Here is a 144,179-nt window from a genome sequence, read left to right as displayed (position 1 = left end):
ACGAAGAAGAAGAGGACAAAGAAGAAGAGGACGATGAAGGTGAAGACGAAGAAGAAGAGGACAAAGAAGATGAAGACGAAGAAGGTGAAGACGAAGAAGGTGAAGACGAAGAAGGTGAAGACGAAGAAGGTGAAGACGAAGGAAAAGTGGGGAAAACCGAAGCAGAAACAAATGAAAAGGATTCTGAAGAAGAAAAAGAACAGAAGGAAGAGACCATGGAGAAATATGATGAAGAGGATAAAACACCTGTAAAGGATATTAAGGATGAAGTTGATGAAAATATGACTGATGAAGAAGATATGATAGAAAATGAGACAAATAAAAGTAGCATGAACAAAAATCAGAAGAGGTTACCCCCAAAGCGAAAATTCAGCGATAGAAAAAGAAAGAAACGAAAGAGAAAAAAAAAAAAAAAAAAATACATGCATGTGCTTATTCATTAAATGAATATATATATATATATATGTGTACATATAAGAGTGAAAACCTATGCGTATATGCACACCTCTTCACTATATTATTTGAACTTCTCTTTACAGCGACAATGAAAGTGTCTCCAGCGAATGTAGCGATATTAAGAAGAATGATCGTTTGTTTGCGTCAATGGTAAGGAAAGAAAAAGGAAATTTTGTATGGTTTATCCACACACATACGCATACACATATACACACCCTCATTTCACATCTTCGTTCTGTGTATACACATGCATAAAACTGCTGGAGAATGCAATATGCTAGAATGGAAAAATCATGTACTATTCTCGAACAAAAAAAAAGTTTTGCATGCCCTGTGGGTTTTTCCGGTCCTGTTCTCCCAATTCGCATCTCCTAATTTGCTTCTCCTAATTCGCTTGTCCCAATTTTTTTCTTGACAGAACGAGTACAACTCTCCGAACAAACTGTTTAGTGAGCATGTTGGGAAATTAAACATTTTTGGAAACGTGAATATCGACATAGAGAAGTTGAAGCAGAGACTTAACAAAAATAAAAGTGCTGTTGAGGAAAAGAAGGAGATGAAGATTTCTGAGGTGGAGAACCCGTTTGGTGAGTCACTTGCGCATTTACATGAGTATCCATATAGTTTTTTGCACGTGTATACGTTACATGTATATGTATGGTACATGTATGTACATGTGTGCACATGCATGTTGTGTATCTTTCCAAATATGAATAGCTATACACACCTTCACGTGGTTCTATCTCCCCCATTCGCAGAGAACGAAGAAGTTTTGTATTCTGAGAACAGCATAAAGATCAGCAAGTTTATTAAGAAGAACGAAAAATATGACTGGTCAGGTTATTTACCAGTAAAAATACAGATAATGAAAAACACAGAGAATAAAAAGTTTAGAATTTTATGTTTTCAAAAAGGTAGCGGGAGGTTATTTCTAAACACGGACATCTTTGATGGGTTCAAAATTATTCCATCGAAAAGTACATCTGCCTTGTTTAGTGGAAGAGACATATGTAAGAATAAAAAATGTTGACACATTTAAAAGTTATGCATGAGCGACGCTACAGGCTGGGTTAGGAGGGAAGGCATTATCGATACCCTCCACTCCCCCAACACAGGAGTGTAATATGTGCACGCGTAAACATGTAGAGATGTAAACAAATAAACACGTAAACATGTAAAGATGTAAACATGTAGAAATGCAAACACATAAACGTATGCACCAATTTTTATTTATTTTTTTCAACCCCTATACGACGCGCGTGCAGGTGATGAGAAGAAGCTGAACCAGTACATAGTCACCTTCATGAGTAATACCTCTAGAGATGAATTTGTTCAGCAGATAAAAAACATTACGAACAAGTAAGGAAATAGTTTGGAATATGATATAGATTAAAACTTTCCTTGTGTCCTACCCACTCTCACTATTTGTTCTATATGTGATCCTTAACCCGAAATTACCTTTTAATTTTTATTGTAAATAAATTTTCCTGGATTTTGTTTTTCGTTTGGACGACTCTTGCCGTGCTTGGGAAGAGACATACATATATATATATATATATATATATGTATATGTATATGTATGTATGCATGTACGCATGTATGTACAAAATTTCTCCGTATTGTATAAGCGAAAATGTGCCAGCCCCCTTTTAGGGCCATTCCACAGAAAAATGATTTCATTTTAAAGTTTCCCTTTTTTTTTTTTTTTTTTTTTTTTTTTTCAATTTCAAGGCTTTCTTCATAAAAATGCCAAGTGTGTTTTGCGTGCGCATAGTGTATACATATATATATATATATACATATGCAAACGCTGGGTGCAAATATAAGTGTGTCGTGTCCCATTCGTTATGCTTGTAATTGTATTCCTAAACTCCTTTTTTCCCCCACTGACATTTTATATTCACCCAAACGTTGACACTTTTTTGTGACTTCATTTTAAAACTCCTTTTTGAAAACTTTTAAATATGTGTAGTCCATTTTATGTATTAACCTTTTAACGACTATGCGATTTAGCGAAATGTGCATAATAAATGTAGTTATGCAAAACCCTACAATTATTTCTTTTTGAAGATGAGGATTTGTAAAGGTGTTATTATGTCAGGAAAAGATATAGGTTTACAGAATAGCCAAATTTTGTTTTAAAAAAAAAAAAAAAAAAATACGAAAATGCAAGATTCCTTTTGTGCAAATGTTGCACATTTCTGTAATCCCGTAAGTGTAACTCAAAAAAATAAAAAAATATATTAAAATAAACTGAGGATTGGTGGAAATATGAACCAGAATTTTTTAATTAAAAATAGGTCCTATTTTTTTTTTTTTTTTACAATGCTATTTTTTGAGTGGCAAGTGATGATGATTATATTTTATTTCAACATGAGTTGTGGTTTATAAAAAGTGCTGCACGTTTCTATAAGTCATCTCATTCTCATCTGACACGCAATATTGTTACTACAAACAACATAGCTATAAATACTTAACGAGTTCTGTAACTCATGGAGTTAAGAAGAGGGAATATTTTTTTATTTCATTTTTCTTTAAACAGAAATATAGAATGCTGAAGAGATATGAACTTATAAGGAGAAGAATAGTCACTATCAAAGGCTATTCTAAAGGAGCTGATAAGAATTCTCCTTTAAATGATGAATCTCTTAAAAAGGCATTCGAAAAAATATCCATAGGATCATCCCCGCCAAGAGCAAAAATAAACAGCATTTTAAATTTTTTATTGACTTCTAACATTTTAAATTCTAATTGGTCCAAGTTACAAATAATTGATGAATTGTATAAAAGGAAAATGGATAAAAAACTTTTATTTCATTTGAACGTTTTATATGGACTTGGTTCTAAGGGCATAAACTTAAGAAAAAAAGGAATTATTTCTCCCATCTTATTTTATCCCTTACTTGACTATGGGCAGTTTGCTTACATTGTTCAGGTGCAATTTAGAATGAGGTGCAAACTATGGATCTTGTGAGTGTGATGAACTTTACACATGGTTTGCATTCGTTTTTGATCTGAGGTTCAAACGAGTATGCTTCACACTGTACAGATGAATGATCACACCTTGCAAAGATTTTTGAAATACATTTACTGCGCGGTTGGATTGTTTCTTTTTTGAAATTTTCTTCCACTTGTGTTTATGATACTTATGCTGTTTTGTATTCATAACCCACCACCACCACCTTCACCTTACTACGAATAAACAGGTAATGAAAATTGCAGACAAGGAGAAACAGCTTGGAATTCACATACACGAAGATTTTATTCAGAATTTTTTCAAAAAGTGAGAATCAAATATGTTTCATATTTGAAGAACATATGGTGATGTTTTTTTTTTTTTTTAAAGGGCTCCTTTGACGTAACGAATTTATATAAGCTTTCGAGAGAGCGTAAGATCGAAAAAGATATTGAATAATTGGAATGATAATACAAAAGCTGTTTTTTTTTTTTTTTTTTTTTTTTTTTTTTGTGTGTATGTATGTTTATTTTTGTAACATTATAATACGTATGCACGTTTGTAGTTACAGTTGTGTTTATGGTTAAGGGTTATAATTATTTGCTTAAATTTTTTTTTTTTTGTTAACTTTCCTTTTAATATGTTTTACTCCCTTTTAAGCATGCTGGATATAGTAGGTGTGTAAGTCCGGGGAGAAATTAAATCGTATGCAAATATTTATTTTTTTTCTCTACTCTTTTATCTTAAGGAGAGAAGGACACGTAGTTTAAATTTATCCCACACACTAAAATACACATTTTAAGAGAAGGGTAAGAAGGGAATATATAAGGATGAACCAAAAAGAACAAAGAGAAACGGGTAAAAAAACGAAGAGAAAAGGATCTAACGAAACATTGGCGGAAATGTAAGAAGTTGCAAATATGAGAGGATCATCATGTGTCCTTATTTGTTCGTTTTAACCATACTTGTGACAATCATTTTTTTGCATGCAGGGGAGGCTTTATACTTATTATGTATATGCACTTTTGTTGGAAACATTCCGAATTGAAATTTTGCGGGCACTCATGATATATATAGTGACACATTTATTAATTTTTTTTTTCGAAAAGGAAAATTATGCCTCATGACCATATTGCCTAATCCCACTCTATAAGTCCTTTTATGCTAATGTAAAAAGTGCTTATTTTTTAAGGTGCTAAGGGGTGGGGGGGAAAAAAAAAAAAAAAAAAAAAAAATTTGAAAAACGAAAAGCTAATAAATGGGTATATGATGAAGCATGCACAAGGAACAAATCTGCATTGATATGATTTCCATTTCTCAGTTCCCAATTTTTCACAACTCATAAGATGTTTTACTAAACATTGAGGAGGCATATATGTTTGCTTTGCACAATAGAGGGCTTATGTAAATAAAACGACCCTATGTTCGAAAATGTTCTTATAAGCAAAAATGTTCTTATAAACAAATACGTTCTTATAACCAAAACGTTCTTATAACCAAAACGTTCTTATAACCAAAACGTTCTTATAACCAAAACGTTCTTATAACCAAAACGTTCTTATAACCAAAACGCTCTTATAACCAAAACGTTCTTATAACCAAAACGTTCTTATAACCAAAACGTTCTTATAACCAAAACGCTCTTATAACCAAAACGTTCTTATAACCAAAAATGTTGATATTTTTTGCCTTGTTCTGTCATAGTTCTCATTCGTCTTGTTCGTATTTCTTTGCCCATTTTTGCGTAGCACTCGTTTGTTGTAATTCACATTCCTTCGCTTAAACTTAAAATTTCTTTCTTTCCTTTTTTTTTTTTTTTTTTTTTTTTTTGTCCTTTGTGTGAATTAAAGAAATTGCACCCGTTGCATAATATAATTCAGTATAATATAATATAGTTTTTTTTTTTTTTTTTTTTTTTATACTACTTAAGGGCTCAAATTTGCACGTACGTGGAAAATACTCAACAATTTTTCTTAAAATTTATGTGTAAAGATGAGACATTTTGGACTTCCTCTATTCAAATATAACATAGACCTGAGGAACAGATCAGTCACATTAGAAATTAAAGATGAGAGAATTTTATTTCATCCTGTTATTCTCTCTGCTAAGCTCAATTAGAATGATTAATTTTTTTTTTTTTTTTTCACACATACATGTAAAATATGTATGCATATCTATTTCCCCTTGTCTCATTTGCAACAGAAATATTTGGTAACTTATAAAACATTCATACCCGAAGGGGCAAGAATTTAGCAACTATTTCTGTATTTTTCTACTTAACTATCTCCCCAAGACATTACGGGAATTTTCCCTGCGTGCTCACTGCGCATTCGTCAAGTGTGTGTTTTTATGTCTGTTTGTTTGTTTGTATGTACGTCTATTTGTTTGTTTGTATGTATGTCTGTTTGTTTGCTTCCTTGTATGTCTGTTTGTATATCTGTTAGTATGTTTTCCTGTTTTTCTGTTTTTTTGTTTTCCTGTTTGTGTATGTGTGTGAGTACGCAAAAAGGCAGTTATAAACACAATTGTGTATTTCCCCCATACAATCAGAGATGCATATCTCATGATCATTTTTTACTTATCCATACTCCACCCCTTTGAATGTGCATGAACAATTGATGCATAAGACCAGATCCTGTTGGGGAAGATAAACCCTAATTTTTCTACGCAAACACAAATTGAGTTTGATTAGGAACCTGTTTCAAGCATTAGACACCTAATTTATTTCGTTCCATTTTTGGTTTGCACACATTTGATTGGCATTTATGATTTTTTGTATTTTTTTTTTTTTTTTTTTTTTTTTTTTTCTCTCTCTACCGTGCGAAGAATTAACCAGTTACCCAGTTCTCAAAATATAAAAATTGTGAACATCCTATTGCACACTGCAGTAGCATGATCCATTTTGTTGAAAAAATTATGAGCCCTTTGAAAAACAAATTCATGATAATTGTTCATGCATCTTGTGAGGGCATGCACAACCGATATTACCTGATCGAACCTGGATACTTTAGCTTGAAGAAGTATCTTATAAATGTTGTATATATTCATTGAATGGGATGTGTGTGAACCCATTTTTATTGTTCCACAGAGTTGAGTTTGTGGTTTGCAATTTTTTTTATTATTATTTTTTTTTTTTATGTTATTCACCAAAATTATTACTACCTTTATGGCTGAATTTTTTTTTTTTTTTTTTGCAACAATTCTTAGTTTGTGCATATTAATGTTTCACAAGAAGCTGTTCATTCTGGGGAAGGGGCAGTAAAATTACTTTATATTAGACATATGATATTGTATAAATTTTTTTTTATTACTACATTTATGTTCCCATTAATTCGATGACTATTTGTCCATTTTATATATTTAAGATATCATTACTTTATTGGTCTTAAAATGAAAATATAATACTATACAACACTGTTCTAAAGATGGCGTTTCATGATAAGAATAATTTTTTTTTTTTTTTTTTTTTTTGTCTTATTATTTACAGTAATGTACGAGTTGCTCATCTAAATTAGAAGTTTCAGAAAAGAGAAAAAAATACATACATCAATCTGCTCAGTAGCAATAAAAACATGTTTTTGTTAAGTATTCAAAGTATGATTTAGCATTACTTCACCAGTTTTACTCAATTTTGAATTCAACTTGAGAGTAATTTTGCTCAAATATGCACTATTTGTTAAAACACTGCAGAACCCACGTGATTATTTTGATTGAATCACATTATTAATCCATGTTTGTTACAAACCCATTAGTATTTGCGTCCATTTTTCATAACAATTCATTTTAATGTGTTGCTATTTCTTTATTCGTGTAATTTTTCAAAGTTCTTAATTCGATTCAATATGTTTGAGTTTAAATTAGTGAAATTATTTCCTTGCCTTGCCTATGTACATTTTTTTTTTTTTTTTTTTTTTTTTTTTTGTGTGTATTATTTTTGTCATTTTTAAGAAACTAAAAGGGTTATATTCTATCTGAATAGACTGATTTCTTATATCCTTATCGTTATTACTCTATGGTTAATTCACAACGTTGTTTTGTCTTGTTTTATCTTATTTTGTTGTATTTTGTTATATTTTATTTATTATTTAATTTTTTTTTCTATCATTTTTTATGCCTCTCAAAAGAGCTTTCTTTCGTTAGCAGCTTGTGAAAAGGCTTCATAATATTGTCAATAAATTGAACACCTTATATTGTTCATACCTTTTTGTTTGTTTTGTCCATTTTTTGAACCCTTTTTTTTCTCCCTACCCCCGTTTTGCTGCTACACAATAGCATGGTAGATTTGCTAAGTTTTCATGTGACAGTCTTTTCGATGTTTATATAACAGCATTAAATCCTATTTCCCCATGTATTTTGCTTATCCCTTCAGTTTACTTTCGTACATAAATATATATATGTATTTCTACTTCCATTGAGATGAGTAATTTTTCATCAATTTTTTTATGTTGATTCATTTTTTACTTGTTTATATAGTAAGTATCTGCATGTGTATGTATGACTAGTTGCAGTATATGATGAAAATTTTTCATTAAATATATGTATAGACACAGTGTTGTCACATATTGTTATATAATATTTTCGAAACGTAATTTCTGTCTTAGTACCAATCAAAGGTGTTTTTGCTGAAGGAAAAAAGGGAAGGGGGGGATTAAAAAAAAAAAAAAAAAAAAGTAAACAGCAAAAAGTGAGAAGTAATACATGAAAGGTAAAGAAATTCTTATAAGGCATAAAGATACTGATATGGAAAGGAGAAAGTACCAAAAAGATGCATATTGTGATGAACACAATATAACTAATCAGGATCGGCAAAAAATTAAATACTGTACTATTCTGCGTGAAGATGTAACAAGGGGGATGAAAATTAATTTTACAACTAATCTTGATTCAAAGTTTAATGAGAAGGGAGAAAGGGGAGAAATAAATACATCGAATGAAAAGAATGGAACACATTTTATTTTTAATGGAGAATCCATGATTTCACACAACAGTAGCGATGGTGATCTAAAGAATTATTTTGGTAAAAGTATGAACATAATTAAGATGAATATACCTGAAAAAGAACACAAGATTTGTACATCCAATTCAGACGATTTACACAATAGAAAAAAACTAAATTCCAACTTTGAAATTAACAAAAAGAACTGCACACACATGATTTGTTCTGGCGGTCATACGGATTCAGCTAGCGATTATCAACAGAATTCTAATGATAGTAGATGCATAGATTCACTCTTTGGGGAAAATGTCCAAGCGGAAAAAAACTTCCTCACAGGGGGAGGAGAAAATGACCAAAATAAAATAAATAGTCACAGCGTTCAAAAAAAGGAGGGAGAGGAGACAGGAAATTGCCTTAACGATGTGGATATATCGGAGAAGCGTGAACAAAATATGAGTAAAATTTTTGTTAATTTGGGTTTACACTGTGATAAGGAAGTAGAGGGAACTGGTCAGGATGATAATATCCACGGGGTGAGTACTGATGATGGAGCCAAAGGAGGAAGAAATGAGGAACATGAAGAGAAGAACTACGAGAAAATTCAGCACGCAAAGAATGGTGTAAAAAATGATGCAAAGAATGATGCACAGAATGATGTACAGAATGATGTACAGAATGATGCAAAGAATTATGCAAAAAATGATGCAGATGTGGAAAAAGCTCGCAATGGAGGATGTCCCGGTTTGGATAAGGGGAATGGACAGGGGATCATCACCAGTGGAAAATATATTCCATCTGGAAAATCAGAAAAAGAATACATGATATCAAAAGTAGATCAGATATGTAGATCTGTCAAAGGATACGGAAATTATGAGGAGAGTAAGTATAACAACAAAAACATAATTCAAAGTGCGAAGAATGTATATGACATGGTTAATTGTGAAGTAAACCATACAATATATAGCAATGCTAATAAGGGAAAAGAGAAAAAAACAAGTCCTCTTATGCTGCATGATTTACATTTTTTAAGGAAGAATGAAATTATAACAGGTGTAGATAGTTATGAAGATAACGAAGGGAACATTAAAGAATGTGGACATGATTATGTAAGGAGCGTCAATTATGATATGGGTAATCCAATTAATGAAAGCTTCTTGATTGAAAGAAACAAGGAATTGAATTTATTTTCGAAAGATTCTTCTGTAAAGGTAAAAATGATGAACTCATCTAAGACATATCCGAAAAGCGAAGGGATACTTGAAAATAATTGTATATACATGAAAGATTATATATTTTTTAAAAAAGAAGATAATAAAAATAACACACATGGAGAATATACTACGAAAAAGGAAAATTGGGAGAAGCATAAAAATATGCACAAATTTTTCAACGTAAAAAGTGAAGATCTGAAAGGGAATTGTAATATTCGCTTTGACAGAATAATAAAAAGTGAAATTGATAATGAGATAATTACAACATACAAGAGTTATGAACAGGAGGAGTTCACACACATACCATCAAATGAATATAATTCTGAGAAGGAGTTTACTGAACAGTGTAACGTAAATAATTTATGCACGAGTACTAATTTTTCACCTCTAATAGGTGCCGTAAGTGTGAATATAAATGATCATACAAGTGAAAGGGCGAGAGAAGTGGTGTCCAAAAATGTGTCTATCCCAATCCGTTCAAAAAAAATGGAGAAATTGGGGGAAATGTCGATCCAAAATTTACAGAGTGGAGGAATCCTAAAATCACCTGAACAAGTCACACAGCTAGAGTGTCAAACTGGGAACATGGATAGAGGAGTAAAGAAATTAATGAAAGATAACTCGGAAGAGCATACTATAACAGAACGACACACAGAAAATTTACCAGCACCAAGTTTTTCTTCACCAAATTTATTGAATAGTGTAAATGATTCAGTAAATCATAAAGGGTTTATTTATTTGTCTAACGATGTTACGCTAATGAACGGATTAGAAACAAAAATCGAGAAAATATCTCTTGATAAGTTGAGGGCACAAAAAATGGAAGGAAAATATAAAGGGTTTAGTGAAAATGATTGGAAAAGAAATCGGAATGAAGAAAAGGAAACTGCTGATAAGGATGAATATGTGCAAAGGATTACGCATTTGTCATATGACGAATATGAACATTTTTCGCAGGTGAAACATGAAGAGGAAACGAGATCAAGCATTATTGCACCATCAAGTGTGCACCTATCAAATGAGAACCCATCAAATGAGAACCCATCAAATGAGAACCCATCAAATGAGAACCCATCAATTGAGATCCCATCAAATGATAACCCATCAATTGAGATCCCATCAAATGATAACCCATCAATTGAGATCCCATCAAATGAGAACCCATCAAATGAGATCCCATCAAATGAGAACCCATCAAATGAATTGTCAAAGGATAGCGGAAGCGAGAAAGACTTGGACAAGCACAATCATTCATTAATTATAGAAAGGCAACTGCATAATTTCGAATCATCAATTGATGAAGAGACGGGAAGTTGGGGAAAACAAAAAACAAAAAACAGTGCACTTGAAAATTGTAAAGGAAAAATAGACATAATCAATGATGTGTGTGACAAGGAGCTGAATGAGACCATCGTTACATATAAGAGAGGTGAATATGATTTCATCTCAGAGAGTGTATTAAACAAAGATATTATGAACACTACTGATAACAGATTGTTTGGTGGAATTTTTAGCACGCATGCAAGTCCAAGCTACACAAATGATACAAATGCTTTATCTATGAGTACGAATAAAACTCATTTTATTGAATACAAAGGGGAAAAACTGATAGATGGAGATTTGTCGAAAGAAATAAAATACCCTATGAATATTATGCAAACATGTAACAATACCCCTACGAACATGTATAATAATAACCACGAAGAAATTCTAAAACATAGAAATGATGACTATAGTTTATTTACAAACGAAATAAATAGTGCCATCTTAGATTTACGCAAAGATGACATCAATTCATGCTATCCAAACTGCAAACACTCCGGTTATTGTAATTCTGCTAATTGTAAAAAAAAAAAAAAAAGAACTGGTATTCCATTAAATGAGAGAAAGTACTACCGAGTTCTAGCGAAACAGATGATTAAAATACAGGGATTAACGTTTGATCATAACCAAATTAGGTGGATTGCTTACTGGAAGAATGAAAACAACAAACAAATTCAGAAGCACTTCCCCGTGTGCAAATACGGGTTCTATAAGGCGCGTCAGCTAGCTCTCGAGTTTAGAAACTCCAAAATTGGGAACAAGGGGGGAGAAAATAGCTCGACAGGGACAGCCACTGCGGGAATCTGCAGTCTGGGAGTTGGCAATCTCGCAGTTAATATAAACGAGGTCAGCAGAAATGGAATCAGCAAAAACGGGGTCAACAATAACGGGATCAGCAAAAACGGGATCAACAACGTCGAAATGAACATCATCAAAATGGACAACCTCGAATTGAGCAACCTTGGAATCGAAAATCACCGAAGCGGTGGCAAGAGGAACCAGAAAAATGGTAGCACATCTATGCGCAATTTGGAACCCATTCAAAATGACACCCAAGGGACACAAACATGCAACAAAAAAGAAAGCAAAAAATGTGGAAAGATGGTAAATAAGAACGCGAATAAGAGGAGTCGCATTTGCAGCAGAAGTAGTAGAAGTACAGGTGTGAGGGTAGAAGATGGAGGAAGGAAGATAGATCCAAATAACACCGAGAAGATAATAAAACAGGAAAATGAAGTTCAAAGTGTCGACGTAAAATCAGGTATAACATTGATAGATGATAAAAGAATTAACAGAAGCAATTTCAATTTTTATGGGGAAAATAACCAGAATGGAATACTAATGGTAGATGGAAACGTTAAAAATGTACAAAGTGTAGTAAATAGTATGGTAAATGTGGATGTGGTAAGACATGATATGACAAATATACACAATGTCCCTTCTTTTGAAAGAGGAGACAATTTTAATGAATTTAAAAATATGAGAAATTCAAGAATCTCAAAACAATTGTCTACAGGTGTGAATAACCAGATTCTAGACAATAACACACACGTCTCATTTAAGTTGATTCCTGGTGAGGAATCCCTTGTAGGTAGGAGTGTTGCGAACGAAGAATTACACATAAACAGTGGAAATAGTGAGAATCGCATGTTTAATAATGACATATTTACCGGAGTGAAATCCATAAATCGGAATGTGAACCCGTTTCTTTACAATCCAAGTAATGTATACGCGATGAGATCGTATGACTCGAGGAATTTGTACGATGATGCTGGAGCGTTAGATGTGGGAACCTGTATGAACACATGGAGAAATGAACATGTGCAAGAAAATAACTATAATTATAGTTCGAGTAGATTCAACCCGATAAAAAACGAATATAATATGTCTGTTACATATAGAAGAAATGGAATAACAAATAATATTTTGGATGTGAACAATTCGATGAATAGAAATATTGTATCGAATGAAAAAGTTAAAGATTCCTATAAATGTTTGACACAAGAAAATCAGTTTTATGATATCTACTATGGTATAAATGCTCAAGAAGTTACAGATGCATCGATTTCGAATAAATGGAAAGGTGGTGGTCTTATAAAAAATTGCAATTATATCAAAAATTCCTTGTCAAAAGATGTAAGTATAAAAAATGATGGGAAAATGGAAAAAAATGTTTTTAGAAATGGAAGAAATGCTTTTAATATACTGGATGAGACATTATATTCCTCTGGTTTTAGAAATTCACACACGATTGAGCCAATTCTTGAGAAGAATGGTCATTCTAATTATATGAGAAATGATGCTACATACCATTGTAATATAAATGAAAGAAGAACTCCAAATATTGAAGCGTATTTAAAAGGTTCAAATAGTGTTAAGGATAATATATGCAACAATGAATGCAAAGAATCGAATGGAGAGAAATCTAATCATAATAATTTCTCTCAGAATGGCATAGATAATTCTCTACTGCAGAAGAAAAATAAAAGATATGGTACTGCAAATGGAATATATTTTAGTGGTATTGATAATCGGGTATTCATTAAGTCCCCTTGTTCTGTGCCAGAAAATGGCAACATAGCACGAGAGAATAAAAAAAATAAGAAATTAAATATGCAAAAGAGTGAAAGAAACAAAAGGAAATCTTGCAATATAACTAAAGCTTCCACGGCAACTCATTTTTCTTCTCACAATTTAGGTGGTCTAATGAAAGTAAACAAAAATGTACATTATGATGAACATGATCAAATAAAAAAGAAAATCTCCAATAATGGATACATGTCTGATGTAGATGTTGGATCAAATAATATTAATGAAGAAGTCAGATACGAGAACAATAATTGTAGGGGGAATTTTGAGAGGACTTATGGAAGGTGCAGAAATTCGGATGAAAAGTTAAAAAGTATTCAATATGTTGAGATAGGAAAGAAGAAAATAAACAATGTATATAGTGAGAATGATGAAAAGGAAAAAAAAAAAAAAAAACGTTATCCTGTAAATAGGGTAATTCCGGTACGCTTGCTAAACTCTTCTGATATGAATAATGAAAGAAATTCCAGTTACAAAAAAAAAGGGAAAAAAAGTAATGAAATTAGACAAATGTTCCAAAAGGTGAATAAAAATTATAATCGCATATATATTAACAATAATATAGATTCTGGATTTTCTGAAAACGATCGCGCTAGTCAGAATTATCAACCTTATAGGGATGAGACCTGTGAGGAGGTGGGGGCAACTCATGCATCGGGTTGTTCAATAATTTTTGAGCCCAGTTCATGTGTAACCCCTGAACCAAGTTCGTGCATACTTCTCCAAATGAATGGTTGTAAAAGTTCAGCCTTCGAAGGAAGAAATCTCGTGGTCGCAAAAGAGGAGATAATAAACAAGAAGAATGAAACAAAAAGTAAGAGAAAAAGAAGAGAGACATCCGAATTAGATTCTGTACATGTAAAGAACAATCAGAGGCAAAACAGATGCAATAAAATAAGTAACTTCAAAAGTGAAGGAAGCGAAGAAAAAGATTCTGTATCAAACAGGTTTAGTTCAAAAACACATGTTATTAGAGCAGTCCAGAATAAGGCTAGGTTAAATGGGGAAGAAAAAAATCCATTTGCATATGAAGAACATCTTTGTAGAACTGAGAAAAATAGCAACATGCAAAACGGATTCCGTAATTTAAATGAAGAAGCGTATGTGCAAGGGATGGATTTTGTTCCTGTTAGTATAAACAAGAGTGATCAAGGAGATGAAAAAATGGCAAAAAAGATAGTAAAAAAAGGTGGAGAGGTTGGTGATGGAAAAGGTGGAGGTGACTGTGAAGAAGAAATGTACACATACAAATTAAAAAATTTTGAAAAAAGCAATCCCAACGATAATGATATATACTATTACAACGAAATAATGAAAATGCCAAAGATGAAAGGTGTCCATTTTGACATAAGACAAAAAAGATGGTGTGCTTATGGATATAAAAAGAAGGAATGCTTTTCAGTGTACCGTTATGGGTTCTTAATTGCAAGAGAGTTGGCTGTGAGAAGCCGATTAAAAGTTCAGAAAAGGAAAAACAATTTGAAATTGAAAAAAGCTAAAAATGACATAAGTAATAATGAGCTAAACAAGAAAGATAAATCTTCATTGAAGAAACAACAAAATATGGGGAAAAAAAAAACACGCAAGATTGATAAGTCAGATGTTACACATTTGTTTTATAATAGTGCACATATGAATAACAATACGTCATATCATAATAATTATGCAAGTCCTCCTGATGCCACTGCTTCAGTAGAATACAACACGTCTACCCCTCAGTTTGATTATCAAAAGGTTGTTCCTCTCGGAGTTATTTCCAAAGAAGGTGAAATGAACATATGCAGAAATGGCAGAAAAAATGAGCATATTAGTGAAAAGAATAAAATTTATAATGGGTGTGATATGAATGGACATTTTTATCAAAATGGAATGGTGCGTTCCAACGAGGGTGAATCATCCAAGTGTTTCAATTTCGGTAGTAATCAAAATTTTTTCTATAGTACAAACAATGCATATGCACCTAACAATTGCACCGAGTATTGTGATGGTCACGATGGTTGTGCTTATTGTATTTATATGAAGACTTTAAATGGTGTTGCGGATTTTACTAATAGAAATTATTCCACAGGCGTGAGCACAGCTGGGGGGGGTAGCAACACATCAGGAGTTCACGACACAGCATGGGTTCGAAGCACATCAGGAGTTAATGACACAGCATGGGTTCGAAGCACGAATGAGGATCCAGGGACACACAATCTTAGCCGACTTGACAACATAATGACGCATCATTTTGGAAAAGACAAAAATTTGACTTACCCATGTAACGTGAATGAAATATGTGATATGAACAGAGTTAAAGAATCATTTGCTTTTAATAGTGAAAATGATCAAGCTTGCATGAATAGTCAGGTAAAATGCGACAATAGTTATAGTACATATAATTTAAATGGAGGGATGAATTTGATGATAAACCCGAATGCAGAAAGAGGAACAAAGAATTTTACTAACATATACGATGCAGAAAAAGATATTTTAAGAGTACCCAATAATGAATACTATTCATATAATCAAGATGTAAGTTGCTATAGCTCTACAAAGGTAGATGTATGCATGAAAAGAACTGGCTATATTCCCACGTGTTCTGATCCAATATGGGTAAATAAAGACATAAAGAGAAATGTCACAAATAACGAAATATCTAACAGGTTTAACAGAATGGATCTAATGAATGAAGGGATTCTTTTCGATACCACTGAAAATTGTGTAAATGTGAAGAAGAATCGTGAAGAAGCGTTTTCAATCGGAATAGACATGATTGCTCATAACAGTATTAACAAGACATGGGTCTCAGAGACTCCTCAGAACAATATGTATAACAGACCCCATATAAACAATATTACAAATGTGAATCGAGAATTTGTATGCAGTAATGTAGAAGTCGAAAATTTAGAATCTGTGGTGAGAAATAAGCCAAATGTGATGAAAAGCCAAAATGATGTTATTCCAAATGGATATTGCAATTATATTCGAAACTTCGAAAAGGATATTCAAAATGTGGGTGATGAAAGTACTGCAACTGCAAATACAACTTCAACTCCAACTCCAACTATGAATGGGATTACATACATGAGTATTCCCAATCCTATTAACAACACAGGAGATTCCTTTTTTGAAACCAATGGAAGAAGTACTAGTAGTGATGTTATCATTAGGGGGGATGAGGATTTATCATTGTTGTGTGGGAAAAGTGCATCTGGAAGTAGCATAAAAGATTTAAAAGTTAAGAAACTGATGAGAAGTCATTCTCTTGGACTTAGTTCGCGTCCTGAATACATAATTTCTCAAGACAAGATCCAAAAACATAAGCACTCACATTCCTTTGACATGAGCAATTCACAAGGTTCATTCATTAATTCATGGAATATGCTTTGTGGAGTAAATTCTCAGAACATGAATCTATCAAAAAATAATGTTCAAAATAGTGCATGTAGTATAAGATCCAATTTGGACACAAGCCAATGGGAGGTTAAAAAAGAAGCAGGAGTACAAAATGTTATTGGAAATATAATCAACGCGGATGAAATGAATTTTATGCAAAATGATATATATGAGAAGAAACTGAAGGATTATCCCATCATGGAAAATATACACTCATTGAGTGTTAACAAGATAATGGGTGATGAGTCGAAAGACAGATGTATATGGAATGATTACGTGGAAGAAAGCACGGCTGATTTGGTGATGAAAGGGGAGAAGATAAGCACAGAGATAGGAGGGGTAAAAGAGATCCAATTAAAGACAACTAGAGGAAATAATTATTCCGACAGTTTTGAGTATGTTCATGTAGATGTTAAGAACGATAATAGAAAAGCCACTACTACGGCCACTAATAATGACAATAATAATGAAAATAATAATGAAAATATTAATGACAATTATAAGGACAGTAATAAGGACAGTAATAAGGACAGTAATAAGGACAGTAATAAGGACAGTAATAAGGACAGTAATAAGGACAGTAATAAGGACAGTAATAAGGACAGTAATGATGACAGTGATGATGACAATAATATAAAAAATAATCATTTTGAGAAAAATAAAGAAAAGAGCATATTTACACACAGCGAGAATTGCAGTAATGTATTTTTAAATTCGTTTGATGAGAATGAAAAAAAGGAAAGAGAAAATTTTTTGAATGAAGATGAGAAGAATTTTTTACATCAAATTTATAAGGACAATAGAAATATTGGCAATATGAATGTAGACATAAAAAATAACAGAATTGGAAATGATATCTTGAAAAATAAAAATTTTAATTTCGAGGAAATTAATATGTTTCATAGAGATGTTAAGAATATGAATACATCAGTTGTGAATGAGCATATTCCAAATGATGATTCTATTATTCCAGCCTTGGGGATTAAGAAAGGTAGAGATGTAAAAGATTCTATCACAAAATGGGTTCTTTCGAACAAGCAGGGAGTACATCATGACAATGCAGATGTAGAAAATACCAACGGAGAGGTAGAAAACAAAATAGGAAGAAATATGAGGAAACCAAAAAAAAAGAAAAAAAAGAAGGTAAATAGTACACCATTAATTACGAATACTAATCTGGAATTACTAGATGTAGAACTTATACTTTTGGATGGAAAGACGAATTTCACTGATAAAAGACAAAAAAAAGGGAACAAAAAGGAATTCACATATTTTAGAGCCCTCAGTGAGCCATGTGAAACAATTCAGGACGAGAACCAAAGATACATCTCACAAAGAAACAATTGGAATGCTGATGAAAATGGAATTAATATGTTACAAAATACGCATAGAAATGGCAAGTGTACATTTTCATTTGGATCTGATGTCTTCAAGCATTCTGAGAATAGAGATGATGTACATGGCACGGTAAACTCCATTGTAGGCACTTATAAATATCAGATAGAAGAAAATCCAGAATTCAGATATCCCAAGGATTGTGAAGGGGTCAAGTTAGCACCATTATGTGGGAATTTTTCTGAAAGGGAAAGTGGTGTTACGATCCCGTATTATGGAAATGGGAGAGGACTCACTGAAGTGGTAGATGCAAACAACATGGCAGATGCAAATAACATATCCATTGTAAATTTAGCTAGTAATGAAGGTGAAACACCTGGACAAGTTCCTGTTCAAGTGAACACGCAGAAGAGACATAATTTCCCCATTTTGCAAAAAAAAAAGAATGAATTAAACATGAGAAATAATGATCTCTATGATCGAGTGACGATAGGAACGCAGAAGGGGAAAGGTCATGGAAATGCTAATTTATGTGAGAATCAGAAATGGAATTCGTCTATATGCATAAAAGGGAATAACAGTACTAGTAGAGACTTGTTCTATGATGATTATCCAAGAAGAATAATAAATAGGAGTTTCCACTATTATAACAGACCCATGATGATTTGCAATTCCAAGGGGTTAAATACTGAAAGTAGTGTAAAACACGAAACAGTTCTGTATCATCAAATGCATCCAATGAAAGGGGATCCGAAAGTGAGAATACTTGAAAACCAATATAGAAAAGAAGAAAATGAATATTTTAAAGAAACAATGATTGAAGGAACTTTAAAAAAAAATATTGGAATTATTCCTTCGACAGATGAACTCACTATTTCAGCCAAAAAAGGTAATGAAGAGGAAATACATAGTAAGGGAAAATTAAAGAATAATTTACGTAATAGTAATAAGGTAATTAATAATTCCATTATTCCCAGGGTAGTATCGAATTGTGATTCTAATAAAGACATGGTCCAGCAGAGAGGTTCTGCATCTCCTCAAGAGATGAGTATAAATTATGTCTACCAATCTCCTGATGAGGAGATGGCTAGGTGGGATAAGGAAAGCTACAGTCCCATGGATAATGATGACGATGAAAGAATGATGTTAGCAACGGATGTCTTTTTGAATCCAACGTACTTCAATGAGTGTGATGATATGCCAACTATGAACGGCGTTACAGTCGAATGGCAGAGTGAGCAAAATGCTCCAAAAAAAAAAAAGACCCTCATTCGTAGAAGAGATAATAAAAAAGATGCTATTTTGAAAAATGTGCACATATTGAAAGAATATGGTGATAAATTTAGACATATAATGGAAGAAGATGAGGGAAAGTTATTTGTAGGTAATTCAAGCGGTACGCGACTTGGAAATGATGAATTGGTCAATAGATATTGCTTAACTATTTTTGGAGACATTAAAACTCATGGACTTGCTCCCATGCTGTGTAGCATAACAAATGAAGAGGTGCTTTTCGCGGATCCCCATTTGGAATACTCCTGTTTGACTCTGCACGTAAATGCATACGAAAAAGAGAAAAACAACGCTGGGAAATATTCACACGTGTATTAACCTCTACATGAAGATGTGCATGAAGAAGTGTATTTACATATGCATGAACATGTGTATGAAGATGTGCATGAAGAAGTGCATGAAGACGTGTATGAACATGTGCATATTTACCTCTGGTTAAGCGCTTGTCTAAGAAGGGCTTCAGGTCGGAAGCATCCCCACCCCCTTTTCATCTCTCCTGCACTTTGCACACACACCGTGTGTAGAGATAAAATGGAGTAGATAAAATCACAATTCGTTATGCAACCACTTCCCCATTTTGAATCCCTTTTTTCTTTTTTTCAGGACTTAAATATGAACAGATCAAAGGATGTCAATAAGACTGTACATTTCAAAAAGCTGATTTTTAAGTATCTAATCATGGATTTATTTGATAATATAAGGCTTCCGGAATTTTCAAGAATATCAAGTAGTAGAAATATGGGGTTAGTACAATATCCATATGAATGCATTACGAGCCATATGCTTACAAAAAGAATAAGTAATAATATAGATTTGATAAAAAGAGTTAAGAAATACCATTTAAATTTTATAAATAAAACTTATGATATGAAATTTATTCAACTATACTGGGATATTTTTGTGACGTGTTTGTTGAAAAATATTACATCCAGTAAATTATCATACGAAGAGCATGTCATGGTCATACGGTCCCTCTTGCTGCTTTACCTAGATAATAATGCACGATTGGAATGTTCGTCATATATATGAGGATCATTGCGATTAAACTTACTGTCATATATATTACCATCATTTTCGAAAATGCACAAAGGGTATTGTGAATACCAAATTAGAATATCTGTGTCTCCTTGGGGAAATATTTATACGTGGGGAATTATTTTTATTTCGTTTCTCCTTTTGTGTTTTATATATATCGTGTAATATTCTTATAATTTTTTTTTTTCTGCACGATCCATAAATTATGGAGAAAAGTTTTTTTATTTTTTTATTTTATATTTTGTATTTTGTATTTTATATTTTGTATTTTATATTTTGTATTTTGTATTTTATATTTTGTATTTTGCATTTTATATTTTATATTTTTTAATTTTTAATTTTTTTTTTTTTTATCGCCCTGTTTTTTGGTACCCTAAATGGTAGACATGGTTACTTGAATGATTGCCCAGATATATACAGAACAAAGCCAAAATACGGGGTGTTTTTTTCTTTTCTTTATTTTGTTACATTTGTAATGTGTACTACATTTGCTTGATCTGTTGAAAATTTTTCCTTTTTTTGCGAACTGTCAACCGACCATCCTCTTTTTATCGCTTTTATTTGTTCGTGCATTTTTTTTTCAAGCGGGGAAGAAAAAATAATAAAAATATTTTTGCAGTACTTTTATTCCTTTTTCATTTTTTTTTTAATGAAATTTCGTTGGCCCTCATCTTCTCCCATCATCCCCTCATCTTTAACTTCCTTCCTTCCGTGCGTTACGGTGTAAAGTGTTTTTTTTTCTTTTCCCCCTCTCCCCTGTCACTTTATATATACGTCAATTGAAAATAGAAAAAAAATATTTTTTTGTCCTTTCTACATTAGACAATATTTGCCGAACTTGGGCTGAAAAGGATGATGGGATAATTTTTTTCGTTTTTATCAGTAGTTTCAGAATTATTTAAATAAAACCATCCATAGGAATAAAAATTTTACATGTTACGAAAGCGTCGAAACATTTTTTCTGCACTAACGTGATGTGATGATATGATATTTTTTTTTTTTTTGACAAAAAAACGTATTGAATTGTTTTTCTATTTTTTAATATTTACACTGCATGAAGCGTTGCTTTTTTTTTTTTTTTTTTTTTTTCTTGTACTTAATCTGGAAAAATTTGCCTACAAATTTAAAGAGAGGTTATAATATACACAAAGTTGGCACAAAAAAAAAAAAAAAAAATATATATACATATAATGTATATATATGGGACGGTTATATTTTTTTTTTTGCTATTCTTAACCTTTTAACTTTTAGCAGTATTTTTAAATATATTTCAGTCCCAAAAGTAATGTATTTTCCCGTTGTATGGATGAACGGATGAATATGCACCGAATAGTTTGCGCTCATGAGTTGAAGGAAGCAAAGTAAGAAAACAAAGTGATAAAGGTTACTTATTATACAGAATGGATAAAAAACAGGAAAAGAAAATAAAACGGAAAAAGGAAAAGGAAAAGGAAAAGGAAAAGGAAACGAGTTATTTCTCTGAAACTGTTACGGTAAAAAAAAAAAAAATGATACAAAATTATGCGAAATTATGCAAAACTATACAAAACTGCGCAAAATTTAACTAAAAAAAGCTTGAGTTGAAAAACTCGAGCCTTGTTCGATGGGGAAAAGAGAAAAAAGTTTATTCCTTTTATCCTTTTACATAAAGAAAACATAAAATTAGTTGCTCATGGGATTAGTTTATATCGTCTTTCCTTCCCCTATCCTTCATTCCCATGTTCCATTTTTACATATTTCGTTTTTCCTCACCATTCCACATGACCACTCTTTATATTCCCTTGACAGTTTTGCGGCACGATAGTTCGGGACTCAATGGTGAACGTAGCAGAGACAATACAAAATAATTACTATCCGATCAAGGAATCTATATTAAACATATACGACAGTTATTTTTGTGAAAATACACAGCAAAGTAACAGTAGGGTGAATGGAGGTGTACCTTTTTTTACTGTAAATCAAGAGAATTCAAAAAAAAAATAAACGCCTTTTTTTTTTTTTTTTTTTTATATATATATATATATATAGAGTGTACATGGGTTTGTTTGCATATATATATATACATATTTATGCATTACACATTTACGCATGTATGCTTTTTTTTTTTGTAACATACGAATGGGAGAAGAATGTAATACTTGGTGCAGGACACCATTCTGTTGGCTTTCCAAATGAACCAGATTGTTAAGTCGTTTAATTCAAAAAAAAAAAAAAAAAAAAAAAAAAAAAAAAAAAAAAAAAAAAAAAAAAAAAAAAAAAAAAAAAAAAAAAAAAAAAAAAAAAAAAAAAAAAAAGAAAAAAAGAAAAAAAGCACCAAAATTATTAAGTTTACACTTGTATTATGCTTATATTTAAAGGAAAGAATTATTTACACTCTGACCCTTTTAACAAAAAATAAAGAAAAAAAAAAAAAAAGGTAAAACACGAAAATGAACATTTTAAAAGCGAAGGAAAAAAATAATTCCCACATGGTGCTCACTAAAAATATTTTAAAGGGATAAAGCAAAAAAAATGAGACAAAAATTAGGGCTTTTTTTTTTTTTTTCATTAGCAAGGTGGGTGGTGCAAAAAAAAAAAAAAAAAAAAAAAAAAAAAAAAAAAAAAAAAAAAAAAAAAAAAAAAAAAAAAAAAAAAAAAAAAAAAAAAAAAAAAAAAAAAAAAAAAAAAAAAAAAAAAAAAAAAAAATAAGGGTTTTTTTTTTTTTTTAATTAGAAAGGTGGGTGGTGAAAAAAAAAAAAAAAAAAAAAAAAAAAACTCTAAATAGTAAATAGTTAATGGTAAATAGTACACACTAAATGGCAAACACTAAATAGCAAACACTAAATAGCAAACACTAAATAGCAAACACTAAATAGCAAACACTAAATAGCAAACACTAAAGAATATATGGTAAATAATAAAAAGGAGCTAATAACTTATGACATTCAGATATGGTGAAAAATAACAAATAATTAGGCTTCTCTGATGACAACCGATTTGTGAGGTTTTTTTTTTTTTTTTCCTTTTGTTAAACAATAGGAAAATTAATATTAACGAAATATATATGCTTCTAACTGGTATTACACTACTATCGTTTCAACCACTCATTATTCTTGATGATTTCCCTGTTACGTTCTCCATAATCAATTAACAATTCTTCTCCTTCTTTTATATTCCTTGCGGCAACAAAGAAAAGTCTGGGAAGACTGCAAACGGTTAGAACTTTAGGGATGAGGTTGGCGTTTTTCTTTGAATGATTGACTAATCTAGCGAAGGATCGAAGGAAATATTTTTTGTCTTTATTATTTATAGCAGCATCAATGTTTTCTTCCGTTCCATCTATACAATACCTTTTATTTTCATGCTTAAAATAAAACATATAGCACCCTTTTTTTTTATTTTTATTATATTTTCTCTCTCTTTCCATTGCCTCGTTATGTGTTAGTAATTCTCCAACGTATTCAAAAATAAAATCAAATTTGTTCAAATCGCTAGCTGCGTAGATACATCTACCTTTAATATCATCAAATATTATTTTGATGCATGCAAACATGTTCATTTTTATATTTTCTTCATATATAATATTCCTACCTTTTTCTTTTAAAAATGAAAGTGGAAGAGTGTTCATTTCAATTTTTTTATCTATGAACAGATTGATAAGCTCCTGTTTATTTAATCGGTTAATTGTTCTGTCAAATTCATACTTTTTGTAGTACTCTGTTTGCATCTTTTTTAATTTTTTTAACTTGGCATCATTTACATTTTGAAGGAATTTGTCCAAAAACGAGACATTATCTTTCAACTTCATGATTTCCATTTCTTTGAGGTTTTCTTTCCTGGCTTTCTTTGCGCTCTTTATGCATCTTGCATTTTTTACAAATGAATCGCTATCAGATTCGGCTTCAAAATGGGGTTCTAAATTGGGTTCAAGTTCGCGTTCCAAATTGGGTTCAAGTTTTCGTTCCAAATTGGGTTCTAGTTCGCATTCCAAATTGGGTTTAAATTTGCCTTCAAATCTGTGCTGAAATTTTTGTTCAAATTCTGGTTCATAATCCCGTTTTGATACCCCCTTGGGCTGAATGTTCAACTTCAACTGACATTCGGCTCTGGGTTCTCCATCTAAAGAAATAATCTCATAACGTTTACAAAAATGAGAATACATCTTGTCTAAATTTAATTCCATATCGTGCGTATTTTTTTTGAAATGTAAAGATAGGTTCCATAGCAAATCCGGTGAATATGTAGAAATGTTGGATAGTTTCAAACATTCTTGATTTTGCATTAGATAAATAAGTATTTGAAGAACATTTTCTTTTTTTAATACTCTTATTTTATCATAATCATCATATGAATAGTTAAACTTTATATATAAATAATCTCCTTCTTTTAATCTTTTTACACAACTTGGACTCTTTTTATTTACTGCATGAAATATTATTTCGTTTTCGGATGCCTTCAGATTTGTTGCATGTATTTGTGTCCCTACTACTGCTGCTGCTGCTTCTCCTCCTTGCAGTGCAATCTCTGTATCTTCCTTCCCTCCTTTTGGAACTGGAACAATTTTTGTTGAATAATTTGTAGCATTATGGATATTCATATATTCAATTTTTTTCTCTGATAAACTGGATGCCTCCTCGATAACATCATTGCCAAGGTTGCTGTTTGAACCTTCATGTGCGTGTTCTTTCTTCTCTGTGCAGTTGGCATCATCTGCTTCATTTTTGGAATTACATTTTTCAGTTCCTCTTGGATTACATAAATTTATGTCTTTTTTTGTTTGATAGTTTTGCTGATTCTTTCCCGTTTTATACATTCGCAAATAAGCCTTAAACTGATCAAATATGTTAAGGTCATTACCAAATTCATCATTTGTAGGTAAAGAAGATAAGACATATAAATTTTGATCATTTTTAAAACAGTTTCGTTTAGCATTTAAATCATCTTTATTTTGAATAAGGAATATTTTATAATTTTGTTTATAAAATCCTTGAATTCTTTCAAAATTTTTTGATAACGAATTTAAATGAGATTTCTGTTTGTTAATAATATTGTTTAAAATTTTATTTATGTACAAATTTTGTGCCTCATTGTTATGATTTCTTCGTTTCATACTTTTTAGTTTATCATCTTTTTTATCACATTCTTCAGATACAATGCTTCTAAACTCTGTATTGCATTCTTCTATTTCTTTTGGATATAATTTGGTGTTCCCAATTAGACAGTTATTGTTATCTCTTTCATTATTTTTTTCTTCATTCATAATAGTTTGACTTTTTTCCGTTTCACAAATTCTTTCTGGGATATCCTCCTTTCCTGTTATTGGTACGTTTTCCAACACATGTGCTTCGATTTCCTCTTCAATATCGAAGCTGTGGAACTGAGTGCTAGAATCACCTGCGTTAACCATTCGCACATATGTTCTATTTTCTGAACATACGTTCAAATTGGTTAATGTGTCCTTCAGCTCTTCTGTGATTACATGATCGTAACTAATGGATGGTTCAGGATTACAACTTTTTAGTACCTCTTTTTTTTCAGAATTGCCTCCCTGCCGATTCGGGCTATTTTTTGCGCTTCCACAATTGTTCACGGCTCCGAGCACACTAAAAATATTTTTCCACTGTCCCCTCAAATGGTCATTTGTGGGGTCATTCTTGTGGTCATCCATTTGGTCATTCTCGTTTGCATTCCCATCACCATTCCCATGTGCATCCCTTTTTTTTTTCCTTTTATTTTCCGCGTATCCACATCCTCGATCAGGCACACAAACAAAATTCCTCCCAGAGATTGTCTTATCATCATCATCATATAGACAAGGGTTCGTTTCGTTGCTACTGCTTTCATAATAGAACCAGTTTTTTCTTTTCCTCCTTTTTCCATTATGATTACTGATGCTAACTAAACTTTCTCCCTTGTTTGAATTGAAGATGGATTCATTGCTCCTTCTATTTGAAGTTGGTTGTAATAGTTCATCATTTGATGTGTCTAATATATTTTTGTCATTTCCCTGGTTTAAGGCACAAAAAGATTCCTTTTGCATTTTTATTAAATTGCTAATATTTTTCCTCGTAGCATCATTGTCTATGAGTGATAAATGACTTATTTTATTCATGATATTTGCATTAAAGGAATGATCATATGTTTCTTTTTTTGGATTTATGAAATTATTACATGTTCTCTTTTCAGAGAAGAAATTTTTATTACTATTATAATAAAAGTTAATATTTTTATTACTACTACTGTTATTGTAAATGTTAAAATTCTTATAATGGAGCCTATTAATCGTACTGTTTTTATTTTTATTCATGTTTTGTTTGTAGTTTTTGTTTTTTTTCTTTTTTTCAACACTTTCAATTTTTATCTTTAAGCGGTACCATTTTATTTCGTTGTTCGAATATACATTTTGTTCAAAAAGGGAATCTCCATTTGGTGTTATTTTAGGATCATTTTCTCCACTTTGCTCGTTTGATCCATTTTTTCCCATGGCATTATTTTTGAGATCATTAAGGTACAAATATTTTATATAGTCTTTATTATATATAGTCAATTCTTTATTCACCTCCTTGTGATTATCTGTGGCTAACTCAGAATAATTGTTAATGCTTCCATTTTTCTCATCATCGTTTCTATTGTATGCGCAATTATAAATAGATGTGTACATATACACATCGTCATCATACATGTTATATTTGTTGATTCCACACCTCCAATTGAAATCTGAACATATATTTAATTTCTGTCTTTTTATTTTCGATTTTTCAAATAAAAAATGAAGACTCCAGAAGTAATACCGTTCATAAATGAGAAGTGGAATTTTGTTATTGTTAGATTCGCACAAGGGCTGTTAAAAATGAGAGAGGAGGGAGAAGGAAGAAAAAAAAAAAAAAAAAAAAAAAAAATGTGATAGTTTATATGGGGCTACTTTATAATATATCTTTTCTTACTAAAAAATCAAAAATTTTTCACAAAATTTGTAAAGATATTAAAAAAAAAAAAAAAAAAGCAAGTGTCTATCCAATGCATATATAAAATATTTCTATAAAAAAATTGATATAAATTCATAGGATTTTATTAACAAAAGGGATAGATTGTTGCTGGAACATTATTAGGTTTATGTGGGGGTGGTAGTGATATAAATATATGTTTTCTTTTTTTTTTTTTTGGCACTAAATACTTCCTGTTTTGCATTCGAAATAAGTTTATATTTAGCATGTTTGGATGACAGTTAAGCATAAGCAGGTGTTAGCACCACTCAAAAATATAAACAAATCTTCACACACAACAAAAACGTAATTGCAACAGAAACGTAATCACAGAAGACATATACTATCAATAAACATTTATCATCTCGTTTTTCCTTTTTGTTAGATTCATACCGATATATCAACAGCAATATTGCAACTGTTATCATCAAAGAGAAGGAAAATCTTGGACAAAATATCTTCTTTCTTTTTTTGCTTTACTGGGTGTCTGCTCAAATCGGAGACATATTTTGACAAGTTAGAGTATAGAGGAATGTGAATAATAGAATCTAATTTTTCTTTTTCGATCCATATTACAGATGCTGAATTCGTAAAAACATTTTTAGAATTGCTACACTTGTTACTACTTGCGTTTGCATTTACATTCTCATACGCGTTTGAAGTTTTCATTTTCTTGGATTCTGTGCGACAGTCTAAGTATTCCCCCAACGTGGCTGGAATATATGTATATATGTATGTACATATATGTATGTACATAAATGTATATGCAAATATACATATGCACATTTACATGCATGTGTACATATGTGCATACATATTTATTAATTTTATTCTCCTTCCTTTTCTCGTCATGAACTGGGAAAATGGTAAAATGGTAAATTGGTAAAATGCATATCTTTTCTGCATTGAGTGAAATTCAAAAGCTGTAACTAATACAAGTTAACAAAAAGAAAAAGAATGAGGTTATATTCTGGTTTGTGCCAAAATGGTGGCGAAGTGAGCAATGTTTGTTTGTTTAGAACTTGGAAATAAATAAAAATGCTAAATAAAAAAGGCAGAAAAAGTGGGCGGAAATAAAAAAATAAAAATGGAAAAACGTGCGCAAAGAGTAGCTGAAAAATGTACAATATTAGGATGCTATGAAAGGATGGAAAAAAAAAAAAAAAAAAGTGCGAACTATGGACACTAGTATAGTATACATAAAATGAGAGATCATTTAATAATATGCATCACAAAGGGAGATTAACATAAAAATATTTCCAAGAAATTTAAGTACACATTTCATCATTTCTCAAAGATCATAAATGAGAAGTCAAAAGGAACGGACAAAAAAAAAAAAAAAAAAATGTGGTAACCCCCAAAGGAAATGGTATAGTATAACAATGTAAAAATGAAATAACAAAATAGAAGAAGAAGAAGAAGAAATAAAATATTGATATATTCCCATATTAAAATGTTGAAGCATTGAAATAATGGAATATTGAAATTTGGAAATGTTGGAACATGGAAATAAGAAAATCCTGACGAATATGCTTATTTTTCAAAAATAAAAAAGCGGAACTTCTCTGTATATGCAACTTTTTACACTTTTTTTTTTCATCAAAACATAGAGTGATCAAAAAATTTGTTTCAAGTTTGACCATTCACAAAAATGTATGTACATAAAAACATGTATTAGTGTATGATGTATTTTTGATCATACCTAATTTGTGAACACAATAAGATGGAATATATTTCGAAGAGGAGGGAAAGCTTAGAAAAATCATCTAAAAGAAATATCAAATTTTTTCAGTTTATAGGTTATTTTTCTCTTTTCCATATTTGCACAATGCGAAATTAAAATGCCTATCTATATGAGCTCAATTTTAGATTAAAAAAAAAAAAAAAAAAATATACCAAAATAAAACAAAATAAAATAAATACTCACCGGGGGCACTTATTCAGCATATTGGTCACATATGGTTATGGGGAGAAGCGTTTTGAAATTGTCTTTCAAAGGGGGGTAAATTTATTTCTGGAATCAGGTATCATTTGTCTTTATTTAACTTATTGTATAGCTTATCTTTTTTCCGTTTAAAATTTTGCATGTTCACTAGTGAAATGTATGGAAATTAGCAACTGCACAAGGAGTTAACATTTTCTTTTGCATTTATTTTGGAAAAGGGTTTCCAAAAAAGGGGGGGAGGAGGAATAAAGAATGACGAAACATATTTCATTATGTCCTTGGTTTTATGGATCTCGAATCATCAGTATAGATGCCATTAAAAATGTCGTCAAAAATATGTTTTAAAGAAAAACAAAACTTTTACGAGATGCTAACAAAGACGATTGTCTAACTGATGCACTTGTTACCACGTTTGTGGGGCTCATTCAGAGCATCACCAAATAAGTTGGTACAGTTCTCAAGCAAAGGATATAATGAAAAAAATATATTGCACAAATGCAAGATTTAAGGCAATTTTTTTATTTTTATACCCACTTTTAAAGTGCTTGAAGAAGTTGAGTTGTGGGAACAAATAGAAGAAATACATAATTTTTTTTTTTTTTTTTTTATTGTTCTGATAGTTAGGACATACTAATATAATATTATCTTTTTTTTTAGTTCTTTTTTTTTGGAATCTTATACCTGTGCCCAACTTCCCTCCCTTTTGGAAAATATAATAAGTGAAATATTTATTTGGTGTACAAATATAAAAAAGAAAAAAAAAAAAAAAAAAAAAAAAAAAAAAAAAGAAGGTATAACTCCCTATCTTTTGCAACCATGGTAGTTTGTTTTTATCTATTTTAAAAAGAAGAATTCATGATATTTGTAATTGTGAATATATGTTTTATAATTGTAAATTTTTAGAAAGATGTTCCCATTGTGTGCCAATTTGCCAGTTATTTATGTACTAGTCAGTGTAACAACTATTTTTTGTTTAATCTTTTGACTGTTGTTCTTAGCTGGATGTAGGAAGACAGAACACAATAATACTTCTTTCCGTTTAGAAAAATGCCTTGTTACACTCACACTGATATAAATACATAAACATATATTCATGTTAATATTCAAATGACAATTGTTATACTTCACACACAGAGGAGGATTGTCTATGTAATATGAAAAGTGTGTTATATCTTTTGGAATACGGTTTTTGATTATTTGGAAAATACATAAAAGTAGAAAAACTTCATAGTTTAGAAAGAAAGTGTCATAACAAGCATTTAAAAAAGGGACACTACTCACACGGTGTGGGGGTGGGGTATCATATTTCGATCAATTTTTAATGGATCCTTTAAAAAAAATAATATATTTTTTATTTAATTTTTATAACGATAGATCAGTAATATACCTATGTATTTACTTATTTGTTTTTTTTAAAACATCTTTTCCGTCATAATGGTTTTATTTTACATAGGATCGAGAAAATATGTTTTTCTATTTGACCGGGAAAAAAAGTACAACAATAAATATCCTTAAAAATAGTAAGTACAAAAAAAAAAGGGGGAAATGGAGGTGCACGTAATATTGGTGGAGTTTCCTTTTTATACTTGTAAAGAATATTTTATTGGTCAGGCTATCAGGTTTCTCCTCTATTGACCCATATAAAATGTGTTACATAGGATTTAGTTGTCGCATTATTATATATATCACCATTATCATTACCATCACCATCATACACATTCTATAAGAAGCCTGTGTATAAATGTAACAAATTTATTTATAATCATTACCCATTCATATTTTGTTTCTATAGTATGATTATTCTGAAAATTAGCTAAATATTATGTAAACATGAATAGTCAAAATCGTGGTGTTCATTCCAGCTTGATTTCCCAGAATATATTTACACATATATATCACAAATATTTTTGAATAGTGGTAGTGTGTGTATTTTTTTTAATCTTGTTCACAGAAATTAAAAAAAAAAAATAAAATAAATATAAAGAAAAAAAATGTGTTCTTGTTTTTTTTTATTCACTGACTTTTCATAAAAAAAAAAAAAAAAAATATATAAAAATAAAAAAAAAAAAAAAAAAAAAAACCATAAAATTACATGTTTGTTTAGCATGTACGAAATTTTTTATTTATTACTCATTATTTTATGTTGTAGGTATAACATAAATTTTTTTTTTTTTTTTTATAATTTTTAAAAAATTTTGAATTATACATTTAAATTTTATTTACAAAATTGTTATTTTTTTTTTTTTTTTTTTTTTTTTTTTTTTTTTTTTTTTTTTTGTTCATGTTGATTTAGGCTAATTTTTAACATTTTCGTAAAAAATCCATTGATTTGCTTAAAGGGATAGAAAAAAAAAAAAAAAATAAATTAACGCTAAAACAGTGGAAGAAAGGGAAGTAAAAGAATTTTAAAATTAAAAAATAGCTTATTAGAGATTTGCCCTTTTTTTATTATGATTATATTAGCCCACTATCCCTATATATATTTTTCAAGTACATTATAAGTGCATATATTTTTATATATAGATTTATTTTGTGCCCATACCAATGTGGTCCATACACTGCTGTTTTTTATTATATTATATAATATGTATGTATATAGGAAGGGTACGTTAAATATATAAGCATACCCCAATGTGAAAATTGTAATATATATATAAATTTATAAATACACTACATGTGGTACATACATTTTTCACGTACGTTTTTTTTTTTTTTTTTTAATATATTTAAAAACATTTATTGGAGAAACAAATCCGCTGTCATTATTTTGCGGGATTTATTATGCATATTTTATTGGCTGACAATTTTACTTCTTTTTTTGAGTTCATTTTATTGTGCCATATGTTTAAATCTTACAGAGAATTTTTTTTTTTTTTCAACTTTTCGTTAGCGTGCTTTTTTTGGCCCTGCAGCTGGAATATGCTAAATAGAAAAAAATTAAAATCTTTGCGTACGTCCTGCGATTCGTAATATAAACATATATACGAACATATGCCATATACATACAATAATATATGTATATATATTTATGCTTGTGTTTACGCGTGTAACTTTCTTAACTCTTTTAATTATACTTGTGCATCATCAACAAATTTTCCCCTCTTCATATGTATAATTAAAGTATATCCCATTGAAATATAAGCGTTCTTATATATATTACTCTTAATTCAGAATGGGAATATATATATATATAAACATGTAGAGATGAATTGTAAAATTTGCAAGTTCTCCCCTTACATAATTTTTTTAGTACAATTTGGAAATTCTTTTTTTTTTTTTTTTTTATATAAATCACAATGTAATTAAAATGATAAAATTAAATAACTATTTGAAGAATCATATTTGTACTAGTTTCTAATGAGAAAGTATATTTGAACAAAAATGTTTCTTTGCATAAAATGCAAATTTGAATTTGTTTTTTAAGAGTTTCAAACCTGTACTTTTATTACGAGCACAGCACATACGTTTGCGTCTGCTTATATGCATATATATATAATATACATATGTATATATATTTGTACATAAATAAGTTTTTGTAACTTTTTGTAACATTTATAAGTTATAAATTTTTTGTTATAGAGTATTCCTCCCCCGCATTATTCATTCCACTAGTCCTACGCATATTAGGAAATTAGTGAAAATTACATGCCTCTACGAGTACTTCGAAATTAAAGAGGGCAGACAGCATGTACTTTACACATATGTGTAGACGTATATCTGACTAATCACAGTCATGCATAAAAGATATTTTCAATCCCGAATTTATAGTTTAATAGTACACTTCTTGTTGCTAATGACATATGTAAGTATACATATACTACTCTAGAACAGAATCATTTTTTCACCTTGAAGTGGTGTGAACAGGTGTTTAAACCTTCTTTATGAACGGTCAAGTAGACATTTGAACATAAATAACCGTGCGTAGCATTGTCACATGTATATACGTAGCTGTGTTGCTACATGTTCATCCGTATACTACAATATATATATATATATATATATACATAGGTATGAATTTTACTCGAATAAACTCCTTTGGATAATCCACTTTTGTAGTTTGCGAGGAAAATAACACGCATTTGCTTTTTGTCCGTGTACATATTTGAGTTTTTAAATGTGTACATTCCAAACATTTTGCAACAATGAATCAAAATTGTAAGTAATAATTTACATTACTAAATGTGTACAGTGGTAATTCCAGATCCCCGTAGTATTTAGTTGCATAATGTCTAGTGTGCGTGTATACATATATATATATATATATATATATATACATATATTATATAGCACGTACTTTTTCTAATATTTTAATTTTTTAGATATTTTTTGTTCATTTATTTTGTTTAATTCACTTTCCCCCATTTGACATAACCTCTTTGTTACATTTTTGCATATACATTTATTGTTTTATTTGTATATATTAACACGAAACAAGAAAAAGCCAAATTTTTTGTGTAAATGCGTTGTGTGTATAAAATATATGTTTAGGTAAGAGTGTGTTAATATTGATACCTAAACGTTGCCGCCGATGTGTTTTCACGTGTAATTATTACGAATTTATATTTTATTCAAAAAATAGAATCCGCGCATTATGCTTATTTATTTTTATTTATTTGTTATCTTTTACGCATTGTCCATTGTTTGTTATCTATTATTTATTATCCATTTTTTATTATATATTCCTTTTTTATCTGTTATTTTTTTTTTTTTTTTTTTTATCCACGGTTCACTATGTATTATTTATTATCTGCTGTTTATGCTTATTCTCCTTTTTTTTAACAAATTTTGTAAACAAAGAAGGCGAGGAAAAGATATCAACAACGAACTCATTTCAGAGCACAAGAATCTGTCACACACATTATAGAATATGATGTGCCATTATTTAGATGCATTCACATTATCGACATGTGGTATTTTTGAGAATGTATAATATTGTCATGCATGTGAATATATACACAACTTGCCTTGTATCACAGTTATACTTCTGAACGTGAACAATTATTCATAGGTTTACGTGTGTGTATACTGACTCCTCGTGGTGAATAGTTATTAATGTAAATTGAAAGACGAACCTGAAATATTCTGTGCATGTTTATTATTTGTATATATGTATGTACAATATATATGTTACAACACGTTGTTGTGCATCCCGATTAAATTTTGTTTAAAATAAATCTTTTTTGTTTTAGACCTTTTTTAATTAAATATTCCTTCGTATGTAAAAAGTAGTACAGGGAACGTGACTTTTATTTTACAACGGTTTTGTATATTTATTTATTTATTTTTTTTTTTTTTTTTTCCAAATTTTCATTGAAGTTTTCCATTACAGATAAGTAAATATATGCGTACATAAATTTTTAGTATTTTTTGTAATGTATAATTATCTGCACATTTTTAACGTTTATCTGAAAAACACACAGTTAAATGGATAAATGAAAAATCCGTTTTTGTAGTATATTGTATACATGAATATATTATTTATGAATTATAAAAATTTAAAAGATATACCTAAACTGTCATTGTTTTTTTATTTCATTTAATTTTTTTTTTTTTATTTATTTTTTTTTTTATTTATTTTTATATATATTATTTTTTTTGACCATTTGAACATTATACATTATTTCCGAGAACATTATTTTACATAATTGACATGACGATTGTTAATCACGTTTTGAATACATGTGTGTAACATTGGTATAAACAGTGTGTATGTGTTCTAATTTATGTATGTTTTACACGTATGTATATGTGAATAGGTACATAAGTATACATGCACATATATATATATATTTATATATACGTATGTGCGTATGTGTGTGTAGAGTTTTGTAAATCTTCTTTTTGGTAACCAAAATAAAGCGAGTCGGAGTGGTAGCAGCGTTAATAGCAATAGTTAAAAAGGAACTGTTGTAATTTTAGTGGTAAGGAAGTGTGTGTACATCATGGGGAACATGTTAAATGGCTTAATATTCAGGCCGCATCGCCCAGGTTACTCTAAGAATAGAAAGGATTTACATTTTATTAAAACGAGGCATGGGAGTACGATATGTGGAATATTCATTAACAACAATGCAGACACAACTATTTTATTTAGTCATGGGAATGCTGAAGATTTAGGAGATTTTATTCCTCATTTTGAATATAAATTGAAACGTTTAGGGTTGAATATGTTTGCTTATGATTATAGTGGTTATGGTCAAAGTACAGGATATCCAACAGAAACACATGTGTATAATGATATAGAAGCAGCATATAGTTATTTAGTAAATGAATTACGTGTTCCAAAGAATAGTATAATAGCATACGGTAGAAGTTTAGGTTCAGCTGCATCTGTGCATATAGGAACGAAGAAAGATTTATTAGGTTTAATTTTACATGCTCCATTGGCATCCATTAATCGAGTTAAATTAAGACTAAAATTTACATTGCCATATGATTTATTTTGTAATATTGATAAAATACACCTAATTAAATGTCCAATTCTTTTTATTCACGGAACGAAAGATAAGCTATTGTCTTATCACGGGACAGAAGAAATGATTCGGAAGACAAATGTGAATACATATTACATGTTTATAGAAGGTGGTGGTCATAACAATTTAGATAGTTCCTATGGTCACTTAGTAAATTCAGCGATAGTAACTTTTTTGTATGTGTTAAAATATAATATACGAGAAAATGTGAATAGTGTGTATGACATATCTAATGTTAACACACAGAAAATGAGAAATATGTTTATTATGAATAATGTTAAATTGATGAGAGAAAAACTAAGGGAGAGAAACAAAGCAGAGAAAGAATCAGGGGTAGTGAAAGAAGCAGAAAATAAAGATGAATACCTCGATGAGAAACTTGGACATATGTCCAAAAAAGACAAGTTAAATTTATCTTCTAGTGATTTGGAAAAACGACATAATGATAAAATTGTGGTTGGGGTTAATACTAACAAGTCAGGTTATGATTCACCACTAAGTGTGAGTACTGTATTTGGATCTGTAGAATCCATTATGAGATACATCCCAGATAACACATTTTACGAGAGTGATGCGAGTGGCAGCTTGGAGGACTTGTGGAAGTATACATGCTCGAAAAATAATTACAGAAAATTGTATGACGGAAGAGGTGGTGGCTCCTCTGGTGTTGTGATAACGGAAATCACTGATAATGGAGATATTAAAAGTAGGAGCAGTGAACACTGTTCAAGCGAAGAAGGTAAGGAAAGGAAAGAAATTAAAGAAGTGAAGGAAGTGAAGGAAGTGAAAGAAGTAAATGAAATGAAAGAAGTGAAGGAAATTAAAGAAGTGAAAGCATGTAGCAGCAAGACAAACAGAAAAAGCTGCTCCAGTTACGTATACATCTCAGTAAAGAGTGAAAACCAAGATCTCGATCAGAAAATAAACTACAAGAATATTAACGTGCGTTATGAAAAGGGTATGATGCAACTGCAGAATGGAAATAATATGGAAAGTACATCACAAAAAGTAAACATTAGAATACAGCGAGAGAAGAGAAATGTATATAATGTGGATAAAGTTCCAAGGGTTTCTCAAGACATGAAAAATATACCTGTAGATGAAAGGATAAACAGTTGGTATAGTAAGATATGCTATGAGAGCAGTAATGTAAACGGTGGTAAAGTTAATAGTCAGCAGTTAATTGTGGTTCATAGAAATGAAAATAATATTTCGGATAAGTCAAGTAATACTTCCGTTGAAATGGATAAAAATAACGTTAATTCACTAACGTTTCATGATTCTGTTAGTAACTGTGTGAACAATAAGGGTAACAACGCTAGCAGTGTGCGTGAAGTAGGAAGTGGGATTACCTTAAATTGTGAAAATAGGGTAAATAGTGAGAGTAGTGTGAATAGTGTGATTAGCGCAGACAGCAGGATCAGTGCAAACAGCGGGATCAGTGCAAACAGCGGGATAAGTGCAAACAGCGGGATAAGTGCAAACAGCAGGATCAGTGGCAAAGGTGAGAGTAGAATGGAAAAAATTGTTAAGGCCATAAGGGGGGGGAATAAAGTAAAGAGTGAGAGTAAAACATTGAATGGGGGTAGAATTCTCAGTGAAAGTAAGATAATGAACGGGATTAGAGTGAACAGTGAAAGTAAGATAATGAACGGCAGTAGAGTGCTTAGTGGAAGTAAGATAATGAATGGAGTTAGAGTAAACAGCGAGAGTAATATAATGAATGGAGTTAGAGTAAACAGCGAGAGTAATATAATGAACGGAAGTAGAGTAAACAGTGGGAGTAAGATAATGAACGGGGTTAGAGTAAACAGCGAGAGTAAGATAATGAACGGCAGTAGAGTGCTTAGTGGAAGTAAGATAATGAACGGGGTTAGAGTGAACAGTGAAAGTAAGATAATGAACGGGGTTAGAGTAAACAGCGAGAGTAAGATAATGAACGGAAGTAGAGTAAACAGCGAGAGTAAGATAATGAACGGAAGTAGAGTAAACAGCGAGAGTAAGATAATGAACGGAAGTAGAGTAAACAGCGAGAGTAAGATAATGAACGGAAGTAGAGTAAACAGCGAGAGTAAGATAATGAACGGAAGTAGAGTGCTTAGTGGGAGTAAGATAATGAACGGGGTTAGAGTAAACAGCGAGAGTAAGATATTGAGTGGGGATAAGTTGGTTAGTGGGAGTAGCGTTATGAGTAGAAATAAGATGACCCATGGGAATAGAGTAAACAGTGAAAACATTTTGTATTGTGAGAGTAAAGGGATCAACGGATTCAAAACAAACAGCGAGTGTATCTTAAGCTATGGTGCTAATAAGGTGGTCAATGGGTGCAACGCGACCAAGCAGATATGCGCAAAGCCATTTTTTATAAAAAGAGGAAATAATATACGCAATGAAATGAACAAAAAAATGGTCAATGCTAGTAATACAAATTTTAACTGTTACAACGATTTTATATATGGAAATCAAGATGCTAGAATAGATGAGCTGCCTAACAATGTTGTGGAACCATTAAATACAGAAGAATTTTCTTCACCAAGCAGTAGCACCTTAAATAATCTCAGTACGCTGTTTGCGTATCAATCCATTTCGAATGAAAAGTGTGCATGAGGGGGGTAGGGCTATCTGTGGACATGGACAGCTCATGAGTAGAGAAGGAAATGAATTATAGATGTGTATAGGTTGAAATGAAATAGTGTTAAAAATATGGGCAAGCGGGGGAGCTATTTGTTTTATTTAATTATAAATATATATATTTACATATTTGTTTTTCGTTTTTTTTTTTTTTGTTTCGTGAGAATTTTAAAAATGTGCATAATTTTTTTGCTGAAAGAGATCGAGAATTATGTCAGCCGGAATCATTCTGCTCCTTTGTAGGAGGGACAATATTTACGTAATTATTTTTATGTCAAAATGGTCACTCTTTGCGGATTTATATTAAAATTTGGGCTAAATGATCAGAAGCATTATAAGCTGTAGAATCAGTGGTAGTACTAATACTACTGGTGGTGTGTAATGGCATCCCGGTGGAATAATGCAATAATTGAGGGAGTGTAAATTGGTAGGGTTGGCAATAGAGGAAACTTCACGCCTGCACATTTAGAGATTTAGACATTTGCATAATATGCTATATGTCCATTTGTTAACAAATTGAATATTGCAACGTTGGGAAATTTTTCTTTAGGGCAAGAAGGAGTGTAAGAACATTGGTCTCTGCCCACGTCTTTTTTTTTTTTTATTTTTAGTAACATATAACTTTCAGAGACTTACAGCATGTGTACATTAGTACATATATATATATATATATAGTTATATAGATATATAGGCTGAGATGGGCACATAGGGACATATTTACGAGTATGCTCTTTTTGAATATTTCTCACTTTGTTGGCTTATGGAGGAGAAGGATATTAGTTAGTTCATTATGGGAAAATGAATGTAAAGCTGAAAGTGAATGAATAAATATTAATTACATATAACCTATGTTTCCACAGGAGAGAGTGTTGTTAATTTGTAGAATTATAAGGAATGAACCTTGAGCAGAATAATAAATGGAAAAATGGAAATGGGTGTGTGATTTCTGAATTCTTGGATTGTATATTACTCATATTTTTGATACGAAGAAAAGAACGTGAGACAAGGAACAATTTGCAACTTCAAAGTGGAAATTAATTTTTTTTTTTTTTTTTTTTTAGCAAAGAGAGAATACATGTTTACTTAGGAAGATAGAATCAAGCCATTAACTGTGTTGTGATTTTTTTTTTTTTTTTTTTTTTTTAAATTGGATATGATGTGATGGGAAGAGCTTGAAACAAATGAAAGAAGAGGAGGGAGAGGGGGTTAGGGATAAGAATAGAGAGAAAGTATGGAAATTGAAGAAAATCAGATGAGTAAAAAAAAAATATATATAATTAAATGAGATCAATGTATTTGATATCTCTATATGTTTAAGTAATGAGAAAAAAAAAAAAAAAAAAAAAAAGAACGATACATTAATAATGTGTTAGGAAGTTAATAAAACGAGAAAACATGTATAACATAAATTGAGTCGTTTATTATTCCATCTTTTTTTTTTTATAGAATAATATTAAACACATAGCTTTTATAATTTCGTGGCATGTGAATTTCTTTATTCCGTCATTAATAATTCATACCTTTTTTGTTTATTTTAAAGCATTTTATGAGATCATACACTATTTGTCAGTTCAGTCCCTTCCATGTTATATACCACGTTAACACACAAGTTATTGATTTTATATAACTTCATTTGACGTGACTTCATTTGACGTGACTTCATTTGACGTGACTTCATTTGACGTGACTTCATTTGACGTGACTTCATTTGACGTGACTTCATTTGACGCGATTTCATTTGACGCGATTTCATTTGACGCGATTTCATTTGATGTGATTTCATTTTATATGACCTGATTTTATTTTATTTTTTGATCGTGCGAACATTTTTTGCACATGTGACATATATTACTTTGCTATTTGCCCCACTTGTGTATTCACCGAATACATACCTATTTATGATGACTTCTTTGATTTATTACCTCATTCCGTACTGTTATTTAATTGGACCCAATTCAGAACAATGTGGCTAAACTTAATTTGACTTAGTGTGCCATAACCTCATTTGACTTAACTTGGTTCGACTTAGTTTGACGTTAACTTTTTTTTTAATTTTTTTTTTTGACAAAATAATTTTTTTAAGTGACAAAAAGTATCAGCTAGTTAACAATCTTCTTTTTCCCTTTTTTATCTGTTATGTCTCCCTACCACTCCAAAAAAAAAAAAAAAGGAAAAAAAAGAGTACAACTCCACAAATATGGTTAATTGCACATCTGCGCCTTTGATTCAGACATTTTGATTCCGTCTAATCATAAAGTTGTTTATTTATGTGTAGCAACATTATGGACATACCTGTATTTTTACCTACACTTGCGCATCTGTTTTTTTTTTTTTTTTTTTTATATTTTTTTTTTTTCTGAACCAATCTTCGTGAAAACAAAATTTTAAAGAGTAAAGGTACTTTTAAGCAGCTTTGTAACTTATTAGATCATCTCATCGTGTATACTTTTTTTTTTTTTTTTATTGTCAAAATAAAGATGTATCAATTTGGAAATTTTCTTTGAACAGAATAAGGGTACACAAATGTTAGTGATTTTCTTTTTCATATTATATCCCATTCACAAAGGATATGCGGACTCAAATGGCTCTTTTGAATTGTTGTTATATTTTTCTCATCATCTTAAGTATATTTTTTTTTTTTTTTTTTTTTTTTTTTGTAGTTGTATACATAACAATGTCTGCTAGGTATAGAAATTGGAGAAAATGTGTGATCTACATATATATATGTTAAGCGCTCACGGGAGGCGTGGTTAGTATACTTCCGTTTGTTGTGGGAATTCGCGCTGGTAAATTAGCCGGAATGGGATGATATAAGTATGTTATATGTGTGCATATATACATAAGCAGATACATAATATGCGTATATATCCCATTGTGGTTAATTTACCAGCATTGGCAATTTTTTAGAATTTTCTTTCAGCGGAAGAAGAAATCCATGTGAAGGGACGAAATGAGAGAGTAAACCCTCAGCAGCAACGTTGAAAATTTGACAATAGGTAAGGTTTGCAATAAAATTAATGAGTAATCCTGAAATTGGAATTTTTGAATTGGGATTTTTTTTTTTTTTTTTTTTTTGAAGGATATTCTATTTTTGCGTGTATTTCAAATTCACAGTTTTATCATGAATTGAGGGATGGGATAAGCCATTTGTTTTTTTTTTTTAGCCTATATTGGGAAATTTTCAAAATAGCAATTTTTTGCTTTTCTGTTTTTATTTTTTTCTGGAACAATAATTTTGGCAATTTAGAAAAAGAGGTTAATAAAGAAGAATCCCTGGACTGTGGGGGAAATTTAGAAAGATGGGGGAAAAAAAATGAGAAATTTACCAGATGGGAAAAAAAAAGAGAGAAATTTACCAGATGGGAAAAAAAAAGAGAGAAATTTACCAGATGGGCAAAATTCATAAGAAATAGATAGAAAAGATATATAGGAATTTTTTTTATCTTTTTTGTGAAGGATATTTCTATTTCTCCTTTCTTCTCTCCTCCATGTATGACTGTTTGAACTTTCCCATTTTAGGAAGTAGGAAAAATTTTGATGTTTTTACTTTTTTTTTTTTTTATTTATTTTCTCTCTTTTTTTCTTGAAACTGCGTTGTTTTGATAAGGTCCTGCCATGTATAACCATCTATTAATGGACTTGATCAAGTGAAAAAACTGATCTAGTGGAACCCACCTGTACCATTCCATGATGGAATTATTTTCATGAATTTTCCCAAATTTTCTCACATTTTGCCTTATCCTCTTCGAAGTTATTACTAATCCTCATGATTGTTATCCCACTTCCTCCTGTCCCCGTGTAAACTGTAAAAAAAAGGAACAACATGAATGTTAACAGTAGAAAGTTGCAGGTATGTGAAAAACACTAGAGGGAGAAAAAATCAAACTGGAAGAACCAAATAAATGATTGGGGAAAAAAGATGTTTTATAAATGTGTGTCATCAAAGATGATTCTTTTTTTTTTTTTTTGAATCTTTTTTCCTTGTACATTTTATGTTTTATCTAATTTTTCATTTTTTTTATGCGTTCCTTGTTTATTTGTATTTTTTTATATTAGAATAATATTTTATTTTCCCATTTTTGTACACAAATTCAACAGGTAAAGAACAAGAGTGCTGCAGAAGTGCAGATAACAGCAGAACAGCTGATAAATGAGGCATTAGATTTGGAAGAAGTTGAGAAAAAAGTGAATTACAATTTAATTGACGAAAGTGAACTGAATGAATATAAAATAAGCAAGAGAAAGGAATATGAAGATAAGATAAGGAAAAGAAGGTACTTAATTAGTACTTATATAAAATATGCTCTTTGGGAAGTAAAACAGAAAGACATAAAGAGAGCAAGGTCTATATTTGAAAGGGCGTTAAATATAGAATACACAAATATAAATTTATGGCTGAAATATATAGATGTAGAATTAATGAATAAAAATATTAATAGTGCTAGGAACTTATTCGAAAGGGCTGTTTTGTTATTACCTATGGAAAATATATTTTGGAAGAAATATGCACATTTAGAAGAAATATTAAATAATTTTGTAAATTGCAGAAATATTTATGAAAGGTGGATAAAGTGGAAAATTGATGAAACATCTTTTTTAAGCTACATAAATTTTGAAGAAAGATGCAAAGAAATAGGAAAATGCCGAAATATTTTTGAAAGACTTATTGTGAGCATACCCAAAATAGAATGTTTTTATAAACTTATTAAATTTGAAAGGAAGTATAAAAATGTTGATAGAGCTAGAGCATGTTTTGAAAAATGCATTGAATTATTACCACCATCTTTTTTAGACGAACATTTTTACATACACTTTTGCAATTTTGAGGAAGAAAATAATGAATATGAAAGATGTCGAAAAATTTATATTGAAGCTTTGAAAATTTTACCGAAAAATAAAAGTGAATTTTTGTATAAAAGTTTTCTACAGTTTCAGAAAAAGTATGCAAATAAAGATGAATTAGATGAGACCCTCATGATTAAGGAAAGAATTACGTATGAAGAGGAAATAAAAAAGAATCCATCTGACTATGATACATGGTTTATTTATATAAAATTAGAAGAATCAAATATGAATTCAATAAATAAAGAAAAATGTATTATTCGTATAAGGGAGTTATATGAAAGGGCTATTAGCGTTATACCCCTTGTATCAAATAAAAAGTTCTGGAAAAGATACATATACTTGTGGATTAATTATGCTATCTTTGAAGAATTATATGCAGAAAATGCACAAAGGGCTAGAGAGGTGTACAAAAATATTTTAAAAATTATGAAAAAACAAAATTTTACTTTCAAAAAAGTTTATATTCTTTATGCCAGTTTTGAAGTTCGCCAAATGGATATTCCCAAAGTTCGATCTATTTACAATAAAGCAATTGAAATTGTCAAAAAGGAGGAAATTTTTGAGGAATACTGTGAGATGGAACTACGTCTCGGTAATATCAAGGAATGCAGAGATATATATGCCAAGTATGTCGAAACATTTCCCTTCAACTCTAAGGTAAGTGCGTGTGTACTGTATTATTCAACCAGAAAGAAGGAAAAAAAAAAAAAAAAAAAAAAAAAAAAATTTCAATATGTGTGTAAGAACGTTATGCCCAATGGCAGGATGTGCCTAATTTCAGAACATGAATAATTGCAAAAATATATGTATATAGTTTGTAAGAAGCTGGTAACTACTTTCCATGAAAATCCTTCATCTTCAACATTTTCTTACCTTAACAGGGCTGGATTTCAATGATGAATTTCGAGTTATCTCTGGACGAGGTTGATAGAGCCCGTCAAATTGCAGAAATCGCCATAAGCTTAGATGATATGAAACTGCCAGAGCTGGTACGAAAAATTTTCTGTCTATATTTTGTGTTCACTCTCTGTTTCCTCGATTTTGTTGACCATTTTCATCATTATGCATTACTTTATCTATAGAACACATTTTTCTTACATATTTTTATTACATCTACATATCTCCCACCACCCCTTAGATATGGAAGAACTATATCGATTTGGAAATAAATCTGCAGGAGTATGAGAAGGCGAAGAAGTTATATGAGAGACTACTGAACATAACTCAGCATTATAAGGTAATATTTTCATGTTAGAATTGATTAATGCTTGTATATTATACTTTTTTTAAATGTGCTATTTTTATAATGAATAGTCTGACACAGAGAGATTTCACATTTTACTTTTTTTTTTTTTTCTTTTTCCATATTTTGTGAGAAATAGTTTATATATCTGAACATATATTAATCCGTATATTGTTATAGGTATTCAAAAGCTATGCAGAGTTTCAGTACATCTACTTTGACGATATCGCCAAATGTAGAGAAATTTTAGAAAATGGAATTGAATTTTGCAAAAAAAGTGAACTTATCAATGAGAGATGTATACTACTCAACTTCTTATATGAAATTGAAAAAGATTACGGAGATAAGGAAGTTATAGAAAAGGTTCAGAAGAGACTTCCGAAAAAAGTTAAGAAAAGAAAAATAATCAAAAAAGACGAAGATGAAATTATGGAGGAGTTTACCACTTACGTTTTCCCTGACGATGGAAACCAATCACAGGTAAAAAAAATTTTTTTAATTTTTATACGCATAAATGGGTTTACTTTGTGGATCTCTTTGCTGATTAAATTTAGGGATAAAATGTATGATTAATTTTTTTTTTTTTTTTTGGTTGCAGAACATGAAAATATTTCAGAAGGCTCTCGAATGGAAGAAGAAAATGGAGCAAGAGCGGCTGGAGAGTGAGGCGAAAAAGAAGGAAGTGGTTGATGAAGACAAAGAAGTGGAAGATGCAGTAGAAGATGCAGTGGAGGAATGACAAAGAAGGAATTATACAAATGATGAAACATATTACCTGAGGCCATTCTCATAAAATCATGTTATGATAAATAGAGAGCAAACAAAAATGGCCAATATCACCTTTAGGGAGTCTTGGACAAGTACATATGAAAATAAAGGAGTGAAGGTGAAACCCACGGAAAAAATCCCGATCCGCCATCATCCATTTCATATTTTTTGACGAATATGATATTATTTGTTATTTCTTTTTTTTTTTTTTTTTTTTTTTTTTTTAGTTTTAAGAAACAACGCATTATTATTTGTGTCTCATTCGTTTGACAGTTTTCTTTTAAAGGGCGTAACCGCTAATAAGAAAAATGAAAACGTGTTTCAACTACTTGAGGCTCATAAAGTACCCTTGGCGGGATAAATTAAGCTCATATATATGTTCATGTATATGTTTGTTTTTCTTCCTTTTTTTTCTTTGCACCACCTGTACGATCATATCTTTTTTGTGATAAGTTGGATGTGATACCATCCGCGCCCTTCATCAACATCAGAACGAATGAGATAAGAATCTTAAGCGAATATTTGCTTTTGACAAATTAAAAAATTGTTAATACACAACAGTGATATGTTACAACAACTTAGGAATTCGACCTTGCTTCATTTTTACAGTAAAGAAAAGAAAAAAAAAAAACTAATCAATTAGTGTCATTGTAATAATTTATTTTTTTTTTTAATTTTTCATATAAATTCGAAAAAAATGTTGTCTTTTAAGGAAGCACCTCTTTCTTCCTTAGCATATGAAAAATTTTATTTTAAGAATAAAAAAAAAAAAAAATGGTGCAAACAGAATGTCCCTTGTTGGTACTTATGCAAATAAGAGCATGTATTTGTATACGTGTTCTATTCAGTGGTGCAATTATGTCTTTTCAAAATTATTAATTTATCGATAAGACATAACCCTTCGATTGCTTTAAAAGTGTGTACATGCGCGTAAAAGGAATTAAAATTGTTTCTAGTCGTTTTGAAATGTATAACCATGCAAAGTGACGAATACGTTTGTGTGCTTTTTTTGTACATGTGCAGAAGTCGTTATACATCATGATACCTTTTAGTTGATATATCCCTTATAAAAGGTGCATTCTCAGTTTTGCTATTTTGACAATTTTGACAATTTTTACCATTACTACCACCTTCTCATTGACTTCGACAAAATAAGGTAAAAAAAAAAAAAAAAAAAAAAATCTTTTATGAATGTATTAAGCAAGGCCATTCAAATATGTAGTAAAAATTTCCGCTGAATAACTGTTTTTAAAATTTTGGGACATAAAAAAAAAAAAAAAAAAAAATGGAAGTATATGACACAATACATTGGATTCATGTTCTGTCCCAGCTCCACTGTGAAGAGTTGAAGAGGTGAAGAGGTGAAGAGGTGAAGAGGTGAAGAGGTGAAGGGCGTTATTGTGTTAACGTTAAAATGTTTACGTATGCATAATATTGAATGGCTAAAATGGAATTTTTTTTTTTTTTTTGGGGAATTGCACATTCATATGTGCATAAAATTAGTACATAAAGATATTCTTATGTATATCCTCCAAATATAATATATTTGAATTCATATCCCTCCATACCTTCCCTCTCTTGAGACAAACATACGCCATAAGCTATTCCCCTTCACGAAGAAATATTAGTTCAATTTTAAGACAATTTTTTATAATCTATTGGTGTTTTGTTAATATGACGAAAAATGGGGTTATATGTGCATATTACTTTTTATTGTGATTAGTTTATTTTTTATTTTATTTTTTCTATTTTAATACATGTTGAGTTGGTATGAGAAAAATAGGTTTTCCAAATTTTTTTTCATCTATTTTTTGGATGTAATTCATAGAAAAATAGGAAATATTTTTGCACAAATGTGAATGTGTTTAAGAATAAATATGTGTGTTTACTTATGAACAGTGGTGTAAAATATGTAAGAAATGACTATTCATCAATGTGATTGGAATTGTGTTAGTTAAGAATTGTACGTGAATTTAAAACAAACATAACAATTATGAGATAATTTAATGTCATAACTTTTCTTAACATAATTTCAGATTTTTTTTTTTTTTTTTTTATATGTGTTAATTATTTAACTTGCCAATGGTACATATAAGGGGAATGTGCACGAATGTGATGTAAAGAATTGGAGTAAAAGGGGGGGGGGTAGGAAAAGAGAATATTCTCAAAAATATGTTTTCAAACAAGTGTATGCAAAAAAGGATATTTTAGAAAAAAAATTTGAAAGGCTCAAGTGGCATATATATGTACATACACATACAGGTACATGTGTACTGCATGTGTAAAGAAAGAATACCTACTTTATAATGAAATAAAGAACTTCCCTCGGTGCCTGACACGAAATATGATCGAACTTACACAAAGACTAGTAGAAGAAAATGATGATTATATTATTATTTACACTTCATTTTGTAAGTATATTGATCAATGTTTTTTTAAAGAACATGTTATTATTTGAAAAAAAAAAATAATAATAAAATTTTGCGCTCAAAAAAAATATACATGAATATTATACGCTTTATTAGTGACGCGCTAACACAAACGATGAACGCGCGGATGCATACACACCTGCGACATGGACACTTATCTGGGTAAAGAAGGCAAGATTAACACAATTTGAAAAAATAAAAAAGATACAAAGAATATGTACATATTTGCTCAAGCTCAAAAGTGAGTAGCACACATAGTGTAGAGATATGACGAATCGATTTAGAAAAAAAATCATGAAAATCTACGGGCGAACGGGATGTGCATATGGGACCAGAGCGCATGCTGTGAGTTAATTTAAATTCATGTATTTATATATAAACATACACATATATATATACATGTGTATATTTTAGATCGAACGTGAAAAAAAAAGAAAGAAAGACTAATGACTGCATAGATTAACGGGTGAACATTTTTATGAAAAGGGGAACGGCTAGCATTTTCAACAAAATTATGAAAAAAAATGTTATTTTTCAGTGAACATTTTATTTTGACATTTTTTTTTTTTTTTTTTTTTTTTTTTTTTTGACAATCTTCATGTTCTTTATATATTTCCCACTTGTTCATGTTATTCATTTCCTATCTTTTCGTTTTTTTTTTTTTTTTTTTTTTTTTTTCACACCATCTCTTAAAATTTTGCTTTTTTTTCCATGTCATCTATTACATTTTTGTTTTTTTTATGTTTTCTTTTTCACTATCCTAAGATGACTCTCACACATAGCTAAAAGTGAAATACGGTCCAATTCGTGAATACACGAATCGTGCGCAAACACATTAGCATTAAGTTTATCTTTACGTTCCTTTTGCCTTTCGAACACATATCATTGTATACTCTAACCGTTTATTAGTTGAATTGCCTTACATTTGTTTTCATAATAATGTGTGTCAATTTCTAAGGTGAAAAATGCGATAAATAAAAATGTCTAGATAGATGTACATACAAGAGCGTCACGTTTCATTTTTTTTATTCAGTACTTGTTATTTCATATTTCATATTTCAATTTCACAATTTTTTTTTTTTTTTTTTTCTTATAGTATACCCCCAGCTCTCTCTCCATACCTTTTTTTGAATTTCCATTTTGTGTAATGTAAATTATATTTTTTAAAATATTTGTATGTGCATTAAAATTTTCATTAGAATGTTAAATATTAAGCAATATATTTTTATATGCGTGTTTTTTTTTTTTTTTTTTTTCCAAAAAATTACAACACATAAATTCATAAATTGACACTTATATGTGCTCATTTACCACGTTTATATAACTTCACAAGTTTTTAAAAAATATATATATAGTGGTAAACATAAATATACGTAAGTACATCATATGAATGAATATTCATATGTACACACACGAATTTTTTTTATTTTTTTTATTTTTTTTATTTTATTTTATTTTTTTTTTTTGTGCTATTTATTAGGGAACGCTTAGCATGCTATAATTGTTATGTCTAATCCCTTTTTTAGCCTTACGTAGATGCATAAGAAATATATATATGTATTTTTTTTCCGTTTCAAAGCAGTTTTAACATAGTTACGTGCATACATAAAGGCATGTGCCCGTCTGCACGCATGATTAACCTATCCACGCTTTTTTTTTTTTTTTTTTTGAGAAATTCTTCTTCTACTTCTAACCAAACATACATGTTTATAAACATATCCCTGACTACAGATTTTTTACATTCGAATTCGTGCAATTAAGTAGACCCTTTTCTTTCCTTTTCCTTCTTTTTTTTTTTTTTTTTTTTTCTGTAAATGAATTACATACAACACTTAAAAAAAAACACTTATAAGTTGTAATATAAGAACGAATCAAGTGTTTATTTTTGTTTAAATTTAAAAAAAAAATGAAAAAAAAACTACATTGTAGTAGACTAATTTATTTTTTATTTATTTTATTTTTTTTTTTTTCTATTGAATAGTTTTTCCTGACTAACATAAATTTATGAGTACACATAAATATACACATTCACACATGGGTTTGTATGTATGTAAGTATATATACATATCTTTGTGTTAACACACTGGTGACATTTACTTATCAGTGCAAAGCATACATGTATAACATATGTAGCGCATTACGTATGGTCACTCATTGGGAATACATTTCATTATTTTTTTACTTTTTATTCATAAAGAAAAGGAAGAAATTTTTGGTGCCTTTTTTTTTTTTTTTTTAATTTTTTCTTTTTTTCCCCTGAGCTATATAGAAAGTTTATTTCACATCATAAGTATATGTGCATGCCTACATATGCATACATACGCACTCCCACATATGTATACATGTGCATGCATTCATTTTGAACATTTCTACATAAACATTTCGTAAGCTGGTGAAAGCACGCCCTGGCTTATATGCATATCCGAGTTGATATAAATGCACTGCTATCTTTTAAACCTCAATTTTTGCACTGGATGATGAGTTCATAATTTATCGAATTCCATAGAATATTGATGTATCTATGTTTTTTTTCCAAAAAATTTATTTAACTATTCAGTTACTGAGTTTGTAAGTATTTTCTCGCACAAATACAGTACATAGTTTTTTTCGTGTGTGTGCATGTATACTCGCGCATATAGAATACTATACATGAACAGGCATATATGCCTCCCGTTACATATACTATTATGACCAAAATATCTATGCATTCATATGAACTAATTATGAGCTTCAGTTCTCTTCTCAATTATATGCAATACTTGAAACATGAGTCTACACATAATTAGGGGAACATTAAATTGAATTTTCTTTAGGCCACATTCAACAGTGTTGTAGTTCATGCTTGATGATGAAATAAAAGAAAAAGAAAAGCAAAATAATTTATTTCATTTTTTTTTTTTTTTTATATTATATTTTTTTTTTTTTTTGGGGTGTGTGTGTGCATAACGACGAAATGTAAAACGTTACTGCTATTGTGCCTTGAGCGTGTATGCTTATTTATTCTAAGTCATTTGTACTTGTGTATATTATAAATATTGTCCTTTGCTGTTTTTGCACTTTTCCCATTGTGATTGTTCATTGTTCGTTGTCCACAGCCCATTGCTAGTTACTCCTTACACTTTCTGTGTGTGCATATTTTATATATGCTTCGACCGTATGCACACGTTGGTATTTTGTATATATATGTGTACAAATTGTGAATCATCATGACAACTTTGCATTTCGCATTATTTACCACTTCTCCTACGCCTTAACCTTCAGTTGTTCCTCACACCTTTTATAAAAATTATTATATATATATATATATATATCTGTCAACATGCTTATTTATGTACATATATGAACACATATGTATATACATATGCATACACATTTTGTGTATATGTACACTTGTGTGATCACTTTTTTTTTTTTTTTTTTTTTTTTTTGTTAATGTTACATAAGCATATAAATAAGGAGAAAAGTAAGCTTAGAATAAACAATTACCATTAGACAAGAATTTTTTGCTGACCGTTCAGGTGAACATATGTCTGATTGTTTGTCCCTCGCTCACAATCTTTTTTTTTTATTAACCCTTTTAGATTTTTCAAGTATACAATTTTTACTGCATTATTCTTTATTTTGTTTCTTGTCTACCACGATTTATTAGATTATTTGTAACATTTTTGTTGCTTATTACACACGATTTTGATTCACATTTGGTGCTTTTATCTGAACTTTGCGTTTTTTCCATGCTTCCCATTTGTTGCTCATAATTTGCTGCTTTTTTTTTTGGTCTCTATATATTTGCATACACTTATATACTGTTAGAAACCACAGTCCCACCAGCACACTCCTTTTCAAGTATTAGTAATAAAAAAAAAAAAAAAAAAATATATATACATACATATATTAACACTGTTTGTGCATACATGAATGTGTTTTTCTATAAGTGGACGTAAAAAAACTTGTCACAAAAAATAAGGTTGCAACTTTATGACGTTGTAATGTTGTAGCATTGTGCATCGCCACACTGTGATGCTAATGATACAATCTCTCAATCACAAGGGATATATGAATAATGTCCATGTTCATATATTTATGTGTCCATAGAACCGAGGGTTATTTTATGTTATTTTATTTTTTTTTTATCTTCGTGATGATTCACATTTGATTGATCACCTGTACTACTTTTACAAAAGGTTCCCGCAAATGTGTACACTGATGACTATAATATAGAGGTACACGATTATCTGTTATGTAATGAAAGTATTTATAGTTGGAAATTTTCTTTATATCTTCCAGTTTAAAGTGATTCTGAACAATATGCTTTGAGCATTTATGTTTTTCATTGAAAGACAGGCTATTATGTATTACTTCTTTTTTCTTTTTTTTTTTCTTTTTTTTTTTTTGATGTTGCATAAGTGCAAAGAGTAATTGAGTATTCCTATTTCGTTTTACATTTATATTTTCTTGTCATTATTTGCAAACTTTTTGTCATTCATTTGTTATTACTTCTTATGCACACATTTTTTATCCCATTTGACTTTTTCATTTATTGTTAAATGAACGATATCGTTTTTTTCAAATTTCTATAAGCACCAATTTTAGCATCAATTTTATATATTTTTAAGTTGTTTGACGGTACAATTTCATCTATTACACACAATTTCGCTTCACTGTATTGTGTCCATTTTCCGAATCCCCTTCCTCTCTGCTTTTTTTTTTTTTTTTTTTTTTTTTTTTAACATGTTTGCACAAGAGGAGGGAAAAAAACGTTTTACAAATTTTATACGAAATAGCTCAATGTGCTGTGACTTTCCCCCGGGGGATTCTTTGGGAGCTAATTACATGAATAATCTGAAAAACAAATTATTTAATTTTGGTAACATAGATTTGAATGAATTGACTGAAGGAGGAAGAACTGAAGGTCGAAACAATACAGAGAAAGCATTGAGTGCTCCAAGGATAGATGGAAATAGAAACACAAATGGTAGCGATAGTGGATGTGTAAATATGAGCAGACATAACAGTATGGAGGTCACTGGAGTCTCTAGTGGAGAGTTAAGTGGAAAGGTAAATATAGAATCGAAAGTTGAACAGAACGGAAATAAAGTGACTGAAAAAGTAGACAACATAAGTTATGTGAACGCTGAATCTTATTATAAGAAGGAAAAATTAAACCATGGTAATAGTAATCCCCCATTGAAAGGTAATTACCTGAATGTGCTTTTTAATAAAGGTGTCACATGAGCATGCGAATACTTTGCTATTTTGTTTTTCTCTACCTTGTGTGGTTGTAATTTTTGTGCATATGCTGGTTTGGGTATAGATACTAGTACGTGGGGTCATGTTGACGTATTTATTTTGTATATTTTGTATATTCTGTTCTATTTTGTATATTCTGTTCTATGTTGTATATTTTGTTTTATTTTATATATTTTGTTTATTCTGTTTTATTTTTATTTTATTTATTTATTTATTTTTATTTTTATTTATTTTTTTTTTTTTTTGTGTGTTTCTTGTTCTAAACATATCATCTTTCGTAGAGAAGAGGGAACGAAGTCCAAGTGATTATCTAAACATGAAGAAAAGTAAACTAATTAACAACTTAAATTTTTTCATGCGTGTGTGCTGCAACAAGAATTCGTACATAAAATTCATTAACCACTACTTTAACATAATATATAGTAACAACATTAGCATATTATTTAAATATGAAGGAATTTTGCAAAAGTTTGATGAAAAAAATGAGATGAATTTAACAGAACATGACTATTATAATGGGTATATGAAACTGAACCAGGTGCCAATTGTTATATATGCGAATAGCAGAAGCAGTGGAAAAGAGAACATTGAAGACATTAGCAATAACTTGTTAAACGAGATGAAAATAGACATAGAAACAAACCAAGAATGTTTGAGAAATAATACTAACCTTGAATATAGTGTTTTAAATTTCATCAACATATATGACAATTTAACAGTAAAGTTTTTCAATCACATTTTTACAAAAATTAGTAACAGTGAAATGAATATACATAATGCAAACATCGATAGTATAATTCATAATTTTCTATATAAAAAACATTTGTTAAAAGAAAACGTTTTCAATTTACTATTAAATATAAGCAAAGCCTATGAAATAAAACATGCCAGTGTTCTTGTGGATATAAAAAATGACGAACATGTGAAGGAAAAAAATGAAAAAATAATTTTTGAAATGCTCAAGGACAAGGTCGAGGGAAGACGTATGCATTCAAAGCAGAGGGATAACACATCTTCTGCGAATATTTCTGTGTATGGAAAGGGGAGAAACATAGTGAATAGTGTAGAGAAGAGCATGCAGAACGGTGTAGAGAAGAGCATGCAGAACAGTGTAGAGAAGAGCATGCAGAACAGTGCAGAGAAGAGCATGCAGAACAGTGTAGAGAACAGTGTGGATAACAGAGGCGATAATAGAGATCATCATAAGACCCTTAAAAGCACTGAGTGTAATATGCATGATCGTGCTTTGCATGGTTCCTATGAAAATCGGAGTGGATACAATTATGAACATGTTCAGGAGGAATATGGAAAAAAGGGAATGGAAAATGATGATCATGATAATATAGATAAGTGGAGTAAATCAGAAATGAATATGTCGACACGTGATGAAATAAACGAATTGTCTAGTAAAGGGAAAGAGATTGAAGAATCAGCTGATATGTTTTGTGAAATAAAAGATGCGAATATTAACAATAGCAATTTTAATAACATGATTAGCAATAACACAGATGTGACTACGACAACAATCGGGAGTGGTATGTCTACATCTACTGGAATTACCATTGAGAACACTCCTAATTTTCAAGCCGATTTGACTATAGAGGATAGAAAAACAAATGTGAAAAAGGAAATGACATCCATGAGTTTGATTAGCTCAATCGGAGAAAAGGGGGCTCAATGTGATGGGGAAAATAGCCGTGGTATTTGCGTCGATTGTGTTGGTTGTGGAAGCCATAGTAATTGTAGTTACATGTTCAGAATGCAGAATGGAGAAAACTGTCTTTTAGAAGACATCAAAGAAATGCTAAACAAGGAAATAGACTCATATGACAACTATTACAGTAAAAACATGGAGGATGAAGAAGAAGAAGAAAAAGAAAAGAATATGAATCTTATAGAGAATATATATACCTTTTTGAAAAATAATGTATTCATCCCAAGTAACAATATTTATACGGATTTTATTGAAAATGGGAATGATATATTTTTAAGTAAAGTAAAAAAAAACGACAAAGCTACATATTTTAAATTAATAGAAAGATTTGATCGGATGTATAATCTAATAAATGAATTCAAGAGTAATCACACGATAAATGAAGTAAATGAAGAAAATGTTAGCCAAGACATGAGCGAACAATTTCCCAAACTTAGAAAGAGAAGATGTAGTAATGATGAATACGAACTTAGAAGTTCTAGTCACACGAGAAGATCTTTGCGAAATTGTAATAGCAAGAAGAATCAACCGATTAAGAGAAGCAAAAGAATTATCAAAAAAGCTCAGATGTCCAAAATTAAAAAAATGAAGTAGCGTGTGAAGTAAAAAAGATGATCTAAATTTTTACTAATGGGAGAAGGGGTCTCCTGCGGCACGAATTTTTCAACCCATGCACTGTGACCACAAAATATGGGAAAACAGTGAGGAAATGAAAATGACAAGGAGGAGGAGAAGGAAAAGGATAAATAAAAATATAAGGAAAATGATATATAAGAGTGCAAAGAAAAGGATAAATAAAAATACAAGGAAAAGGATATAAAAGAGTGGAAGGAAAAGGATATAAAAGAGTGGAAGGAAAAGGATATAAAAGAGTGGAAGGAAAAGGATATAAAAGAGTGGAAGGAAAAGAATAAATAAAAATACAAGGAAAACAGAGTAAGGAAAACCACTAAGGGCATTCGTTTCTACTGTTTTTTGTTTTATTTATTTATTTTTTTTTTTTTTTTTGTAATTTTTAAGTATAAAGCTAAGGGAAGATTTTTTTTTTTTTTTTTTTTTTTTCTGTCTAAAATTTTGCATATATACTTATTCGCAATACATTTTAGTGTCATTTGCATAACAATGAATGACACACTTTCACATGGATATATTCATGTGTATGTAAAAACGGAAAAGAACATGATATAGCGACAACTGCTATTATGCATGTATAAGTTTTCACCAACACATCTCTTCCCCATTCCTTAAATATAAGGATTATGCTATTGGAGGAATTACAAAATAAACATAATCATATATTATGAAGAGTAAATTTTATTTTCTCTTCAACCATGGAAATATTATTTGATTCCATTTTACATGTACAATACGTGTTCATGTGATAAAGTGTAAACATAATGATCTGTATGAACACTTGTGCCAAATATGTACATTGAAAATGGGGAAAAAAAAAAAAAAAAAAAAAAAAATTGAAAACCGGATGGGAAAAGATAACATTTTTTTTTTTTTTTTTTTCTTTTATATAATAATATTTTTAAACATGGAATAAAATATAGACATGTAAAACTTTTTATTTTTTTGCATGCAAAAATATTTTATTAATTTTTTCTTTTTTGCAAAATGGGCGAATCCATTTTTAATAAATTTTTTTCCATTTTTTCATTTTCTCTGTTTCCTGATAAGGAATTGTGATAATGTAAAAAAGGTGCATACACATAGACAACTTTACAAAATTGTGCATACACAGTTTTCATGGGAATCGGAGGTAACATGCTAGATCGAAATTGTTCACGTCGAGAAATTAAGGATACATGTATAATGATAATGAGTGGATAGATAGGTAGACAGGAAGAGAGGTGGAAAAATAAAATAAGAAAAAATAAGAAAATATAAGAAAAATAAGAAAAAATAAGAAAAAATAAGAAAAATAAGAAAAAAATGAGAAAAGACAAAATTGGAAGACTATTTTTATGACATTGTAGTAAAATACTTTCCATAAGACTTCAAATGAAGCTATATATATCAGCTGCTTCAGATGGAATGGACAAGGAAGGAAAAATGAAAAAAGAATAGCACGAGGGGAGACCGCATCATGGTGTACACGTAGACAAAGGGACATTTGTCAATATGAAGGAATAAAAGAAAATGAAGCAAAAATGTACAAAACTAAAAGTGTTACGTGAAATTTTTTTTCTTTTTTTTTTTTTTATAACAGCGTTGAGTATATTTTTACGCATAAATGAGCATTTTATTGGAAATCTTCAAATAATTCTGCCATGCATCGTGTAAACAAGTGGTGTGTAACAACTAGATAATGGAGACATCGAAAATAGGGGAGTTTATTTTGTTCAAGCGGGTGTGGACAAATAGGTGTCAAGTGTATGCACATGGGTTGTTGTTGTTGCAAGCAGGATGCATAAATGTGAAGACAAGCACATTTGCACGTACAAACATGTACATATATATATATATATACAGCTGCGATTAATTATGCATAAATGACGACACCGCGAGGTAATCATGTGTTTAAAGTGACAATTCCTCTTTTAAAACATGGAGTGTTATTTTTCTGATCAAGCTAGTCATTTCCAAAGAGAATGAATATATATACATAAGAAAATGATATTTACAATTCCCTACTTTTTCCAGCATTTAATGTGTCATTTATTAGTACGTAAATTGGGGCCCAATAAATTTCTCATTTTTGTAAGAATAAATTTTATGGCCTTTTTTTTTCATCATATTATTATATGAAATATGAGACGAGAATCCGGGTTGTTCGTCAATGAGTGAGGTATTTTTTTCTTTCTATCCTTTCATTTTCTCCTGTCCTCTCCTTGCTTTTTTTTTTTTTTTTTTTTTTTCACGAATCGGCTATGTTACCCATTCGGTTGCACATGCCGTATGAACAGATTAACAAAAGGGTAATTTCTCGCAGTTAAAATCCTTCACTAAAATGGAAAAAGAAAAAAAGAAGCATGCTTGTCTATCTTGTAAATAATAAACTATAGTAAGAGAGTCTTTTTCAATACACATGACGATATTGGTATTAAGACAATGTGTCTTCTTCATATAAAAGTTCTAGAGGGTGAGAATGTTCCGAGGAAAAGGGCACATTTATTCTGTGAAAGGAGAGATGGAAAGAGAATCATAATTTATTTTTAACGTTTCCCAAATAGTTATCAATTTCTCTGATTAAATAATTTTGCTCAACCATATTTTGTTCATTTTTATTTGGAAGTACTTTGCACAACTGATTATGTATTAATCTTTCATAATTATAAAAAAGTGATGCATTTGTGGTTATATGTCCAGTATATCTCATTCGTATTGTTTTTCTCATAGCAGAGTATAGCATATTATTTATGATCTGATTTTCTGATTTAAAAAATGCACCTTTTATAATATTTTTTGTAGGACTCGCTACATTTTTATATTTTGAAAAATTTAAAGAATTGATAATATCTTTAAATAGATTCATAAATTTATTTTTCATTGTTTGATTTTCTTTTACTAAATGAATGTACGACTTTTGAAAGAATAAAAATGTTACAGAATTATAAATGGAGTAAAGAAATCCAAAAGTAGAAACATCAAATTGGAGTTTGTATATCAACCCATTGTAAACAAAAAGAGTTATGAGAAAATTTTTCTCATGTATATTTTTTATGTAATATATATAATCGTATATCATTTCTATATTTTTATTTTGAAGATCTTCAACATGCAGGTGTTGAATGAACGGATGATAGATGACATTAATTTTGAAATTTAGGATTGATCTAAACAAGTTTTGTATTTGACAATATATGATTTTTTTTTCATGTAATTCTTTAAAGTAGTAATAACTTTTTTCAATATAAAAATAATTATGCTTTAATAGTAAAGCCCATTTATCTTTTTTTTTCATTTTTATCAAAGCCTTGAAAGTGAGTAGCTCAGACATTGATATGGTTTGTAGCGCGTATGTATCTCTTTCAGCTTCTCCTGCAGAAGTTGTCATTTCTAAACTGTTTAAAATTTGGTTTAATTTGACTAGAGTAGAGAAAATTATATATTTCACGAACATATTATTTCGAGTGTTAAGTATCATTTTTTCTAATTCTCCATGCACTTTTCGCATATCCAGTTTATCATTTTCCAAAAAAAGTTGATTCATTTTAGATTCGAAAAAAATGGTTGCTTTCTTTTTCGTTATACCCTTATCATAAGGATAGCTAAAGATCCAGTATCTTCTCAAATTTTCCGTAATCAGCATTGCAAATTTGTCTCCATTTTTCTTGAAGAACTTTCTCTTTATTTTGTTTATTTTTTTAATTGCCTTGAATTTGGCAATAGTGTGTGGATTCATCGTACTATGATTCATGTTATCCTCAGGTTTGTGTGTATCATTGGGATATTTTTTCTCAAAAATTTTTTCAAGTTTCTTCAACTTGTGTAAAATTTTTTTAAATTTTTTATGAACTTTTTCTATAACTTCACTTATGAGAAGGAGGAATGGGTAAAATGCGTCGAGATAATCTAGAATAGAGATTATGCATTTCTTATAAGTCAACATAATATCTTGTATCTCATTCGAAGTAAAAGGTAAAGAATTATGATTGATATACATATGGTCTACAAAGTAATGATATCTGTTTAAGACAAAGATGATGAAGTGTACCTCATTGGAGTGATAAAGAAAAGAAGAATTTATAAACCCGTTTAAGTATAATGAAAAACGAAAATATGTTAAAAAGAAGATAATGAAAAATTCTAATTCATAGTAATCCATTTTTAATTTTATGTCATATTTGTTTTTATTTAATTTGTTGAAAAAATACGTAATTAACAATTCATCATTGGGAAATTTCCTATCTGTATGTTTATCACTACAACATGCTGCACATTCTCGAATTTTACAGAATACATTGTAACATTGAGATATTAAATTCTCTTCATCTCTTTCATCTTTAATCTTGTTTATCTGGGTGTGTTCACAAATGGATTCTATAAAAATGCGTTTTCTGTAAAATGGAAGGATTATTTGCATTTTTTTGAATAGCTTATTTTGCATGATCATTTTTTCTTCCTCCATTGCTGCTTTGATAAATGTGTCATCTTGAGTTATGTGATTCGAAGAGTGTCTGCATTTATTCGTAAGATCGAAGGTGGAAAGGTTAACAATCCTTTGAGCATTAGAACTGGTGGATTCATCACATCTGTTTGAGTTATTAGATTCGATTGTGGAGTGTGAACTGACTACATTTCTTCGTTTGTTCAAACTTAGATCATTTTCTAAAACATTGTAAATATGATGCGTTTCCAAAACATCACAATTTCTGTTTAAGTGATAGTTTTCATTTGTATATGGATTTCCTGTATATTCGATGCGTTCAATTACTTGAATTAGACTATCATGTGTGTTGTGATTTTCTTCTTTATTTAGACTCATATCACTTAATGTACTGTTAGTTGTTGTGGTATTTACTTCAAATTCGTTTGTACTTTGAAATATCTGTGATTCAGTAGATTCATAAATTTTTCCAATTTGAGAAGAGTCACTTTCCTGTGATGAGCTATTATGTATAAATATATATGTCTCTTTATTTCTACTCGGTTTTATAATTTTTTCCTTTTCTTTTTTTCGTTTATTTCTGCACATTTTACATTTTTTCTTATAGCATGTGAAATTATGACTATTTTGATTTCCCTCGTCTTTTTGAAAAATTCTGTTTAAGCTTCTTTCTTCATCGTGGATCTCATCTGGGGATGGTGAATTTTGTTCTGTCTTTCTCTTACCATTATGCATTGGCTTATTTCTATTTCTTAATTTTTTTTTTATGTCTCTTCTATCACATGGTTGTTGAAATTGACACTTTCTCTTTTTCATTTTTGAGGTGTTAATTTTTTTTTTTTTTTTTTATTCAATCCGTTTATTTTGGATGCATTTATAAGTAGCTATTTTCACTGATTCACTCCACCCCTGGTTAGTTATTCTTTTTGCACCATTAGTGGTTGTAATTCTTTTTAGAGAAATTGCACAGTTTCGAAGAGTTATTACATCTATTTTCACGTCTTTACACAAGGGAGCATACGAATGAATGTATTCAGATAGATGCGTTTCTTAATCCACTGATGCAAATGTGTAAGAACGTTTATAATATGGTCGATTTGATCGTTTTTTTTTTTTTTTTTCCTTTTTTTGAATGTTTATTAAACGTTTTTCTATTTTTAAAAATTTCGAAATTAGTTTGTGGTGAACCTTAGGAATTCATTAATGCAACTCTCATCCTCTTGTTTGGATGTAGAACTGTGGTCACTAATTTTTAGATGAATATTAGAAGGTAAAATTAGGAATATGAAATTTGGAAAAATTTGGAAAATGGGAATTAGGGTGTACTGTGGAACATCCATTTTGTTCCTCTACAGTACACTGTAGTTAAGTTGAGAGAAAAAAGTAGTGTATTCTTCGAAAGACAGTTTTGTTAAAAAAAATTGCTACATTCTTGTGTGCATGGGAATGTGCCCAGTAATGGTTACTATTTTTATTCTATTCCCTTTTTTTTTTTTTTTTTTTTTCTTATTTTGACAATCTTTAAGTAAAGAGAGAGGAAAAAAAAAAAAAAAAACGCATAGACTTTTAGAATCGTAGGAAAATTTGAAAATCTCTATAAAATTCACTCAATTTGCAAGGAAAGAAAATATAAATTATAATAAAAATAATAAATAGACTTGTGAATACAGCATTGTGTAGAAGTGTAGATGTTACATACAGAAAAGAAAGAGAAAGAGGAAGAAAAAAAAAATGTTATTTATTAATTTTATAAATCTTTAAAGTTATTTTTTAAAAAAAAAAAAAAAAAAAAAATAGATGGAGAAAAATAAAATGCATGTGGATAAGTTTTGATGAATAAGTATAAAAATGGGGAGATAACCAAAAGGGTGTGTTCAAGGGTGGAGGGTAGTGGACATGTGATGACATAAATTTTTCTTAATTCTTCGACATTAAAATATGCACACGTGTGTCTGTAGGAAATTAGGTTCCTATATGCATTTTTGTTTATAACACATCCTCTCATTGGTACTATTATCAGGTATATTCCTTTTTTTTTTTTTTTTTCTCCGTTTTTTACACATTAAGGGGGAAGGGAAATTTTCCAAGTTTAAGAGATTTAGATATGTAGGTCTTTTCTCCTTTTTTTTTTTTTTTTTATTTTTAATACTCTCTTGACTAATCCAACATTGTGCGAAAAATGTGGAATAGAAAAGAATTAATGTTCCTTCTATTTAGACATAATTTTAAGTACATGTATACACACTTTTGGAATCATGTGAAATGAACGAATTGTACCTTGTATTGAAAGCTTATCTTGTAGTGTCGTTTGATTAATGGACCAAAAATAAAATTTGCAAAAAATGGGGAAATCCGTTGATGAATTATCAAATCGTCTATTCAACTTTGTTTCTGATTCGGCTTTATAGGAAATGACATTCCACTTCCCACTTCCACATTTTTTGTCTAATTGCTAGTCCATTTTGCACCAGTTCGAGAGCTCATTTCGGATAGTGTTTTGACGTAGGGTTTGACAAAAATAGCATCGAATTATTTTTAAGTTTACCCATTTTTATCCCTTTTGATTGAAAGGGAAAAGGAGAGGTGCTAAGCTGCTAATTTTTTCTTATTTCATTTTCAGGTAGCTAAAAGGTAAGTTTTGAAAAAGAAATATTTTATATATTCTATTATTTTGTTTTTTCTACCTGTTGGATGAATAGTGCACACAGCATGACACCTTTTTTAGAATGCTTGGTTTCAGAGTTGTGTGTACACGTTTCATATATCTTTATTTTATTATTATTTTTTTATTTTATACACAATTAAAGAGTGTTAACAGTTAAATACAGTTTTGTATGATTAAGAGGGAAGGGCTGGCTGTGTGTGTGTAGAGGGATATGAGCACACAGACATATAGGTACGAAAACAATGAAGTAAATAGAGAGAAAAAAAAAAAAAAAAAAAAAAAAAAAACATAACAACAAACGAAAGGGATAAACAAATAAACATTAGGGAAAAACATTGCTGTGAATTATTTCTTCGAAGAATAGAAGCCCTTTTTTTTTTATTTTCCACTTTTTTGCACAAAATAAAGGGATACATGTTTTCATAGCACTCTGAAAAAAAAAAAAAAAATTCAAAAATCCCCCAAATTGTGCTATATTTGAAAAAGGGAGGTGGGGCCTACTTTAACACTTGCAATTTTTTTTTTTTTTCCCTCATTACAGATGCATATACAAATATTGAAAATGATATTTACAAAATGTGCATCTCCTAATTGATTTTAAAAATAAGGATCTATCAAAAATGGAATGTAACATGGATATTAACAAACGGATGAATGGAAGCACAAAACACTGGATGGCCGTGTAAAAGGTGTTCTCATCAGTTGTGCGCATACCTACATATACACATACATACATATATATATATATATATATATGTACGTATGTATGTATATATGTATGCATGTGAAGGCATGTAGATATGTGCAGGTGAGGAGTGACATTATGTGTTGTTTCCATATTTCCGAAATATTTAATTTTTTTTTTTTTTTTTTTTTTTTGTTCAAATTTAATTAAATGGAAAAAACATGTCTGAGTTGCTGTCGTTCCCTATACACACACATCATCAAATGGGGTGTGTTGTCCGTGGGGTGAATAAAAAAAAAAAAGGAATGCTTGATATCTGGATTGTACTTAATAACTTGGGTAATGAGACAGATTATTCTTGCTATTAGGTTAATCTCTCATTTTTTCAATAAAGGGAATATATTTTGTTGTTTATTAAAATGTGTTGTGTGGAAGATTTATTGTTGTGAGATTGGAGGGAGATGTGGTTAAAGATATAAAAGATCCTATTGTTCTCATTTCATTCATAAGAACGGTGTTATAAAATTATGAAAGATTTTACACAAGTGTTATGTTTTTGTTTGCTTTTTATTTTATTTTATTTTTTTTTTTTTTATCATGTAAAATCGTGAGATATCTTGGTTTTACACACAAGTGTAGTTTATTATTTGCTGGGTTCTCATTTTAGGAAACTCTCCTAAGTAGCAATAAGTAAATGTCACTAATATTTTCTGGGTTAAAAGGATTGTTCAATTTTTTAATTTTATCATCGTTACATTTGTAAAAACCATCTCTGTATTTAACAATAGCTGTATAGTGACCATTGTAACTGTTTCCACTATGACAGATAATACTTTCGATGAGATATTTAGAATTGGCTAAGGATTCGTGATTGGACATGTGTGCAAAGGATGTAAAATCAATTAATCCATCACATGGTAATAGCACAGTTGTATCTATTTTTTTGACTCTACTTTTAAAATAATTGGTACACTCATAACTCCATTTAAACCGTTTGATATAAATAATCATATATAAATTGGGCATTCTATATAGGCCTTTTCTTATACAGCTGTTATTTTTAGACTTGCAAATAGTACAATATAAAGAACAGAAATCATCATTTTTGTTAATATTATTTTTTAGTAAATCTATTAGTAATGTACTTTTCATATGTTCGCTTTCAAATTCTAATCCTAGATCTATACAGAATTCAAAACTGTATCTTGTGTGTCCACAATTAGTACATGTTATACTTGATATATTTTGGAAGCCTAACAAATCTGTTATTATACTATTATCTTTAAATAGATATTTTACCCAGTATTTTTCTGCTGCTTTTTCTTTACTATCTTTATCATCTAGTATGATTTCAAAATTTTCAGGAAAATTTAAATTTCGATTACATTCAACATTTATATAGTTAAGTAACATTAATAAAAATTCATGTGCATCATTTTGTGCATTTATCACTATACTGTTATTATATTTCCTCATTTTCTTTAAAAGATTAATATGTTTTTCTATGCATATATATGTCTTCTCAACTTTATATGTTTCTTGAATTACATCAAATAATGCTTTTAAAATGTCTCCTTTATATTTTGACTTGGTTTTCTCATATATTTTATCGAATTTGCTTAAAAGATAAATGCATAATGGTTTGATAGATAGGATCAATTGTAAGGATGCATTGCAATAACATACATTTCCATTGTTCTGGAATGATGCATATCTTCTTTCAATATTTCCGTAGTTATCATATTTTTCATAGTACTTGTAATTCTTCGAATACAGCAAATCGCACAGTTTGTTTTCTGTTAAGTTCATCTTGTCTCATTTTGGGGGTTCTCAGGGTATTGGCAGGAATTACTTTTTCGAAAGATGGTTAGTGTTACCTGGGTGATCTTCTAGGTAATCAAAGATTGAGATATTTTGAGGATGTGGTATACTTTGTAAGATATATACTATATATTTGTCTAGATTACTCAATTTGCACTTTTACGTGGTTTTCTTAGAATGGAAATCAGGGGATTGTTATAATATCCTCAAATAATTTTTTTTTTTTTTTTTTTTTTTTTTTTTTTTCTTGCAATATGTATAACGGGAAGGAAGTTCACTTGTGTGTAAATTTTGTGCATCAACTAAAGAACGTTACATTGTTTTTATATGAGGATCGATTCTGTTAGATTTTAATTTGTCTCTAATGGATGTCGGGGTTTGTTCTTCCCCCCAGGTTTCATACTAAAACTTTGGTTCTACAGGTTGTGTTAAGTTGTCTTATGCATATTGAAATGTACATCCACTATGTTGCAATGAGCCTTTTTATTTGACAGCGTATAATTTCAGTTGTAGTGTCGCAAGCGGTTCTTCATCCCTTTGGTTTGTCTGTTCCAAATTCGGTGATTGCACAAGTCATTTAATTTGGGAGACGTGGGAAGAGGTGGGGAAAAGTGGAAGACGGGAAAGAAAATGAAATAAAGGAAAGGGATATTCTACCTTTTTCTACTCCAGTTTATCTTTTTCTTTTTCTTTTTTTTTTTTTTTTTTCTACATGCAAATAATTCCTATTTTTCTGTCAATGTGATTTAAAAAAAAAAAAAAAAAAAAAAAATGAAAAAAAAAAAAAAAAAAAAAAAAAAAAAAAAAAAAAAAGAAAAAAAAAAAAAAAAAAAAAAAAAAAAAAAAAAAGTAGGAAGAGAAATTGATAAATGTATATATAATATATCATAGTCCAATCGAGCGTGAAACATGCTGTCATGTGTGAAAGAGGTAAATGGGAATTCACTTTAATCATGTGTATGTAAACACGTCTACGTGTGTGTTATATGCATGTGTGTTGTGGTATTGATTTATAAGTATTTGCTCTTTTATGCATGCATACACATCCTCATTTATGTTCGTTTCGGTATATGTGTAATGTATATTTTTTACCAATGTATGCTGAGGAACACGTTAAAAAAAAAAAAAAAATCAAAACCAACAAAACGAGCGATTAGAGAAAAAAAAAAATGAGCGAAAAATGAATGGAAAATGATCGAAAAATGATCGAAAAATGAACGAAGAATGAACGAAGAATGAACGAAGAATGAACGAAGAATGAACGAAGAATGAACGAAGAATGAACGAAGAATGAACGAAGAATGAACGAAGAATGAACGAAGAATGAACGAAGAATGAACGAAGAATGAACGAAGAATGAACGAAGAATGAACGAAGAATGACGTAAAAAATGAAGTAAAAAATAACGGTGTGGAAAAAAAGAAACGCCCGAGGTTAACATAACATATATACACATACTCCCACGTCTTTAACGTCATAAAAATGAGTACTAATGTACATTTTAAAAATTAAAATGTGGTGTTCTTATTTTTTCTTTCTTTCTTTCATTCATTCGTTTTTTTTTTTTTTTTTTTTTGGTGTCAAAAAAATGGTTCAGCTTAATATTTTTAAATTCACAAAAAATTAAATGTGCATATTGTTAGGGTTTATCAAAAAGGGGGATTTGGAGGTGCTGTTTTTGTGGGGAAAAAAAAAAAAAAAACATACGATAACAAGAAAAAAAAGAAAAGGAAGAAACATGAAAAGCAAATGAAAAAGACGAAAAAGAATAAAAAAAAGTATTTGGTTAGAGGGATGGGAAGAGTGTGAAGTAAACGATTGTGTATTTTTACCCCTTTTCACATATTCAATCAGTTTATGAAATATTTCCCAGTTTGTGCAAATGAATGGGAATGGGTGTGGGGAAGAAACAAAAATGTTAACAACATAATATCAAACTAAGCGTGGATGAAAATGCAACTGCTGCAAACTTTGAAACAAATTTATTTTATGAAAAATAAACAAAAGGAGGGATATAATGGAGTTTCTATATGTATCCACGTATTTCAGTGTGTATGTATTTGTGTGTAATTGTTCATCACCAGAAAATTATATAGAGGACACATTAAAGAAAAAAATATGAAAAAAAATAATTTAGTACATAAATTAAAAACACAAGTATATGTATATTTATAAAATAAAGCAAAAATACAAAGAGACGGAATGGAAAGAATTACGAACAAGTCCCTTGCCACAATGAACATCATACTTCTCGGACCCCTTTTATATTATCCCCATAACGTACCGTTGTATTTTTCAAAAATGAGAGCCTCATCAGAAACATAATAAAGTTTTACCTTTTTGTGCATCATTTTCTCCAGAAACGCATCATAACTCGAAAAACCAAAACCATCGTCTCTGTATTTTTTAGAAGTTGTACGGGTGCACTTCGTGGTATTCAGAATTTTATGTGAATCCAAATTCATCTGTGCCTGATGCTGCTTCTGCGGCTGATTATTTTTTTTATATTTTCCATTGTTTTCCTCCTTCTGGTTCGTTCCATTTTTTGCACAAATTTTTACTTTATTCAAAATATCATCATCAGTTGAAAAACCCTCAGATGAGCTTGTGCTGTTATCAAATATATAGCAAATTCTTTTTTTGGGAAATGGGGATAAGATGTTTTTTTTTTTTTTTTTTAATTTTTCATTTTCTACTAAGTTATTGAAGTAGTTAACAATCTTGTAATTTCTGTTTAGTTTATACATTTCACTTCTTTCTGATACGTACATCAATTTGAAGGAAATGAAATTGTCTTGACACATACCTCTTAGTAAGAAGCTCAGGTCACAAAAGTTCAGTATTTCTACACTCTTGTATATCTGTAAAGGGGGAGGGGTAATCGTGAAGGGAAAGAATTATAAGTAATGAATTATGGACGTATGCACAAACGTGTTATGTATTAATTAATGAGCAGCTATAGATGAGTACATACAAAAAAGTAGCACAGTTAATCAGTTTTTTTTTTTTTTTTTTTTTTCCCCTGTGTGTGATATGACTTTTGGTGGTGTTGCAATTTTTCACTTAACACGTCACAGCAATGAGACGAATGCAGCAAGGGCAGAACTAACAGGACGGGGAGGAAATGGGCAGAAAAAAAAAGAAGCCAATAAATAGGAATAAAAAAAAAAAAAAGTGATAAAATTATTAGTTTTTTTTTTTTTTTTTTTTTTTTTTTTTTTTTATCCCTATTTATTGTCTTCTTTTTTTTCTGCCCATTTCCTCCCCGTCCTGTTAATTCATCGTTTCACTCCTTTCTTACGTCAAAGATGGAAGAATACGGATTGGCCTTGAGATAGAAGAAAATTTTTAAAATATAAAAAAAAATAAATTTCACGTTAACACTACCATTCACATAAATAAAGCTATTTACATTTACAAAATTATCATTAAAGTAGTAAAGGGTAATCTTATTGCAAAAGGAAGAATCCATTTTGTGTTTATATAAGTATAGCCTATTTTCAAAATATCTACAAGCTTTACTAATAATTCTTTTTATATATCTAATAACACGAGGGTATGTTTCATTTTCAATGAGGCATAGCAATTTGTCTCCCAATGAGCTACGATATACGGCATTTTCCTTAAATCCGTCTTTCAATTCTTCGCTTATGGAATTTTGCATTTTACAAAAATATTCCAGTAGGTATAAAAAAAAGTAATCGTGAATGATAATGCAGCATGGCAGATTAAACAGAAGAATTGTTGTCGGGATAAAATTCGGTTTCCTTAGTGTCTTATTATTTATGTAATTTATATATATGTAATCTGCGTAGCTTAGGTTTTTCCCTTTGTATGTAATTTTTTTTCCTGTGTATTTTTCATTCGTCGTGTTCCTATCGTTTGTCTCGTTCCTTAAAATATTTTGATTGTCTCGTGTATTTTCCATCCCATTTAGTCGTACCTCATTGTGCTGTGGTCCTGTGGGGGTCTCTCCAACTTGCTGGATGAACTTTTTAAACACCGTGATGTCACTGTCTTTACGCATTTTGTGTGTCAATTTGAAATTCATCAAATGGCAGTTTATCATATTCAAAAAAGGATATTTCAAATTGTGTTCATAAAGGAGGTTTTTTCTTTTATAAGCATTATTCTCGCTATGGTACTGTGATAGGAATATTTTGTGTGTATTCATGAAGGGAAATATATTTATAAGATTTAATTTGTGTAAGAAAAAAAGAATAAAATCATATTCTTTTTTTACTTGTATATATTTTCTATAGCTTGTTTTTTTCAAAAATTCATATAAATACATTTTTTTTAAATTATCCATAAAAAGTCCTTTTTTTTTTTTTTTCTCAAGATGTAAAAAGATGAATATCATTTTATGCATTATTTTCTCGATTATAGTACTACTTTTTTTAGAATTCAATACATCTACATTTGGGTTGTTTGTCAGGACTTTCTCGTTCTGTGCTTGGTTATGATTTTTCGTTTTTTCGATGTTATACCATTTTGCCATTTTTATGTCTTTTAGCTGGTTCAAATTACAATTGTTTTCGTTACAATTCTGTTTTTCATCTTCTGATTGTCCCTTTTGAAGGTTGTATGTAAGATTATTCGACATAGGATCTGATAAGCATTCCTCCTCGTGTGCATCTTCATTTAATTCTTCATAATTTATACAACCTTCTCTCACCTCATTAACTGTATTTTCGCTTTCCTCTCTTGAACTATGTGCACAATAGGTATACCCACTGCAAGCATTTTTTCTTGTTTTAACTGTATCATTGTTTTGTTCGTTTAGTTGGTGGTACTCTTCGCTTATTTTTTTTTTCTTTGTTTTTTTTTCAGATATATCATTTTGATAATTTCCATAATCATCGTACATGTTTAGAATATCCGTGAAGTTGAAAACGTGATATAATATTTGCGTAACAAAAATAAATGATTCTTTTAAATTGTTCATGTTTTTTGTTTTGATTTTTTTAACCTTCACTTTTTTTACAAAATTGTTTTTCTGTGTGTTATTTTTGTACCCTTCGGACTTTTTATTTCGCTGCATCGATTTGTAATGTGTTTCTTTTCTTTGTTCAATATGTTTATCCATTTGTGAAATTTCTGTTCCTTTCTCCTTGTGTATTGGGTTACAAGGGATGACTTTATTTCTTTGCATTTGAGCAGAATGTATTTCCCTTTTTTTCCTCCCTCTTTTTATGTTTTCTATTTCTAGCCAATAAACGCTGTTCTTCAAATTTGAAACTTGCGTATCTAACATAGAGTCTATTTCTCTAGACGCATTTGAAACATAGGCAATGTTGTACAAATGTATATTTTGTGGGTACCAATCAAAATCGATAAAAGTTTTATTGCTAAGGTTATAAATTAATATTTTGTTCTTTTGGTATATTTTTGTATTTGTGAAGTTATTTTTCTGAACATACGTGTCGAATATATTAATGAAATTATAATTATACGTGCTGTTTATGTTTAGAAGGAAGTAATTTTTAAACCGTTTATTGTGGAAAATAGATCTACCATCATTAATGTGTTGTATATGAAGACAATATTTTTTGAAATAGGTAAAGAGGGTATTATTATTGTAATTTGTATTGTAATATAACAGTCGAAGGGAATTGTTCAATTTGGAATAACTTTTATTTGTACCATTTGAAAAAATTTGTGATAATTTTTTTTCGATTTTTTTTTTTTGGAAATTGTTTAAGATGTAGTAATTAGGAAAATATTCACTAACGTGTTTAGTTAAACATCTTATATGTTTCCCTATTCCTCCCAACGGTTTTTTATTTTCGAAATTTGTATTTTCTAAAAGTTTGATAATTTCAAAATCATCTGAAAGGTTATCAAATATGTCTGAATCGTCAGCACTCGATGAGTTGTAGTTCACAGTTTTATCTTCTTTCATATATTTATTATTCGCAGTTTTCCCATTATTTAATCGGTTTCCTTTGTTCCTTTTAAAATTTTTGTGTGTGATGGAATTGTCGATTGTTTTTCTTCTTCTACTTTTTGATGATGCTTCTCTGTAGTTTTTCTTTCTCCCTGTTTTTTTATTTTTTTGCGAAAGGCTTTTTTCCTCCCCCTTGTCTTCTCGCTCTTCTTCGTTATCCTCATTTTCTGTTTCAGTTAATTCTTCACCATGAAGGGAATTGGTTCCATTTTTGGAATATAAATCGTTGTCGAAATGGCCACTTTCATATTCTTCACAATTGTAAGGGTTATCATCTTTCTCGTAATGGTCATACTGATAATGGCCATTCTCATAGTGCCCTTCTGGGTAATGGCCATTTTCATCCGCTATTATGTAGTTATTAGAAGCGTACAGGATTATATTTCCTTTTATAAAATTATGAATATAGTAATTTAAATCGAAAATGGTTAAACTCTTTTGGAAGTAATGCTTCTGACATTCTGCATTTGAACTTGTGCAATCACTTTTTTCGATAGCATTGTTAGTATCGAAGCCCGCTATAGTATAATCACAGTGTTCATAAATACTTGTATTTGTACCACATGGAATAAGGAAGTTATTTGATTCAACATCCAAGTTTATGTTTTTATGATAATCTTGTGTTACACTGCTTTTTTGTGTGAGTATATGGTTATGGTGCACAGCAGAAATAGTGGAACAACTATTTGCAATTTTGTCATTATTTGGAATAATGTTCTGGAAATTTAATATATCTTTAGGATTATTTTCATTATTATATACATTGTCTATGTGGGTCATCAAGTCCTTCAATTGATAATTCAGTATGTTTGCTTTTCTATGGTGAGAATTTTCATGGGTAGATTCCAAAAATTTCATAGAGTGATATACGCCATAGAGGTACATAATATCCATCACAGTGTTGTCGAGAAAACTCTTTTTCATAGATAGAGTTAATTTTTTTTTATAAAAAATGGATTTATATATGAGATAGGAATAGACATTATCGCAAACAAGATCATTGTCAACATAATTTGATAGGACGTAAGATGTATCAACAATATAATTTTTTTTTTTAATATATTTCAAAGCATTTCTTATATCTTGTATTTTTTGAAAATATAATGGTTTTATAATTTCTTTATATAGTGAATAGTGGTCTCCATAATTTATTATAAAAACATTTAATAAATTAACAAGGGATATGAATTTAAAATTGTAGATGTTTTTTATATATTTATCATAATAGTAATTGATATTAGTGTATGTACAATTGTATATATGTGTTGCAAAATAATTTAGAATACATCTAGCCAAACTTTCATTAGATAATATGAAAAAATAATGAACAATATTTTTTTTGAAATATAGAAACAATTTTTTCTGAATGTACATACAAATATTGTATTGGAATTTTCCGATCATCATATTGTTTGCTTTAACCCATATCTTTTTTCTATATGGTATGGTATTTGTTCTGTTTTTCAGATGGTATATCACATGGAATTTCCTCAACTGGATAGATGCAAAATCATTCCGATTTTCTGATATGTCCACATGGGAAACTTCTACTACTTTGTTACGACATTTTTGTTTTTTTTTCTTATGATAACACTTTGAGTGTGTACTATTAAAGAAATTATAAGATCCGCTTTTCTTTTTTTCCTTCATCAGTTTTTTCTTAATATGACACCTCTTTTTATCATTCATGGTGTGTGCATTAGTTATTTCAGTGCTCTTGAATTCTTCCTGCATCGTGTTAATAGTGGTTTTAAAATCTTCATCAGGAAAGGATTTTTTCTCTAGAGAGGGAAAAATTTCGCAATTTTTACTTGGTTTGTCCATAGGTAGGAGTTCACTTTGACTCTGGTTTGGATTTTTTTCCTGATTTTGGATTTTCTTTTTTTTCATTTTTTCCAAATATTTCTGCGACATAGCCAGTTTAACAATCACCGTGACAAAGTAAATATAAACAATTCTTAGGGAATATTTTACCTTTACCTTTTCTATGAAATTCGTTAACTGTTTATGGTTCAAATTTTTGTTTCTCAAATGGGTGTTCTTTTCATTATGTGTGTTCTTCGTCTTAGTTTGCATGGAGCTCGTCTCATTTTGTTTGTCAATTATTTGTGTGCTTTCCCTTGTACAGTAATTGGATTCTTCACTTGGGAAATGTGTCGCTTTGGAAGGAATGATTTGACATTTTGTGTTTTTCATTTGTAAGACTTTTTCAACTTGATTTTGAAATCCACTGTTGAATGGATTATGTGAATTTCCCATTTCAGGAGTTGGATCATCATTATTATGAGTCGGATGATATGGTTCGATGTTAAATGTATGTTTTTTTCCTATACTTGCGATATCCTGGTTAATATTATTCACATGGTTGTTAAAATTATGTACCGGAAAAAATACGTTTAAGTTTCCTTTTGCTCTATCTTTAATCTTGAGAAAATCACTTAATTTTCTATGTATCGTTTGTTTCGAATTCGAAAAGAAGGATATGAGTTGTGAAAACTTTTTGTTTACATTATGCACATTGGATATATGGCTTAACAAATCATTTTTAAAAAAATACATGTTTCTGCAGAAAGGACAGGAAAAGGTTAGGTCTTTTTCTGACATGGTTGAGTATCCATTTTTTTCTTTATTATACCAATCGTAAAAAATTGCAAAATATTTTTCAATATTAGTTTTTGAAACATTATAGAGCTCTCTAAGTGTGTTATATTCTCTGTATGTTGTTAAATTTTCCGATAAATTTGAATTTCCTATGTTTCTTTTTCTCACTTTTTTTACTAATTTTAAGAATATATTTCTCAGTTTTCTTGTCATAAATAATTGATTTGCATAAGAATTGTGCAGCAAAAGAAATTTCAGGCCTTTGTTTTTAATTTTCGAGCTTTTTAGGATATCTTGCAAGGTTAGTTTTTCATTCACGTTTTTTTTTGGACGTGCTTCAACAAGGAATTTCTTAAACCGTTCCACGGCTAGCTGCAGGGATAAATGTGCAGAATCACGTGTGTAGAAGCAAATGTCAGTGTAGTATTATCAGTGTGCAGTGAATCACACAAATTAGGATTCACACATCGTAACATTACAACAGTGGAACATTGCAACAGTGGAACATTGCAACTGTGGAACATCTTTGGGGGAGGGTATACAAAATGGAATATTTAATTGTGGACAAAAAAATAGATGAACTGAAATTAGCTCAAATAAATTATGGAGACATGAAATGACAAGCGAAAAAAAAGGAAAGAAAAAAAAAAAAAAAAAAGTATTCAATAATTACTAAAAATATACGTACATATATGTTATAGTAGTACTCCTCAAAGTGGTTGTAGCGCAGCATGTTGTACATCTGTAATTTCTTTTTAGTTTTTTTGGATCTGAATAAATTCGTGTGGACATTTTTCTTAATAAGAATTCGTAAATTTTTTTTTTTTAAATCTAGAAATGATAAATTAGGTTCCTTACTTTTTGAATTTATAACTGTATTAACATTACGTTTATGTGTAAAATTTTTATTCATGTCATAAAATTTTAGTTTTATTAAATTCATGTTGCATAAAAATTTTAACTTCCTGTAGAAGAAAAAGAATACACATATTTTGTCACTACTTTTTATTATGTTAATATCGTGCTGACATAAATCATTTTTTTTTTTTTTTTTTTTTTTTTCATATGAGTCATAATTTGTTCTTGATTTTTTGAGTTTTCCTTGGTTCGTCGAGGCAACATGCGTAGATCTTGCATCCATTGTTAAAGTAGAAACAGATTCGATTGATGAATTGAAGTTTATTTCTGTATTTCTAACTAATTTAGTGGAATTAGAATTAGGATAAAGAGACAAATGATATTGCTCATAGGTTCTAAGTTGATCCAACTTGAGATGCTTATTGTTGCTTAGGATAAAATTTTCAATCATGTTTTGTTTGGTACAATTTAGCATAGAATAAGACGTTAAAAATTCAAATAGTATTGTGGGTAAATCTTTCAATCTTTTTTTTTGTTTTTCATGTAAGAGATAATTTCCGATGTAATTGAGTTTGCACCCTATACTGATAATTCTTAAATATTCATCAAGATATAGATTTTTCAAAATGTCTTTCACACTTAATACGTTGCTATTTCTTTTTTTGACGTTTTTTTTTTTTTTTTTTTTAATTTCTTCTATATATGATAATTTCCTTTTTTTTGGGTTCTCTGGGCTTGACACGATTACAGTTTGAGGGGAATTTTTTTTTTTTTTTTTTTTTTCTGTATTACGTCTTTTATTTTTCTTCCTACGTTTCTTTCTTTTTAATATTCGAATTAAACATTTGTGAAAATATTTATATCTAGCCATTTTTGAAAAAATATATCCATTAAAGTAATTTATGCTATAGGAGAATTCTTGGGATGTTTTAAAATTTTGAAAAGCATTGTTTTTTTTCTTCTTTTTGCTAATAATTCGATTTTCTTTACATTTAAAAGCTGATTCGTTTAGTATGTCAATATAAAGTACGTTTCCATCTTTTTCATTTTTATTTAAATTTTTTACATCGTTATTGACATGCTTTGGATTTCCTGTTGGTGAATCTGATTTGAAATTTTCATTTTTATCATTTAGTTTGTATTTTCCATCTGTTTCATTGAACTTGTGCATAGTTTCTTCCACATATTCACCTGTTGGAAGCTTAATTATATTTTCACTAATTTGCTTTAGTTGCTCAGTTTTGATTCTTTTATTAAACATTTGAACTGTGGGTTCTATTATTTTTCTTTTGCTGCTTCGAATAGCTATTTCTTCTGGAAATAAGTTGCACATTATGTTGTTATTCAAAATGGAGGCTGATGTGTTAGAATCCCTTGGGTTGCATCTATCATTTGTTGAATATATGTCGTTATTGGGTATAATTATATTCGTTTCTCTCTCGTCGCAAAATGTCTGGAACGACGTGTGGTGTTTGTCTTCATAATTGTTTGAGAAATGGTTGGATGTAGTTTCTATTGGTTGACTATTTTCTGGATATTCTGTCAAATCGATAAAATAATTTTCGTGTGTATTTTTAAAGTTTGAGGAAAAATGTGCAGTATGATCTTGGTTAATAATTTGAAAATGCATGTTGGGTTCATGTTTTAATGCATTGGATAATGCTTCATCTGCAGAATCGGTGCCATTTTTGACATTTTCATTAGAAATGTTTATTGTATGTTTATACTTGTTATTAATTATATTACCAGTGTTAATGTTATAGTATTCTGTTTTCTCTTTATTTGTTTTGTCATTCGAATTTGTATACTTGTAAGAGGAAATTGCATAATCATGTTGAAATTTTGTATACAAATCATTTGACTGTTTTTCAGATAAAACATTTGAATCATAGAAGTAGTACTTAACCGTTTTGCTGTTAAGAAGTGTGTATTTTTTAAAAAGATTATTAACTTTTATGGAATAATTAAAAAGACGTTGAACAGATTTTCTATCAATCATTCTTCCATTGTTTTCTATTGTGAAGAATAAATCTTGGAGATATCGAAATGTAGTTACCTTTGAACTTAGCAGAAAATGACAAAAAATGAAGAGTCTTTTAATAAACAAGTTACTTTTTAATTTTGTTGTATCTTCCATAAAATATTTTATAAAATTAATGTTTTTTTCAGATGAGTCTACATTTTTTATGGAAATATCAATTTCGTTCACTTCACAATTTGTCCCATCATGCGGAAGATGCTTCTTACTTTTTTGCTTTTCGTCGGTGTTAAATTTTGTAACGGAATTGTTGTTATGCTGTTTTAGAACAAACTTTAGGTAGTAAAAGAGATGAAAACTGCATGTATATAAATCATATTTATCTTCAAAATTTTTAAAGTTCTTCACATAATTGTCAATGAAATCTTTGTAGTTATTGAAACTATCAACAGAATCTTTGTGTTTCGGTATGACATAGGTTAACACGTCAATATCTATTTCGTTTACAGTATTGGTATAATTCAACACATTTAAAGATTCATTTAATTTGTTAAATTGTATAAGACTAAAATTTTTATCGTTGAAATTTTTATCTTGGAAATCTTTATCTTTGCAAATTTCATCACTTAGTTTTTCTTCAGATTGAAATAAGTTTGTGTCATTATCACCTATTGGGGAAGTATTACTCTCGCATAGTCCTCGTGTATGATTTATTTTTTTATTATTTTCAAAACAATATTTGCTTTTTCCTATGGGCTCATCTTGTGTTACTCCATTCTCTTCTGTAAAATTTTCTCCTTTTGTGTCCATTGATGTCAATTCTACTTCTACCCTGTGAGGCTGTATCTCAATAAATTTCACATCATTTTGTTGTTCCTTAGATTTTCTGGAAATAGCTTGAGGTTTTTTCTGTACATACTGATAAATGTAATTATCAATAAACCTGTACATAAAGCTTTTGTCTTTCCGTTCAGGTATTTTTACAATATCTTTATTTCGAAGTAACTTGCTAAGAAATGTGTTCGTTTTTTTAATTGAAAGAAAAAGTATGTGTGAAATTTCCTTTGTTGTGATTCCTCTTATTCCTTTACTCATAATTAGGTACTTAATTTTGTTATACATAGAAAGATCGTTCAAGTATATATTTCCATTTTTATTGGAAGGCTTGATGTAGGCGTTATTATCGGAATCGCTACTTGAAGACGTAGATGCAGTGGTTGGTTGGACAGTGGTTGGTTGGATAGTGGATGGTTGTGCAGTGGATGGTTGTGCAGTGGTTGGTTGGACAGGGGAGGATTCTTTATTCCCTTCTTCATTGTGTTCACTATGGTCCTCATTTTTTTTATGTACATCCTCAATTACATTATTTCCATAGAGAAAGTAGAAATCTGAATCGCTTGATTCTTCTTTTCCATTTTGTGAGCTTGAGTAATAACCGGCATTATCTAATCTATTATGTACTTGGGAATCCATGAAAATTTTAAACTCATTTATTAGCAAATTACAATTTTTTTCATTTACTACTATATTTTTTTCTTCCCCATGTTTATTTACATTATTTTGTGATACATCAAAATTGTTTTCATTTTTGTACAAGTACAAAGATTGACAATTGATCATGGATGGATCTCTATTTTTTGCATTTTGATTAGATGCGTCATATGCAACTTGATTTTTGAACTGATCGGATATACTGTTGAAATCATTTCTTTCGATATTATGTAGCCGATGATTGAAAGTGTGTCCATTTTTTAGATGCGTACCCATTTGATTCCATGTACTAGCTGTTGTAATATTGCTTCTGACAAATTCATTTTCGAACTCAATTTCTTTAACATAATCTTCACACATCAAGTAACATGATTTGTTTATAAATTTGATGAGGTAATCATAGTTGTAGTAAAATAGAATAAGGAAATTAATTATATTTTCGTAATTTATTTTGTCTTTATTTTCATAGTTTAAGTAACAATTTTCATAAGATGAATGAATTTTAATTTTACACATTATTATTTTCTTTGTATTAGTTAAGTTTGATAAAATTGAGTTAAAAATTTTTAACGCCTTTTTTATTTGTATAAAATAGTAGGGGTTATACACAATTAGTAATTTGAAAAATATTAAAGACAGTGTTTTTTGTGGTATTATAACAAATTTATTAAGAAGGTACAAAATAATTTTATTGATTGATAAAACGTTCTGTGCATATAGAACATTTTTAATAAATATGGGTAACAAATTATATATAAAGTATATGTTAAAGTATAAAATATATGAGGGGTTCAATTTTATTGTGCTTCTATTGCCACTATGACTATTATTGTTGTTACAATCTATATTTTGTTCCAAATTTCTTATATTCATGCTTATTTTTTTTATTATCAAATACTGAAACAGTACTTTTAAGTGATAATGCACCATCTTTACATCCAAGTTGAGATACTTAGACAAGGAACTTTGAATTAGTCCGTTGTACTTTCCAGAAATTATATATAATAGGATAAAAATTTTTTCTTTACATTCTTTTATTCTTTCGTAATAAAATAAATTGTGCTTGTTGTATATGTATATGTTATTTATATAAAGATTAAACTGGCTAGCTGCGTTTAGAATTAAATTCAAATTTTTTTCTTCCTCTGGATGCAAATCGATATGGTTGTTATAGTGATCCAGGTGGTCGTTATAATAATACAGCTCATCACTTCTATGTTCAGTGACTTGGGGAACCTGCTTTCCTTGTTGTGATATACTTACATCTTTGGAATAGTACAAGATTTGTAATACTTCTCTTTTCATGTATATGTCCATATGCATATTTTTGTTTCTCTCTAGATTTTCAAATAACTCCTGCAACGTTATGCTGTAGTTAACTTGACTTTGGATGTTACTATCATTGTCCTCTTTTTTTCTGTTATAAGAATTTACTTCCTTTTTATTAAAACTCGTACATAGTTCATCGAAAATGTATTTCAGCATCACTTTATCCATTGTAAAAAATGGTTATATAGAGCTTAAAGGGGATGTTTTAACAAAACATTGTATCGGTATAATTTGTCTATTCACAAAATTTCCATTTGATAGACAAACAAAATAATGACACATATTATATTATACTATACGTATTAATTAGGTACATAAATATGTTTTAAACGAAAGGTGTGGATTGTAACAAATTTTGACGAACGGGTGGGGTTATAACAAAAACAAAAAAAAAAAAAAAAATATATATATATATATATATATAGTGGGAATTATTCTACGTGAACAAAACTTAAAAAAAACTAAATGGAATGTACTGCCGTTGCATTTCCAAGGGTTGTATTCTTTAATTAACTAATTGAATGAATTGTAAAAAAAAGAAGAGGTGAGTAGGAAATAGCAAAAATGTACATTTCCATACAAATGAATTTTGCCAAACTGGTTGAACCAATTTATGGTTATGAAAAAAAAAAAAAAAAAATGTACATAAGTTTCAAAAGGCTTTTTCTTACGAAAAATGGAACTTGAAAAAAATGTAAGAAAAAAAAAAAAAAAAAAAAAAAAAACACATCTACAAACTATTAGAAAGTTCATGAATTTATTATATGGTTCACTTTCTTAAATTATGTTTTTATAAGGAAAAAAGTTCATCTAGGAAAAGAATAATTGTGAGGAGATGTTCTACCTTTTTGCAAATACAAGTGGAAACTTTGAAAATAGCGGTATGAGTGGGGGTTACATAAAATGATGGCATACAATGGTATGTTAAAAATAGGAGACAAATTGGGAGATATGAACTGTGCATATTAAGAGGGAACATATAATAAAAAGGAAATGGATTACGCAAGTTGATGTAAAACATTCCCATCTATTTTATCATACATTCATGTATTTTTATTTCTTAGTTTAATTTTTATTTATATAATTATTCTGAGATCACTAAAAAAAAAAACAGAACAAAACAAAAAGGACTCCCTTTTTTTTAAAATTATATTATTATGCGTGACAGGAATGAACTTTTACATATATATATGTTCTTATGAGTATGTATAAATTTTGTGGATATATGAATGCATTCATATATGAACCATTTTATAAATATTTATGTAAGCATCTTTTGGAAGAGCTTTTTTTTTTTTTTGGCGATGGGGGAATAAAGCATGTAGCTTTTTTTTTTTTTTCCCTAAATATTTTTTAATTGACTTTCACGTTGCACCATGATCTTTTATGGAATCAGTTTATTTATTTCCTTAGCTGCGGCATCATGTTAATGTTTAAGAAATATGGTCCATGTGTTGAAAATACTTTTGAGAGAGCATTTTTTTTTTTTTTTTTTTTTTTTTTTTTTTGCCATCTCGTTTAAGAATTTCAAAAATGATTTAGGAAATAATAACTCCATGATTTATCCTGTATGATATAATACTTCCATGTCCCCTTTTATATTACACAACTTTTTGTCAGTCACTTTGCTTTGATGACCGTGAAAAGTTTTATGGTATGGCAGATCATTCCTTTTTTTGTATGTACGTTGTTTCAAGTTACATATAAATATATACAAATATATGAATGCTGAAATTATTTAGTAGTTGTATATTCCTGAGTAATTGCATTACAATTATTTTGTAACCAGTTTTCATAGTACCAAATAAAGGCAAAAAAAAAAAAAAAAAAGGCAGTTACCGGTTATATATATATACATATATATATGCAACGTACATATATGCATACTAAGGATAGCAACTAATATGACCGTGTCAATGCATGTGAAATAAAACTTATTCTCCAAAAAGGGAAGGAGATGAGGGTTTTACATTTCCATTTCACACAACTAAGAATTTTCAAAAGATGAAATCTCATAAAATAATCAAAATGATTTAACGGTGCGCGTAAACAAAGCAATGAAAAACTTCCAAACAGTTGTTATGTAATAAAGACCTTTTATTATTATTATTATTTTTTTTTTTTTTTTCATTTTAGCCCATTTTGTTGTGAAATATGGAATTAAGACACGTTACATTATTGTTTTTCATATTTTCCATTTGCAATATTGAGAGCTATGTTCTAAAAAAAAAATCCATATTTAAATCAAGTTGTAACTTGGCACCCAGGAGCAAGGGGAAGCAGTTAAGGCTTAAAATAAATGACATCATTAATTTTAAAAGTAAAAAAAAAAAATTTTTAAATTTAAAAAATGTGAATATTTGTGATAAGTATAGGACCTCATACATTTATATATATACAGTTGTGTGTGCTAACAATATAACACATATATATATGTTTTACACTTGAATGTGCTACATAATAAAATTGACATTTTTATTAATAAAAACAGACAAAGAGGAATTGAAAAGGGAAATCATAAGGCATTCAAAGAGTATATCATTAGACTTAAATGACAAGCAAGTAAAAAAAAAAAAAAAAAAAAAAAAAAAGAAAAAGAGTTTACAACTTTGCAAAATGAATAATCTCGATATGTTTTTCTAATTCTTTACACTTCATTTTTGCAGATAAATAACATAGGAAATAATTTACATGAGTTTTTTTCTTATGTGAAGTTAAAGGATATACGAATAGTAAAAAAAAAAAAAAAAAAAAAAAAAAAAAAAAAAATGAGGAAACTATAAAAAAAAGAGTGTACATATAACAAACACCAACATTGACATGTATACACATATGTATGTGTAATATGTGTATATATAGTTATGCACATAAGCACACGTATATTTACATGGATTGGGAAATTTTTCATTTCCGGACAATTATATTTTTCCTCCCTTTTGAAAGGGTGTTCAGAAGATAAGAAACAAACGAAATACTAAAGCTTTGCCACTATGCATTAAGGATAACAAATATGAAGAAGTAGGCATGAATAATTCCATCTACATTTAATGCTTTATACATAAAACAAATTGAACATGCAGTATATATGTGTACATATAAGCACGTTCAGTTGTAACGATTGAATAATTTCTAACTTGACATTATTTTATTTTTTTTTTTTTAAAGTTCCATACATTAAATATGAAAAAAGAAGGGGAGTATTTCGTCCAGGATTCGAACAGTTATTCGAGTTGAGTAATGCAATTTTTTTTTTTTGTGAAATAAAAATATAAAATTTGAAAAAACATACGTATTATTTGGAAGAATTGCAATAATATACTAAAGAAGTATCTTAAGATCTCATTTTTCACGTTGTACACAAAAAATTTGAAGTTGTCTCATATCTTGTATTATCAATATTAATGAATTAATTTATGAATAAATTTTTATTTTGAAATAGTTTGATATAGACGTGTCCTTTAATATATATAGGTCTGTATATGGTAAATTTGGACCAGATTGTTTATAAATATACTATCTATAATTTATAAATTTTTCTTCAAATTTTATTACTTTTGCGTTTTCTTGTTTTTATTATACCCTTTTTCCACATGGAATATTTCTATATACACACATTTTCCCCTCCCTTTTCATTCCCTAATTTGTGCCTTAATATTTCATTTTAATATATACCAAAAAAAAAAAAAAAAACATGACATTGCGCAGTATTTTACCTATAAAATTGATTTCATTTATACATATATGCTTGAATATATGAATTCTAGAGTTAGTGCTCTCTTGTTCGTCTTTTTCTTTCACGTTCCATGTCACTTTGCGTGTCACTGTGTAGGTCTATTTGTTTTTTTCCCGCCCTTTGCCTCTTCTTTTCCCATTGCATTCTCCAATTTCTTTCTTTTTTCCCATTTTGATCTCTGCTATTATAATTGGAGATGTCCCTTCTACGAAAACTTCTGTGAACAGAGCTATGTCTAGAGCTACTCTTGCTTTCTCTTTTTCTCTTCGACGTTGCAATTAAGGGACGATGGTAATTTTGTCTATTTTCGCTTTCAGTGCTTTCTCCTCGTATTCTTTTACTATGGGTAAGTCTATCCCTAACTTTTTCTTTTAACAATTCATTACTACTGCTATGATTATTTTTTCTCACCTTTTTCATTTCCTTTTTCTTTTCTATTTCGGATTCTGTGTCTGAGCTGACTTCCCTTTCTTTCCTATCCTTTATATGTTTCCTTTTTTCTTTTCGTCTCTTTTCCCTTTTTCTTTCCTTTTTTTCATTATATTTTTTTTCTAGTTTTATCTTCTCTCGTTTTTTTTCCTTCTTTATTTTCTCCATCCTTTTTTTCTCTTTCTTTCTTTTCTTCCTTTCTTTCTCCTTATCTTTCGCTTTCACTCCTTCACCATCTGACGAGTTGTCACTTGATTTGCAACTTTGTCTATTTAAGACATTACCATATGGCATTTCCCTAGAACGGTGTAGTTCCATAAACCTCATCTGATTATCCAACATTTTCTTCCTTTGAATTTCCATTTGTTTAATAATAGTTAATGGATCCTCTCTGATTTTATTCAAATGGTCTATATTATTTTTTTGTTTTATGATTTCCTTTTTGGCTTCTTCCTCTTCTTCCATTAATTTTTGCATATCAATTTTTTTTCCTAATAAAAATTCTTCCTGCTCTTTTGCCTCTTTCTCTTCCTTTGTTTCATACATCCATAATATATCTTCATCTAGTACGTCATTAATATTGTTCGATTGTTTTTCTCTTTTTTGTTTTTTCTCGGAATACAGCTGGCATATTTTTCCATATTCTTCCATATCATTGTAAAGGTTCTCCATTGTACAGAGCACTTAGATGGTAGGCGGTAAGTGTATATAATATGTGAGAGGAATCAAAATGGATATGCTCTCCTCGTTATTAATTAGTGTTATCATCAAATAGTGACTCAATCAGTTTATATGTTCAGGATTGATTCCCTCTTCGTGTCCACTAATTCAATATATCAACTTTGCTCATTCATATTTTAGTTGAACTGAAAACCACATTATTATTTTTTTTTTTTTTTTTTGCCTTTCTAGCATTTTCCCTTGTTTACATGAAAAAAAAATTTGTAATGTTTTAGTGTTACTATTATAAGAGGTTTGAAAATATAGATGAAAAATTAAAAAAAAAAAAAAAAGGACGATAAAGTTGTTAGGAAAAAGTTAGTGGGTAAAAGGATAAGAAATAGTTTGGTAGTACATTTGGGGAAAAATTAAAACTTTGTTAGCTTGGCATTGAACCTTTAGCTTAGTATTACAATGATGAAGGCTCCTCTATCTGTAGAAATGTGGTATTTGCACGTGCTTACTTTTGTATTTTCTGCCTTCTTTGCTTTTTTATGAAGTTCTTATGGATATTTGTGAAAAATTTGCCTTTTTTTTTTTTTTTTCTTTAGCCGATCACGCCCTTATATCTGTGCATAATTTACAATTAAAAATAGCATAGCAGTAGAGTAAACTGAGACTCTAAAAAATAATGAGAGAGAAAATTTTCTTTTAAAAAAAAATTATATATAGAATATTAAAAGGAGGATTTAAAATATACACAGTGGTAATATGTAACTTTACTATTACTGTGGAACAACTTTTATCGGAACATAAAATGGCCTAAAATGCAAAAAAGGGGTGAAAGCAAATTTATTTTTTTCTTCCTCTTATTATTTTTTATGAGAATAAACAGTTTTAATTTAACAGTGTAGATACAAATTTTTATAAGCTATAAGCTATGATGTAGGTTTTTGTTTCCATTTTTTATACCAAATTTTTGTGTGCAGTTATATGGCATGGTTCTTATATGGGCATTTTTTCTCCACAGTAACCAAAACAGGAGATTGGTATATAATGTGATTATTTTATTTGCTATCCTCATTTTTTCCAAGAAGAATATGTACAATTTGTAAAAAATTATCAGTTTTGGAATGTTGCAAGAGTTGAAAATAGTATGAAATAGCAAGAACAAAAAAAAAAGAATAGGAATAAGAATAAGAACAAGAAGCAGAAGAAGCAGAAAAGAAAGTGCACCTGTACATAAATCTGTAAGAATGCTTGAAAAGCTTAGCCAAATATATAAAATAACACGTCTACGCTATTGCAATCTGGCAGATTCGAAAAATGGTAGTCCCTTTTTCTAGATATTTGGCAATTGCGTTGAACAGTTACTACTGTATGAGAAAAAAGAAGAATATTACTTATTGTGAAAATGGGAAGGTAGAAGAAAGAGTATACTTTTTTGGAGATAGAAAGTCGTTAATTAAAGACACAATGCAAAATGGGGAGGTACCTTTTTTTTCAAAAAATAATATAAAAGTAAAAAAAATATCCTTTGGCAATTGTATAGGCAGTTGCATAGCCGAAAATGATGATATTTACATATGGGGATCATATGAAGATGATGAAAAGAAAGATCTCATTTATGTAAATCCAATAAAATTAAACACAGATGAAGGGATTTGTGACATACAGTTTTCAAATAACGACATATACCTAATGAATAAAAAAGGAGAACTAAAAATTATTAAAAGTTATAAAAACTGTTTAAAAAGGAATGAATTTGTAATTGAAGATTTTTATAAATGTAAAAATAGTTTTTTTTTTCAAAATGAAAAAATAATTAAGTTAAGTGTGAATAAATTTCACCTTGCTTTTGTCACAAATAAGGGAAATGTTTACTGTTCAGGAAATAATTTTTATGGACAGTGTGCAAAGGAGCCATCGTTTAGAAATAACTTCAACTTAAATTACAATTTTGAATTTGCCAATAAATTAAATACATCGTTACGTATGATTAGCAAGAACAGTTTAGGAGAAATTGTTCAAAATGGAGAAAACAACCCAAGTGAACATATTCAAACGGAGTATTATTCCCCCAATAGTTACTCCTTGACGGTGAAGGGTGAAGAAAATTCTGTTAAATCCAAAAGAATCGATATGGATGATGGAATAATTGTTTCTAATGTAAAGGATGAAAAAAATGAAAGAGTGAATATATCTCCATACAACACAACTGATGTGGGTCATTTTACTAAACCAGGGTTAAACGATAGTAGCAATTTTTTATCTCAAACGAATATACATAGTGAGAGAGGGGGAAAACAAGAAGAGGAAGGGGAAAACATGAATTATTTGATTGTAAATAATGAATCGTACAATTATGATGAAAATAATTATGTTGACATTAATAAAGTATCATTTGAAGAAAAAACAAAAATTGTTGATGTGTCATGTGGTCTACATCATACATTATGTCTGGATGATGAAAACAATATTTACAGTTTTGGAGATGATAGTAAAATTCAATTAGGGTTGGGAGAAAGTAGAACAAATAAAAATTCTCTTTCAGGAACTCAATGGAAAGATCAGTTAAAACTTGGCTACTCAACAATAACAAAAAATTTGGCGAATTATTCTTTTTATGATAGACACATACAGAGTAGTCCACAAAAAGTTTTAAAAAAAATGAATGATAATGAAATTGTTGATGAGATTTATAAAATTAATGCTGGATCAGATTTCTCTATGATACATTCAAATGATAAATTTGGAAAACAATTATTCTGTTTCGGAGATAATATGTATTTTCAATGTGGTCGACATTTAGGTAAACATCAGCAGACATTATCTACTGTAAAACTTCCAAATAACAAAATAAAAGACTTTTCATGTGGTGATAAACATTGTTTATTAATTTTGAATGATAAACTCTATGGGTGGGGGTACAACAACAAGCATCAAATATCTCCATATAAAAATAAAGGTATAATTAACAATCCTATATATATATTTTCTGAAAAGTACTATCCTGACAATTTCCATATTAAATATATGAATGCCAATTACAACAATTCAGCTGTTGTCATTACGCATAGTAAATCAGGTTAGGTGGAGGAACATACGTTTATACAATGTGGACTTTTAATATGAATATAAACCACGTGTTTTAACTTCTTTGTTTCGCATTTGTTCCTTTTTTTTTTTTTTTTTTTTTTTTTTTTGAATTTCCTTTGTTTTTATTTGCCACGTAAAATTCTTTCACTCTTTTGAGCTATATTTCTTTAAATATTCTTTAATTTGACGAAACTTTCCTTAATTATGAGATTCATTTTGATGTGGAAAATTCTCCAAAGTTTTTTTTTTTTTTTTCCGCCGCATAATTTTCGCTTAAATAACGAAAAGTTTATATTGCAGACATGTCATCACAGAATTTATACTTTACACAAAGGAGGGGAAAAAAAAAAAAAAAAAGTAATAATAATAAAAACATTTTTTAACGTTTACATTTTCAATTCTAACATAAAAAAAGAAAAAAATAATAAAAAAAATAGTCCAAATTAGCGCTATGTTTGTACGTAAGAAAAGCTAGGAATTTTAATTCAGTATGTTCGGTAAAGCGTTCAATTTACTGGATATTTAGTAAAATGCATATGTGGAATCCCTAGGAATGGTAAAAATGGCAAAAGTGCGTAAAATATTTTTATATTGGGAAGTCGCACCTATTACAATTTGCACGGTTTATATAAAAAAAAAAAATGTTTAAAAAAAATTTAAAAAAAATTAATAAAAGATATATTCGGTACCGGCTGGGATCGAACCAACGACCTTGCGGTTAACAGCCGCACGCTCTAACCAACTGAGCTACGGAACCTTGAAAAATGTAACATATTTAGTATTCAACTTCATAATTCTTCGAAATGCACTTATAAAAATATATTTTCATTATGATAGATTTATGCATGCATTTACATATACATATTACTTGGATTAATTTAAAAAATTTGGATTGTGCAATAATGAACAGTCTGTTAAGTATTGCCTAAATATTATCATTTTTAAAATGCTTATTTTTATGTGTGATGATAATGCCGAAAAGTGAGCACTAATTTCAGAAGTTCAGTCTGTGGATTTAAAAAGAAAAAAAAAAAAAAAAATGTGAAAAAAATGAAAAACGACACAATCATTATTTTTATATACATATATATAATACACTATGTACTATATACAAGCAAAAATAGTTCTATTTTCCCATACTTTGCAAAATTTGCGGCAGGAGTTTGAAGCAGTTTTTGCGCTAAGGAAAAAAAATGTCCACTAACTCCTTTTTCACATGTGAATTTATAATTTTTAGCAAGTTCACTTAAAATGAAGGAAAACAAAAATTAAGGATAAATAGAAAAGACATACGAATAAATCCCCTTATTGCATTTTTAATTCATATGGATTGAATTATCACTTTAAAAATAAGAAACTTGTGCATGTTAAGAATTTTTAAATTGCCAATAAATCATATGTAATAAAATGAACAATGTTTTGCCTTTAAATATTTAATATTTAAGCTGTAACACGTGAGTAAATGCGCGTTTTTCAATTTTGTCTGAACAGTCATTATATAAGAAAAAATATATATATATGTGTAAATGTTATGCATAAACCAATGAGATTGTACAACGCAAACGAAAAAATAACAAAACGGACTTATTTAAAATTGCGCTTTTTTTCATTTTCAAAAACGCTGAGTTTTTATTGCTTGAGAGTCGCATCTTTTCTGAAGGTAATTTTATTTTTCACCATTATCATTTTTAAAGCTTGTCCTCAAGTAATATAGTCCTTTTTTTTCGACATCTTTGAATGGCTTCATTAGATGACTTAATATTTTTTTTCTATACATTTTGTGAACGTCGAATTGTCATTAGATTTTTTCTTTTAAATAAGTAAACAAATCCATATGAATGAAATGGTCGTTATTCATTAGTTCACGAAGGAGTTCATTATTACATTGTCACCGGCAGTTACATCTCTGATGATCGTATATTCCTTGTTTTTCTGCTAATTCCGTGAATTGCCTCCACAGGTGTTCTATCATGTTGTTATAGTTTTTTCTTTGTAAATCTTGTATATAGTTAAACACTATGTACACATTTTCATTAGATATAGATTCCCCGTAAAATTTAAGGAATTGCATGATTTCGTCTTGAGTTAATTGTTGAGAAGGTTTAGAAGTGTCCAAATTGAAATGCAATTTTGGAACCCTTTCTTACATACCCTGTGAAGACTCTTCAGATTTATGGTTACTAGAGCGTAAAGCAAAAGGTTCAAGATTAATTGACATTTCTGCTATTGAACACGTTCATTTGTGCAATTATGTAGTTTATGTTCTATGATTCCATGGTCACTGACTATTGACTTCGTCTACAATGGTATGGAAAAGGTTTCATACGAGTGCACTTAGGTGTACATTTATGTGTGTATATATAGATATACATAACATATGTAAATATATATATGTATTGATATATATGCTTACATATACAGATATCCGTACATCTAAGGGGATATATTATAAATAGTATAAATTAATCTTTACGAAGAAATACAACGGTTCAAGCGAATTTTTTTGCGCACAAGTATAATTCCAAAAGATGCGACAAAAGGGATGACCGTTAAAAAAATCGTCCAAAGGAACTTTCTTTAATTCAGTTCGTTGTACAATTCCATTACATTCGAAAAGGCATATGCCAAACTATGGAACCTCCTGAAATTCATTTTTGGAAATTTTTGTTACACTATTTTAAGTGTACATATATATATATGCAAATGTGGAGTATAAATATTTTTTTTTATATTTTAAAAAAGAAATAAAATTTTCAAAATAAATTAAGATATTTTCTCAAAAACAAAACTAAAACAAGTTTATCTAGAAAAAAGACAAAACAAATTGTTCTATTTAAAAAAGTTACCAATTGAAGTTGTTCTTAATAAGATGAAACAAAAATTTCGTAATGAGAAAAAAAAAAAAAAAAAGTTGTATAAATGATAAAGAGAAAACCAAAAAAAGTAAAACAAATAGTCGTAATAAAAATTAAAAAGATTTATTAGAAAATACTTTCACTCATATATTAACTTTTAGACAAGTGATTTTAACCTATGAACTTTTCTGTTTTTTCTTTCTTTAAATCGAAATTGAGATATGTATATTAGACAACAAAAAAGAAAAAAACGAAAAATAAATTTACTAAAATTAGATAATAATAAAATATGGGATTAATCAAAAAAGCCTTATATAAATATATATATCCATACTGCCTAAAAGATAGTACTGCAAAAGAATTAACCCAAAAGAATAGGAAATTCATTATACAAGAATTATTACATAAGAATTGAGCTATGAAAAAAGAATGACAATTTTACAATTTAAGCTGCATTACCACTAAAAGTGCAGTATCGTAGTAATTATTTGAACACAGATGAACAATAAAATAGACATGGATAAATGTGAAAAATGATGTTATAAAATACAGGAAAATTGGTTGATGAAAACAATATAAAGATAAATATTAAAAAGAAAGCTCCATTAGGCTAATCGAATATGTGTATGTTTTTTGGATGATTCATGCCTTTTTTTTTTCCTCTTTTATTTTTCGAGTTTCTGCTTATTCATATTGTAATGCACATGTAAAAAAAAGGATTTTCTTAATAAATAGAAAGACATTATTTTTTTTTGTATGTTTTTTCTAAATGCATATATAGTGTATTTTGCCTATAATATTGTTATGTGTAATATGTAAAGATAATTCTTTTGGGGTTTCAAAAGTTTATGCCTTTAAAAAATATAATTCTTCAAACAGTTTTCCTAAACATTTAAATGTTCTTTGTTAAATAATATAATAGAATCATCACGGAAGAATTTGTCTCTTAGAGTTTATTTTATACTTTCACAGAATAAAGCATCTTGAGTTTGTGTATGCTTAGGACTCAGGTGAAGAATCCTTGAGGTATAAAATTATTAGCATGGAGAATTTTTCTACAAAAGAATATTCTAATTGTAAAAACATTTTAAGCTGAAAAAAGGAATGAAATGTTACTGCATATTCGTAAAGGCGTATGAAATGAAAAGAAAATTATTATAATTTTTTATGATAATATTTACAAAGAAAAAATTTGTTAAATGAACTTGCTAATTGTGACACTGCCTTAAGCCATTGCAGCATTTATGGAACATCCTTCTGACGTTTCCCTTAAATATATTTTCTAAATTATATTGAATAAATAAAAAACAATAGGATATCTATATTAAAAAGTTTATTTTCCCTTATATTTTGGCATAAAGAAACAATTTTTTTTTTTCTTTCTTTTTTTTTTTTTTTTATGTGAAAAAAAATGGAAGAAGCAAAGGGATAATAACTTTATAAACATTTATTCAATTTGAATAGCAGAAACATAAATGTCTTTTTTGGATAGCTCTTATTTCATCATCATATTACGTGTGAATAAAATTAATGTTTTCCCATTGATAAATTTTGACACAAAGTAAATTTTAGTTATTTACAAATTCGAATAACTTCTATAGAACAATTTTTTTTTTTTTTTTTTTTTATTTTAAATAAATTAATATATTTTGAACACATGAAAGTATTATTAACACGTGTAATTAAAATAAATTTATGTATAGTATGAAAAACATTTTTTTTCAATGATAATTTTTAGAAAAATATTTTCTATGAAACAATTATCCTAATATATAAATAATAATTAATCATAAAATTTATTATTTTAATGTACAGTATTACGTAATTCACAATACAAGGTGAGGAATAACTAAAAGGATATTTTTTTTTATTACAGTGACAAAATGTTGTTTTTTTTTTTTTTTTATCTACATGAAATATTCATTAATCCATTTTGAAACATAACATTTATTCTTTTGGGGAATAACTAACATTAGCTTAAAAGAATGTGTAATGTAGACAAATTTATTCAACTTTGGTAAATATATTATAATGTTAGTTCTTTCTCTGCATGTAAGCATGCAAAATAACAAATTTAACAATTTATGTGAATTAATTAATTTTGTAAAGAATATAAATATACAAAGCTATAATGACACTCTTGAAGAGTATAAACTATAATGTTTTAGAATATATTTATATATGGAATGTGCTTTAAAATTATTTCTAATCAACAGAACTGGTAAAGATAGATCTGTTTGTCGTATTTATTTTAATAAGTTAAATAAAAAATATACGTCAAAAAATTTATATTTATTATTTTCCATAACATACCAGATTTAGAATTTTTTTCATTTAAATTAAAACAAACTCAAATTTTTTTTTTTTTTTGCTTGAATTACATATAATGAATTATAATAAAACAAATTAAAACAATAAAATTAGTCACTAATTATTAAAAAAGGTTAAAAACACATACAAAAAAAAAAAAAAAAGTATTTCAATTGAATTAACTAGTAGTTTATATAACACATTGAATCAATAGAATAACAAATAATTGACATACGCATTTAATTAATTAAATATGTGTATTAGAAGCTCATGGGCTTCATAATTATTTACATATAAAAATATATGCTACGTTAACAGTTTCTATGAAACGTGTTATGTTTGTAATAACATATTTAACAAATCATATTAAAAGAACAGAAAAAAAAAAAAAACAAATAAAGATATAATAGCATGCAATACTTTTCTATTACATGCATATATATATGTGGATTCTTTTGAAGGTTTTTTGCAAAAATTTTCATACCTATAATATAAATTTTTTTGAAAAAATTTCGTGTAAAATTTTAAGATCTCTATATATGCTTGTTTACAAAAATTAGGTCTTCATTGAAATGCTATTACATATGCTATATCATGTAAAAAATATAACAAGGCTAAGATTACATAATTAACTTTTTGGCAGCCTTAGTATAATCTTTAAATTTCGGTTTTTCGGTCCCTTCTTTTAAAATATCTCTTTTCATGAGTTTTATGAATATATACAAAAGCATTAATAGGCACACTACAGAAGTAGCTATTAAGAAATTATTTGAAAATGTATTTGTTTGAATTTTATAAATAACAAATGCTGTTCCATATAATATTAGAGGTACAGAAAATATATAAAAAATGTTTTTGAATAATGCCTTCAAATAAATTCTTTGATTAATAATCTTTTCTTCTTTCATTTTTTCTAAATTATCAATTCTATAAAATATTCGGCTTTCGCAATAAGCGTCTATTTTTTTACACTTAATTAAAATTTTTGTTTTAATATAATCCAATAATTCCTTAGGCGGCATTTTCTTCATTTTAAGTAATTCGGTTGTGATGGCATTTTGTTTACCCTTTATATAATCCATTATATCCTTTGGTGTTAGATTCCTCAATTTAGTTAAATTCTCTTTGTTCTTATTTATTTTATCAATTGTAAAATTTATTAATTCCATTATTATATTTCTTAGAATTTGAACTATACACATGGCCATTTCCTTTAATGAGACCAATATAAGTTGTAACAATTCCTGTGGAGGCATTTCCTTCAATTTCATTATTTGTGAGATTGTTTCCTGTATTTCCGTTATTATAAATTCTTTTATATCAATTGCTTTTTTCTGTGCTACTTTTACGACATGACCTTTTGGTTGATTCTTTGCATTGGGAGGATTCAATTCTTTCTTTTTTGAATCAGCTCCTTTTGGTTGATTCTTTGCATTGGGAGGATTCAATTCTTTCTTTTTTGAATCAGCTCCTTTTGGTTGATTCTTTGCATTGGGAGGATTCAATTCTTTCTTTTTTGAATCAGCTCCTTTTGGTTGATTTTTTGCATTGGGTGGATTCAATTCTTTCTTTTTCGAATCAGCTCCTTTTGGTTGATTTTTTGTGATGGGTGGTTTCACTTCTTTCTTTTTCGAATCAGCCCCTTTTGGTTGATTTTTTGTGATGGGTGGTTTCACTTCTTTTTTTTTTAAATCAGCCCCTTTTGGAGGAGTTTTTAAGTTCGTCTTATTTGATTGAGACAATGGATCAAGCCTTGCTAACAATCGTATTGTTTTTGATCTTGATGACTTATTCAACTTTTGCACATTTACGATTGATTTATTTAGACACCCCTAAAAAATGAAAATAACAATAATATTTTTTTCATTATAAAGACACACACTATTATACCAGCTAGTTACATTAAAAAAAAAAAAAAAAAAAAATCGTTAAACACGGATATATGATTGAAATTTTATATTCTTACGTCATCTTTGCAATAATCGTACACATAAACAGAAAATAAAATTACAAGAGTTTTAGTAAAATGGGAAAACAAATGTCTCCCTGTCATAGTATTTTTCTGTAGTTCTAACATGTATTAAGTTGTTAAAAGATTATCTAAACATATGCATTTGTATCATTAAAAGACAACGATCCATTTATAATTATAGCATCATCATTAATTTTTCATATGTTGTATTAATATATTATTGAAATGGAAGTATGATATCTTTCATAATGTATAGAAATAGTGGTAAAATTTTAAAAACAATTTGGTAAATTCATACTTTGAATTTATAAACATATACAGGAAAGTTATAATTAAATTTAATTGTATTAATACACAAAAGTTCTAAATACACAAATTAGGAAACGGGTTATTGTGTAATTTTTTTTTAGGTAAAATATAGGGTTACAAAAAAAAAAAAAAAAAAGTTATAATTTACCTTTTCATGTAACATGGAAATTATATAAAATTAATAAAAAAAATAATATTACATACTATTAAAATAATAATTAGGAATTGATATAAATTTTATTACAATGAATTATAATTATATATATTACAACCTGAAAACAATAGGGAGCGTTTACTGCACAAAAAGTATTATTATCAATTGTTCTATATATAAAAAATGATACTCATGCAAAATTTTTATTATTTATTTTATGTGTAATATAAAATTGGTTAAAGGTAAATGCATTCAATAATTTTTTTATAAATTATAAAATATTGAAATTACAGTATTTTTATCTTTCTTTAAGCAGTATCATTCTTTTAATGCATGAAATCATTCAATAGATTTAATACTTGTAATATTATTAAAATAATTTTTTAACATTAATAAAAAATCTGTATTAAAGCACAAATGTACTATTTTTCATAAAATTAACATATTTTATTATACAGCAAAATTAATAAAAAAAAAAAAAAAAAAAAAAAAAAGTAACTTAGAATAAATTTAGTAAAAAAAATAATTTTAAAAATTTGTTATTTGGAAAATATATTCAAAAAGTATTTATAAATATATGAAAATATGGAAATAAATATGGCGTAAATATAAGTGAATTATTATTCATGAAAATCTACTAGTAAATAATTTTTTTTTTCTTTTTTTTTTTACATTTAAAAAATATAAAATTAAAGTTATTATTTATAAGGTTTTGTTAAAAAAAAAAAACATTTTTAGGAAAATATAGAATCAACATAAATGATATGGGTAGTAATATTTGGAAATTAATTATGAATAGCACCTTAATAAAGTATAAATTTTACATAACCCATCCCGAGAATGGAAATAATACGCTTAATAACCAATGTTACGGGCAGGTAATGATAAAATGGGCATCTCATATTATTTCAAAATAGCATTACTGTTTTTTAGATTTACAAATAACAAAGCATATTTTAATGGGAAAATAATTGTAAATGGGTAACAAAAAATCATTAATTTTATAATTCTATTATTAATATTGCCAAAGAGTGACACAAAAATTTACATATCTGCTATTTTCACTATTTTTATATATTTAGTTATGTCTTCATTAAGAAAAAATATTATTATTATTTTTTCGTTCGTTAATCACAAATTGTTTCACCCATTATTGGAACATAACTAGGCATAGAGGGATGCTTATTTAATATTTTTTAAAATGAAACAATAGGTGTTGCGGTATGAAATATAAAATAAAATGCAAAACTGTATTAATAAGGGTTAAATAAAATTTTAATAATATAATAATAGTGAACACGAATGCGCATTTAAGTGTACCTTATTATCTTAAATTTTTATTTTGTAAATTTATTTGTCAAATGTCTTTCTGCATATTTATTTAATTTGTTTATATTTTTATGTTCATTTTAACACAATTCACTTTAATTATATAAAAAAAGGATTCTTTTAAATTTACATTATTTACCAAGGGAGAAATATTTTACCTTAGTAAAATAACATAATGCACGTGTTTTTTTATTTCCAATAAAGTTTTGGAGTAATAATTTCAAAGAAATTTGATAGTTGATTGCTTATTAATTTTTTTTTTCCTTTTTTCTGATAAAGCAATTAGACAAAGGATGCTAAACTTTTTTTTAAAAATATTAAACACTGTGAAAATTTTTTTATTGCATATTACTCCATAGATTAAATTTTAAGCATAAAAAACGAAAGCAGCTTTTTATAATTATAAAAAAGTAGAAAATAAGTTGTCTTTAATTAAATTCAAATAAATTAAATGATATTGTTTTGTTATAATTATGTGTAATGAAAAAAAAAAGAAAAAAAAAAAAGACAAATTAAACAAATTAAACAAATTAAAATTATCACTATTAATTAACATATGCATAAGCGAGAAAACTTTGTTTCAACATTATTTTCTTAGTTGTATACCATGTTATCATATGAACAGAATGACAAATAATTATCACATATGATTAAGTAATTAATAACATATATTTGAAAGCTCATGGGTTTCAAAATTATTGGGAATATACGTACATACACATTAATTATAATGATGTGTACAAAATGTGATATACATGTAAAAATACATTTAACGAATTATATTTAATGAGTTATGTTTAATAAACAATAGGACATAGAATTAAAAACTGATTGCAAACAATTTTTTTTTTTTAAAGATATATATATTCATAAAAATTGTTTGTGCACAAAGTCAGGATTGTGTATATTGTTTTACAAAAGTTGTTCCTGAATTAAAATATGATTAGATAAGCGATATAACATAAATAAACTATAACAGGGATAGATATTATTAAAATGACTCCTTAAAAGCCTTAATATAATCCTTTAAATTAGGTTTAAAATTCCCTTCTACTAACATATTATGTTTTGCAATTTTTATGCAGATATATACAAGCATGATTATGCTTAACATAGAAGAGACAATTATACTATTAAGATATTGCGGACTACTAGGATAGCCAAACACAAATAAATATCCTGAGGCATATACAGCCACAGGTAAACTAAATATGTATATAAGATTTTTAAATTCTGTTCTCCGATATTTTTTCCGATCCGTATTCTTGTAACTTTGCATGTTATCAACTTCATTAAATTTTTGAAACAATTTTTTTTCAAAATAGGAATCAATACATTCCCAAATGTTTTTTTTTTTTGGGGGTATATGACCTATGGATCCATTTGCTTTTGTTGCGCACATTTCATTTTCTTTCAAGTAGACATCATTTTCTTTATTGTTTACATTAATTACATTCATTTCTTTTAATTCACTTGTTTTTATGTTATCAACTTTTAGTTGATTTTTTACGTTGATTCCTTTCAACTTACTCATATTAGTTTTCTTTATGTCACCCGCAATTGCCATGTATTTTGTGGCGGTCGCCTTCATTTGATCCATATTATTTTTTTTTAATTCTTCAGCAATTGTCATGTATTTTGTGGCGGTCGCTTTCATTTGGTTTACATTAGTTTTTTTTATGTCACCTGCAATTGTCATACATTTTGCAGCGGTCACTTTCATTTGGTTTATATTAGTTTTTGTCATGTCATCAGCAATTGCCATGTATTTTGTGGCAGTTGCTTTCATTTGACTTATATTAGCTTTTTTTAAGTCATCAGCAATTGCCATGTATTTTGTTGCTGTTGCTTTCATTTGGTTTATATTAGTTTTTGTCATGTCATCAGCAATTGTCATGTATTTTGTGGCTGTTGCTTTCATTTGGTTTATATTAGCTTTTTTTATGTCACCAGCAATTGTCATACATTTTGCAGCGGTCGCTTTCATTTGATCCATATTAGCCTTTTTTAAGTCATCAGCAATTGCCATGTATTTTGTGGCTGTTGCTTTCATTTGGCTTATATTAGCTTTTTTTATGTCATCAGCAATGGCCATGTATTTTGTGGCAGTTGCTTTCATCTGGTTTATATTAGTTTTTGTCATGTATTTTGTGGCGGTTGTCTTCATTTGCCTTATATTAGTTTTTGTTATATCATCAGCAATTGTCATGTATTTTGTGGCGGTTGTTTTCATTTGATTCATGCTATTTTTCATGTCATCAGGAATTGGTATATTTTTTAAGACAGTTGTCCTCATTTGACTTACACTATTTTTTACGTCATCGGGAATTGTTATATTTTTTAAGACAGTTGTTTTCACTTGACTCATACTATTTTTCACATCATCTGGAATTGTTAGATTTTTTAAGACCGTTGTCTTCGTTCGCTTTGTTGTTGTTCCATTTAGATGATCGTGTTTTGATTTATTTATTTCATCATCCTTAGATAATAATCGAATTGTTCTTGAGCTTAATGGTTTATCTACCTTTTCTTCAATATCAGTTAGCTTAATAAAAGAGCTCTAAAAATATAAAAAAAAAAAAAGCAACATTTATTTATTATAAAAATGTTATATCATTACATTAAGAAGTTAGGTTTAAAAAAGGAAAAAATAATTAAATAAGAAAAGATATTTGAAATATTGTAATATTACATCATCTTTGTTATATTGGCATATACAAAACAAAAATAAAATTGTAGGAATTTTAATGAACAAGAGAAGCTTAAGATACCCTTCCATGATGCTTCTTTGCTCATTGTATATTCATTTAGGAAACGTTTACATACATATATATATATATGTAAAATGTTAGAAGACAATTAGTTTGATACTTATTACAATATTATCATTAATCTTTTAAATGATTTATTAAGAACTTATTAAAATAAATTTTGAGTAATATATCATAATTAATAGAAATAGTGATGAAAATTTAAAAATATCTTGGAAAATTCATGTTTTCAATTTATATATACGTATAGGAGAATTACAATTAAATTTAATTGATGTATTAAAGTTCTGAATAAATGAAATTATTATTAGGGAATAAATTAGAGAATTGTTACATTATATTTGTTTTAATTTTATAAAGAAAAAAGATAATTAAAAAAAAAAAAAAAAAAACTTTATTTATCTTTTTCACATGACATGGAAATTGTGTAAAATTTAGATCAAAAGCAAGAGCTCATAAAGTTAAAATTATAATAATTAATTATTACAAGAATTTTCTTACAATGAATATATGCTAATACTGTACATATCTTGCCCCGAAGGCAAAAGGAAATTTACATAATTGTTGTAAGAATTACGAGATATAAAACAGAAATAATAAAACATTTACACTATTATGCATATTTTGAAGAATTCATAAGTGTAACAAAATAAGGTTATAATTTTTCTATAAATTAAAAAATAATCATAAGCATATTATTTATAAATTTGCATGTATAAGATAATTAATTAAATATATTAAATGATAGAATTAACTTAATATTTGTATTAAATAAATAATTTTATTATATAAAAAACGTTGAATCTAACGGATAAATTTATGATACTGTATTTTCTATTTTTTATAAAATTTACATATTTTATATATATTAAAAAAAAAAAGAAAAAAAAAAAAAACAGAATTAGTAAAGCAATTCTTTTTTTTAACAATATATATGTTCAATGATCCATGTAAAATATTTTGCCATAATGAATAAAGATATACATTAATTATTTTATATGTAGAACATGTTTTAGCACATGCAACATAATATGGTAATTTACAACATCAATGTCCACACAACATCATTTTAAAGATAATATATATAAATCATAAAAACTAAATGTATTATTATTTTCTAAGAAAAGTACAATATTTTAAAATTTTTATGGAAATATAAAACAATATAAATAATAACAGTAAAGGAAAGAAAATAATGTAAAAAAAATGCTTATAGCATTCTTCTTGTCCTCATAAACAAGGCAGTACAATGAAAAAATCAAAGCTAGAAAAAAAATTAAAAAAAGAATTTTCTTAAATTCATTGAATACGTCATTATCATTTTTTTGCCACATTTTACTTTTTCTACATAATTGCGTACTTTCATTAATTTTTTTTAAAATGAATGTCTAGTTTTTTAAAAATGTTAATATTTGCTGAATTATATAACATATGTAGATTTTACTTCATTTTTTAATTCATCTACTTTGATACTTGCTTACACTAATTTTCTACGTGTTAACCCAAGTATTAAAAAAATTCACTATTTATGAAATACTTGTTCTCTTTATTATATATTTATTATATTATTTTTGAGCTTCTTCCTTAAGTTTCTTATTTGCTTTACATTTAATGAGTAATTAGCTATTCCTTAAGAAAAAAAATTAGAATTATTTTTTACTTTCTCTTGTTGTGTATTAATGGTATTATAAAAATATGTAAATGCATTGTTATATATAAGTGTCTTTATATAAATATGAAGCAAATCTGATTTATAAAAATAAAAATTAAAAAAAAAAAAAATACAACTGTGAATAAATAATGGATATATGGAAATGTTGTAATATATTAGCATACACAAATTAATAAAGAAGCTATTATGAGAATGGTAGAAGTTTTGAAATTATAGTTCCTTCTTATAGTATTTTGAGTTGTATAAAATTTTCACGAAATAAAAAATGGTTTTATTCTTTTTACACCTTTGTCAATCTGATCATATTTTTGCGACACCATCTTTTTGTTTGTTACTAATTATAATTTTTCTTTGCTATCACATCAATTATGCATGTATATATATAAGTGATACATGTTGATTTGATGAAAAATGTTTTTAACTTTAAATATAAACCAAAGAAAAATTACAGCAAAATTATAAAAATAACAAAAAAGATTTAATTCAATTTTAAATTTAATTAAATTAAAGATGAAGTATTTTAAAAGACTAAATTAAATACTTCATTGTAGACACAGTAAAAAAAAAAAAAAAAACAAAAGTATTTTACGAATTATTTTACAATGTCGTTAAAAAAAAAGGATAAACTAATTATAGAAATTATCTTTTTATGTAATATGAGAATTTTATAAAATATGAATAAACCATTTTAAACTATATGCATATAAAATAATTATATTTCATAACTTATTATAAATTACAATTTTACATAACTGAATTTTTAAAAGAAATAATTTAGTTCAATATTATTATTTATAATATATTGTGTAAAATAAATTTTTTGTAATTTCTTTTTTATTGTGCAAACTACAATGTACATAGGGGTAACGAAATAATGTAATAATTTTTTTCACAAATTATAAAATATTAAATGTATAAAATTTTGCAAACTCATTTAAATGGGAGTGAATCCTTTTACACTTAAATAGGGTAATAAATATTGTAAACAGTTTAATGTATTAATTTTAGAAAATAAAAATATGTTGCATCCAAGTTTAATAAAATGACATTATTACAAAAGAGTACACTGAAAAATAAATTAATTCACTTTTTAACTTAATTAGTAATAAAGAAGATACTTAAATGCTAAAATTATGTTTAGTGAAGTGTGTTCATGTAAGAGCTCTAATCTTAAAAACATTTTAAATAAAAATTTAAATATATATAAACTATAAAATAATATGCTACTAATGCAAATAATGCAGAAGCATAAAATTTTAAAAATATGCTTTATTCATTTTACTTTTACCTCACTCCGGAGAAAAATTATATTTAATTTTTTTTCTTTTAATCATATGCTCCAGACACAATCTTGAACATTGCTATTTCAATAACTCCCATGAACTATTTGAACGAAGAAAACATACAATCGAAAAGTCCATATAATAATGTAAAATATAGTTCACAACATTTTACTTTAATTTTACACCCACTGCTACACATGGATTCACAATTTAAAGACGTTACTTGTGCTGTAACAATTTTTGCATCACTTAAAGAATATAATTTTAATTTTATGTTTTGTGCATGTTACATAAAAATTAAAAAAAAAAAAAACCATTACATTTTTAGTATTAATTTCTATTTCTGAAAATTATCAAGCGAAAGGCAGGAAAATTGTCTTGGATTGTTTTATATTTATGGAATTATTTATATATATATTTATAAATATCAGTTTTGTTTTACCTTCGTAGATTTTCATTTTACAATGAAGAGGACATTTTTATATGAGTTTATATAATATTTTTTGAAATAAAAATTTAGGCATTTTCTTATGAATCATAAAAATATATTATAAATTGGTGTAAGGCAAAGTGGGAAAGATTTCATAGCTTCGAAAGTTTAAAACGTACACGTTTGATAGGGTATAATTATCCTAAAAATACCTGTTAACCATCTATTTTTTTATCATTTAAATTTATTCATTTTTACTTTGTTCATTTTTATATAAAAGGAAAGAAATACAAATTTATAATTCTGCCATGAGCAAAAGAAATCAATTGATCCTATAACAAACTAAGTAGAAAGATAACAAATGAAATATATATTATGCATACATTTATATTTCAATAAAATTTCATTTGTTTTTTTATTCACACTAGTTTTTTTTTTTTTTTTTTTTAATAATTCTTTTATCTATATTTATTATCATAATTACATGTCATTTTTTTTTTTTTTTTTATAATTCTTATCGACTATATTATAATAATTGCACAACATGAATAGTTATTTCTATGAGTACTTGGCTAACATGGTAATGAAAGAGTATTGTACTACGTATATAAAAATATGGGAGTTTTATAAAATAAATAGTTTGAACTTTTGTAATATTCTCGTACACATTCTTTAGTGTGTTACATGTGTGAACTCGTTAATGGGGTAATAAATACGTCAATATAAAGTCATATATTTTAAAAAATACATCCATGGAAGGATATTACCAAGAAGACATTAGAATCAAACGTATGTAATCATATAAAACCCTTTAAAGATATAAACAAATTGATCTATATATATTTACACTATTCATGAGAAATTGTATTTGTTTTTTTAAACTCAGTTTTTTTGTTTTTGTTCATATTTATTTAACATTTATAACTGCAGAATGTTTTATTATTCAGTAGCATTTATTTAAGACAAGTGTACATTGCACTTGTTACACTAGACGAAATAACGCCATTCGACATTCAATTTAATAATGCATGTTTTTAATATTGATAAAAATAAGAAATGTTCCGAGCACTTATGCAAGAATATGCTTATTATATTTAAATGAGTAATATATAACAAATGAATTATTTCCCGATTTCCTTATCGTTTCTAATGAATTCAACCAATTTTGAGAAGTTATAATTTCAAAGAAACAGAATAATTCTTTTTTTTTTTTAACAAAGATTCATTCAATTTAGTTAAAAAAAAAAAAAAAGGATTATTTTAATATATATTTTTACGTTTATATCTAAATAAGACAATACTTACATAACTGCACTGAACACTGTTAAGGTAAAATATACTATACATAACACAAAGCTTGTTATAAAATTTATCTTTTAGCTATATTGATATTTTTATTTTTGTATATAAGGGTCATAATTAAATACTTATTTACATTTAAAACAAAAAGAACCTAAATATGAAATTAATTAGACCTTTAAATTATTATATGGTATAAATATATTAGATAGGAAAGAAATATTTATGTAGATGAAAGTTTTATATTAGTTAAATCACTCAAAAAAATGTTATTGCACTTTTTTTTCAGATGTTAATTTTAAGACACATATGATTATTTCCAAACAAATTAATCTATTTTGCACATATTGACTGTGTTTAAAGGAAATAATTCATTACAAAAATTTAGTTTGATTTTAGTACTTTTTTAATGAATAAACATAATCTGTGTACTTAGGTTGGTTCATTAAAATATTGTGAATCAATGGTACATTATGAAAAAAAAAAAAAAAATAAAAATAAAAATAATAAAGTGGACATTAAATGTAATTTCTATATACTACATTTTAATTTTAACGTATTATGAGAAAATACTAAGGCGCATATATATAGTTTCATAATAACATTACAAGAAATTAAAATTATAGCTATAACGATTTTGAGGTAATAATACGAAGAACAAACATTTTGTGAATTTCTCATAAGTACAATTATTCGATTAGAAAAAGAAAAAAATAATAGGATAGTTGCACCATCTAAGCTATATAAATAAAAACAAATTTCATAATTAATAATTTTTTATTAAATAAAAGTGCACTTTTTCGGGGTTTCATTGTGCATTGCTCATGGTGATAAATCACAGTCCTTACTTTTTTTAAAAGAAAAAATGCGCGAAAAATTGTATGTAAAAAATTTTTCTTTTTAGTACTTGTGTGCATATAAGTATTACATAAAAAGGTTAATTTTTGAAGTAGAAAACATTTTTGTATAAAACTTTAATTTAGAATAAAAAAAAAAAAAATATATAAAACAATAATAAAATAGCACAAGTTTAATTTGGTGTAGTAAAATGTAAAACAATTAAAATATGTACATATATATATATATCTCATATTTTAACTTTATGAATAAAAAACAATAAAGCACAATGAAATTAGAAGTTAATGAATTAGATAAGAAAATTTGAACTGTTGAATAATGTAGAAGAAAAGGTTTCAATAAAATAATAAGGTATAATATTTAATTATTTTTAAGTAGATAATTTTTTTTTAAAATGGAATATTTTTGTAAGACATTATTCACTAAAAAAAACTCTATTAAATTTTTTTTTTTCTTACTGCGAAAAAATTTATAACACTAAAAAAAAAAAAAAAAAAAAATATATAAAATACGATATATTCTTATCTTTAACCTTTTAATTATACGTGATACAAAGTGTTAAAGATTACAATGCATATAATGCCAATGCCGCTGCACCAGTGGCAACTAAAAACTTCAGTGATGCCAAGCGCATGAAAAAAGCTGTTAATAATAAACTCAAAGGTGTAAATATAAGAATGTAATTATATAATGATTCACTATTCCACGTAAACTGATTAATATATGGCAAAATTTTATTCTTAAAATCTAAATATTTCCTTTTAAACATACTCATTTCTTCAAAGATTTCATCAAGTAGTGATAGATTATTATCATCATCTATGTCTATACCGAAATCATGGTATTCATCTGCATAAAATGAATGTTCAAAAACCCCAGTTTCTACCAAAGATCCCAATTCGTCCAAATCATCCTCATCATCATCAAGGTTGTCTGAATCTTCATACTCAAATGTTCTTTCAACTACTGATCTAATTTGTGGCACAATATCCTTTCCACTATCTACACTATTTCTTCTTCTAACTATTTCTGGGCTTTTTAGTTTAATAATTTTGTCTTTGGTGTTGTGTTCAGGATAATAATTTAAAAATACATTATAGTATGAAATGAGTTCTCTTATCCTTTCTTCTCTTTCCTCATCTTCCATATCTTCTAAAGAATACATATATAACTGATTTGGGTTATCATAACTGTCATACTGTGTCAACAATCTACTGCTTTTTGAGCATAAAATATCTAACGTTTTGTGCTTTTCAGCACATGGGTTATTAAACGAGGTCTATAAATTTCGAAAAAACACATAAAAATATGTAGCATATATAAAATGTTAATAGAATTATTTTCATTACATAAATAAAAGAATAACATAACAGAAAAAAAAAAAAAAAAAAAAAAAAAAAAAAAAACTATCTTATTATTTTCTATATGGATCACTTTAATATTACATTATTATTGAAGTTGGAAGAATTCCAGAAAACATATGTAAAAATTAACAATTTAACATAAAAAAGGAACCCACTTGTTCCGTTTATTTGTGGGAATTTATTTTGAACTCCCATACTTTTGGTAAATAAACTGTTTTTTAACATTCTTATGTATATTTTTTTGCTTTTGCAATAACATAACATATATATAGTAGTTGCAGGTATATGTAATTTTATGCTTTTTTATTGACTCTCTCTATATGTTTTCAATTTAGAGCAATATCGCATAACCCCTCTTTTACTTTAAAATTTTTTTAACATGATTAAAAACAAAAAATTAATGATTGAACAAAAAATAACTAGCGAGTATAATTTCATACAAAATAATAAGCCTAAAAATAGTTAGAAAATTCTTAATTTTTTTTAATTAAAAGAAGAACAAAATTGCTACATGTATTTATATATATATATATATATATACATACATACATATTCATAAGCAGAATTTTTAAATCCAAACTATTTAAAAAGAAATGTTGTCTCCCCTCAAAAAAAATTTAGCAAAATCAAATAGCACGGTCGAAATAATTCCTTATTAGTAAGAAGGGTAAGAAAATAAATTTTTACGCTTCAATAAGAGTCAAAACCAAGAGGAAAATATACTCATTATAATTAAGTAACATAAATATATTTCTTTTAATACAAAAATTACATATATTTTTTTTTTTCTTATTGTAATATAGAATCCAAAACACCTTTATTCAGATTTATAAAATTTCACATATGTATTATTAGCATTGAAAATAAACATTTTTACTAACATGATGAAGCGCACGAAAATTATAGGCAATTTATTTTAATATAATTAGCCCCCCTCCTCTCTAATAAACATTTTTACGAAAAAATATTCTACCTTAAGTGGGGTAAAAATTATTTGCTTACATATATAATAAATTTAGTTAATAGAAAATTAATTAATCCTAATCCCCTTATTATGGAATTGTACTAATATATTTATACGTTCCTAACTAAATCTACGAGACAAAATATCGGAGTGAAAAAAATCCTGCATTTTTTTTATGATATATAAATTATCACTTTCTTGTGTTGTTGTATGATATGTGAGAGATAAAATACTGTATTATTAAGAAAATATATATAAAAAGTATGAAAATAAAATAAAGAAAATTGTTATTATAATTCTCCTTATGTCTTAAATGATTGGAAAGAGAAAAAAAAAATAAAATAAAAATAATATTCTATATTTATATATAGAATGATGTTGATGTAAGACAGTACAAAATTAATTGTCTTAATAAGCTTCATTTAAATTGTGCATGGAGTGTAGATTTTTTGAGAACTAAAAAATTGAAAAAAAATGCAATATACTAACATTGCATAAAAAGGTTTCACGTATATATAATATTATGAAATTGAAGTATGGCAATTAAAGAAATAGTAATATTGTGTAACAGAAAAGCGTTCTGCTGTTCTGAAAAAAAAAAAAAAAAATATTATTGAAGAAACAATAACCCTAAATGTGTTATTTCATTATAACATCATAATTTGTTGTGAAAATGAAAAAAAATTTATGTGTAATATTATAGAACTTAATTAATAGCTGTTGAAATGGTTAAAAATTGCAATATACATATATATACAAATATATATATTTATTAAGATGGAGAAAATGTACAATTTTTATATTTCCACTTAATATACATTAGTTAGAAGTTAATATAATTCAATTAAAAAAATTATAACAAAAGTTAATCGCTGGTCCATGTGTGAAAGGAAAACGATAGGGAAAAATCTTTTTAAACGACGAATGCTGAATTTAACATAGGTTTATTGAATTAGTTTTTCGAAAATGATTTATATAAACAAATATAAAAATATTGCATAAAGATATATGTAAGAATGCAATGAGAGGAAAAATCAAATATGAAACCGTTTCTTTTTTAAAAAGTGCTTTTTATTAAACCTCCAAAATGAAATTAACATCATAATAAATGTAGTAAAACATAAATAACATATTTTTACAAAGGAATGAAATAATATACTAGAGTGTATAAAATCACATTTTAAACCTTGCATTTTTACAAATGTTAACATTTCATACATAACACGTATTGTTTTACATTTTGTCTATGTAATTTTACATTTGAAATAAAAAATTTATATGCAGAAATTAACACACTCATGCGTTCAACTTGTAGATGATTTCTGTAGAATTTCTCTAATACGTTTTGTTTAAATATACCTCTAGGTGTCCGATTTTTTTTTTTAACAAACAGTTGCATTTCTTGTATTTGAAATATATTGTGTTTGATTAACATATTAATAGAGAAAAAGGAACACATATGTAAATAGATTTATAAGAGGTAATTGTACAACAGAATTTAATAAAACTATCAAAATCAAAATATAAAAAGTTCTGACAGTTGGAGAAAAAACTGCAGCTAACTTAATTATTTTTTTGTACTAATTTAGCATTAATGCCACCTAGGGAACCTTTAGCGTTTTTATGTAAGAGAATATCCATCACAAAAAATATACAACTTTCAAATACTTTGTTCTCTTTTTTTATAAATTTTAATTGTCCTTGAGAGTATGTAATTATTTCTTGTTCTATTCTTCCTCATTACAACATGTATTTTTTGTTCAGATGGTTTAAATTGTTGTGTTTTATTGTAGCTATTACAACGTGAACAATAAAATCTTTCATTTTGATCATATATATCACTATGTTTAATTTCACCAGATGATTGTTCATAATCATGAGAACTTTCGTATGAATCATATGCTTCTTCATGCTTATCAAAAATCTCAGATGTATCCCGTGGCATCTGAGAATATTCATTATGCTAGAATGAACCAGCATTTTCTTTAAATTGGCCATTTTTATTTAATGATTTTGATATATTTTCAATTATGCCATCGTCCTCACCTTCCACTATTCTCATTATATGATCTACCAAATGAATGAACCCCCTTCTTGGATATCTACATTTGTACTTAATAATGTTCTAGTTCTGGAATTTATTGATATATTCAAATTAAATATTTCGCCCTATGATTCACAGAAATATGTTATTTCTCCATAAAAATTAGCGTAAATATTTAAATATGCTGAAAATTTGATTTATTTAAATTTTAATAAATTGTGCGTCAAAAAAAACGGGAACATAATAGAGTGCTTTAAAAAAAATATAAAATTATCCAGAAATAGTTATAAAATATATAGTTCTTTAGGTTATTTATATAATGATCTTAAAATGTCAAACGTAAGCAATTTAAAGAAAAACATGTCTACAGTGTTGTTATTTTTCATGTTCTATGTGCTTAAAGTAACTAAAACATTCGTGTAATTGGAAAAATTATACCTATATAAGAATTTCTCTTTTGATAATGTTCAGAAATTTTTTTTATGTTTTATTTTATGGATTTCTGTTTTCTTAAAAATTTTGCATTTTCTCTAAATAATACATGATTATAGAATAAATTAATTTTAAAAAAGAAAAACATAATACAAAAAGAAGAAAAAAAGAAAAAGAAAGATATTTTTATAAATGCACTATATAAAAGAAACTGTAATAGTATAAGATTAATTAAACCCGTATTTATTTAAATACGGATTTCATTCGTATTAAAAAGATATCACTCTATAATAAAGGTTTTAAAACGACGTTGTGAATTAGTCAAAGATGAAAAATAAATAAATAAAACATTAATATAATATATTTAGTTTATGATATAAACAAGACGGCAATAATTTAATTGTGGATACAATTTAAATAAAATATATTTTGCTTTTATTTACAAATCACAATTGGTTATAAATATAATTTCTATTGTTAACATAAAAATTGAACTTTCAGAATTACGCATTAGTATTTTATTATACAATGCGTATAAAGATTATTTATAATTGGAGGAGCATAAGTTGGCAAAACGAAAAATTTACATAATAATGTTACTAATTTTAGATTTAGTTCTATGCTTGAAAAATATATATAATATAGTATGACCACATTGAAGAGCTATAAAATACACACACATATATATATCTTTATATGTATTCATAAATAATTTTCATTTTCGTTTCTAGGAATGAAATAAACTTATATATCGAAACATCATATTTACATTTTTTTTTAGATTATATCTAGAGAATGTTTAAATAAAGCGATAAACCTAATTGAAGCACATGGGATAAGGAATGAACGATTATTGGAAAAGCATAATTTAGATAAACTAACAAAGCATGTAGGAATCGTTGAAAAAAATTCTGATCATATAAGGGGAAAAAAACTAAAAAATGAATGTACGTCTGATTCAGTATCCAATAAATTAAAGCAAAATAAACATAGCAGGTTTGATGATAATAAAAAAATCTTCAGAATATAAATATTCTTCAAAATCATTATTAAAAGAATTAGATACATAATGGGAAAGTATAGTTTTCTCTGAACTTCATCACATAAATTTTCTGAAGCTGCAGAAGAATAATAAGTAACAAATAAAAAAGCATTTTGAAAAATAAATTATTATTATTACTTCATCCTTTTCTGTTATTTTGATTGGATTTATAGTTTTCATATTAGTTTTAACAAAAGTAATTTCTAAAATACAATATGATTATTCAGTATATATACTCAATGGAGTTATTTCTGTAATAGTTGTGACATTTGTATTAGAACTTATTTATTTTTGATGAAAATTTTAAAATAAGAAAGAATAAATGAAGAGTAATAAAATATATACACCAAGTAGTGTTTTTATTTCTGTATGGATATCATTTTCATATAATTTTTGTTTAATTATTTTATTAAGTATAATATATAAGCTTGGAAAAAGCATTAATCACTTCTTAAGATAATTAGACGTATTTAGATATAGATTTCCTTTTTTAACATTACAATGAAGTGAAGAATTTTTAGTAATTATGTGAGTATACTTTCTTTAATACCTTTTCGAATGTAAATTAGTATATATATTTTTTTTTTTTGTCACTAATAAATGTAAATTCTGATATACTTATAACAATGTCTTATTCTTAGAATTATGAAAAAAGGTATATTCATTATAAATAAGAATAAATATTCATTAACATTTTTATTGTATTTATGTGCAAATTATTTATGTGAGAATTAAAATAGGTATTATATCCCATTGTACTTTGAGCCACATTTTATATCATCAAGAGTGTGCTTTTTATATGGTTTTATTTGCTCTACTAGCATATTAAATTTTAGGTATAATATAAATATGAATTTGTTAATTTCATATATAACATAAATTTGTTTACTTCACTTTAAAAAAATAAATGATGGAACTTATTTCCCTTATAGACTCTTTTATATTAATAAAAATACATTTTCAAGATGTATATATTCTACAAACTTTTGTGAAAAACCTCATAACTTAAAGCACAAATTATTACTTTTTTTAATAGATACTTATTTTTTTGTTTGCATTGTTTTATATTGGAAATAATAAAGATGGAATAAATTAAATATCAATTTAAAAATATAATATATTTATTATTCTATTTATTTAAAACATAATATATTTAAATATATAAAATAATGATTGAAAATTTTTATTTCCCTGTTATTATGTTTAAATTTGATATAATATTTATTTAATTAATAACAGTTAAATGCATGTTGCGAAGGAAATTTAAGTATTGATATTTTACATGATTAATTATACATTACTAATTAAAAGTGTGAGTTAGTTCATTTTTTTTTGTCGTGTATTATTACACAAAAAAAAATCCCTTCTGTTTATTATATTATGTTTATAATTTTTCAAAATTGAATATGTTTTCCCCATCATGCTTAATATAGAAGCAAATGCACAAAAATGATATATATTACTTTTATTTTTATGTATCAATAATTATTTTAATTATATATTAAAATAAGTATTAGTTACTAGGAATATGCACAATATTCTTGTTACTTATGTTTAACTTATAGTGCCATTTATATAGTTGGATCAACTGTTATTGATGATCCTTTAAGAAAAAACATTTTTTTGTACAGTGTATTGAAAAAAAGTTAATTGTTTTCTATGTTTATATTGATTTATACATGATTAGTTAACCCTTTTTTCACATTACTACATTTATATAGGAGTATGAAGTACTTATAACTTGATGTTAAATATTTATTACGATAGAAAGAATATATCATATTATTTAAGCACACTTGAAAACATATACCCTGAATATTAGCAGGTGTCATTGTACCTCATTATAATAATTTTTTTTTTAGTGTAAATATGAATTTATGGGTTATTATATAATTTGTGTATATATCAACAGTTTATTTTAAATATATTCAAGAAATGAGAAAATCATAACTTTTTCTTTTTTTGTTCTTTTTATATAAATAACTATGAAGGATTATATTCATACTTACGAATGATTTTTTATCGTTTAAAAACTTTTAACAGTTTATGTTATGATGATTATCATTTTTTTATATATACATTTATTCTTATGGAATCGTTGTTACATTTAAGTAGTTATATTTACAATTAATAATCGTTCATGCATATAAGTTTCTTTATATTTATTAAGCATAAATATACATTTATAAAGAGTATATGCATATAAAATGAATTATAATATGTAAATATTTTACATATAACAAAGACCTCCATAATGGAACTTTTTATAAGAACTCAATAAATATAAAGAGGTGAAAGTTGCTAAATTAAAAAGAAATAAAATGTCTTACACTTAGGAAACATTTACAATAATGTTATTATTTATAGGATACAAAAAATTCATAAAATAAAGCATAAAATAAATTAGTTCATATTTAAAATATTTATTGATTATTTTCACATTAGCCTTTAGCTTCTTTTTTTTTTTTTTTTTTTTTTCGATGAGTACTTATACAATATGACTGACAGGATTATCATCATATTTATATAAATTAATCTAACTTATGTTTGATGTTAATATAATTATACCATATATAGAATGTTATTGAACTAAATTTGTAGTGTTATTCATATCTTGATAATTTGGTTTTGATATATATATTTCAAGAATTCTATAGTATATTTTGTTATCTACATTTTATTTTATGTTTTTTTCTTATAGAGAACCTTTCTCAGCATCCATTTTAATGGTATAAATAAGAATGAAAAGAATACATTATAACAGACTTATAATAATTATATTAAATTTCATAACGAAAGTATGTTATTAAAAATGTTGTATAATATTTATTTAGTTATGTGTATTTTGGAGGTACCCTTTATAAAATGGAGGAAATAAAAAAAATTCTTAAAAATGAAAAAATTTGTTATATGTCTATAGGATTAATATGAAATGAAGACTGAAATGAATTACGTTGATCACCTTTGTTTAAATATAACTTTTAAGTTCTACGTACTTAATATTTTATAGTGTTGAGAAATGTTTGTCTTCCTTGTAATGTATAATTTAAAGCTTGTTGTTCCAATATAGCAATTTTACAACAAAATTAAGTATATAAAATAGTGTTAAGATAATAACTCATACCTTTATTTAAAATTTTTTGTATTTTTTTTTTAAATCATAATATAAACATTCACGATAATTATACAGTGATGATTTACACTTATTTATTTTATACTATATTTTAAAGTCATACATGCAAATATTTTCATTAATAATGTTCTCCTAAATTAATCAGTATTCAAAAATACTTTTTCTATCTTCAATATTAATCTACGTACAAATGTCCTCTTTAGGATTCCATATGCTTACTACTGTTATATAATTTATATTTAATTCATTTCATACTTTACAAGGTTATCAACACTTTCATTGTAATTATCTAGATAGATCCTACTTATATATCCTACAACATTTTTAGTTTATGGTTCATATATTATATGAATTATATTTAAATGACGATAAAAACATTTTTGTTAAATACTATCAAGCTTATGTGAATCCATGGAAGATGGAGAATCGCAAGAAAACATATATTAATAAAATGTTAAATAAATATGATTCGCATTTTAGGTGATATATATAAGTGATCCAAAATATGCTCAAAATAAGGAAAACGGAAATACAATGAAGTTCTGGGGAAAAAAGTGTATTAAAAATATATATTTCTTCTATTACTATAATCATACATTATAGGATGAAATGCTAACAAAAATTATCATTTATAACATTTTTATAAATTAATATATACTCATAGAAATAATAATATTTTGAATAGAAAATTATATATAATAAATTTTATAATTAAAAAACTCACTGGTTCCCATTATTATAAAATTACATAGTTTTGTATTAATTATTACGCACTATTTAGTTCAATTAATTAATATAATTTGGTTTTCTTAAGTATATATTTATAAAATGGATAATAGATGTTTGATACTATATATTTAAGTTATTATATTCATCAATATTCCCTTTTAGATTCCTAATATTATATATCTCGTTAATGTTATATATAAAAAATATATCATAAGTAGATTTGAAATTTTCAATATTAACATTTACATACTAACATTTTTAAATGATCATTCTTTATATTTTAATTTTAGGTCCATGTATAATTTCTTAGATAATATATATTAATGTAATTATCTTTTCATTTTAAATATTTATTAATCCTATTCAGAAAAATAGTGTACTATTTATAATAAAATAATTTCCATATGTATGTTTGATCTATGAGTATTAGGTATTATTATATTTTTATTTTATTAATCGATTATCCACACTTCAATCAAATCGATTACATTAATATTATATGAAAAATAGGAAGAATTTAAAAATATTTATATTAGAAATGTTTTATGAGTATACTTATTTAAATTGTTGTATACCATAAGCAATTATAGTTTAAAAAACGTATTTACATAATAACTATGTAAAATTATAATAATAAAATGAATATATACGATTTTATATTTGGATCTATAATTTTATTCATCAAGATGATTTATATTATCTTCAGGGATTCATTGAATCTTATATTTATGATTATTTTTTAATAGCACGTTTTATAATTTTGTATTTCAGTAGGTAAATCATTGTTTTATACATAAATGATATTTATTTTTTGTGAGTGTTATACCTATCAAAAAAAGTTATAGATTATTGAGGCTTCCATTTTTGAGTAAAATAATCAAATTTATCTCAATTTTTGTCGACATTTATTTCATTTTTGAATATTTTTATATTACTCCTTTGATTATAGTATATTTTTAATTATTATATATTTTTTCTGCATGGAAAATATAAATGAATATCGATTCATTTTTGGAAAATTATTAAACTATCCTGATTTCTGTATTTTAGGAAGATTTCATATAGCTAATTATGGATTGAGTGAATGCTGTAACTATTTAGGTATAATTATGAAAATTTGAATTTTTATTATGATTAATAATATAAAAGTTTTGAAAAAAAAAAAAAACGGATACACCCTTTAGAATGGCTTTCTCTAATTTATTAACGTACAATGCACTAAATAATATACAATTTATCGCAAATTTATTATCATACATTTTCTTGAACTTGTAAGATAAACATAAAAATTTTCCCACATACGGATGTTATCCTATCGAAATATTTATGAAAAATATTTTTTTTAGTTAAATATTCTTGATGTTTTATGCACAATTTTGAATTGCAGTGTAATAAAGAATAACTGTTCCATATTATTACTTTTTCCTTATTTCATTCATGGAACTATTCGCTTAATTTACTAGGAAAACAAAAGTTTAAACCGTACATATATAAATAATAAGTATTAAATAATATATCAGAGCTGTAATATAAATCATTTTAATCATGAATTCTTACTATTTGTGATTATTAGGAATATTTCGACCATAGTCAGTAACTATATATAAAGATAATTATGAGTAATGCAAATTATATTTAGGTTTTTATAATTTATTTACAATTATATGTTGAAACATAATAAAAAACATCATTTTAGATGAATATGGCACACTATCTTATATTAAATATGTTTCATTTTGCATTAGTTTTTCAAAAAATATGACATTACGTTGCATTGTTATTCATTGAATTATTTTTGATTCATAAAATTTTCTAATTTTACAAAAGTTGAGTAATAATTCATAGAAGGTCTCTTTCGATGGATCCCAATCGTTTAACAATATTTGTGCTTTTTTCTATATACGATATTTCTTTGTATATTTCTTATATTAATTTATATATCATTTATCTTTTTCATATTTGAATGTTTCCGTTTATTTGTTAGACGTATGGTTCAAATATGTACCCGTATTATATTAGAACATTATTTTTTCTCTATTATGTCACAATTATCTATATCATTCTCATTATATAAGAAGGTCAGGTATAATTTTTTCTCAAGGCACATTCATATAGTATTAATTTTAAAAACAGATAATGTGTTTTACAACATTATTGAAAATGTATTATTATATATATTATTTTATATATACATCATAATGAAAAAATATTTAAGAATATATGTATATATTTTTAATAAAATATTTCTTCATATATTGGCATACATCATAATACATATCATCCTTATATGATATTATTTGTTTCCATGCTTGAATTACTTATTATAATGAATTTAAATGTTATTCCTTAATTTTACACAATTAGTAATTCTAAAAAAGGAAAAATTTATAATGAATCTATGCATTTAACGAAAGGTATATAAATTAAAAAAAAATGAAATGCTTATATAAACATTTAAAGGTAAGAAAATGTTTATTAAATGTGTTAAATTTTATATAATAGGTAGTACATCAATATTTCTCCATTATAAAAATAACATTTATACGTTTTAATTGAGTGTTATATTTCATTGCATGATAATCATATTTATTTGTATTACTTCATTTTCAAATATTCTCATAATTGAGATAAACATAGTATATGTTTTTTTATGCAATCATTATAAATATAATCTTATGGAGAATATATATATAAACTCATTAAAAGTAAAATATAATAACTGCTTTTTTTACGAAATGATATACATAAATGTGTGCAAGGAAAAATAATACACCAAATATGGTGCATGCTTAATTATATATACTTATATAACTATATAAAAATGACATATATTAGTAATATTTTAATTATTTAAATAACCTGCCTTGAATATGGTATATAAAGAACCAAACACAAATATATTACATAATGATGAAAATGTGATGATATATATGAATAAGGAGTTCTAATTATAGGCTTATTTTAATTCTATATAATATAAATAATGTTTATAATATTTAAGTAGAATTAATGGAAATATATTTTATACAAAAAAATAGAAAAAACAAATGTAAATAAAAAACAAAAATAGGAAAATGATGTATTATGCAGCATACATATACTAATACTTGAATATATATGTGCATATCTTGATAGAACACACAAATAAATTAAAACAATTATATATAGTGGAAAAACATTTATAGTAATCTTGTTATATAAAATGTGAATATAATTAAGATGTATTCCAGAGTTAATATTATTTATAGTACGCATAATTAATATATAACGTCTGCACACAATGCATTAATGTATTGGAAAATGTATGACAATAAATTACATATTACTACAAAAAAAAAAAAAAAAAAAATACTTTCATATATTTACATTTTATATAATTTATAAAAATTGAGAAATATATAAATTTGTATATTTCCATATTTTGAAATAATATATATTACATTTATTAATATATATTAGTTGAAGAAATATATATAGAATAGCGCAATAAAAATAAGTAATCTTAAAATACAAAATGTGTGCCTGAATTATAAAAATTTAAATGTGAAAGTGTTGAAACATAAGAAATAATCTCTCATCAATAGTGATAAAAAAAAGCATTCATACTTTTCCTTTTAATAAAAATATACGTTTTCGTAGTATATTATTATTTTTTTTTTCTAGAATTAATTAATATTTTTAAGCCTATACAATTTAGTACTAACATGTTGCTTATATATAATATTAATTCTAGTAATACAAAGAAATTATTAAAAATTAGGAAAATACCAAATACCAAGGAACATACAAATTCTTTTAAAAATTGACACTGAACGTTTATTTAGTATATTAGTATATTATATAATTATATTTTTATTTCTGAATATTTGTGTATCCACATATTACACAGCTCCTTTTTTAATGACATGTCTACAGAGGCAGTGAATTATTTAGAATCATTATGTAATGATGTATGTTTATATTTATAACTAAAGGGTTGATTGACAAAGAATGAAAATATTATGTGTTTCTAAAAACCAATATATAACAATTTATTAAAAGTAAAAATTTTAATATATTTATAATTAATAATTTTTCCCACATTTCAGAATGGGAAAACGACACAGTTACCTTCCTGTGAAAAATATAAAAAATTTAATGATGAAAACAATTGGAACGAATGTAAAGAGTGCAAAGAATGTCAAGAATGTAAAGAAGGTAATTGTATTGAAAAATTACCAGAAAATTACAGGGAACCGTGCAAAAAAATATGCAATGGATTAAAAAAACTATCCACTATTTTGAAAGATGAAAAAAGTATACCAGATCGTTGCTCATATTATAATTACTGGACATACGAACAATTATGGAAAGATTCTAAAAATAGTTCAAATATTAAACTTGATCCTTCTGTTAGTTCCATATTGCAGAAGTTAATTTGGTGCATTAATCGTGGAAATTGTGCAAAGGAAAATCCATGTTACTTTTATTTTGATGGAACTTTCGATGAATGGAAAAAAGAAAAATATATGCATGACTATTTTAAAAATCATGACAACATAAAAAATGAAAACAAACCTGATGAATCTGAAAATGGGAAATACTGTAATTATGTTACTTCTATTGTTCCAATATATGAAAATTATTTAACTGATTGCTGCACATATTTTTTCTTTGGTTATCATTGGGATCATTGTCCAAAATATTTTAAATGTAAGAAGGATCTAAATCCTTACAATCTTTTGAAGAAATTGAATTGTAGTAATATGTCACTACCCGAATATCCAGAAAGATTAGTGCAATCATTAACTATTGATTTTCATGCTATACTTAAAAGTCGAATAAAGGTAATTAAAGGTATAATATTAGACCCTTTCTATATTATCACATTATTTGCTTTTTCGGTTTTAGGGATATTATTTTTTTTCTTTGTGTTTTATAAAGTAAGTAAATAAATAAATAAATAAATAAATAAATAAATAATTTTTCTTCTATAAATTTGTCATACAAATTATTTTACATATGTGAGTAAAATTAAATATACACAAAACAGAAGTACTGCGTCTTTTTTGCATGACGACTTTTCTTATTAGTTTACACCTTTGAGATCATTGGTACATAAGAATACAAATAAGAATAAGGAAATGAAGCATAATTTTCATAAAAATTCTAAATATAAAACACAACCTAGGAAGTTACAACCAGGTCATGGGAATGATCGAAAAAAAAAAAAAATTAATATAGCTTATAATTCTACATGAGGACGTTATTTCGAAGTTATTCTTATAAATTTACTGAGGATATATAAGATGTAATAAGTGAAATATACATGTACTCTATATTGGACAATTTATAGCACCCATGAAAAAAAATGTGTGTGATTATATTTTTACAAAAAAATGTAACTTTCCTTTAAATTTTTTACTTTTACTAATATTTTTTTTTACTTTTTTTTTTTTTTTTTTATAGGTTTATAAAATTATTATTATTTAAAATATTCTCTTTTTTTTACTTGCATGTTAATTTTTTTAAAAACATCTATATATTTTTCTGTATAGATACATTTTTCAATGTTTTGATTACGTTTTACATGTTAAGAAACAAATAAATATTAATATATATGTTCTTCATTTTTTCTCTTCTTTTATAATAGGGTGAATATAAGTGGGATAATACATCTTTATTTACCCCAATATATAAACGAGGCAAAATAAGATTTTTAGTTAATGCTTTGCTGAGATCTTCATACTAGGACCACTTTAGTAATATTAATTAGCATTTCGATGAGACAAAGTTCATTAATCATTATTTTGTTTTAATATAAATTTTGGAGAATGCATACATTGTTACAATTGTTGTGTCTATGTAACTGGTGTAGCATATTTTACCCAGTTGATGATTTTTCAGATATAATAAAACGAATTATATTTTTAATATTATCAAAATTTGTATGTTATTAAATTATGGTAGAGAGCTCTACTTTTTTTATAAAGTATAATTTAGCACCTTTATAAAGAGTGTTCTGTTTGAATAAATAAAAAAATACTTAAATGAATTACCACCCATTACAATATAAGAAATTATTAGAAAAATATACATATGTAATTTCAAGTGCTTATGTTATACATAACTGGATTCATTTATTTTATAAGCAGTAAATGTAGAGCCATTTTTTTTTAAAGATTAAAGTTATCATTTGGGATGTTGTACTTAAATGAATAAATTATTTAACGAGAATCAGGATTAAAATGTTTGAAAAGAAAAATATATGAATGTAGAGATTATGAAAAAAAATTAATTATAGAAGCACAAAGATTAATTATCACTTTTATATGCATTTGCTATAACTCACACATTAGGGAAGAACAATATGAGACAATATCAAGTATGGTAACACTTGTAAGAATGAAATTAGGGATTTACAATTATCATGAAATTACTCTACATAAGTTCTAGACAGATACATTTACGAATAGGTAAAAACGAAAATTTCCCACATTTGGAACATTGTAAAGTGAGATTATTTCAAAATATTTTTTAGAAATGATTTCATAAATTATTATAACAAATAAAATGTTACAAAAATGTTTTGTTGTATCAATTAGAGCACTCATTAATTCTTTTGTCTCATGAAATGTCAAAATTGTTATTGTTTATCCATGAAAAGTATATGTGTGACATTATATTATTATTGCACTATTAAATTTCAATCAAAAAAAATTGTGGTAAGAGAATTACAAAAAAAGAGATAATACTTAAATAGAAATACACTAAAAACCTATTTTTAGCTATTGTAGCAAGCATGAATAATATCATAGAAAAAAATACACAACCCACATATGTTATAAAAGGATTCATACGATAAAATATGCGATCTTATAAGTTTCTATTGGTTCAGGTTCCCAGAACATATTAGATCAATGATGATTTTTATTTTATTTTAAAATTTTTTTTACTTTTTTTTGAAAATATATTAAATTCACTGGGATGTATTAACACATTAATACCTTACGTAAAGTGTTGATTAAAAACGTGCAGATATTATAATAAATGAAAAAAAAAAAAAGGTAAATATTAAAACAGTTCCTTTTTTATCTTTATTTCTGAATTGAATAGAATAACATTATCATTTTATCGCAATTTATACCAAGTGTAATAAATACGTAACTTATGTTTTTAAGAATTTTTATTTTCCTCCATATAAAATATAAGTTGTAATAGCCACAACAGATAATTTATGAAAAAAAAAATTGTTTTATAAGCATTTTTATAATTTTATATATTCATATTATAAGGAAAAAATAATATATTTTTATTGTTTTAAATTTGTATCTACGTTTTAAGTAGAAAATTTATGATGTAAATTACTTCACCCATCCAATGTAGCACTGATTCCCATGCCTCAAAACAGAAAGTCTCATTTTCTTTATAAAAATACCTTTTATTCTGTATATTTCCCAAAGGGTTATTTTATTTATTATATTTGTAAATTTCCTATATTAACATTGTAAAAAAAAATTTGGGTATTATAATTAATATAAAAATATATTAATTTATAAATGTTGCTTTTTAATAAAAAAATGTCAAAAATGAAAAAAAAAAAATGGCTACCCATAATGTGTGCAATCATTTGAATGTTAACCAATTTATAATTTAAAAAATTTAGATAAGAGAAATTTTTATTTTTTTGTCACAAACAAGTTGCCTATAAAGTGTATTTTTACATGCTACATGATAAAAGATTTATTCATAAAATTTATTTTTTCCTGGAAGTTTGTTCTTTAATAATGCCTATAAAAAGACAACGTGCATTAGCTTATTATTATTATAAAAAAAAAAATAATTAAATAAAATAAATTTAAATATATGTATTTTTATGTAACTAAAAATAAAATAAATACTTTCATTAAAGTGGATAAGTAATGATCACCTATGGAAAATAAATTATTTTCAAAATTATATTAAAAAAATAAATAGATGTATAAATAAAGCACTTTGACAAATATTATTTTATTCTATCTTTAGGTATATTCCAAATTATACATTGACATAATAAATTAATGTTATTATTTTGCACATCTTAGAAAAACAATATTTCATCATATGATATATAATATTCCACATGTTATATGATAGCTATTTTTATTTTTTTTCTAAATGAAAGGAGTTCATTTTTGTCTTCATGTTCAATTGAGCTGTCCTTTCAAGTTTAATAAGAAAAAAAAAAAATATATGTTGTTATGACTCCTTTTACTTTTTATAATTATGGAGAAAATAGAATGTATTATATGCGATAAAAAGATGTTATTGAATTATTTTCTATAAGGAACAATATATTTGTTAATAGAACTAACACCTGTTATTTCTTTTACGTATCTAAATATTGAATGGAGGAAAGGTATAGTAAATGGTTGAATCAAGTATGCAATTATTTTTTATTCTAATATTTGAATGTGTCGATTTACTTAAATATTTTATTTTGTTGGATATTCAAAAAATACCTTATTTCTTTAATTATGAACTTATTAATTTATGTGTATGTTTGTCCACTTTATATTTTTAGTATCCCTTTTTGAATCAGTGGTCTATAGGGGACTCAGATAAAGCGTTAACTAAAGAAGATGTTACTAATTATGAACTGACTTTTATTAGTGATCCAAATAATATAGCTGATTATAATGAGAACTATTTTGTATTTGCCGGTAAAATTTCAAGAAATTTAAAAGAACTTATTAAGTATTTAAATAATGATTTTAATAATAAATGTAGAAATTTAAATAACTGGTTTTACGTTATATGGAAAGAGCACGGTCACCATTTTGAAGACATAAAGGATGTACTGAAATTAATAGAAAAATCTGGAAATAATGTTTATAAGCAAAATCACTGTACCTTTGATTGGTTATCATATGAAAATGAGTTTGAGAACATAATAAAATTATACAATTTTAATGAATATGCTCCTATCATTAAAAATAAAATTAAAGACATAGCAGAAAAAAACTATAATGATTTTTGCGAGTATGTACATGGATGTATAAGTACATATAATAAATTTAATGAGAATTATTGTAAGGATGGCAAGGATAAAAATAATAGCACTCTGTGCAAGGAATTAGAATTGTTTAAAGAAAATTATGATTTATATGTGTCATCTTTGGATGAATTTTTGGGAAATTTTCCATCAATAGAATTGACACTGAATGGCTATAAAAAAAAATGTATACCACCTAATAAAATGGGTTATGGTCGAAGATCTAATACTAGTGAAACTAGAAATGTTCAACAAAATTCTGATAATTTAGGACACAATAATGGAGGTACCAACATTGACACTCGTTTTAATACATGTGACTCTGAAACTCAACGTGCTACACATGTAAAGGGAAATTCATTTTTTTTTTTTATAATAATTTTTTCACATACGAATAAAAAAAATTTATAATTTTTTTTTTAAACAAAATGTTTACTCTTGCTTATACTTTATTTATAGTATCACATTTTTGATAAATTTCACATATATAAAAGTAGTGAAGATGGCTCTCAGAATATATCTGATATGAGTGGACTTACTCTTTTTTGCAACGAAAATAAAACTTCAGTTTCTAACTGGGACAATAATGTAAAAAATATTTGTAAAAAATTTATATTATTTTTTATTAATTTACGCACCCATATGCTTGAATCTCGTATAACTGATTGTAACTATGTTAAGTTCTTAAATTTGTGGTTAAACAAAAAATTAAGAGAAAGTAGTGAAAATGAACAATCCAGAAATAATTTTTACAACTATTTAAATGAAAACACAACAAGATTTGATGTAAATAATGAATTAAAGGATAAAATAGCTGATATTCCTTCCGATAAATTCGAAAAATTGGATATACTGTATGAATTATATGATAATTACAATCAAATCGTAGGAGAAGAAATACATATAAGTGAAAGGAAACAAAAATGTTTGGGTTATGCAAGAAAATGTGTTGAGAAATTAAGTGAAGCTATCAATAAATTTGATGAGGATAAAAATAAAGATTTTTTTGAAGCATTAAAAGAGTTTAGTTATATATATTCATATGGTAAATATAATACCAAATCATGTGTAGATATAGAATTACCACAATTACCAAAATTCAAGTCATCACAAAAGACAACAAAAGAACAACGTGATCAGGAAACCCTTGAAGCGTGTGAAAATGATGGAACCAAACTAGAAATTATAGATCTTCAAAAAATGGACAAATATGTATGCTCTAATATTTTATTAAAATTATTTTTATGGCATTACAAGGAAATTACAAAAAAAAAAAAAATATATGAAATATAGTAACAAATGACTTATTAAAAAAATTAATTTCTCTATACACACATCTTGTTATTTACTTTTATTTTTCAGAGTAATATTTTAAAATCTTTAAATATATATAAAAAATATAAAAAATTTAATAATGTACAATATTCAGATTACAATAAATACTGTAAAGACATTTGTAATTTGGAGCCTAGTTTCCCTGGTGTGAAAGATTTATGTGCGAAGATTTCAAAGAACTTAGAAGATATAGCTTCTTTAACAAAAAAAGATGAACGAAATGATAATTGTGAAAATTTTTACTATTGGTTATCTGATTATATATGGAATATGTTCGGGAAAAATTCAGAACACCTTGAAAATAAATCTGAAGTTCTTAAATTTCTTAGCGTAGTTTATGGGATTATATATAGATTAAATATTCCAGAGTGTTTATTCCATTATAGCTCCTATGATAGAAAAGACATTATAAATGAAAAGAAACATTTGTATTATTATTTTAAATATTATAACATAATTAGAAATCTTATTGATAATAACAAAGAAGAAACACAAAAAGAAGATTACTGTCAGTACATTAATTACACAAGAGATCTATATGAAAAATATATTTCAATATGCTGTTCCTGTTTTTCTGATTCCAAGGAATGTTCTGAGTATTGTAAGGAATATTATAAATGTGATAAAAGTTATTATCCTGGAGACTTACTTTATAAATTAGACTGCAAATTTGACATACCAAAAAAAAATGTAGATGAATTATTTAAACAAGTAACAATAAAAAAAGACGATTTAATTATGTTTCAAAAAGGGATAACAAGGCCTTCGATTCAACCAGCACAGAATGATCCTTTTTACAATATTGTCGTATTTGCCTTTAGTTTACTCGGAATTTTTTTCATGTTTTTCATATTTTATAAAGTAAGAATTGCAACATAATTTTTTGCAAAGGTGTGTTCCTAATTAGAATTTATTTTTCTTGAATATTTATGAGTTAGGAATAAATACACCAGATCCGTTTTATTCTTTTCTCTATATATTAGTTTACCCCATTTGGGTCTTGGCTACACAAAAGAAAATTAAAGAAAAAAAACATTAGCTATGACATTCGTGAAGAATACATGAAGGAAATAAAAAATAAAGGAGGAAAAAATGCCAATTTAAAATCAAAAAATAGAAGAATGCAAATAGCGTATCAGAATAATTAAGTCTATTTTGGATATTATAGAGAGGAATGTTGAGTTTTTAGTAAAAAAGATGTTAAGAAGTATGTAACCCTATGGCTGATTAGTGCGTTTAGTTATTATCGTGCTAAACTAGCTATGATATATATAACTTTAATCATTGTTCAATGGCTAGATGAACTGTTAGACATCTTTTTTAACTTTTAAACTGACAAAACAAAATATGCTTAAGAATATGCAATTTGTTTGAAATAGAATAAAGAACAAACAAATTATAGAAAATTAGTTATATTGTTTGAAAGACTACATATATTTATGAACATATTAGATATATGACAAACATAAGGAAAAAATTAAAAAAAATATGAAGTTATCAATACAATATAATATTATGAATTGAAAAGCATATCTATATACATATTGTAATTACTATTCTGTGCACAATGGTGGATTAAATTCCTTATGCTAAAAATTATTGGAATGGCTTTGAAATGGATTATATAAATGTTTTATGAAATATTAACTCTAGATAACAATGGAACGTCGAATGTGAAAATGGTTTTAGAACAGATATTACCTTTCGACAGTATTGTGTATTAAAGTTTTTAAGAGACTAATTATTTGTTTTATGTAAGCTCACATACTTTTTTTTAGGAACACAATCTGCAGTTTTTTTTTTTTTTTGTATTTCCTGTAACCGTAATGAATATATACTTGTTTTCATTTTTTTTTTTTTTTTTTTTTTTAAATTGTCTTAATTTTTGTAACTTTGGAGTATGTTTTTAATAAAAAATTCACTATTCATTTTTGTTCACAAACTTTAATTGTGTGTTTATAATTTTTTTCAACACTTTATGACCTATAGTAATGAAAGGCATTTCCGTGATTTATTAAACATTTTAAATGTTTTTTTCTATATTTTATTAATATAGCATTTTTAATATTGCAATATTTCAACTTTGGTATATTAATGAATAACTCTTCTAAAAAATAACAGGACATAAAATGAATAAAATATTAAATTATTATTAACATAAAAAATGGTAGTGTTCTTCATTTTAAGCTAATGATTGTTTATTATTTTATACTAATTCAATTAGGTTTGTGAAATAAATGTAATTGTTAATAAAAAAAAAATAATTTTTACTTTGTTAGTAAATTAAATTACACAAGTAAATTAAATTAACCTAGCTAGAACATTTGTAAACATATCTGTTCCAAATATATTTTATTTAACATTTAGAAATATTTACTAACTTTCTCGTAGTTAATCAAAGATAAAAATTGTACATTCAATAATAAGCGTGCTAATTGACATTGCTTCTTCCATAGAGTTATATACACACATTTTTAATTAAGCATTAATTATATTTACATGTCCATGTGATTACAACATTTTCATTTTGAATGAACAGTGCTTTAGCGGTATATTATATTTTCAAGAATATTATTATAATTATATATTTTCGAAAAATGCATGAATTCTTCCTTCCTTTATTATTATTTAAATTATAGTGTGTATTCTGTAGAATACCTATGCAGAAGAGCTGTAATATATGGGCACTTGGAAAGGACAATCAAACTCGGAATATATTCGGTAATAGTACTCTAGACAGTTACATGTTTTTTCCATAATAATGCAAGAAAAGTGTTACTATTATATTTTTGATAATGTTCATATTATTATATGTTTTTATAGATTAGGTATATTTTTATCTCCTTTTGTTATCCTAGAGGTATAATAACATTTTTATTTTGCCTCTCTAGTACTATATTATTTATTTTTTTTTTTTAAATTTTCCTTAAAAATAATATTTTTCATTTATTAGTATGCATGTTTATTAGTATTAATTAGTAAATGTTTGTGTATTATAATATAGTAAATTTAATGTTTAAAAAAACAAAGATTTATGTTTCCGTTCTTTAAAAATACAAAAGATAAAGAAAAACTATTTTTATTAATAGCTTTTATATTATTTTTTCAGTAACACATGAAAAATTGAAATGATACTCATGTCTTAAACATTTTTTTTGGCCTTATAAAAATTTTTATTTTTAAAGTGTCCAATATATTACATTTGACATTAATAATGTTATATTTATATAGTTAAAAAAAAATATATTTCAATAGAAATGAATTTTGCAACAACCTGTGAATTAAAATAGAGAATATTTATGTACGAATGATAGTGTTATGCAAGTAAATATGAAAATAAAATTCGTTATAAACAGGGTTGAAAATAGCTTAATCTTCACGTCTGTGCACAAATAACTTGATGAAGTTAAATAAAATGATGCTTCAAGACCTTAATGTCAAATAGCTCTATTTATGTGTTGTATAGTCAAGGAAAACTTAGATTTCCTATGTAGAGTATTAAAAGGATTATATAGACAATTGTATAAATTTAATTATTAAAAATTTCTTCATTATCATAGAAAAATATGTGTCGGATTAAATGTGGTAACTCTATATGTCTTTGTTATTTTTTATACTATATAATGTTAATAAAAACAATTATATTTTTACGAGTGCTGACATCACAGAAACTTTCTTTATAAAGAGTTGTTACACATATTATACACACAATTGAAATTCTTAGCATTAGAATAAAAGTTACAATGCAATTTAAGGAATACAAAAAAGAAAAAAAGCTATAAATACTATTACAATATTTTATTAATATGGGTGATAATATAGTTCGTAAAGCTATTGAACAATTGAAAAACGATGTAACTTTCTAATTTTTATTATAATTATATATTATAAATTTTCATTTTAAGATATCCCTTTCTATTTAAGTGAAAAAAATATAGGAATTATTAAATATTTATATATGTACATTTTAAGAGTATTCTTCTTCTTTTTTTTTTTTTTTTTTATTTGTAGGCTACTTTTAATGAAACGAAGAACGAAGAGTTCTACTATTTATTAGAGGATGAAACGGAATTCAATCGTAAGTATGGCAATTGTAGGTCATTAAAAAATGACAAAGCCATTATTATTTGTGATGTTGTTCAAAACACAATAAATGAGTGGGATGAATTTTTAGGAAGTTTTGATTTAGATAAGAAAAAGTGTTGTTATTATTTGATATATTGGTTATATGGTAAAATAAGTGAAAATAATTTTTCTAATGAAACAATTAATTTGATTTACTATGAATTTGAGAGAATTTTAACGAAAAAATGTTTTAAGGATGAGGATAAAGTAGAACTATATAAAAAATTTGTAAAATCGTATGACGTGGATGTATTAAAGAATAAAAAAGTGTTATATGATTTTTTAGAACATTTTAGTGAATTAAAACGTTTATTAGAAAATAGTCTAAATGATGTGCATAAAAAAATATTTTGTGACTATATAACATATGTCATTAATATATACCAAAAGATTGAATTGAACAATGATAGGGTAGAGTACTGTCCTGAATTAATTAAATTCGAAGAAAATTTTAAGAATACAAATGAGTTAGATGTCATAAGAAATAAGTGCAGTGGTTCTATAAATTTAAAGATTAATGGAAAAAATAAAGAATTTTGTTTAGCATTAGATGGAAACCCCCAAGAAAGAGCAGCAGTTCAACGCAAGAATGAGAAAATTTTTAATAAAAAAAAATTCTTTGTAAGTGAACCTTTAAAAGGATATATGGAAATATGGAAAATACACTTGAATAAATTCACATTTTAACATCATTTTAAATGAAAATTTAACTATTAATTCGAAATAAATAAGAACTACGTTATTAAATTAAGAATTTATATTTTTAATATTCGTTTTATATTTTAAAATATAGGATAATAACTTAAAGGATGTTCCTTATAATCAAATGTACGATGAATTCAATAAGGAAGAAGATAATGAAAAATATAAAGAATATTGCAATGATATAATTAATTTGGAATCATATTACAATGGAATTAATAATCTTTGTAATAAACTCACGAGGAACTTAATAAATGTTTCTAACTTAGAAGATGAAGCAAAACGCAACGATGCATGTTCATATTTTATTCATTGGTTATATGATCAATTAATGAACCTAGATTATGTTAAATCAGATTATAGACACAGCAACCCTGCAATTAGAGGAATTTATGATGTAGTTATTAAAATTAACATGAGAGAATTTATGTATACAGGGTGTTACGTCCACTTTGATTATACATTAGAACAATGGAAAGATTGGAAAATTTTGCATGATTATTTCAAGAATTGTGACTGTATTATTGTGGAGAATACTGATTTAAGTAAGGAAAAATGCGAAATAAAATGTGAAGATTTATATACAATTAATGAACTCTATGGAAAATACATAAAACAGAGTTGCACATTTTTTAGTAATGAACAATATTTTGCTGAACACCCAGAATTTTTTGAATGCAATCAAAAATGTAATCCATACAACCTTTACATACGCTTAAAGTGCAATGATAAAGAACCTAATAAGATATTTAACAAAGTAAATCCACCTGAATCAATTGAATACTATTCTAAATATTTGACAGAAAAATCTGAGAAAGAACGCTTATTAGATGAAAAAATTCCAAATTCGTTTATCACTTCAATGGTAGGAGATGACATATCATATCATAATCCTTTCTACACAATTGTATTGGCTACTTTTAGCTTATTGGGGATATTTACACTTTTTTTCCTTTTTTACAAAGTAAATTTAATTTCGTATTAAATTATGGCTATTGCATAACACTGCTTATTATTTATGATACATATAAAGTACAATTGTGTGGCAAACAAATTATATGCATACCTGATTTTTTCATTTATAACATAGTTCACTCCATTTGGCACCTGGATACATAGAAATAATAGGAGTAATAAAAAATATCATTATAATCATTACAATAAATTTAAAGGGGAAGTGTTAGATAAAAATTCACGACCAAAATATGTAAGCACTCGAAGGGGTAGAGTAAGCATAGCCTACCAAAATAGTTGAAATATATTTAGTTAATAATACCTGACAAAAGGGATAATGATAATAAGAAACATAAATGGAAGTCATCATGTGCAATAAAATTTTATGAAAACTGATAAGATGAAAATAAAAATTATTATAAAAAAAAATAGTACTAAATCGAAATTGTGAAATAGAATAAATAACAAGATAACAAACGATTAAACTAATAATTGTGAAGTAGGTGAAAAATAGGAAATACCATAAATGGTGAAGTAATGCTTTCATGCCTATATAGAGCAATATTAATTCCATTGAAACGTATACATCTAAAGACATGAAAAGTGTTTATATAGAAAAAAAAAAAAAAAAAAAAAAACGATCATTGAAAGAATTTACCAAAACTGAATACCCCTGAAAGGGATAAAATACATTACAATAATTGTTAAAATGTTTTTTCATGCAAATTTAATTAATATTTCATGAAGGATATTACAATATATACTTACAAATGAGACAATTTTAATGCTCATATTTTGATTCGTCATGAATATCATTATGATAGCATGAATTCATTTGTTTTTTTAATTTAAAATTTATGTTTTTAATATTATAAATTTTGTCAACATTTTTTTTTAAATTAATTAATATTTTAACATTCCTCGTTAAGTTGTTTTTTCATATTTATTTTAATATTATATTTTACTATATTATACTTTATTATTGGTGAAGATTATTTAATACAAAACTTTTATGATGACGAAGACTTGTTTCGTGTAATATAATCATATTAATACATTTTTGTAATTCATGTTTCCTTATTAAATTTACGTCCATAAGAACATATGCGTATATGTAATTATTAATAATAAGTTAAGAATTATGCTTAATATTTGCAAAGAAGACCTTTAAAAAATATGTGTTTTCATACGTTTAGTCTTATGATTAAGTAATTTAATATATAAGAAATATGCTGTTTTTTCTTGTAAGCATATTTCATTGAGAATATCGTTAAAAGCAACACACTAAATCCAATGATCATGTAAAAATTTTATTTTAAATTCATTATTTATGTGAAACGTGTGTTTGCATGTACATGTGTATTTTGTTTTTTTAAAAAAAAAAAAAATATAAAATTATTTAATTTTAATCTTTTCACTTAGTGATCAGAGAATGTCTTTCTAATTATATAAAACTATAATAAGAAAAATAATAAATAAAGGAATTTCAGTTATGCTTTCGTTGTAAATATAAAGAATTTCACTATTAAACTTAATTGTAATAGGAAACTAGTGCATAAGGATTATTAAATTAGCATAAATGTTGTGCCTTTTGTTATTCTAAAGCACAGTATATGGAATTATTATCCATTTTAAAGTATACACCTTTACGTGATTATTCCTTTATTTAATTTTTTCTGTACTTTTTTGTAAACACACGCTAAGCAATTTCTTTTATTTACCTTTTGGCAACTGCCTATTATTTAAAAAAAATAATTATATCATCATTATTTGTGTCTAATTTTGTTCTTGTTATAGAAATATATATTTGACAAAGCATATGTTATTATAGCAATGCCTTTTTCTAAGGAAATACCGTAGTATGTGGTGTAGCATATTACTTATTTAACACATCTTTAATAATGTGTTCTATTATTTAATAGAAAATGGTAATTAACATACATATAGGATTTTTCTGATATACAAATAGCATAAGCGATATGATAAGATGACGCCCTATTTGTTTGTATGAAATCCAATATAATTAATATAACAATTTATAATAATACACATTTTGCCGTATATAAACATTTTCAATTTTTTTTCTCAAAATTATATATAATAATATAAATGAACTTGTAATTAGTAATTTGATGATTTGAATGCTAACGGTTCATATATATGTAGACTTTTAATTTTTGTACTACTCAAAATATTGTTTTATAATAGTTTTATATATATCTTACTGGTCTAAATATATTTCTAGTAAAATGAATAAAATAAAAAATTGTAACACCTTTTTTGGCATTTAATTACAAAGAAGTTTGCCTTTTTTTTTTAGATAGTTTAATTCAAAATGTTTAGATTTTCGTTTTTTGTTTAATTGCATATTTAATATTGTTAAATTAGAAACATTATACAATTTATATTATTTTTTTTTGTGATAAAAATAAAAATTTAAGTTTCGTTTATATCAATATGAGGTGGATTTAGTAGACAATTTATTTAACTACATAATAAAGAAAGATCATTCATAAAACAACAGAATAAAATTGCTTTGTTAATAGCAAAAAAGGATTTTTTTGAAAAAATAAGGCACTTCAGATGTTGTATCATACCTCATAATTTTTTTTGTATACTTAATTTATAATGTTTTTTTTATGCGACCTTTGCAAGGAAAATGAGCTATTTCATATTTACAAAAATAGTGTAATGTATTTATTTTAGATGCTAATAATTGATTTTCACGCAAAACTGTAACATTTAAAAAAATATCCTTATTATATCTTTTAAAAAATGCACTTTATGAGGAATATTTTATGATATCGAAAAGGTTATTATTATAATTAGATACAAATAAGACTATATATGTGCCCATAAAGGATAATTTCGTCTTTAACGCAGAATTAATAATACTATATAGTATGCTTACAAAATAAGCATTAGTAAAATAGTGGAATTCTAAAATGGGTTCGAAATTTCCTAGAATTGTTATATTCCACAAATTTTTTGTTTATTATCCCGATTTAATATTTTTACACTGTCTAACATGTATATTACTATACCATTTTAGCACTAAAATATAATAGAAGAATAATTTCAAGCATTAATTTTAGCTGTGAAACCAGAACATACGCAAAGAATTTTTATCAACAAATTGTGTCCTATTATATTTTCTAGATATAGGCTGTTTTAGAATACTGATTAGCATCCGCTTGATCTTATGTATGCGTAGAAATATTTGTAAACTTATAAATGGAAAAATAATGGGTATGTATATATTTTCCATTAAAAAAAAGTGTTTTTGTTTCGATCTTTACACATTATATTAGTAGATTGACATAGTGAAAACAAATCTTGTGTATAGCAAAAATGTAAAAATTAATACAATATATATTTACTCTTAATCCTAAGCAAATATTTTTAGGGGACCTACTTTTATATAAATTATATGAAGACTTAAATAAAGAAGAAGAATATAGCAAAAAAAATGATTAAAAAATATATTGCTAAAATTTTAAAAAAAATTATGATGATGAATAATGGGGTTAATGATTTTTGTGTTAAATTGTAAGAAATTTAAATGTTATAGGAAAAAAAAAAAAAAAAGCACATAGAACATGATTGTTTAAGTTTGAATTATTGGATATTTGATGAAATAGCAAAAAAAAAAAAAAATAAAATAAAATAATAATAATGAATCAGAAGTTAATTATTACTGTGCTATTTGGGTGTGCTTTGAATGAGCAAAAATGAAAGCTTTGCGTGATCTCTTTAAGGGCTTTAACGAAACTCAAAGGAACACCCATTTTTTTAATGGAAATTTCAATTTATATTAAAACAACCTGAACTACATGAAAATGATTACTAAATCTTTGGAGATATACAATTCCCTGAATATTTTTAATCTTGCAGATCAAAAATCTTTTAAACTTTTAAGCGAATATATATAACATAATGAATAATCGTCCATAAATATTTCAGGAGACGCAAAAAAAAAAAAATTTAACATAGTCCGAATTAGGTAACACTGTAAAATAATTAACAATGTGATATACTTAAATAATAAAAATAAGAAAGGCAATAAAATAAAATATAAATGTGTATTTAGTGTGTATAACGTGATATCACAAGAGTATGAAAAAGCTGATAGTGATTTATTAAGACAGATATGGGGAATTACATATGGATAGTTAACATGAAAGAACACCGTTAATTTACAGATCTAAAAATTAAGCAAAAAGGATAGCCTGGTGATGGAAACATAAAAATTCAAAACGTGAGAACAGAATAGCTTTATTTGCTGAAGTTGCACAATGTATATGTGTTTCTGTATTTTAGGGAAAAGGAAATTAATTATTTTTCTAATGAAAACTGTAATAAACTCGGGATATGCACACCATTATGAGAAAAATGTGATACATGATTTTTAAAGAAGTGTTAAAAGTTATTGTCTCACAAGTTGAATGATGCATAACAACTGTTTATGAAAATGGTTAATATAGAATTTCAGAACATGAAACCTGTGTAACACAAGATATTTTTTTCAGTAATAACATAGAAATATGACCAAAACTGTGAGTAGTAGAGTTATTTTTCTTTCATTATAAGGTGAGGAAAAAGCACACTTTGAAAAGAAAAAGATTTAATGCTATTAATTATAATTTTTTTCACAAAATTTTTTAAGCAAAAAATAAAAATATTAGTACTGTGTTCCATATTATTCTTATTCACACTATTTTAGATCCCTTGCACATTAGTTAGAAGGATATTAAGGAAAACATATTATATATATAAAACTGATGAAGGATTTATCAAAAAATTGCTAATGAAGACTTTATAATATATCCAGATTACTTAGAATACTTAGGGAGTGATTCTAGTTCACAATCCTGAATATATTACTTTGTACCAATTTGGCCTCTAATGTAAAGTGTTCTTGCAACGGCATTAATGGACGTGCACTCCTAATCTATGTTTTCTTATCTAATCACATAAACGTATAAAAGAGAAATAAACTTAAAAAATGCTTTCCGATGTTTTAACATTTTTCCCTTTCTCATAAAATTGTAATTTCTATATAATTTCAGCATACTTATTTAATTTTTTACGTGGTAATTTATTTTTTATTTTGTGTAACAGATTATGTTTTAATTCTTATAAATTTTTATGCAAAGGTTATAATTTTATTTTACACCATTTATTTTTTACATGACAGATTTAACTCTGTTATTTTATGTAATTACTTATATCTTTAACATGCCACAAATTGTGAAAATATGCCAAGTGAACATTGTTTATCCACAGGATTTAATTAAAAAACACATTTATTCAGCATTGCTTTGTTTTTTATATTTCTTATAACAACGAACTATATATTACCGAGAAATATTATAACAAAATTGTAAAATAATTTTATTTAAATTAAAATTTCCGAATTGTATTTATATATTGACCTTGATCATATTTTTCTATAAATTTTTTATAAGTTTCCATTTCATTTTTTTTATATTAATAATTAATCATTTTTTTGAAAATATGTATTCATATTAGAGTTTAATCATACAGATAATAAGTTGCTTAAAACTATTCAATGAAACATTCATTTAGTTAAAACTAAAATCTCAATGTAAGAGGGCTATATTATGCTATTTGCCTGATATGGATGTTTTTACAAGTACAAACAGTTCCCTTATTACTTAGTCAATATGGTTGAGACAGAAAAAATACCATTTAATGTTGACAAATTCGTGAAAGAGGTACATTTTTATGACATTGTTACATGAGCATCTAAGCTGAATATCTTTTTTTGTCATTAATAAGAGCGTCACGTGGATAATTAAAGTTGGACATTTTACTTTTATTTTTTTTTTTTTTTTCATTATTCATAGAGTGACACTTTGAAGAGTACTGAATTAATTAAATTTTATAATAAGTTAAATGAATATCTGGTTAATACTAAGACACATTCTGAGAATTGTGCTGATATAACTGACCCAAAGCTTAATCTCCTTTGCCTTACGGTTGAGAAAATATTTGATAATTGGAATAGTATATGCAATTTAGTCGCCAGTTCGAAAGATAAATGTTATGATTATTTAAATTATTGGGTATATGGGAAAATACTAGAGTATGACTCTGGACATTTATATATTTTTCAATTTTACAAAAGACTGAAGGAGCTTTTAAAAAAAAAAGTTAATGTGGCACAAAATGACACATACAGTAAACATTTTGAACAGGTAACTTACAGGGATACATTAAGAAATAAAAAAGAATTATTTGATTTTGCACAATATTATGATTATATAATTAAAGTGATAACTGGAGAAGCATCAGGAAAAGAGGACCAACATTGCAAATACTTTATGTACATTTTGGATATATACAGTATTATAAAAAATGAATATAGTCAAGAATTATCTAAAATATATAACAAGGAGGCAAAATTACTTCAGTCTAAACTTAATGCAGGAAATAATTTATATTCTTTACTAGATAAATGTTCAAAGTATGATGAACCTAATGGATATCAGAATATTGAAGAGTTAAAAAGTCGATTTCATAGGCAAAATGCTGAAGGGGGAGCACTAATACATGTTCCAATGCCAGCTGGTCTTGATATGGTTAGCATAAGAATCATAAATGAAAAAAAATAATCAAAATAATGACTAAATACTTCATTGGGGTATTTGTTTTATTTAGATAAACATTTCTTTTTTTTTTTTTTTTTACATATGTATTGCATTCATGAACTTTACTATTTTTACTTAATATTTAGAAAACAATTTTAGAAGAATTGCCATCGAATAAAATATATAAAGAGCTTAATAATCATGAATCATCAACAAAATATGACAGCTATTGCAATGATTTAGGAGGTTCGAATACAGAGTTAAAACCACTTTGTAGAAAACTTGTAAGAAATTTGAAAGATATATCAGAAAGTAAAATAATGAAAGATCTTACACATGGAGAACGTTGTCTACATTTTATTTTCTGGGCTTATGAAGAAATAGGTAAAATTTTTAATTGGTCATGGAGAAATGTTCACAGTATACATGATGCTAAAAAATTTCTTGAGGTTTGGGGAAGTGTTAGTGTAGAAGCAATGAAAAAAGGAGTTAGTGAAAGAGTAAATTTAACAATGAATCAAATTGATAGCAACTGTACAAGGAAGGCAAGTGATGGTTCATGTATAAGACATAGATTTATAAAAGATCTTGGAGGTGATTATGCATTAAATAATTATAAAACTTGTTTATATTACATTGACTGCACTTATAATGAATGTAAAGAAATGAAGTACTTGCATGATTACTTTAATAACTTTGAAACTATCAAAAACAAAATTACTTCTACCACAACATGCCCAAAGTATTATGCGTACCTTGATTATATAACTAAGTTATATGAAAAGTATAGATACTCTGACAATGGAGATTGCTGCAATTGGCGTGATTGTGGTGATTTTTTAAAATGTGGTGAAGATTTAAATCCGAAGAAATTAAAAGAACTTTCAGCATGTAATACTGAAATTTATAATTCAGAAATATCTGATGATGGTAAGGGTGAACACGATGAATTTGAAAGTTTGTGGTCAGGTTTTAATTGGGAAGATGAAATTTCTGCATATGATACAGATGAATATGGATATGAAAGTACCCATTACGGATTACCGGATGTGGATAATTTTGCATTGAATGAATTCGGGGATGTAAAAAGTAATAAAGTGGCAAGTAATCAAAAGAGATTATTAAAATTTTTACATCCTAAGAACAAGATAAAATATATTTTTCTGATTGCAGGAATATCCTATTTAGCATTTGCTTTGTTTAGGGTAAGTGTAAATTATAGCTTTCACATGAATACCTTAACTTATTATAACCATAATATATATTTCATTATATGTTATAACGATATTATGTATTTTTTTTTTTTTATCATTTTATCACTTGTATTAGTATACACCCCTTGGAAATTGGCTGATCGATAAAAATTTGAAAAAAAAACAAAAGAATGATTTCGGTATTTATATAGATGAAGAGGAATCGTCATTGTATGATTCATGGGATCATGATGCATATAAGAGGATGCTAAATTTAGGTTATTATCCAGCAGAAGAATCCGTGTATTATTAATGCATAACGAGTCTGTTTCTTTATTCTATGTGAACAATGTTGTGAAGCATGAAAATAGTACCTAATATTAATTTATGTTTAATATGAATAGAGAAAAAACAAGATTTTATTTAAAAAATTTGTATTTTGTCCTCTTTAAATGTGTTTAACTTATTTTTATTTTGTAAATATTGAATACTAATTTTTAGTAAGTTACAATTTTGTTTAACCCTTTTTTAATTTATATTTGTTTCATTTTTTGTTAATGTTTATGCGAAAAAATAATATTTTGCGGAATAACTTATAATTATAATTAAATATATTATGTTAATATTTTTAACAATTGATGTTGTTTCATGTTAAACATAATAGGAAGGGAATAAACATATATTCACACTTTTAGTAGAATATTATACCAAAAATTTTAAGGGTTGATTGAAGAGTGAAGGAAGTTGTTATTTGGTTATTCATATTTTATAAAATGTAACAAGAATGTTGCAGATTTATGCATTTTATGGTTTCTGATATAATTCGTGTTTATATATTTTTTCATATTTAGAGGAGAAGAAAACATGTAAGAGTGTGTGTTTAACGATAGGGGCACTATTACGAATCTATTTTTTATAATGTTTAACACGAACTTTTTTTAAAACTTCTTATCACAGCCTTTAATTTGCAGATAAGAAAATGAGATATTTTTCAAAGGTGTAGTGTAGCATTCCTAAATTATTAATTTCTTCCATATATTTTACAATTCATAGGTATATTAAGTTATATTATTTATCTGTACGTACGAAAATTCATAATTTTTACAAAATGTAATTTTTATACAACAGTAAAGCGCAACAATTAACAAATGAAAAAAGCGAGATCAAGTTACAGGAATAAATATTCCAACATAATTAGGGTAAATCACACTTTGTAACATAACATGTATGATAAGTTTGTTTCTCGTGTATTTATTTTGTTTTTAAATTAGTTTATTCGCTCAGTACCCTGATTAGGGAAAAAATGCTACGATAAAAAAATAATTAACAAGAAATTGCAAGAATGTAATACTTAAGGATTTGAATTACAATTTCAAAAATTATGAAATCTTTTATGTTTTTAATATTAAAAATTTATTTTAAAGCCATTTCCACATTTAATAGAAAATTGTTTGAGTGTTACGATTTATATTAATGTCATGAGAATAATATATGGATATTTACCCAAAAAAAGCAACATAATCAGATAAGTTAATGTGTAGAAGGTTATCTCAAAATAGGTGGAAGTATAGAGTTTTTTAAATATATATTTATCCAATTTATGAATGTTTACGTATTTATCTAAATAATAATAATAATATAAAATACATTATTGAGAATGCAAAGTATTTAAAAATAATATCATATTATTATTCTAGATATATATTTGATAATGGAAAATGGGAATATAATACGCTGAACAATGATAAATATAGACCTTTTATCAATTTAAACCGTTTTATTCATTGGAAAGAAGCATAATTAGAAATGGATGAAATGTTCCAAAAAATAAACTTTCAAAAGTGTTTTTAAGCGGGTTAAAAATACGGAATGAACTGAAATATATTAAAAATTTATAATTATATTTATTTGAATATTTCAAAATATTATTAAATTATGTACACATAAAAAAGAAAATATAAATATTTATTAAGTATATGTTTTGAAGAATGATAAAATGATAGCAAATTGAGCACATTTTCATTACAGATAATATTCCTTTATGTAAGAGAAAATAAATATACTTTAAAAAAATCATTGTGGAATTATAATTCATCGAATGTTACAATGTAAAACAAATACACTTTTACATTTTTTATTCTCAAATATAAGCAATAGTACAATATACTTTTCGAATGAGATGAAGATTTGTTCTGAACAGTTTTAATGCATTACCTACCTATATATTGCCCTTTAAAAAAATATTGTATTAAAGAAAAGTTATCCGTTTTTCCTTATTAAGCTAATAAAATATTGGGGTCATCCAACATTCCTATAAATATACATTGTTAAATGTATGTATTACTTATTGCTGTTATTCAAAAAAATATTTCTTAACTAAAATTTGTGTATAATTGTAAAAGTACACTTAAAGAAACAACTTTTATTTCTTTATAGTGTACATACTTTTACAACTTATATTAAAAATTCTGGAACATTTACATTCCTTTTAATATTATTATTATCCGCAAATTTATAGAATTATGCTATTAAAAATTTTTTACATAGATATGGAGAAAATTATAGTACAAAGAAATGCGTTATTCCTGAAAAAATTATGTATACAAGATTGTTGTATGAAAAATAATTATAAAATCTTTGTTTTTGTAATAAGAGCTTATACATTAACCAAATTATATATATTTTTTTGTCCGTCTAAGAGTATATAAACAGGTATAAATGTTGAATAATTCTTTGTTTAATTTGTTCTATAAATTTATGTATTAACAAATATTTTTTTTTTTTTTTTTGAAAATAAATGTAATTATGCTAGCTCATAATTTGAATAATATATTTTTTGTTTAATGATACGTTTATAAAGAGCACAATTTAATTTTGTAAATTGAATTTTTTTGATGTTCACTACTTATAATGCATTATGCCAAATATAGTAAATTTTTAATAAAATAACACGCTAATAATTTCAAACATTAATATTATAATATAATGAATTTATTTATATCACAAGGTATTATTTTGGAAAAACGTATTGTTTATTACATTTGTTTAATTTCTTTTTTATAAGCGTTAAAACAGTAAAAATCACGCTCCTTAATATGCTAAATATAAATTATAGAAAGTGAAATAATAAACACAATACTTATTAGACTGTATAAATATATTAGGATACATGTACAAAATTTTCTATTGATTTAGGATTATATAACAAAAATGACATAATATTTGTATGGATATTTCATATAACATTCTTATCGTTCTCTAAATTTCAATATTCTATAACATATGAATACATTTACTAAATATATGTCCTCATAAAATTTAATGATGTCATGTGAATTAAGAGTTATTTTATATTAAAATATATTTTGGAGGAAATATTATTTGTTAATAAATATTTAAAAAATCAGTAACGTACCTTTGAATAATGCCTGCAAGTACTATTCCTTCAAAACTTTATAAGAACTAAAAGACATAATTTTTTCATACATATTACTATTTTAGTGTAATATTATTACCAAATTTGTCATAGTAATATTTCTATGTCATATATTGATTACCTACAGATTTAACTCTATGTTATGTTTATTATATGCATAGAATATTAGGAAATTAATTTTGTTTGCTTTTACATATTCGTTATTGAATTATGGTAACTATAAAATATTATATTTTAACGCATTTTATAAAATCCTGAAAATGAAAAAATATTTTTTAACAAAAGTAAATTAATGATACAATAATAAATGTATTCACATATAATTAATACAAAAACAATAACAAAATCTGTAAAAAATTATTGAAATTAATATTATAAATATATATTTTCTTTTTATATTGTGTTGAATATATATTATGATCAAAATAGCAGTTAAAATTGTATTTCAAACAGAATAATTACTGGAATGACAGTTATATATATATTAATTTACTACAATACATGTATGCAAGAAATTATAAAATTAACATTTAATTATTTATTGCTTTTGTTATTTTTACTTTCAGATTGTATGATTTTTTATAGGTTTGTGCAACTTTATATGTTAACATAATTTATTACCTTACAGAATATATGTGCGCTCATTATCCACTGTACACTACATACATGTACCAGATATATAATAGAATCATTGTTTTTATGCAATATTTATTTTTATTAATATTTACCTTTTTTTAGAGAGCTATTTGATTTAATGTATTGTTAAGTAATAGCCTATATTATTTATTTATATTAATTTCGCAAGCAATCATGCATCTTCAAAAATATATTACTTGCATATATTAGTAAATTTAAGAAGTTCCTGCAACATAGATCAAATATTACCAAGATTAACTAATGCATGCATAAATATTACACATTTATAAATATATTCTCTATAATGTGATTGTATTTAACTGTTTATTTTAATATTGTTATATTCACATACAAAAAATTCAGAATATGATTTTAATGACTAAAATATGCCCATTATGTGTTTTTATTTTTTTACTATTTATTTAAAAATGGCATGTAAAAAATGTATTTATTATTAACTTAAAGTTTTCTTTCATGTAATTTACTATATTATCTAAAATAGAAACACAATAGGATTATTTAGAATAAAAAATGCAAGATTTATTATGTTTAATTTTATATTAAAGTAAATTTAAAGATAAAATATTCATACATTCATAGTAATTATATTTTTATCCATGTGTAAAATATTAGGAAGCGTAAAGGAAATGTTAAATTAAAATATTTGAATATTATTCAACAAGAATACATAAATTACATACATCCAGGAATAATTGTATCAACTGAAATTATTACAAAAAAACCTATGATTACTACGCTTTTTTTAAAAAGGAAACACATACTTGCAATATTGTAAGAATGTATTTTTATGGTTAAATTATTTATAAAAATACATATAAATAAAAAAAAAAAAAATCCAAATAAGTAAAAGAACAAGTAAAATCAAAAAATGAAAATAAGGTATGGAACCTTATAAATCTAATACTTGTGTAATTTAAAATATTTAAAAGTAATAAAAACTCATGAATAATTAATTAAATATATAAATTAATGAAAATTAATATATATAACTAATTAAGCATATTATGGGTCACATATTAAAGTTTAGAATTAAAAGCAATAAAATATATTTATGTATAAAGTTATATAAAAATTATATAAAAATAATTCTAAACATTATAAATTTAATATAAATTATTTACATATATTATTTTCTTCTTCTTAACTGATATTATCATTATTTATATTTGTAATATTTCCATTATTTGTTGGTGCTTCATGCTTGTTTAAAAATTTCTATACAGCCTAAATTATATTAATGTTAAATATATAATTTTTTCAATATTTCGTTAACGCAGAATGGATATACATATTATGGCTTGTTACCATATTTGGAATTTTTTCCTTCGAATATTATGCATTGTTTAATTTTTTTTTTTTTATATTTTGACACTTTATCATTATATAAATTATTTATTTTAATGGAATTTTTTATTCATACAATTAACACTTAAATGGACTCACTTTGCTAACTTAATATGTTTAAACTGCATAGCACATGATAATACTATAAGTGTTATAAAAAAAAAAATTATAGGTAGCATTAAATATATTCTCTTAAAAATGTACGTAACATAATGAATAATCATATATTATTATATTAATGCTATAATTTAAAAAATTTTTTAACTTCATAATTATTATTCAATTTAAATAAGTAACTTTGACAAAATTCATTAATTATTGATCATAATAATACAATTCTACGTTTTGCATGATCAATTATAATTAATTATATATTACCGTATTTAGTGCATATAGTTTTTTTTGACAAATTTTCTTTATATGATTTTTATACATTTCTATTAATACATCGAACGTATAATGCTTAGATATACATATATTAATATAGGAATGCTTCCCCATTATTTACTTCTGTGCTATTTATACTACTGGATTGTTTTATAAATAATATCTTTAATTTCTTTAATGTTTATTGCAATTATAATATAACATATGCATTTCAGACACATTTATTCAAATGAGCAATTTTTTTTAAAGTTTATTTATCATATGTTATACTATCCTTAGTAACATTATAAACTGTCTCCACTGGCACATATTTTATTAAATGAAGAATTCAATTTATTATTTTAA

The 144,179-nt window shown here is 26.7% G+C and overlaps 21 protein-coding genes and 1 non-coding gene across 22 annotated transcripts in view, besides 2 other annotated features; 13 read left to right on the top strand and 9 right to left on the bottom strand.

Annotated features, from left to right (window-relative positions):
* Nucleotides 1-1,819, top strand: part of PGO_030220 (hypothetical protein, conserved) — a gene marked incomplete at both ends in the record, with an annotated part of 3,610 nt that extends 1,791 nt beyond the window's left edge. The window contains 5 exons of the mRNA XM_028686010.1: nucleotides 1-349; nucleotides 540-606; nucleotides 875-1,043; nucleotides 1,215-1,466; nucleotides 1,722-1,819. The exon at nucleotides 1-349 is cut by the window's left edge and continues 678 nt beyond it. Coding sequence (XP_028541811.1) covers nucleotides 1-349; nucleotides 540-606; nucleotides 875-1,043; nucleotides 1,215-1,466; nucleotides 1,722-1,819 — 935 coding nt within the window. The remainder of the gene's footprint in view (nucleotides 350-539; nucleotides 607-874; nucleotides 1,044-1,214; nucleotides 1,467-1,721) is intronic.
* A 1,188-nt stretch (nucleotides 1,820-3,007) lies between these two features.
* Nucleotides 3,008-3,743, top strand: PGO_030210 (hypothetical protein, conserved; the record flags this gene model as incomplete). The annotated part of the gene is made up of 2 exons (XM_028686009.1): nucleotides 3,008-3,391; nucleotides 3,663-3,743. The coding sequence occupies 2 exons, from the start codon at nucleotides 3,008-3,010 to the stop codon at nucleotides 3,741-3,743; spliced, it is 465 nt and encodes a 154-aa protein (XP_028541810.1).
* A 4,409-nt stretch (nucleotides 3,744-8,152) lies between these two features.
* PGO_030200 (transcription factor with AP2 domain(s)) lies at nucleotides 8,153-20,506 on the top strand (the record flags this gene model as incomplete). The annotated part of the gene is made up of 2 exons (XM_028686008.1): nucleotides 8,153-19,738; nucleotides 20,081-20,506. The coding sequence occupies 2 exons, from the start codon at nucleotides 8,153-8,155 to the stop codon at nucleotides 20,504-20,506; spliced, it is 12,012 nt and encodes a 4,003-aa protein (XP_028541809.1).
* A 1,406-nt stretch (nucleotides 20,507-21,912) lies between these two features.
* Nucleotides 21,913-22,495, top strand: PGO_030190 (hypothetical protein, conserved; the record flags this gene model as incomplete). Its single annotated transcript, XM_028686007.1, has 2 exons — nucleotides 21,913-22,005; nucleotides 22,301-22,495. The coding sequence occupies 2 exons, from the start codon at nucleotides 21,913-21,915 to the stop codon at nucleotides 22,493-22,495; spliced, it is 288 nt and encodes a 95-aa protein (XP_028541808.1).
* Nucleotides 22,496-23,579: 1,084 nt separating this feature from the next.
* On the bottom strand, nucleotides 23,580-28,143 carry PGO_030180 (SET domain protein; the record flags this gene model as incomplete). Its single annotated transcript, XM_028686006.1, has 2 exons — nucleotides 23,580-27,332; nucleotides 27,868-28,143. 2 exons carry the CDS (start codon nucleotides 28,141-28,143, stop codon nucleotides 23,580-23,582), a joined length of 4,029 nt encoding a protein of 1,342 aa, XP_028541807.1.
* A 7,218-nt stretch (nucleotides 28,144-35,361) lies between these two features.
* On the top strand, nucleotides 35,362-38,499 carry PGO_030170 (alpha/beta hydrolase; the record flags this gene model as incomplete). Its single annotated transcript, XM_028686005.1, has 1 exon — nucleotides 35,362-38,499. The coding sequence occupies one exon, from the start codon at nucleotides 35,362-35,364 to the stop codon at nucleotides 38,497-38,499; it is 3,138 nt and encodes a 1,045-aa protein (XP_028541806.1).
* Nucleotides 38,500-42,346: 3,847 nt separating this feature from the next.
* PGO_030160 (splicing factor) lies at nucleotides 42,347-45,350 on the top strand (the record flags this gene model as incomplete). The annotated part of the gene is made up of 6 exons (XM_028686004.1): nucleotides 42,347-42,373; nucleotides 42,622-44,025; nucleotides 44,250-44,357; nucleotides 44,507-44,605; nucleotides 44,792-45,091; nucleotides 45,210-45,350. The coding sequence occupies 6 exons, from the start codon at nucleotides 42,347-42,349 to the stop codon at nucleotides 45,348-45,350; spliced, it is 2,079 nt and encodes a 692-aa protein (XP_028541805.1).
* A 7,186-nt stretch (nucleotides 45,351-52,536) lies between these two features.
* Nucleotides 52,537-55,363, top strand: PGO_030150 (hypothetical protein, conserved; the record flags this gene model as incomplete). Its single annotated transcript, XM_028686003.1, has 2 exons — nucleotides 52,537-52,999; nucleotides 53,337-55,363. The coding sequence occupies 2 exons, from the start codon at nucleotides 52,537-52,539 to the stop codon at nucleotides 55,361-55,363; spliced, it is 2,490 nt and encodes an 829-aa protein (XP_028541804.1).
* A 2,554-nt stretch (nucleotides 55,364-57,917) lies between these two features.
* On the bottom strand, nucleotides 57,918-60,641 carry PGO_030140 (hypothetical protein; the record flags this gene model as incomplete). The annotated part of the gene is made up of 1 exon (XM_028686002.1): nucleotides 57,918-60,641. The coding sequence occupies one exon, from the start codon at nucleotides 60,639-60,641 to the stop codon at nucleotides 57,918-57,920; it is 2,724 nt and encodes a 907-aa protein (XP_028541803.1).
* Nucleotides 60,642-63,838: 3,197 nt separating this feature from the next.
* PGO_030130 (ubiquitin specific protease) lies at nucleotides 63,839-64,984 on the bottom strand (the record flags this gene model as incomplete). Its single annotated transcript, XM_028686001.1, has 1 exon — nucleotides 63,839-64,984. The coding sequence occupies one exon, from the start codon at nucleotides 64,982-64,984 to the stop codon at nucleotides 63,839-63,841; it is 1,146 nt and encodes a 381-aa protein (XP_028541802.1).
* A 2,279-nt stretch (nucleotides 64,985-67,263) lies between these two features.
* Nucleotides 67,264-79,371, bottom strand: PGO_030120 (hypothetical protein, conserved; the record flags this gene model as incomplete). Its single annotated transcript, XM_028686000.1, has 3 exons — nucleotides 67,264-67,857; nucleotides 68,298-73,919; nucleotides 74,236-79,371. 3 exons carry the CDS (start codon nucleotides 79,369-79,371, stop codon nucleotides 67,264-67,266), a joined length of 11,352 nt encoding a protein of 3,783 aa, XP_028541801.1.
* Nucleotides 79,372-81,357: 1,986 nt separating this feature from the next.
* Nucleotides 81,358-82,437, top strand: PGO_030110 (hypothetical protein, conserved; the record flags this gene model as incomplete). Its single annotated transcript, XM_028685999.1, has 5 exons — nucleotides 81,358-81,523; nucleotides 81,695-81,765; nucleotides 81,870-81,935; nucleotides 82,147-82,221; nucleotides 82,369-82,437. 5 exons carry the CDS (start codon nucleotides 81,358-81,360, stop codon nucleotides 82,435-82,437), a joined length of 447 nt encoding a protein of 148 aa, XP_028541800.1.
* Nucleotides 82,438-82,969: 532 nt separating this feature from the next.
* On the bottom strand, nucleotides 82,970-84,037 carry PGO_030100 (hypothetical protein, conserved; the record flags this gene model as incomplete). The annotated part of the gene is made up of 1 exon (XM_028685998.1): nucleotides 82,970-84,037. The coding sequence occupies one exon, from the start codon at nucleotides 84,035-84,037 to the stop codon at nucleotides 82,970-82,972; it is 1,068 nt and encodes a 355-aa protein (XP_028541799.1).
* Nucleotides 84,038-85,351: 1,314 nt separating this feature from the next.
* Nucleotides 85,352-87,118, top strand: PGO_030090 (hypothetical protein, conserved; the record flags this gene model as incomplete). Its single annotated transcript, XM_028685997.1, has 1 exon — nucleotides 85,352-87,118. One exon carries the CDS (start codon nucleotides 85,352-85,354, stop codon nucleotides 87,116-87,118), a length of 1,767 nt encoding a protein of 588 aa, XP_028541798.1.
* A 689-nt stretch (nucleotides 87,119-87,807) lies between these two features.
* PGO_030080 lies at nucleotides 87,808-87,881 on the bottom strand. The gene has a single exon. It is a non-coding gene; the product is annotated as a tRNA-Asn (tRNA).
* A 909-nt stretch (nucleotides 87,882-88,790) lies between these two features.
* Nucleotides 88,791-89,424: a sequence feature (RAD protein;~frameshift;~nonsense mutation produce stop codon).
* Nucleotides 89,425-89,633: 209 nt separating this feature from the next.
* Nucleotides 89,634-89,776: a sequence feature (RAD protein;~frameshift;~nonsense mutation produce stop codon).
* Nucleotides 89,777-92,909: 3,133 nt separating this feature from the next.
* On the bottom strand, nucleotides 92,910-94,342 carry PGO_030060 (tryptophan-rich antigen; the record flags this gene model as incomplete). The annotated part of the gene is made up of 2 exons (XM_028685996.1): nucleotides 92,910-94,121; nucleotides 94,256-94,342. The coding sequence occupies 2 exons, from the start codon at nucleotides 94,340-94,342 to the stop codon at nucleotides 92,910-92,912; spliced, it is 1,299 nt and encodes a 432-aa protein (XP_028541797.1).
* Nucleotides 94,343-97,044: 2,702 nt separating this feature from the next.
* Nucleotides 97,045-98,832, bottom strand: PGO_030050 (tryptophan-rich antigen; the record flags this gene model as incomplete). The annotated part of the gene is made up of 2 exons (XM_028685995.1): nucleotides 97,045-98,613; nucleotides 98,746-98,832. 2 exons carry the CDS (start codon nucleotides 98,830-98,832, stop codon nucleotides 97,045-97,047), a joined length of 1,656 nt encoding a protein of 551 aa, XP_028541796.1.
* Nucleotides 98,833-104,931: 6,099 nt separating this feature from the next.
* On the bottom strand, nucleotides 104,932-105,955 carry PGO_030040 (Plasmodium exported protein, unknown function; the record flags this gene model as incomplete). The annotated part of the gene is made up of 2 exons (XM_028685994.1): nucleotides 104,932-105,645; nucleotides 105,812-105,955. 2 exons carry the CDS (start codon nucleotides 105,953-105,955, stop codon nucleotides 104,932-104,934), a joined length of 858 nt encoding a protein of 285 aa, XP_028541795.1.
* Nucleotides 105,956-117,979: 12,024 nt separating this feature from the next.
* Nucleotides 117,980-119,314, top strand: PGO_030030 (variable surface protein; the record flags this gene model as incomplete). Its single annotated transcript, XM_028685993.1, has 3 exons — nucleotides 117,980-118,024; nucleotides 118,163-118,996; nucleotides 119,147-119,314. 3 exons carry the CDS (start codon nucleotides 117,980-117,982, stop codon nucleotides 119,312-119,314), a joined length of 1,047 nt encoding a protein of 348 aa, XP_028541794.1.
* Nucleotides 119,315-122,440: 3,126 nt separating this feature from the next.
* On the top strand, nucleotides 122,441-125,570 carry PGO_030020 (variable surface protein; the record flags this gene model as incomplete). Its single annotated transcript, XM_028685992.1, has 5 exons — nucleotides 122,441-122,473; nucleotides 122,617-123,432; nucleotides 123,547-124,299; nucleotides 124,450-125,283; nucleotides 125,406-125,570. 5 exons carry the CDS (start codon nucleotides 122,441-122,443, stop codon nucleotides 125,568-125,570), a joined length of 2,601 nt encoding a protein of 866 aa, XP_028541793.1.
* Nucleotides 125,571-128,228: 2,658 nt separating this feature from the next.
* On the top strand, nucleotides 128,229-130,504 carry PGO_030010 (variable surface protein; the record flags this gene model as incomplete). The annotated part of the gene is made up of 4 exons (XM_028685991.1): nucleotides 128,229-128,276; nucleotides 128,434-129,168; nucleotides 129,341-130,213; nucleotides 130,340-130,504. 4 exons carry the CDS (start codon nucleotides 128,229-128,231, stop codon nucleotides 130,502-130,504), a joined length of 1,821 nt encoding a protein of 606 aa, XP_028541792.1.
* Nucleotides 130,505-135,890: 5,386 nt separating this feature from the next.
* PGO_030000 (variable surface protein) lies at nucleotides 135,891-138,323 on the top strand (the record flags this gene model as incomplete). Its single annotated transcript, XM_028685990.1, has 4 exons — nucleotides 135,891-135,959; nucleotides 136,074-136,808; nucleotides 136,964-138,139; nucleotides 138,171-138,323. 4 exons carry the CDS (start codon nucleotides 135,891-135,893, stop codon nucleotides 138,321-138,323), a joined length of 2,133 nt encoding a protein of 710 aa, XP_028541791.1.
* Nucleotides 138,324-144,179: the final 5,856 nt, after the last annotated feature.

Source organism: Plasmodium gonderi, assembly GCF_002157705.1.
Source record: "Plasmodium gonderi DNA, contig: Chr03, whole genome shotgun sequence".
Classification (NCBI taxonomy): domain Eukaryota; phylum Apicomplexa; class Aconoidasida; order Haemosporida; family Plasmodiidae; genus Plasmodium; species Plasmodium gonderi.
Note: the sequence above shows the minus strand (reverse complement) of the source record. Positions and strands in the feature narration are given on the sequence as shown.